The 113,688-nt window shown below is 46.1% G+C and overlaps 1 protein-coding gene across 19 annotated transcripts; it reads left to right on the forward strand.

Moving 5' to 3' along the window:
* The first annotated feature begins 35,493 nt into the window (after positions 1-35,493).
* SMCO4 (single-pass membrane protein with coiled-coil domains 4) lies at positions 35,494-92,283 on the forward strand. 19 transcript variants are annotated; one of them, XM_032488352.1, is made up of 7 exons: positions 38,174-38,307; positions 39,059-39,142; positions 77,845-77,921; positions 85,286-85,342; positions 86,766-86,907; positions 90,700-90,935; positions 91,545-92,283. In XM_032488352.1, the coding sequence occupies exon 7, from the start codon at positions 91,629-91,631 to the stop codon at positions 91,806-91,808; it is 180 nt and encodes a 59-aa protein (XP_032344243.1). In that variant the 5' UTR covers positions 38,174-38,307; positions 39,059-39,142; positions 77,845-77,921; positions 85,286-85,342; positions 86,766-86,907; positions 90,700-90,935; positions 91,545-91,628; the 3' UTR covers positions 91,809-92,283. The 19 variants fall into 19 exon arrangements, 18 of the variants coding, with proteins under 18 accessions (XP_032344237.1, XP_032344249.1, XP_032344250.1 ...); XM_032488351.1 differs by lacking the exon at positions 90,700-90,935; XM_032488353.1 differs by lacking the exons at positions 85,286-85,342; positions 90,700-90,935.
* Positions 92,284-113,688: the final 21,405 nt, after the last annotated feature.

Here is a 113,688-nt window from a genome sequence, read left to right on the forward strand (position 1 = left end):
CCATTATGTCGATTGACCCACATAAGAAATTCTTCAAATACAGCCTGCCTTGTTTATATGAGGATAATTATCTATGGAGGATGCCAGGCTGAGAAGGAGCAGGGGAAGGGACTAATGGCTGCATTGGAGGACCGTCCTGGGACTCAGCACCTTTGTAAGAGCCGCTAGTAGTCCATGCTGTCAAAATACATCAGGCAAATCAAAAGATGAGAATTCCTCTCTTTTGTAAGATCAAAGGGGAAAATGAATAAAGTGTGTACTCAAGTAGCACACTGGGTTCAATTCCTTTCCCTCCGCTGCTCTGCCAAACCCAGCTTCTTGAGACTAACTGGGAGAAGAAAGGTCTGATTTCTGGAATGTTTTCAAAGGAATGTCATTTTAATATTCCAAAAAACAGCATAGTGACTCAAACCAGATACAAATTTTGCCAGGTGGGTGTCCTGGGAGGACCAGTTCCGTGACTGGAGCTGACAGTGATTTGTGGTTAGCGTAGTGACTGTGTGTGCAGCAAGCTGATGTTTCTAAAGTGCTGTCTTTAAACACATTTTTTTTTTTTTTTACTTTTCAAACTTCAATATTCTTCCTGCAACTTTGTTTACCCTAGTAAGTAAGCTTTTGGAAATAAACTTTCATCATGTTCCTGTTTCATGAATTCAAATTTAGTGGGACCTCAATTAAGGATTTATTTTTGTGTGTGTGTGTGTGTGTGTGTGTGTGTAAAGCCATTTTATTTTTAATCCAGGAAGGAGAGAAAGTAAACACCAAGTTATAGGACACAATGTCATATAAGTTCTGAGGGTGGGAATAAGGGCGTGATCTCAAGGGAAGTGAATTGATTTTTTTAAATATATATATACCGTGTTCCAATACTGAGTTAGATGATTTTGAAGCAGAAAGCAGGATTTCTAAATCTCGGCCCAGAGAGTCTTATAATTTAATCAAACCATCTATTTCTTATAATACCAAAATATTCCTTCCAAAAGACACAGCGAGACCTGGGACCAGGCCTTGGGATAGAAGAGTCACTTCAGTAGACGACCTAGAATAAAGCCAAAGAAACAAAAAAACAAAAAGCCTGCTCTATCTCAAAACAAAAACAAGAAAATCTTAAGCAAAATCAAATACCATGAGAGTGAAACAGATGAACTCAAATCAGCAAGCTTAAACTCATGCACTCATCTCACAGTAGAGCATCGTGACTTTTCTCTCATAAGCGATTTGCTTTTATGTTGGGCACAATTTTAACTCACTTGAATGAGTGGCTTCTTAGCCAGCTGGAGGTTAGAAGCAGCCTGTTCCATTAGGGTGCTGGTAGTGGCAGCTCATAGAAGGAAGAAATATAGTCACTATGACTAGCAGGTGTCCAAACTCAATGCCTGCCAGTCCAGAGTCTCTGACGTAGAGGGTGAAGTGCTTCAGTCATTCCCACATCTATTTCTGTATTACAGCACGGAGAAACAGGACTCTGAGTCATCAAGCAAAGATTACTTTATGTCCAATGGTCTCACGGTGAGGTGGGAAATTGTCCAAAATATCAAAATGTTTTTGAGTAGAGTTTCTACTACATTTAAATTCTATTGATAAGGAATATTTTGTTTCTGGCAGAGACAGAAAAACACTATTTTTTCTTTTATTTCACTCATTCTTTTCCTCATTTACTTGCTCATTAGTACTTTTTTTAAATTGAAGTATAGTTAACTTACAGTGTTGTGTAGGTTTCAGGTGTACAGTGTAGTGATTCAGTTACCCATATATATATATATTCTTTTTCATATTCTCTTTTGTTATAGGTTTTTACAAGATACTGAATGTGCTAAACAGTAGGACCTTGTTGTTTATCTATTTTATATACAGTAGTTTGTATCTAATCCCAAACTGCTACTTTATCCCTCCCCCAACTCTTTCCCCTTTGGTAACCATAAATTTGCTTCCTATGCCTGTGAGTCTGTTTCTGTTTTGTAAAAAAGCTCATTTGTATCATTTTTTTAGATTCCACAGATAAGTGATATCATATGATATTTGTCTTTCTCTGACAACTTTACTTAGTATGATAGATAATCTTTAGGTCCATCCATGTTGCTGCCAATGACATTATTTAATTCTCTTTTATAGCTGAGGAATATTCCACTGTATAAATACACCACATCTTGTTTATCCATTCATCTGTGGATGGGCATTTAGGCTGTTTCCATGTCTTGGCTATTGTAAACAGTGCTGCTATGAACACTGGGGTGCATGTATCTTTTTGAATTAGAGTTTTCATCTTTGCTGGATATATGCCCAGGAGCGGGATTGCTAGATCAAATGGTAACTCTATTTTTAGCTTTTTAAGGGATCTCTATACTGTCTTGGCTGCACCAATTTACATTCCCACCAATGATGTAGGAGGGTTCCCTTTTGTCCACACCCTCTCCAGCATTCGTTGTTTGTGGACTTTTTAACGATGGCCTTTCTGACTGATGTGAGGTGGTACCTCACTGCAGTTTTGATTTGCATTTCTCTGATAATTAGCGATATTATACTTGCTTATTATTTTTATCCATTCAACAAAAATTGATGGGGCTGAGGTGTTATCATATTAAGACATTAAGGAGACACTGCAGTTTCAGATGGTCTGATTTCCAACTGGTCTTAAATCACTTACATAGGTCTAGCAAGTCTCAGGCTCCAGATGCAATCTGAGGAAATGTTTCCCTGATGAAAGGAAAATTAAGAACTTTGGAGTGGCCATGAGAACCAAATCACAAGCCAAGGCAGTTCCTTTGGGAAAAGTTTAATTGTAAGTAAATGAGTGCTCCTTGTCATTAATATAGATCTCCTGCATATGAACAGAGAAAAACCATTGAGGCAATGTTATAGATTCAAAAGAATAAAAGGAAAAAGGAACAGCGGAGAAACAAAGAAGAAAGAAAAGGAAGAAAACAGATTAAAAGCAGGATAAGACCCCCACTCAGAGCAATGCAAATAGGATTCAAGCTACTTCTCAGCTCAGGATAAAAAAACTCTTCAAAGGCACCAAAACAATGCACCAAACCAAGAGGCACAGAAGACCAGCCTGAACTATGTCCTAAGGCAAGGTTTACTTTTGCTTGAAAACTCTCAAAGTTCGGTTCCATTTATATATTCAGTTCAGTTCAGCCAATTTCTCAGACTTTGATTGAGCCTTAAAATATGGTAGGCCTGTTCAATCGATGAAATTTAAAGTTAAAACTGTCCCTTATCAGTTAGTTCCAAAAATGTTTGGAGATACACACACACACACACATGCTCGTAATTTTATTACTTTAAAAAGTTGTTTTTATTATTATCATTTTTTTGCTGGTAGAGGAGGAAATTAAGTTTATTTATTTATTTTTAAATGGAGGTACTGGGAATTGGACCCAGGACCTCTTGCCTGCCAAGCATGGACTCTACCAATGAGCTCTACCTTCCCCTCCAGTTACTTTTCAATAAACTTAAACAAGTGTATGATTTCCTTGTGATGGTTTTCTTTTCTTTTCCTCAGCAATTGGAAACCAGCAATGTCAAGTCTTAACACAACCAAGAGCTATTATAATAAAACTGGTTCAATAAAACTGTGAAGTTGGCTAAACTGATTTTCTTTGCTTTCATGAGCTGCCTTTCCTGCAACATTGTTTAATTTCCACATTTATTAAGCACTTACTATCTGTCAGACATTAAAAACCCTGTCCTCAGAAAATATTTTGATATCAGTTATTTATTTACTTACTTACTATCTTAATTACAAATGAATATCTATCTCTATCTATCTATCTATCTATCTATCTATCTATCTATCTATCTATCTATCTATCTATCTACCTATCTATACATTCTTTCAAGTGTCAGGGTAGGTACTGGTGCTCCACCAATAAATAAGATTGATATATTTACAGCCCAAGAGTGTAGCCTGTAAGTCAATGTGTTGCTGTCCCTAAGATATCTGCTTTAAAATTTTCTCAGATTGAGGAATAAGACTTTGAACTGTAGAGGAGGAAAAAAATCTATTCCTCTACCCTCTTATGCTATGTATCTGGTGCTTGCAAATTAAACTGACAAGTGACAGATTAACAAACAGGCATATGCATTTTATCTGAGTTAATATTTTAATTTTTACATGCACAGAGATCTTCACAGAAGAGAAATGAAGACTCAAAGAGGCAGTTAGACCTGAGGGCTTATATACCATTTTAAAAAGGGCAAGAAAAATGACAAGACAAAGGAAGAGGAGTTTGGGTTTCTGGGGGAAATAAGTTGTGGGAAGGTAAATATATGGGGAAACTAATGGAAGAGAAGGATTATTTTGGTAAGATTTGTTTGTGTAGACCCACCTCTGGGCTGGCTTTCTGTCTCCAGTGACAAGGGTTGTTTTCCTCTTGGTATGAGAGAGGGGAGAGGGAACACCTTCACAGAGGGAAATTTTTAATCTGCTTTTAGGGGAGGGCAAAGAGCTTTTGGCCTTCTATTTGTCAAACTCCCTGGTTCCACCCCAGTGTGATGCTCTTCCATGTCCATCTCCCCTGTCTTCTTCAAACCCCACGCCCCTGACCAGGTGGAGCTGATTTCCCTGGGCTGTGAGCTTCCCTGTTGATTATTCATGTAGGTGAAAAGAGGGCCTTGGAGACATCGAATCTGCATGCCTCAGTCTATACCTCAGTGACCTTGGGCAAGCTACCTAACTGTCTAAACCTTGGTTTCTTCAGCTGTAAAATGGGACTAGTAACATCTGCCCCAATATCTCCGTGAGAATTATATGTGTGAGAAATTCTAACAACAACTAATATTTATTGAGTACTTATGGAATGCCAGGCACTTTTCTAAATACCTGGGGTGTATTTATCTCAGTAAATCCTTAAAAACAACTGTATAAGTAGAAATCATTGTTATCATTCTCCTTTTATAACAGAGGAAAGGGGGACGTCTGAAGTCATATGGTTATTTAGGTGCTAGAGCTGGGTTTGGGATCCTGTCTGTCAGTCTGCTCTGGTTTGTAACCACCATCTTACTGGCAGTCAGCAGAGGCTAATTCTTCTTCTTTTGGTTTCTTTTTTTTTTTTTTTTAACATTTTTTATTGATTTATAATCATTTTACAATGTTGTGTCAAATTCCAGTGTTCAGCACAATTTTTCAGTTATTCATGGACATATACACACTCATTGTCACATTTTTTTTCTCTGTGAGTTATCATAACATTTTGTGTATATTTCCCTGTGCTATACAGTGTAGTCTATTCTACAATTTTGAAATCCCAGTCTATCCCTTCCCACCCTCCACCCCCCCGGTAACCACAAGTCTGTATTCTCTGTCTGTGAGTCTATTTCTGTCCTTTATTTACACTTTGTTTTTGTTTGTTTGTTTGTTTTTGTTTTTGTTTTTTAGATTCCACATATGAGTGATCTCATATGGTATTTTTCTTTCTCTTTCTGGCTTACTTCACTTAGAATGACATTCTCCAGGAGCATCCATGTTGCTGCAAATGGCATTATGTTGTCGGTTTTTATGGCTGAGTAGTATTCCATTGTATAAATGTACCACATCTTCTTTATCCAGTCACCTGTTGATGGACATTTAGGCTGTTTCCATGTTTTGGCTATTGTAAATAGTGCTGCTATGAACATTGGGGTGCAGGTGTCTTTTTTTTTAAATTGAGTTATAGTCAGTTTACAATGTTGTGTCAATTTCTTGTGTACAGCACAGTTTTTCAGTCATACATGAACATACATATATTCATTTTCATGTTCTTTTTCACCATGAGCTACTACAAGATCTTGGCTATATTTCCCTGTGCTATACAGTATAAACTTGTTTATTTATTCTATTAATTCTCTGTCTCCGATGCTTGCCTGCTGGCCCACTTGTCCTCTCTGCTGACCCCTACTGGACACCAGCAGGACAGCACCAGTACTCCCTTGGGCCGAAGAGGGCTCACTCTCACTAAAGCTTGTGGTTCTGGCAGATGAAACGTGGCAGGAACTGTCTCCTCAGGGATCCCCCTGTCCCTGCCCTATTGCACCACAAGAGCAATCGCCAGTCTCCGCCCACAGGTCTAATCAGCTGCAGAAGCCCCGAGTCTCTGGTAGGCAAACGTGGAAGTTCTCAGTGGTCTGGCATTTGGACCCTCCTCTCCCAGTTTTGAACCAACACACAGACTAGTCCCTTAGACGCAGGGCAGGGAAACTGGTTTGATGAGGGATTTCCAGGCTTCAGTTTGTTATCTCTCCTGATAGCTGTTCTCCCGTAGTTGAAGGTTGTAGAGTGGAAGAACAAGAAATTTACTCTGGGTAGGCTAATGAGAAGGAACCACCAGAGGTGAATTTCAGCTCAAAGTAAAGAAGACTTGTTTATTTTTTTTTCCTCAACAATTGAGCTTGTTACGGTCTATAGAATGGGATCACGAAAGGATGAGTTCTCTGTCTGTGGAACTGTTCAGGCCCAAGGAGGACTCCTGGTCAAAGGCACGGAGCAATGTCATGCTTCCACGTGGACTCTGAAATCAAGCTGGGTTGGAATCCCAGCGACGCTGCTTACTTGCGCATTGGAGGAGTCACTGCATCGTGCTGAGCTTCCTCGTGTATGAAATGGAGTAAGGGCTGGGGAGAGGGTTAAATAATAGCACATATGAACAGCACCTTGACTGGCGCCACACTTAGAGGGCACGCCACAGTCTTTATTTAACTGACACTCGTAAAGGCCTTCTTACATGTCAGACACTCTTCCCGTTGCTTTGCAAATATTAACCCATTAATTCTCATGACGATCGTACGAGGGAGTACTGTTTATTCTATCTGGGTGAAATAACGGATACAGTGATTTCTAAGATTCTGAGATTCAGGGACCAGGATCCTCTGATGCTAGTTACAGCTCCAGCCCGGCAGCTCTTGGCGAACAGAACTGATGTTTGAAGGACTGTTTGATTATATTAGCCACCAGCTTTCGTGAGCCTAAGGGTCAGGCATATAGATGGATACATCCCTGAAGTCTCATACAGCCCAGGGCCCATGAAAATACCTCCTAATCAACCATTTCCTCCCTCATCAACATGTGCATTAACACATCTTCCCAGTATCTTTGAAAGCATTCTCTGGCTGCCTGAGAAAATCTCTCCTCTTCCCTCTCCTTCTCCTCCTCCCTCCCCACCTTCTTTTCTTCTCATAATTAATTGCTATCATGTATTTAATACTTATCTATGCCAAGGTCCATGTTAAACTGCACACATGTATGTGCATATATAAACACATACATATATATATGCATATGGACACACATATTTGAGAGGGACAGGAGCAAGTTATGTTTGGTAAATTCTTCACTATATGTGCAGTCTGATTTCGGTTGAGCCCTTGCTTATTTACATAGCTCCTCTGAGGTGCCTGGGATCCATTCCTGTCCCTGAAGATCCCGTGCTCCCTGTCTGGGAGCCCCTGCTTTAGCTAAGCAAACAGCAGAACTGAGGTTTCCCATGACAACAACTTTCTCATTATTTAAGAGAAAAAACAAGTGCTTTATAATGAAAGGTGATCCAAAAAAGATTGCAGTAAAAGACAAGGCGACCAGAAGATAGAAAATGAACAAGAGCATCTAAAGAACCAAATAAGACCATGAGAGACCAGGTCAAGCTGGTAATTGTGTGTTAAGACTAATGCATTCTTCACAAGCTAACATTTTGCATGAAGGATTTTCTGTGAGTAAATTCATGTGTTCTTTTTTGTTGTTCTTACAGATTTTTTTTTTAAACCACAGAAACACATAGCCTATAAGAAAAGAGGAATAAAAAGAAAAGCATTCCTTTATTTATTGATATAATTATTCAATAATCACATACTAAATTTTTATTTTGGCCAGTTTGCGGTCCCTTAGTATGGGAAACATTTGGAAAACTATAAAAACAAATTAATAAAAGGGCAAAGAAATGGACTTTTCTAAAAGACTAAAGACAGTTGTTTGTTCAAGGAAAAGCAATGGAAATTTATCTGCCAGTAACTTTAATTATATTAGAGGTTATTATAAACAATAGTGGTCAATTATTTTTCTTTACCGGGCAGAAAAAATAAGAAATAGGTTTCAGCTACAGCAAGCAGAGTCGAGAGGCTGCAGTGGAATCTCATTAGAGAATTACTGAGTCTGGGTGATTGGGCTGTGTTAGCCAAGGGCATGGTATGAAATGAAGACCTCACCCTCCTTTCTGTTGATCTCATCACCCATCACACCCACACACCCTCCGTGTCAGTTCCAGGGAGACAGATTGTTGGAGTGACTACTGCCAATTGCCTGATGAGCATCGCTGGGAGGTCTCTGCCGAGTCTAACCGGATTTGGCTCCTGGCAGCCCTCCTCCCAGGCCCCAGCTGGGGCTGTGGGCAGGGCAGCAGGCTCAGGGTGAGGAGGCCTGGCCGGCAGGTCCTCCTCCACAATTTGCTTCCCTTCTTTGGAGCCCAGTTTCCTCGTCTGTAAAATGAGCCAGCTGGTCTTAATGCTAGTGATTCTGAAACTTCAGTGTAGATGAAAAGTCTTACAAATGTTGGACTTTTTTTGCAGAGGGGGTGGTGCTTGTTTAAAACCCAGATTTCTACCCCCTTTCCTATGGACATTTTTATTTCGTTAACCCAAGGTCCTGTGTATTAACAAGCATCTGGTGTGCGGGATCCAGGGCTGGGTTATGCGTTTGCTAGGGCTCCGTAACAAAAACGCCGCAGCCTGGGCGGCGTCAACAACAGAGCTTTATTTTCTCACTGTGCTGCAGCGGGGAGGCCCAGGACCAAGCTGTCGGCAGGACTGGTTTCTCCCGATTCCCCGCCCCTCGGCTTGCAGATGGCCTTCACGTGGCCTTTGCTCTGTGTGCACATTCCTGGTGTCTTTTTGTGTCTCCTACTCTCTTCTGAGAAGGACATGGGTCAGGCTGGATTAGAGCCCACTCTAAAGACCTCATTTTAACTTACTCACCTCTTGAAAGGTCCTATCTCCAAATACAGTCACATTCTGAGGTGCTGGGGGTTAGGGCTTCAACATATGAATTTGGTGGGGTACAGCCCCTAACAGCCAGTTAATCTGCACAATTCCATGGCTGATGAAAGCTAGATCATACCTCTTTCCAGGCTCAGCTTCCTTTTTGAGTCGTCTGATAGAACAATTGTGGGATAGTGAAACTCTTATTTTTTCAGTCTCTCCACTTCTTCAGCCAGAGTTCCCAGTCCTACTTTGGTGACTTCTGGCCTTAACCTCCTGGACCTAATTGCCATCACCACCCTTAGATAGCTAAGCTGCCTGCCATCTCCCGCCCCACCACCTCCTACACTGATTTGAGATCTATTATTGCCTCATTAGTTTCCTTATTTCCTATCTTTCTCCCCTGCTAGACTGTAAATTTCATAGCTCAGCCTACCTATATAGTGTGTTTTGTTCCCAGCACCACACACAGTGCCTGGCATACAGAGGCACTCACTAAATAATGATGCATGAATAAATAAATGAACAAGTGAGCTGAGTTGAGATGACCTTAAGGTCCATTCCAACCATGGAATTGAATCACATTTCCCCTTTATTCTTTTTTTTTTAATTGAAGTATAGTCACTTTACAATGTTCTGTCAATTTCTGGTGTACAGCATAATGTTTCAGTCATACATATACACACATATATTCCTTTTCATATTCTTTTTCATTATAGGTTACCATAAGATATTGGATATAGTTCCCTGTGCTACACAGTAGAACCTTGTTTATCTATTTTATATATAGTAGCTAGCGTCTGCAAATCTTGAACTCCCAGTTTATCCCTCCCCACCCCTTTCCCTGCTGGTAACCATAAGTTTGTTTTCTATGTCTGCAAGTCTGTTTCTGTTTTGTAAATGGGTTCATTTCTGTCTTTTCCCCCTTTATCCTTTCATTAGGATAATGTTTAAGAAACTTCTCTCCAGCCAGAGGGAATAAAATATGTGAATTCTATCCACAATAATATCCATGCAGAGGCCTGGGAGAGGTGAAAATTATGATCACTTATCATCCTACCAATGCCTTAATCACCAATGTCTTAATAGTGCCCTGGACCTAGGCTTCCCGGACGGTACTACCCTGAGACAGGTCAGGGACAGAAGAAGGCATTTCATCAGCCAAGAACAGATGGCACACACCACCCATGATGTCTAAAGTCCTGCATGGGTGAGTCTGCATGTGAGACAGGCAGGGAGGTGGGACCCTCCATCAGAGTGCTTGTACCTGGACAGACGTCTCCTAGAGCAATAGAATACAAAGAAACTATAAGGGACTAAAAATAACTGCACACATGCACAGTTGGGCAATTATGAGCATTAGTATACCAAAAGGCCACAAGCCAGCTGCCACTTCTGACATGCAGGGAGCGAAAGGAGGGTCCTATGCATGATCCCTGCACACAGCACCACAAGGGGGTGGGCAGGCCACCAAAGCTCCGCCTCCTGCCCGTCCCACCCATCCGCCCCGACCCTTACCCTATGTAAGGAACCGGCTTGCCCTGCCTCTGGGATTGAGCAAGAACACCTACTTCTTGTGTTCGTGCTGTAGCACGAGCCCCAGTAAAGCCTTGCTTGAAATTCTCGTCTGGCCTCTGACTAATTTCTATTGATTAAAGGGTCCAAGGGCCCAGGGCAGTAATACACAGTCCCACAACTGAAGTCTAGATGTGATCATCCTTCTTGTTACAGATAGTCCAAAGCTCTTTTTTATAAACTTTGGGCCTGAGACATTTACTAGGAAAACAGTTACACTTTTTAACTTCTGCCATTCTTTTAGGTGGATGGAAAGATGCTGGACTGTGTCAATAAAAGAAACAGTAATAATGCAATAAGACTGATAATAAAAAATAAAATATCAATAATAGTTTAAACAGAGACAATCTGCGGTACACTGAAGATAGGTGAATTTTAACGTGCAGTTGGGCTGGATCTACATACATGAAAGCTTGATCATGTCTTCGGCCTATAGGAAGGCAGTATTTTCAGACAGCACACAGGTGTAACTTGGCTGAAGGCCTCAACCCCAGGTTGAATTGATGCTTTTTCCTTGTATTAGATTTGAGAGCAAATTTTTTTTTTCATATATGTTTCCTCTACTGTATCAGTGGTTCCTGGAGAGGAATAATCACATCTTACTTATTTCTGCATCTCCTGCACCTGCTACATGGCGTCAAAATTGTTTATTGAATGAATGACTAACAAGGAGATTTAAATAATATGGACTAGTAGATATTACCAAAATGTTTCATGGCAGCTTAGACTGAGACTCATTTAATTACTGCCATGATCATTCTAATATATCCCCCTCTCAACACTTTTATTTATAGAATTTTCAAAAACTGGTTTTAGTCTAAGGCTCAGGTTTCTTGGAATGGGGAATGTCATGCATGTTTTGGGGAGGGAAGGAGCCGGGAGAAGGATGCCTGCATGGCCCACCTCTGGGAATGCAAAGTGATTTTCAAATGATCCCAAGCCAGACATAATCAGAAAAGTAAATATATGGAAGGGGAGTCAAATACCCGTAACACAATACAAAGCATTTTAAAAAATCATCATGTGCTCCAAATTATACACATTGTTACGCCACTCAGATGTGTACACAATGGTAAATTGACTCTAATTCTTAATACCAATAGTCCCATTCACTGAGAAATCAGTTTATAATAAAGAGTTATTTAGCTTCCAAGCTCCTGGGGCCATAGCCAAGCACCAGCCAGAGAGGCAGTCACAGGGGAGCATTATTAATTATCTGTCCAATTATTCCTCTGTCTCTTAGGAACAGCAACAATACACGCTCCACATCTAATGAGGGGAAGGAAGGATCCATCCGTGCCCAGCCTGAGACTTCGGGTTTTCCTAACATAGAGACTGTCCTGGGTTGACACTGAGGACAACTCAGCAGGTAACGCAGCTCCTTAAAAAGCCTTCAGAGCTGCACGGAAATTTGTGCCAGTCAGGGAGACTGACAGAAGTTTTCTGTACCAGGAAATTGCTTCCTCCCGCCTGCCCCATCACTTTCCCTTCTCCTGCCCCACCCCCCTACTTCCATCTCTCCCCATTCTCAGGATAGCCTTCCCTTAGCACTGCTGCCTTCTTGAGCTAATCTTTCTCATTGTGCTCCCAACCAAACCGTTTCTTCTTCTTTTTTTTTTCAAACGGCTTGGGGAGATGGCAAAGGAACTATGAAGCATCTTTAAGTAGAATAAGGCTTTTAAAAAGTTGTGGTAAAAGACATATAAAATGTATGATCATTTTCGCCATTTTAAAGTGTACAATTTAATGGCATTTACTATGTTCACGATGTTGTGCAAGCATCACCACTACCCGGGTCCAGAAGATTTTCATCATCCCCAAAAGAAACCCCATCACCATTAAGCAGTCATTCCCCATTCCCTTTCCCTCAACCCCTGGCAACCACTAATCTGCTTGTGCTTGCTCTTGGTTTGCCTATTCTGAATATTTAATATTTAGTCTGTGACCTTTTGTGGCTTGCTGCCTTCACTTAGCAAGGTTCATCCACTTTGTAGCATGTAGTAATCTTTTTTATGCCTGAATAGTATTCCATTGGGTAGATATGCCACATTTTGTTTACTGATGCACATTGGGTTGTTTTGTCAACTAAACTTTTTTTCTCTTTTTTTAAATTTAAAAAAGTTTTGTTTGTTTGTTTTTACTAATGAGGATTGACTTCTAACAGATTGTCACCCACAGTTTAAAAACCATGGCTGAAATCCAACCATCCATTTTTTCAGTCTTTTTTCACTTGAACTTTAACACCATTAGATGGGTCTCTACTTCTTGAAACTCAGCTTATTTTTGGATCACTCTCTCTTGGGCTATTTCCCACTTTCTTCCTGCATCTCAACCTAATGTGTTATATGTGCTTCAAACATAAGGGTTCAAAACTGAACTCATTGTTCCTGCCTCCCTTTCCACCTTTCAAAACTGCTCTTTCTCTCCTGGTCCCTGGCTCAGTTAATCTCTCAAGATATATGAAGAACTCTTACAACCCAAAATAGGACTTTAAAAAAGAATATATACAAATGGACAAGCACATGAAAAAAACGCTCAACATCATTAGTCATCAAATAAAATGAAAATTAAAACCACCATAAAATGCCATTATACACCCGCGAGAATGTCTAAAATTTAAAAGACCAACAATGCAAGTGTTAGCAAGGATATGGGGCAGCATATATTGCTGGTGGGAATACAAAATGGTGCAACCACTTTAGAGAATTGTTTGGCAGTTTCTCGTAAAGTTAAGTCTACGTTTACCATGTACTCTAGCAAGTCACTCCTAGCTGTTTCCCCGATGAGAAAGAAAAACATATTTCACACAAAGACTTGTATATAAATGTTCATAATAGCTATATTTGTAATAGCCCCAAATTGAAACCAACACAAACATCCATCAACAGGTAGCTAAGTAAATAAAACGGGGTACATCCACACTGTAGAGTACTATTCAGCAAAACAAAGGGACAAACAGCTGATACAGACAACATCCTATATGAATTTCACAATGATTATGCTGAGTGAAAGAAGCCAGACCAAAAAAAAGTGTACATTGTATGACTCTGTATGAAATTCTAGGAAAGAAAAACCTTTCAGGGACAGAAAGCATATAAGTTGTTATCTGAGTTGGGTGGGGTCGGGCAATTTTTTCACTGACTGTCAAGGGCATAAGAGAGCTTTTTGGATGATGGAAATATTTTATGTCTTGGTTGTGGTTACCTGGGTGTATACTTTATCAAAACTACTGAAATTTGATACATTTAGATTTTATGTAAAGCATAGCTTTATAAATTTAATTTAACCAGCCAGCTAGAATTATTTAAAATGTGTTCAACATCTTTTCTTCCTTTTTGTCACCTCCTACAACTAATTAATTATTCAATTCTCCTGACTCGACTTCAGACATTTCTCTCAAGTTCTCCCTCTCTGTTCTTAGCGATTTCCCCCTCTGTGAAGATTACCCCCACCTACCCAGGCAGATGTAGGTGTCTCAACACCTTTTATTTCACCCTAACATAACATTGCCTGGTTATCATTTCACTGTCATTGAAGTCCATTTCCTTTTCAGACTGTGATTCAATGTTACAGACCGTTACGTTCATATCTGTACCTCTAACAGCTAAATGTTTATTAAATTAGAAGAACCAGGCACATACATTGGCCATATTTCTACTGATGATGAAGTTAGCAACATAAATTCTCCTATTAGAATTGATTTTTTCTTCTCCTGCCCCCCGTAATCTTTTGCCAACGCCTCTCTTGTATCACTGATTATTTCCCCCACTTGTTCGTGAACTTTAAAAAAGTTTTGAAACTGTTGAAGCACCTAGAAATGTGAACAGAGAATAATAACCTTCCAGGTACCCATTCTTGTCATTCTTAGTATTTTTGCTGTATTTGCTTCAGATGTTTTAAATAAGTACACGTAACTTTTATAGGTACAGTTGAAGGCTCTTAGGACCCCTTCCCAATGCCTTTCCCTTTCTTCACTCTCAAAGGCACTCACTCTCTTGAATTTGATGTTTATCATTTATTTGTATATTTTATACAATGTACATATGAATTCATAAACAGCGTACGGTGTTTTTACATATTTTAAAACTTTATACAAGTAATATTGCACATATTATTCTGCAACTTGTATTTTGCTTTGTCTCAACATTATATTTTGATTTATCCGTGTTGACACAGGCAATTCTAAGTTAAATGAGTGAGATAAAAAATACACACATGCAGAAATGTTCAATTAGGTGTAATCCAACTCTGTATATGCAGGGAACGTGTGATATTGTGCAGTCATTGCTCTCATAATTTGCCTGCTACAATACATGATTTGATTGATTTAATGTCTGGCTTTTAACTAGACTCTAAGCTTCACGCAGGCTTAGATCGTGCATGTCTTTGCTTTTCCATGTGTCTGGACCTTGCTCATAGCAAGTCCTTCAGTAAATATTTGTTAAAGAGTGAACAGACTCCAGGAAAAATGGATGAAGTAACATAGACCTATAGGATGATGCAAGCCTAGCTTCCAAGTCTTGGGTCAGAGACTCTTTAACTTTCAACAAATAAGATTCAAGGACAGGCTAAGTTGTGGAGGCATGTGCCCTGTTAGACCAGAAAACACACTCCTCCCCAAAGGTTAGGATTTGGCAATCCCTATACAGTGTTAGAAGCCAGCTGGCTGCCAGCACTTTTGAAAACATGGTGATACGTTTACCCTCAAAGGCAAAGTTCAAGGGCACGACTTGGCTGTCGGAGGGCTGCCTGCCTGCCTGCGGCTTTAACAGCCTGCTCTCCACGTGTGCGCTGACGTCAGCGGGAGCTCCTCGGGGCGTGGCGGGTCTGACTCACCCTCCGCCATGCAATTTGGAGAGGAGGATTTGGCCTGAAGACATTTCACCTGCTACCTCTTTGGGGCTTAAAGTCAAATTTAGCATTTATACTTTTTTTTTTTTTTTTTTTTTGCCCTGGTGTAATTTAACCTTCAGCTACTCTTTGTATTTCCTAGTTCATGATTTGCAAACTATTAAATAAAAATCTAAATGTGGAGCTGGGGCTGGGGGAAGGGAGCAGAATCTAGTTCTTTTTAGTCTTTTGCCAAAATTCCAAACCGTGTCGGTTAAAGATACAACCAGAAATGTTGTGTCACTTTAGGATATACTAGAGGCTGCAGGATTAAAGTGTTTGATGCCGTTTTTATTATTAAAAATCTTTTTTCAACCTTAAAAATAAAATGGGTGAGCCTATAGGACCCTGGAAAATCCTCACCAAATGGCTAATCAGGGCATCATATTAAAATACCAGAAATATGCTCCTAATGAAAAAAGTTATCCTGTCAAGTGTTCATAAAAAGTAGTTTGAGATTGTGAGCCCCCCTGAGGCCAGACTACATTTGTTAGCTATTTGTGACAGGCCTACCTTCGGGGTGTCTGGTGCTTGTTAGGCACGCAGAGAACAGGAATTGGAATCAGAGAACTCTGTGCTCCAATTCTGCTCTCATATATCCCAACTCTAGGACCTTGGCAAGTTCCTAAATTCCCCAAGTTCCATTATTTTGTAAAATGGGGAATCACACCTCCTCACAAGGCAGCTATGGTAATAAAATGAGACATGTGTCCTGCATGCAGTCAGTACTCAATATATGTTATTATTAAGAACTTAAGAGCTGGGATGCTGGGCTCTGCCTTTTGTTGGCTCTGTGACCTTGGGCAGTCTCATAACCTCTCTGAGCCTTGGCTTCTTTGCAAAATGGGAATACTAATATCTACCCATCAGAATTGTGGTGAGGAACAGATTTTAGACTATTGGATTTAATGGCCGAAAAGAGTCTACTGATTAACTAGGGTTAATTACGGTTGCCAATCTTTTATTTTTCAAGGAGAACTGTTCCAAAAAATAAACTATCATCTACCTTCACCATAGAAGAAAGAGTATTTTAACACCAAAAGAGTAGAAAGCATTAATTTCTTTAAATGAACATATCTTTAAAGAAAAATGTTTTCCAATGTCTTTTTTTATTTAAAAAATATTTTACTTATTTATCGTTATATTACTTAATTATTTTATTTTGGCAGGCGTGGGGGAGGTAATTAGGTTTATTTATTTTTAGAGGAGGCACTGGGGATTGAACCCAGAACCTCATGTATGCTAAGCATGTGCTTTACCACTTGAGCTATACCCTCCCCCATCCAATGTCTTTATTTATATTTTTTTTACATTTTTTATTGATTTATAATCATTTTACAATGTTGTGCCAAATTCCAGTGTAGAGCACAATTTTTCAGTTATACATGATATATATATATTCATTGTCACATTTTTTTCTCTGTGAGCTACCCTAAGATCTTGTATATATTTCCCTGTGCTATACAGTATAATCTTGTTTATCTATTCTACAATTTTGAAATCCCAGTCTATCCCTTCCCACCCTCCGCCCCCTTGGCAACCACAAGTTTGTATTCTATGTCTATGAGTCTGTTTCTGCTTTCTATTTATGCTTTGTTTGTTTGGTTTTTTTTTTTTAGATTCCACATATGAGCGACCTCATATGGTATTTTTCTTTCTCTTTCTGGCTTACTTTGCTTAGAATGACATTCTCCAGGAACATCCATGTTGCTGCAAATGGCATTATATTGTCGGTTTTTATGGCTGAGTAGTATTCCATTGTATAAATATACCACATCTTCTTTATCCAGTCATTTGTTGATGGACATTTAGGCTGTTTCCATGTCTTGGCTATCATAAATAGTGCTGCTATGAACATTGGGGTGCAGGTGTCTTTTTGAAGTAGGGTTCCTTCTGGATATATGCCCAGGAGCAGGATTCCTGGGTCATGTGGTAAATCTATTCCTAGTCTTTTGAGGAATCTCCATACTGTTTTCCACAGTGGCTGCACCAAACTGCATTCCCACCAGCAGTGAAGGAGGGTTCCCCTTTCTCCACAGCCTCTCCAGCATTTGTCATTTGTGGATTTTTGAATGATGGCCATTCTGACCGGTGTGAGGTGATACCTCATTGTAGTTTTGATTTGCATTTCTCTGATAATTAGTGATACTGAGCACTTTTTCATGTGCCTATTGATCATTTGTATGTCTTCCTTGGAGAATTGCTTGTTTAGGTCTTCTGCCCATTTTTGGATTGAGTTGTTTGTTTTTTTCTTATGAAGATGTATGAGCTGCTTATATATTCTGGAGATCAATGTCTTTATTTTTGACTAGTGACAACTTTAGTCTTACACCAGTATTAATCCACATCCATGGTTTGGAAACCAGTAATTAAGAGGATTAAATGCAGTGATGTGTGTAAACAGCTGAGTATAGAGCCTGGCACACAGGAAACAATAAATATAAATGGTTGCTATTTAATATTATTTTATCATCATAAATTAAAATACTTGACTCTTCCATTATAAAATCTGATAAATGAATGAACTAAATGCCTGTTATGTTTGTTATCAGTGGACCTAAAGAAGGAAAAGAGGAAATGATATGAGTGACCAGAAAACAAACTTATGGTTACCAGGGGTTAAGAGACTAGGAAGGGATAAATTGGGAGTTCGAGATTTGCAGATACTAGCTACTATTTATAAAATAGATAAACAACAAGTTTCTTCTGTATAGTGCGGAGAACTATATTCATTATCTTGTAGTAATCGATAATGAAAAACAATGTGAAAACAAATATATGTATGTATATATATATGACTGAAACATTATGCTGTACACCAGAAATTAACACAACATTGTAAACTGATGATACTTCAATTAAAAAAAAAAGAAAATGATCATTCCCATGTATATGTGGAATCTAAAAAATACAACAAAGTAGTAAATATAATAAAAAAAAAAGAAAGAGACTCACAGATATAGAGAACAAACTGGTGTTTACAAGTGGGGAGAGGTGAGTGGGGAGGGGCAAGATAGGGGCAGAGAATTAAGTGCTATAAACTACCAAGTGTAAAATAAACTACAAGGATATATTGTACAACATGGGGAATATAGCCAACATTTTATAATAAGTATAAATGGACTATAACCTGTAAAAATTGTGAATCACTATATTGTACATCTGTGACATAATATCGTACATCAACTATACTTCAATTAAAAAAAAAAAAGAGAAACAGGAAAGAAGAAAGGAAATATCATGGTCTCTGGACTCCCTGGAAAGTTCCTAGTGGAATATAATTTCAAATCTGAAATCTCTGGGATATTACCAGAGACGGAAACTTCAGGTGAGCCATTGGCTGGGAGCAATAACGGCCGAGGTAAGGATGGAACTGGAGGAGCAGAGCATGTCTCTAAGGCTGCTGTTAATCCTTGCTTCCTCACAGTAACCTGAACATTTGATGCTGATGGTCCTGTCCTCAAAGAAGCCTTTGTCATTTCAGTGACTTTGAATCAGACTCTGAGAACTTGGGTTTGGAAATCGGAAAATTGGTTCTATCATGAAATTTGAACCCTGCTTCTCTTTGACTAGGACTTTGAGTAATTTATTTATTAAATAAATTTATTTATGTGGACCTGTTTTCTCATCTGTAATATGGGGCACAAATAAAGACAGTGGCTGCCAGAAAAAAAAAAGAATATTATTGGCAAACATTTACTGAGGGCTTCCTGTGTTTCAGACACTCCTCTTAAGAATTTAACGTGTGATCTCATTTGTGCTTCATAAAAGCCCCATTTTTATGGATAAGGCAACGGAGAGGCTGTGGAACTTGCTCCAGGTCGCCCGTTAGTAGGCGGTGAGTCTGAGATTCCAGTCCAGGCCGTCAGACTCCATCACCATGATCTTCTGCCTCCCTACAATAAATGTAAGATATACAGTAAATTCCAAATTAAATGATAAGTTGTAAAAACAGAGGAAAGTAGCAAAAGACGATTGAGAAGGAGAGCAGCAGAGTGTGTGACTGAACCAGATATTGGGCAGCAAAGAAAAACACTTGAAGTTGGGCCCATCGCCCCCCATCATACCCAGTTTAATGTAAACCTGTCATGCTCGGGAATGTGTCAGATACCATTTTCAGTGCAGTTGAAGAATTTGATGTGTCAAGGGCTTCGCACACCACCTTTGCTTTCTGCTGGGCTACTCCATCTGGGTTTTCTTAAGTGAGACATACCTCTGGTAGTGACGGTGGGAAGATGTTAGGGGTGATAATGAGGGGAAGTTTGCCAGTTTGGCCCTGAGTCTTGTTTAAGTGTTTTAAATTCTCGGTATTGCCAAGACGGCTAAGGGAGAGGGCTGGGAGGGCACTGTGGTCCATCCAGCTGGAGCAGGGGTGAGAGGCCAGGCGGACCGAGGTAGCCTCCTTGTCGCTAATCACCCTCACAGAACCCAGGCTACAGTATCAGTCTCCCTGAGAAGCAGCCACTGCTTCATTGCTCTGCACCAGCTCCAGGCCTGGGGCCAAAAGCCAGCTCTGGAGACCGGTCTGTGCAGAATAGAATGAAACAAGAGGTCACATTTTCCCAGAGCCTCCCTGCCAACGTGTGGCCAGTGCCCAGCTCAAACTGGCAGTCGTGGCCACCCAAACTTCCCTCCAGCCAAAAGCAGAGTGACTGGCATCTTGGAGATGGTTCAGTCCCAGCCAGGCCCTGGAACATTCCCAAGCTGACGCTCCATGGCAGGGACCCACTGAGGTCACAACCAAGGCCCCAGTGTCATGGAGGGGGGCTGCCAATGCCAGTCGCTCTTTTGAAGACCGGGCACCCCTGTCTGGGTTGATTGAGGTTAACCTCCGGGGTTCACTGGCTGCCAGGTCACACATGCTTTCTGTCATTTCTTAATTACTAGTATTATTTTCTAATTGAAGTATAGTTATGATGTGTTCAGTGAGAGATTCAGTTCACTATATATATTCTTTTCCATTGTAGGTTATCACAAGCTGTGGAATATATTCCCTGTGTATACAGTAGGTCTTTGTTGTTTATTGTCTCATTATTTATCTTGTTTCTTATTAACCCAAACACTTTAGCCTTGACTCCAGTGCTACTCAGTACAAAAATGATACCCTCTTTGGGGTTCAAACTGATAGCCCTTTCTGTGTTCCTGGCCCAGCTCGAAGCCGTTAATGTGGATTATCTGCCTCTCACAATCCCCCTCGGCAGAAAGTGACAGGAAAGCACAGGGAGGTGGGGCAACTCACCGAGGGGCGCAGTGAGGGAGCTTAGCGCTCAGGTTAACTCCAAGGTCTGAGAGCGCTGACCCATGTCAGCACCTCTCTCCCATGAGGGTTGTGAGCATTATTATTATTTACTTGTTCGCGTCTCTATTTTCTTCCCAAATGGACTACAAGGTCCTTGAGGGAAGGGAGCATTTCTTACTGAAGTGCTTCCATCATGCCTCAGTCACCTTGGATTGCTGTGGGTACCACAGGCTGGGCATTTATTTCTCATAGTTCTGGAGGCTGGAAGTCGGAGATCAGGCTGCCAGCCTGGTCGGGTTCTTGCTGAGGACCTTCTTGGTCATGTCCTCACGTGGCCTTCCTTGGTGGGTGCATGCAGAGAAAGGCGTTTCCCCTTATTATAAGGACACTAATCCCATCCATAAGGGATGAGATCTAATCATGACCTAATCATCTCCCAAAGGCCCTACCTCCTAATACCATCACATTGGGGGTTAGGATTTCTAAGTATCAATTGGCAAGAGGACACAGGTGGTCAGAGCATAGCAGTTTTCATTCGTGCCTTTGGGAAACATTTATTGATAAGCTATTATGTGCTGGGACCGCACTGAGCATTTGCCAATACAGAGACAAGAAAATCATCAGGTCTGTTCTTTGGATGCTAATAGTCCTAGGAGGGTAATACCCAGGGAAGTCGATGAGTTACTACGGAATAACCAAGCCCACCTGGCATGACATATACTGTGCTGACAGACCTGAGCAGTTATTTATAGACTATTAACATATTTTATTTTAGATGCAATAAACAAGAGTGTTAGTCCCAGATAAATTAGTCCAACGGTGGGTGTAGCATAATCAGAGCCATCTATCTGGTCTTCACTTCTAGTTCCTGACACAGAGCTCCTAAACCCCTTGGAATTTCCTGAGTGGTGGAGATGCTGGGGGTGGTTTTTGTTTTAATGAGGTACTCTTGGTGGGTCCCCAGATAGCTTCAGGCTGGGGGCTTGTTGCCAGAAAGACCCAATCTTGATCAGTAAGCTTTAAGCTTTTAGCCTCACTCCCCAGCCTCCAAGCAGGGGAGAGGGGCTAGAGATTGAGTTAATAACCCATCTTGCCTACATAATAAAACCTCCAAAAAAAAAAAAAAAAAAAAAAAAACCACCCAGAAACCTAAGCCTCAGCGTTTGGAGAGCCGCTGGTTTGATGAACACATTGAGGTTCTGGGAGGGTGGTGTGCTCAGAGAGACGTGAAAGCTTTATGCTTCCTGGCCCTCTGCATCTCTTCCGTTTGGCTGTTCCTGAGTTCTAGCCTTTATAATAAATCAATAATGGTAAGTGAACTGTCTTCCTTGACACCATGAGCCATTCTAGCAAATTACTAAATCTGAGGAGGGGGTGGTGGGAACTCCCAATTTGTAGCCGGTTGGTCAGAAGTACTGCAGGTGCCTTGGGACTTGTGATTGGCGTCTGAAGTGAGGGCAGTCTTGTGGAACTGAGCCCTTTAACTCGGGATCTGATGCTAGCTCCAGGTTGTTAGTGTCAGAATTGAATTGAACTGTAGGATACCCCGCTGGTGCCTGGAGAATCAGAATCAGTTGCTGGTGTTGGAAAATACCCCAGTGGCATTCTTCAGAGGGCAACATAAATTTGTCCCTAATTAAACAAGAATGTCAGAGATACAAATATTTCTGTCAAAAGCGAGTCACCAACTCAAAAGCACATACCATTTCATTTTTATGAATTGCATTAAGATCAAAATAAGAGATGGGTGTTCAAGCATTTTATGTCCAGATTCTTACAAAGCCCTCCTAACTCATCTCCCTGTTTCCACTCTTGTCCTGCTTTAATCTCTCCCCATCAAGTACCCAAGGGATCTTTTTAAAACAATAAATCCGAATGTGTCACTTACCTGTGTAAAGCTCATCAAGACTTGCAGTTGTTTTTAGATTAAAACACAGATTTCCTACCATGGGCTGCCGGGAACTGCATGCTCTGGCTCCTAACTCTGCAGACTCATGACGATGATGATGACTGACAGACAGCATTTACTGAGCAGCCACTGTGCACTCTACATGCTTTCTCTCTTTGAGTCGTTACGACGGCCTTGGCTCTCGTGCGCTTGATTCACACAGCAGCCACACTCTGCTCCTTTTTATTCCAAATAACCCGGAGCCCTTCCCCATGTCTGGACCTTTGCATTTGCTGTCCCCTTCACCCAGGATGCTCTTGTTCCAGTTCTCAGAGCTGCCTGGTGAGCATCCATCAGGAGTCCGTGCAAATGTCACCTCTTTGGAGAGGCTGTCCTTGACTTAATCTAATCAGCTCCCCCTAATTGTCAAATCCTTTCCAGCTGAAACTGCAAACTGATGAGGACTTATTGGAGCCTGTCATGGTCATGTTTCTCTTCTTGTGTTTGTCTCTTTTCCCACCTAGAACATTTTGTAAGCTCCGTATGGCCGTTTACTCGCCAGTCTTGCCCACTAGCACCTAACTGTGTGAGGAACAGAGGAGGTGCTCAATATGTATTTGGTGAATGATTTCTTAAAAATGTTAAGTAACATATTCTAAACAAAAAGTCTTGTATATTTCTTTATAAGTAGTGACCACCTCACCATGTCAATATTTGTAAATTAACAGGCCTGGTTTTAGTATGGTCCCTAGATGGGCATGCGTTTATTGCTTGAGGGATGGTACAAAAACAGGTCAGGTGAACCTTTGGGAAACATACCTCAGTGTTTCAAATGTAACTGGATGATCAGGTGAGTCCTGCCATGCAGTTGAGAGCAGAGAACTATTGGGGGAGGGAGAGACAACTGTCTGGAGCTGTCGGAAATTCAGCCGGTACCTGCTCTTTGATGTGGGCTGGGCCTTGGGGTAGGTGGGTTGAGGATGGAGGGGTGAGAAGTGGCAGGAGATGAGGTTGAAGGTTAAACCACAAAAGATGGAGAAAGGTGCTGAGTACCATGCTAAAGAGGGCGGACTTTGAACTGAAAGCCATGGTCGACCATGGAAGTGGGAGACAGCTTAGGAAATCAGAGTGATTAGATTAATGCCACACCAGAGGGGGCATGCACTGGGGAAAGCAGAGCCTATGGGCAAGACACAAGAGCCTCCCTCTGTTACCATGGTGCAGTAAGAATGAAGAGTTATGCGTTGAGTTAATACTCACCATGTTTGCTCAGTAAATAGCAGATGTTCAAAATATGCACACTGAAATACACAACACATCATATGAACTGGTTAAAGGAAATTTGGGTGAGAGAGAGAGAGGTGTACGCTTCCTTAACCCAGCGTGATTATTTATGTATCGGCATTACAGGCATTGCATATTCTTAAACGAAGGATCGTGGATACAATTTGTAGGTGAGTCACAGGATTAAGAACTAGAAGGGCCTTCAGAGTGGACCTGTGTCCTCATTCCTCATTCTCACCTGTGTGGCCTTGTCCTTTTCACCAGGGCTTCCTTTACATTCCCTGACTATGTGACATGCTCACTCACCGCCAGAGCTTTGCTCTTGATGATTTCTCTCCCCCATCCTTACTGGCTGAGATCCTGCTCATTTTTCTTGGCCAAGACACATAGTCTTGTGCCTTCCCTGCCTTTACTCGGATAAAATCAGTGGCTCTGCTCTCTGCTCCTGGGTCATTCGCGTTGAGATCTATCATTGGAATACACACTGGGACACAACTGTGATAATTAACAGGGTGGACTGTTTTTATTATACTAAAGTTTAGTTGATTTACAATATTGTGTTAGTTTCAGATGTACAGCATGGTGTTTCAGTATTTTTGCAGATTATATTTTATTATAAGTTATTACAAGATAATAGGTATAAATAACAATAAATCCTTTTTGCTCGTCTGTTTTGTATATAGTAGTTTGAATTTGTTGATCCCATACTCCTAATTTGTCCCTCCCCTCTACCCTCTCCCCTTTGGCCACCACAACTTTGTTTTCTATGTCTATGAGTTTGTTTCTGTTTTGCATATACATTCATTTGTATGATGTTTTAGATTCTGTATACAACTGATATCATATACTATTTGTCTTTTTCTGTCTGACTTATTTCACTAAGGGTAATAGTCTCTAGTTCCATTCATGTTGTTGCAAAATGGCAGAATTTTATTATTTTTCACAGCCAAGTAATATTCCATTGTATATATACCACATCTTCTTAATCCAATTGTCTGTTGATGGGCATTTGGTTTGCTTCCAAGTCTTGGCTATTGTAAATAGTGCTGCTGTGATCATTGGGGGTACATGAATCTTTTCGAATTAGTGTTTTTGCTTTTTTTTCTGGCTATGTAGCCAGGAGTGGAATTGCTGGGTCATATTTTTAGTTTTTAAAGGAAACTTCATGCTGTTTTCCAAAGTGGCTGCAGAGGGAACTCTTAAATGAGAGACTGCCTGGGTTTGCTCTTAACTAGCTGGATAAATTACTGAAACACCCTGTGCTTTAGCTTCCTCATCTGTGAAACAGAGATAATAATAGTATGAATAACACAGTCCGTCTCATAGGGTTGTTAGAAGGATCTGATGTGTGTGAAATGCAAGGACAAGCCTTGGCACATAGTCAGGCATTAAATGTGTTAGCTACTTCCCTGCTTGACTGTGGGTTTCTGAGAGCAGGGGTTGTAGCTCTTACTCATTTCCATTGAGGAAACTGAGGCTCAGAGCAGTTAAGGGACATGTCCATGGCCCCACTGGAGCATGCACACAGGGCCCTGTGAGCCCCAGGCCAGTGCTCTTCGGTTGACCATTGAATTGGTCACTCCTGAATGTTGAGTAAGCTGTCCTGTCTGTGTGCCTTTAGCACAGAAGACTCAGTGCATTTACACTCACTTCTCAGGTTGCCTTTTATGACATCTATGAGAGCGACATGTTCAGTTACAGAACGTAAAAAAAAATGAATGTAAGTGTAAACTTCTGAAATTACTGTGATTTAGGGAATGATAGGTGTTATTTTTTCACAAGTTTTATGTAAGGTGAGTGCATGCTATTGAATAATCTGAACAAAAGTTGTAAATAAGCCTGAAGCATCCTGATCTCTTGGATAGGGGCTGATGGCAGTGCATGTCTAATCTTTGAAGCATTTATAAAATGTGTAATATTTCTAACAGTTGAAGTGTGAGATATTTCTTCATGATGTTTTTTGGCCTAAGACACCATGAAGCAGAGGCATACTCATGTTTTGCGGTCCTGATTTAGGACCTCCATTCCCCAAATGTGTGTGCTGGGGGAGGCAGGAGAGCAAGGAAGGGTCCCATTTCCTTCCCTCAGAGCTAAGACCGCTTGCCCCCCAAATGCAGGTGTCCACCCTGCCCTGACTCTGGGCCTGACTCTGAGGGGGAATTTAAGGAACCCAGATCTATTGCAAGTTAGCTCTGCTGTTGGGCCCACTCTGATCCGGGTCCCGATTCCAGGTAAGGGAACTAACTTATTGATTGCCCCATCTGTGTCAGGCTGGTACATGCTTTATCTCATTTCGTCTTCCAATAAAATCACATGTGATGAAACAGTTGCCTAGAAAGGTTAAGTGATTTGACTTAACCAGGATTCAAAACCTGGTGCTTGGTGGAAACAACCCAAACGACCATCAACTGGTGAATGGACAAACAAAATGTGGTATATCCATACAAAGGAATATTATTCGGTCATTACAAGAAATGAAATACTGACACATGTTATGTATTAGTCAGGATTCCTCATAGAAACAGAACCAATATGTGTATATATATAATATATATATAAAAAAACCACACATATTATATATATACATATATAAATACATACAACATATATTATCATATATAATACATATTAAAAATATCAATATTGGTTTACCTATATACCCATGTATCTCCTACCACTAGGATATATATTATATAAAATGTTACTACCTAAGGAATTTGCTGACATGATTATGGTGGCTAACAAGTCCCAAGATCTGCAGCCTGCAAGCTGATATGCAAGAGACCCAATGGTGTATTTCCAGGCCAGGTCCAAGGCCTGAGAACTAGGAGAGCCAATGGTGTAAGTTCCAGTCTAAGTCCAGGTTCAGAGACTGATGTCCCAGCTTGAAAACAGGCAGAGAGAGACAGAGGACAAATTCCCTCTTCTCAGCCTCTTTGTTCTACTCAGCCCTTGAGTGGATTGCATGAGGCCCACCCACGTTGGGCTAATTGACTGGTCCACCAATTCAAATGTTCATCTGGTCCAGAAACACTCTCACAGACATGCTCAGAAATAACGTTCAACCAAATATCCGGGCATCCCATGGCCCAGTCAATTGACACGTAAAATTAACCGTCACAGGCTACAACATGGATGAATCGTGAAAACATTAGGCTAAGTGAAAGAAGCCAGACACAAAAGGTTACCCATTCTGACTTCCTGTCTGCTCACAGCTCTTGGCCGGCTGCTCCTTCACCTCTCAGTGGTTCCACCTGCTTGTCTCAACTCTCATCTTCAGCCGGGCATCGTGGGGACTGGATTTCCACAGGCCTGGTGCTGGGCCAGCGTGCCCTCGTCCCATCTCAGGGAGCTGGCCAGACTGACCTGTGTCAAATGCTTTCCATGTCCTCGTCCCCGCTCACTTTATGTCCTTTCTCCCTGAGGAACACTTCCTTACTCTCCTGTCTTGCTCCTGACTTACTGCTCTGCTCTTCTCCCTGCCTGTACCTGTCAAAGGGTCCCCAAAGTGACAATTAGTCCTCTGCAGAAATGGAGTGAAAGCTACTCCTTCTGGTCTTTCGTGCCCTTCCCCAGCTGAGCCCATTTTCCCAGAAAACATGTGTCACTCACACCCACCCCTAATTAATCTTTCCAACATGCACATCTAAGGAGAGATGGTGTAGAAGGGAAGACGCCACATGATCCAAAACAGGCAAGAACAGAAACATTAGGAATTTTGAACACAGAAGGAAAGAAGGAAAAACCATCACAAGCTCAAAGGAACATAGGTGGGGACACTTGGGGTCTTCCAGCATCACTGAAATCACACAATGCAGGCAGCTACACCTTCCATCCAGTTCCCCCATCCCAAGGCTCCTGCCCTCTCCTGTGGGTACTTAATGCCACTGAACATTTCTTCTGCCAACACAATCCACATTCCACCCCCTGAGCAGCCTCAGACACCTGGAGACAGGGCTTATCTTTGAATAAACAGCCATACTTCATTTGCCATGAATTTCCCAATGTCCCTGCCTGAGAAGGATGATATCATTAGACATGTAAAGGGAAAAAAGAGCCCTTTTCATCTTGTAGCTACAAAGGAGGCAGGCTGCATCTAGGAGAGGTGGCACAGCAGGGAAACAGCGTAAGTGGGGCCGGGCTCACCTGTCGGGGGCGGGCTGTAGAATGACTGGGAGCCCTGTCAGACTTCCCCAGCGGGGAGAGAGAGGTACGGAAGCTGGGAAATAGGCTCAATGCTTTGGCCTGAAAAAAAAATCTGTCTTCTGCTGACTGAGAGAGTCAAGCAGTTTCCACCTCCCAATCCTAGCAGGTACTGCAGTAAATACAAAGAGTAGACCCAAAGAACCAGTCTCTGCCCTCAGAGAGGATTTTGCTCATGGGGATGGGGGTAGGTGTGCTGGGGAGGTAAGGTACAGCCTCCAGGCCAGGCGATACCCTGCACACGTTTAACGAGTGGTGGATGATAAATGGGGTTCAGAGGAGATGGGAGATGGGGCTGAGAAATCTCTTGGAGAAGGGGAGCCAACCCTGAGGAATGGGGGGATTTGGGACATGGAGGGGAGAGGCATTCTGGGTGGAAGCCCCTTGCGACCCATTCAGGGGACGGTGAGTAGAGAAGTCTGGCTGAAGCAGAGAACAGAAAGGGCAGAGGAATGATGGAAAGGAAGGTCAGGGGAAATGCCGGGTGGGGGGGGGGGTGGAATTGATGAGTTGTGTGACTTTGAATGACCCTGCGCCTAATTTCCTCACCTCTAAATGGCCACGAGAAGAGCTTGGAATGCTGTTCACGAGCATCATTTAAGACACTTGCTAGGAAGTCCTAACCCAGCACTCGCTACTGTCTGGACACTCCAAACGGCTGGCCCGGCCGGCCGGCCGTTCTGGGCTGAGATGCCTGAGCGCAGGCTGCGTGGAGCCACAAGGGCTGGGGAGAAGGGGAGGGATTCCAAACCTCCGCAGTGAGGGAATTACGAAGGAAGTGACAGCAGCTTGTGGAAGGTGAATCCCCCTCTGCTCTGACGGGGGCTGGCAAGGGCCGAGAGCTCTGATGGGAGACGCAGGTCCTGGAGTTACCAGAAAGGGAAGCCTTCCAGTAACCTCTCAGAGCCTGCTTGAGGCAATCACACAGAGCATGCCGGAAATCTCCAGCGCTCTGGGCCGGGAGGGGCCCCCAGGCAGAAGCAGGATGTGTGGGCCAGGACCGGACAGACTCTCCCCTCCCTTATCAGTCATCACCGCCCGTCATTTTTCACTTCAGCGAAAATTTAGTAGGTATATTTAAATGCATCCAGGCACAATAAAACCTTGTTTGAGGTTTAAAATATAGCTTGTCAGATGAGTATTTAGTGGTGTGTTTTAATATGCGTAAGTGCAAACCAGAATTTAATGTGTAAGCTAAAGTACACGTTAGCAATTTCATAAGTGATCTAAAATTGCAGTGTACACGAGTAACTGGAGGGGCGGGTGGGGCGAGGGGGAGAGAGGAAATAAAGTATCATAAAATTTTGGGATCCTTTTCCTTTCTTTATTCCCCGAAGTAGGGCCTTGAATTCCCAGGTGAATTTATAATGGAGTTTCCTCCTACTTATTTCTTGATGATTGTATCTTACGTTTTCATTGAGAGTGAATTCACGTAACATAAAATTAGCCCTTTTACAGTGTATAATTCGGTGGCATTTAGTCCATTCACAGGGCTGTGCTGTGTGACCATCATCTCTTTCTAGTTCCATAACATTTCCATCACCCCAAAGGGAACCCCTGCATCCATTAAGCAGTCACCCCTCACTTCCCCCTCCCTCCAACCCCTGCCAGCCACTAATCTGCTTTCTATCTCCATGGATTTACCTACTCTGGACTGCTCTCTATTTTTAAAATTTACTGTTTTTTGCTTTCGTTTCTTTCTTACGATTCATACAAATGTGTGTGTTTCTCTGGACCCCAGGCAACGCCTATTGCTTTGGAAGAATTCAGAGGTTTTGATGCTGGGAGCTCATACGTCAAGTTGTTGAAAGGAGAGGAACTATGGGAGAGAAGCCAGCTTTGTAGACCCAACAGAGGTAAGGCTAGGAGACGGTCCTCCCAAGTTCTTCCCAAGGGGGCTGTTAACCTTTCTGTATTACCAGCCCCTTGGCAGCCTGATGAAGCTCTTGGAGCTCTTCTCAGGATAATGATTTGGATAAAATAAAGTGTACAAGATTACAAAGGAAGCCAATTACATTGAGATGCAGTTATAAAATATTAAAGTATTTGGGTCAAGTATTACATTACATATACTTCTTTATTAACACATTGAATAATGAGACCTTGCTGTGGGTCTAATTATACTGTAATTTTAAAGTAGTGAGAGGTGTAAATTCTATTTCAAGATATTTGCAACATTGCCATGTGATATGAAAATACCTGACTTCTATTGTGGCAAAGTCATAGATATTGCTAATAATACTGTGGTTTTGTTGCTTACATTCATAGTTGAAAGGAATGTGACTGGAAACCAGTGAAAACAAAGATATAATTTTCCCCCGACCAGGTTCATCCACAGACTTTGATTAAGAATCTTGTTCTGGGATAGATGGTTTGTAATTGATTTTCATCCGTGGATTTCTTTGAGAATCTAACAAAAGCTACTCAGAGACCATCTCACACCCCCTCCCCAGAAGGCATTGATCTACAGATGCAAAAACTGTATCATGTTTGTGGACCTCCTGACACCCATCTACAGACCATTTCCAAGTCCACGGACCTGAGGTTAAGATCTCCAATTCTCCATGTACTGACAGGCAAGGATGCTGTACCATTTGGCATTCCTCGGCTGTAAATAACAGAAACTAACTCTGGAACCATGTGGTTTGAGAGGATCTCTGTAGTAGAAGCTTCTGGACGGTCTCATCTGCATCCTATATCGAGAATGTGTAAGTTGTATCCGTGGCCAGGCTTTTGACCCTCAATCATCGTTCTGATATCTGAGTGGCCTAGCCAGTGTCAGGTGGCCCCTGGAGGAGAGCTGGCCTCTTTGATCAAATACCTCAGCAGACTATATTTAATGAGGAAGGATAATTTCTCAGAAGGAATTTGAGGTGCTATTACCAACAAAAAGAAAAAGGGAAAGAAAGGAAGAAAAGAAAAGAAAAAAATTTGTGTGGATATGGGGCAGGCAAAAGAGAAAATCGGCTTGAAGTTCCATGAGAGTGTGATGGATATTGATTCTTTATTATTGTTATTGTTATTGTTATTATTATTACAAGACATACTTTCTGGGAACATTTTGATGTTTCTGAAACCAGGATACAGCTCTCAATGTATGCACACATGGAAAGCAGCCCTCCCCTCCTCCCCATGCCCAGAGAAGTAAACTGTCGTGAAATCAAATCAGTGATGCATATTACAGCTGAGGAGTCTTAGAACCCAAGAACTGTGGCCTCACAGATTCAGTCAAAGCCATATAAGCCAGACTCCTTGAAGCTTCAGAATGTGCTGCCGTTCCTAGGCCCTTCATGCCACTTTCTTTTAATCTCTGCTCTTCTAAAGCATCCTTACTTGGTCTAAATTGGTTCTTCTCTCACATCAGATGTTTGCCACAGTACTAAATGCTGAGATGAAATCCAATTCCATTAGGCAGGTGTTCATGGAGCAGAGCTACTAGTCAGCTCTCTGCTGGGCAGTGTCAGCAAGGAGGACAAAGCAGGGCCACCTGCTCTCTGAGAGCTTAGAGCTTAGGTGTAGAGGCTGCACCCACACACAGGAACCAGGTGAAACCCTCGCCTGGACTGCCAGCCCATGTGATCCTCACTTAGTGTGCTCACCTAAGCGCTGCAGCCGGGAGTCAGGAGGGGAGACAGCAGAGTGTGGGCTGAGTAGTGAAGGAAAACCCTGGGTGTCCCTGTCCCTTGCCTGTACCTGCTGGGACACAGGACTCCCTCTCTGAAAGCAACGAGGCACAGAGAAGTTGCACTCCTTGTCCGGGTCGTCATCCAAGAAATACAGAAGCCTTGGGTGAAGAGGACCACGTGCCCGGTGGGCTCCTGACAGGGCCAACAGCCATTCACCTTTCAGGTCTCTGCTTTAAGGTCACTTCCAGAATGTTCTTTCTAGACCTCTCAATTTAAAACGAGATCCCGTTATTAAACTTTCTCATGGCACCTTGTTCTTTTTCTTCAAAACACTTACGATAATTTGTAATTACCTGTTTGTTCTTCTCTCCACTGGTCTGTGGACTCTCCTAAGGAGGGAAGTTCTTTGTTTGCTCTATGTCCACAAAACTCAGTACAGTGCCTGCATACACGAGGTACTCAGGAAACCTGAGTGGAGTGATTGGAGAGTCAAATATAGGCTAGAAGCCATACCAGTGCTTTCTGATAATGATGAACTTGGTGAGGGACAAGGACACAATTGATAGGAAATAACTTTTGATGTTAAAAATGTGCCAGGCCAAAGGGACAGCTGGTATATGAGGCACTGATGAAGATCTTGAGGGCTATAGATCTGAGAGTTAAGGTAACTAAGAAGCGTTGCTTTTGGGCTTGGAATTTAAAACCAGTCGTGAACTATTTACAACCAATGGACTGAAGGTGGGGCTCGCCCATGCCCTTCCACTCATGCCTACAGTCCCACCTCTATTTGGACTCTGGGGAGTTGTGTGTTAGTGTGATCTTATTTTCCCAAGCAAAAACTAAAACAAAAACCAAACAAAACCAAAACAAACCCCCATCCCCCCCCAAAATGAAACCCTGAAAGGACTTAGATGATCATGAAGACAGGCAAGTTAATTAAGCTCTTATTTCTTCTTGAAATAGAAACTTAACATTTGCTGGCAGGGAGAAGGTTATGCAGGAATTAAGCTGAAAGAATCCACCGGTGTCCCCGGATCGAGAGTTTGCTTTGGTTGCTGGCAGCGGGGGTACAGGTGGGATTCTTTCCCAATCTTTAGCTGGAGACGTGAATTTCAGAAACCCGGAGGCAAGGAGCATGAGGATCTTGGCTGCACTGTTCATTAGCACTCCCGTGCCTTTGTACAAATGAACGCAGAGTCCCTAAAATTTTTCTTCTATGGGATTTTACAGCTTTATGAAAACAGGCAAGCCTTCCTTTACTGGAGAATCAAGTAGGTATAATTTTATTCAAAAGCTTTGTTTAAAAAAAAAGTAAATATATATGATATTACTACCAGTGAGAAAAAGGCATCTTTATGATAATACTTGATATTTATGCAGTAGTCTTCTCTGAAGAATTCCAATTCCAGCTCAGTGTATGAAATGGGTCAGCTAGGTTCTGGTGGAAATATAAATGTATGGGACTTCATGCTATACCACTTGCCAGATACAAGAAGTTGGATGTTTCCCCCTCTCAGCTGAGGGAAGATAAATTTCACCTTTTTTCTAGTTCTAGAAGAGCCTTTCCAGAATGTCAGCTTCTGGGAGTTCATATCAGATTTAAGACCAACTGAGTACCTGCAGAGGGAAACATTGCCAAAGGAGTTAATTGTTTGACCTCTGTATTCAGCTGGGCCTTGGGTGAATTACTTAAATGTTCTAGGTCTCAGTTTTCCCCTTTGTAAGACAGGGATTAAATACAGTGTCTCCTCTTAGGGTTAAGTAGCCCCCCTCTGGTGGAACAGTGTTGGTGACTTAAGAAGGACTCTGCCACAAGCACACACACACACACACAGACACACACACGTGGGTGCATGCATACACATGTGTGCACATGCACAGACATACACATACTCTGTCACTGACCAGACCCCAAGCCCAGGGCTGCATTCCCAATCAGATATCTCCAGAGCCACTGACAGTTCCCTCCTGACACACGGCCACAGACGCAGTCGTGGGAGTGAAGCCTTTTTAGCTCCACATTCCAACCAGCTCTAATGTGCCTGCCATGTAGGTAGGAGGCAGAAAAGGGAACAGGCGGGGTCCATGTGATTCAAATCACAGCAACAGCAGTTGAATAAGTGATGGTCCATTGACTAGCCTGAACCCTTGCAGGGGGTCGCCCAGGTCTCTGAGACTGTAAGGCAGTAACTTCCAAGGCTTTCAGATAGCATGGACCAGTCACACTACAAAAACATTTAGGGGGAAACTGAGACTGCCAACTTTAAATTTGGCTGCAAAATGGCTGGGGAAAAAACCCCAAGCTCTCACAAATATAATATTCATTGATAAAAAAAAATGGAATGCATTTAGCTTTACATTGCTCAGATAAGATCTCCTCTTGTCCACGAGTAGCAGAAACCTCTCCGTGGACCAGTGTCCGTCAGCAGCTGAGCCTGGGACCCTGCTGCAGAGACAGCCCAGCTGGGCATGGATGGAGCCGAGGGCGCAGTTTCATGAACATGGCACGGTGACCTCTGCTCCTGGTGGCTGCAGCCAGGCCACGAGCCCAATTTCAGTTTTGAGGGTTTCTACTTCTGTAAACACTCTGAGGCACGCTGCCTTCACCATTCCAGACCTCCTCTTTCTTACTGCGCTGCTTATCTAATTTAGCCCTCCAGACTGGCAAAGCACAGCACAGCACAACACAGCACATCTCTGATGCACGAGGTAGTGTTTCCTCATTCATCTTGAGTACGAGTCCTTGTCCTCTTCACAGCATCACACAGGGACCCAGCATGGTGTGTCTTCCACAGACCTATACTCACCATATTCTCTTCGTTTTTTTCTCGTCCTTCCTGCAAAGCTAATGTCATACAGACTGAGTCAGAAGAATCACAAGAGATATATTTCTCATTAATGCATTTGTTTAATAATACTGAGAGCCGATTGTGCCCCAGGCTCTATGCCAAGTGATGGGGATATAGTTGTGGGCAAACAAGTTCAGTGCCTTCTCTCATGGAGGGAGAACATGACAGATACAAACAAACAAGTATGTAATTATAAAATGTAATGAGAACATTGAAAACTTAGGAGTGTCAGGAAAGCATATAACAGATGGAATAGTTAAGAAAAGCGTCCCTGAGAAGGTGACATTTAAGCTGAAGCCCGAGAGAGAACATAGTGGACATTCATTGGTTTTGGTCATCTTCGATCCACTTTCTCTTCTTTTGGTAACGACATCTGCTGATTGTCTCTGGAGGCTTTCATTCAGGGAGTCCCATTCTTCTTGGGTTGGGGTTATGACCAAGCTAGGTCATGTGATCAAGCCAGGTCAAGCTGGCTTTCATTCAGGGCTTGGAATTTTGAGTGGAGTGATGCAGGGACAGAAAAAATCGGAGCGGGCAGTGTGCTCAGTGATGGGTAGAGACAAACCAATGCCTCTGGAGGGCCAGATGAAGGGTTTGCATTTTATCCTAAATGCACAGGAAGGCTATAAAGACATTTTGAGCACCAGAGGATACTTTTAGTAAAAACCAACATCTCAAAGGAAAAGCAACCCAGTAAACAATTCAATCCAATCAACAGTGTAAAGATCTCTGAATTGGTCATCTCAGTTTTGCTCTGAGCCACTTCCAGGACACTGGGAATTTATAAGGTTCTTCTAAATCTCTTAGCTTCAGCTTCCTCATCTATGAAATGAGGCAGTGTGCAGTTGATCTCTCACATCCCTTCCTTCTCTGATGTTTCATGATCTATAGTGAAATCTTCTCAAATTGCACAAGGTGTCCACCATTAAGAAGTTTATAACAAAAGAGGAGAGAGAAATACCCAGCCTCTATAGTACCTGTTGTGTTCCATGGAGTTAAGAGTGTTTAAAGTAGTTTATAAGCCCATTTTGCAAGCTCATTTTCCTGTTGGCTACAAAAGGATTTTATCCAGTACTCGGCTCAGGAGCCATTCAATGAAGAGCTTTAAAAGAAGGCATTACTTAAAGTGTGACACTCTGCTAAACTGAGACATATTAACTCCAACTGAATGCTTCATGAGAGAAAACACTAGCGAGACTGCTAACTCTCGGTTGACTTTCACCAAGACCCTGCAATGGTTGAAATGCCTGTGTGTGATGTGTGTATCAGTTATCTCTTGCTACCAACACTTAATGGCTTAAAACAACCACCGTTTTATCTCTTACGACTCTTGGATTGGCTGGATCATTTTTGGCTAGTCTTTCCCGGGCTTACTTATGTGGCTGCATTCAGCTGGTGGGTTGGCTGGTGCTGCTACAGATGGGATGGCAAGCCTTTCTCTGTCTGGATATTTCATTTTTAAGGAAGTTGGACCAGGTTTCTTCACTTTCTTCACAGCCTTTCAAGAGGGCAAGAAGCAAGGCACAAATGCTCACCGAACATCCCTGCTTTTGCCTTCTTTACCGATGACCCAGTGGCCAAAGGATGTCACATGGCCGAGCCCAGGGTTAATATGGGACGGGGCTGCACCAAGGGCATGGATAGGAGGTGTGATTCATTAGAGGTCATTAATGTAACAGGGTGTGAATTTTCCCTCTTAGATATGCATTGCTAGTTATGCAACTTTAACTTACGGTGCTTTCCCAAAGACACAATGTACATGTTATTACTAGTGTGAGGAATCATTTGGAGTCACCTTATTAAGGGACTGAATTCTACATCAAATGGCTCTGCTTGCCTCATAAACTTATTCATTAATTTTTAGCAGTGGCCTTGGAAAGTTATGTACATAATATTTAGAGGAAAAAGACATTTACAATTATAATGAATTAAAGCAATCTATACTGCAGTATCACTGCCCCAATTTGGAACTTGAGGCTTGCTAATTTCATACCAGCATCATCTGTCTCCTCCCAATCGCTCTGCCTTAGTATGTGCATGCCTGACATGCACTCGATCTCAAATTCCTTCGAGGGCAAGAATCCTACCTCACACATGTTTGTTTCCCTCACGCTTCCAGCACTTACAATACTCTGTAGATGCTCCCAAAATGCTTGCTGAATAAATGAATTAATACTTGCCTTTTATTAAACACTTATATGTCCCAGGGACTTTATTCACAGACTGGCTCACCAATTCTCTCAGTGTCACAGGTAAGTGTTATCCTCCACAGTTTACAATTGAGATAGGGACAGAAAGCCCAAGGTAGACGGGCTAGGATTCCAGCCCAGTCCCATCTGATACCTCTTCATTGCACCCACTGCTGCTTTCCTTGTAGAGCAGGAAGGGAACTGTCAGATTTGAAAAGGTGGCCTCAAGTTGTTGAGAGAGGGTCAAAGAGAAAACAGAAGAGGCTGTCGATAGATAGGAGGGGACTGTAAACGTTCAAAACAAACACTTGTTCATTAAGAAACTGGCCATTGAAACCCAGGTGGAAAACCTATAGAAGAGCCAGTTCTACGGCTCTTAAAAAACCCGGCAGGTTAATTCCTGGGGGTGGGGAGAGGAGGGACTGGAAAGATCTTACTCTCAGGCCTGGTTCTGTTGGGCAGGTGACAGTACCACGCACACAAGGGTATTAAGGTTGTCCTCAGATGAAACGGTAGCCATTATTTTACATTTGCCTATTGTTTTTATTACCTACTAGATCAGTAATAACGCTAACAGTAGCTACCATATAGATACTACAGTATAGATGGGGTGGAGGGGCTGTGCAAAGTGCTTTATATACAATGCATGATGTCCATTAATCCTCACAACAACCCTATGAGTAGATTTTATTGTTCGTAGAGATGAGGTAACTGCCCAGGGAGATGCGCTTTCCCGAGAGTTCTCAGCGTTTAAGTGGTCGATCTAAAACCTGAGTCTGTTTAACTAAAAGCCCTGAATAACATTGAGCTGTGGGGCCTTGCGCGGCTTTGGTGCGGGTTGCGGGGGTGGGGCGGCGGGGAGAACGTTGTGAATACTATTTATTCATGCAAAGCTGCGCACGTGTGTGTAATTTACAAAAAACAAATCCAGGTCGGGATACCTGTCCTCCAGAGGTTTAAAAGCCTACGTGGGTGGAGAGCGGCCCAAATCTCTACTCGCGCATTCACTCCTTCGCTCCCTCAAGAAGTATTTATTGCGCACTTGGGTATTCCAGGCAGGGCGCTAATCTAGCTCCAGGAGAGAGGATGATGAACACGAGAGACTTGGTGTTTGTTCCCCGAACCCGATTTCACTTTCTCGTGGGCGAGGCATTCGGATTCAGAGAAGCAGGAAATGTATCAACCCAGGTTGGGAGGGGAGGGCGGGGCACGACCCGCACCGGCTGCGCGGGCGCGGGAGGGAGGGCGCCGAGCAGCTGGGTGGTCAGGGCAGGCTCCCCGGAGGCGGCGGCGAGCTCGGGGCCGGCACGCGGGAGGGTCTCAGGCCTTGCGGAGCCCGCGGGGCGGAGAGCGTGGAGGAGGGCCGGGGGCGGGGCTGGCGGGGGCGGGGGCGGGGGTGGGCCGGGACCGGGCCCGGGCCCGGGGGCGGGGCGGCCGGCGAGTTAGGGTTAGGGCTAGAGGATTCGGCTTCCCGGCGGCAGAGGGCGCCTGGCGCTGCGGTCCGGCGCGCCAGAGCCGCCCGCGCGGGCGCCGAGAGGAGAGGCGAGGCGAGGCGGGGAGCGCGAGCGGCGGCAGCCACTGCCACGTCTTCCCGGCAGTGGCGGCGGCGGCGCGGGAGGAGGTGAGCGGCGGCCGCGCGGGCGGGCAGGCGGGCCGGGAGCGGCGCGGGCGGGCACCGGGCGGGCGGGCACCGGGTACCGGGCTGGGGTGCCGGTGTCGGGACAGCGCGGTTCCCGCCACGCCGGCTCCGCCTGCGTGCCGTGCGGACGGCCGAGGCCCGGGCGCCGAGCGGGTCCCGAGCGCAACTCGTGCCGGCGGGGTGGGCGGGGGCCGAGGGGACGCGAGCCCGCCCGCCCGCCCGCCCGCCGCGGCGCCGGACGCGGGATCCTCGCAGCTGCGGGGCCGGGAAAAGTTGGGGCGGACCGTAAGCCCGCCTGGGCCGGGCGGGAAGTGCGGGTGCGCGGCGGACTCCAGGGGGCGGAGGGCCGCGGTGAGAGGGGTCCCGGGCCGGGAAGGCGGGAGACGCGGGTCCGTTGCGGGCGGGGAGAGAGAGGGGGTGCGCTCAGGGTCTCGGGCTGGAGTGGGGAAGTGTTCGGCTGGGGCCCTGCGGGTGAGGAGGGAGGGGACCCCACTGCGGGGCGGCCGCTGCGGGGACGGGAGGCGAGCCGGTGGCGGGGTAGAGCGGTGGGGAGTGGGCTTTGCCTCCTCGCCGCCTCTGTTGGGGCAGACCCTGAGAGGGGTCAGGCTCAGAGTTGGGGACGCCAGTGGCATCTGAAGACCCGGTGGGGAGTTCCTGTAACCGGTGGAGGAGGGAGCGGCGCTGTGCTTCCTCTACCGCTTCGGGTCAAATACCGCCCCTCTGCATCTGCCAGGTTCACCTCCCAGACTGCAGTGCTTTTGTCCTGGGGAAGTTGAGGAGGGACCCCTGAGTGGATGAGATATTTAGGAGTTCCAAGGTGAGTAGGATTGGACTGCATGAAATCGTAACTGTTGCCAGGAGCTGTCTAAAAACCCAACTCTGACCTCCTCCCACACCCACTCACCCCGTTCCCAGTACCCGCAAAGTCTGGATTTCCTGGGCTGGGCGAGCAGATCCCCAAAGCCCAGCAGCACATCTGCTCACAGGGTCGTGGGTATCCTGAAGCGGAATAAGACGTGGCCTTTTATTCTCTGGGACTGAGGTTGGCTGTTTCAGAAACAAGTGGAGATGCTGGATGCTTTATTAAAATAATCTGTGTGGTGCCCCTTGACGATGGAGATGAATCATACTAGCTTTTTTTTTCCCCCAAATAAACTTTGTATTCAAGACACAAGTATGCCAGGTCATTTGCAACAGCGATAGAGCTGGAGACCCACACTCTGGGCCTGAGCCCTGGTGCTAGTCCTAGTGTTATTAGCAAGGGTTGTGACCGGGGATGAGTCACTTCCCCTCTCTGGAACTCAGTTTCCTCATCTGTGAAGTGGGGTATAAATAAAGAGCTAGACAGCCTGATGGAGGCAGGAGTAGGCTTCTGAGGGAGACTGAAATCTTTTTCCTCATGAAACTAGATGGGCCACAGAAAATGGGCCACAACCTGTTATAAAGAAATTAGGATGGACTCAAAACAGCTGAGAAGCAAGGAAGACTGCAAAACATAAAACAAAACCAAAACTTACAATACTTGTACTAGATTTACAGTATGAGATACTGTTCTCATGCAGGAAGTCTCTTGCAGGCTGTCCAGCTGTCATTACTGTAAGGTATTTAACTGTGCTTAAAAATTTTTCATGTCTCATCGGTGGACCTGAATTTTTTTTTTTAACCTTCAAGCCTAGAGCGGATGCTCAGTGGGACTGGTCTTGGCACAGCCTTACTCAAAGGACGTCCCCAGGATCTGTCATTGCCAAAGTCTGTAGGATTTCCTTCTGTCTGATTGATGCTGTGCTCCTGGTACCACTGCCCTTCTGTCATCCTTTCCATCGTGACTTGAGAAGTGGTGAGCTGATTCCTGTTGCGCCTGGCATTTCTGAACTTCCCAGGTTTCTTTTCAAGTGAGTGAAATTAGTAAGCAAACAGTGCATTAGAGGCAGCACATTAAAAACAGCTCTGGGTAGTAAGGTGTCTACCTCACCCCTATTCCCCAGACCCCCGGGCAGCCTCTCACTAGACCTTCTGGGCCACCTGCTGGCCATCTCGTTTTGGACTCTGAGTGTCATCGCAGAGTTGAAATGACGTGGCTGAGTCAAACAGCGCATTCATGATCAAGCCATGGTACTGGGAGAGGAGGATTATAATTTTTTTTTTGTATTTTATCATAACTCAATGTTCCTGTCCTTCTGTTCTCTTCCATTAGATTTCAAAATCCATATTGGGTTTGACCACATCATTTTCAGTAATCCTTTTCTGTCAGTTTCTTGGAAGTGGCTGTTAGTGGTTATCTCTGAGTTTGAGGTAGTGGTAAAATTGTATCCTCTCCAGCAGGTAATTAAGTTGAATCTTTAAGATATCTATAGTGTATATGTGTGTGTGTGTGTGTATAAATAACTGAGGGCTGTTAAATTAATAGCAATCATGATGCTAATAATAGTCATCATCTGAGCCCATAAGTCTATCAGGCACTGTGAGATGAGGAAACAAAGCTTAGACAGGATACAGCTGTAAGTGTTGCCACTAGCTTACACAAGTTACTGATGGTCTTTGCAACCAAATAGCATTTTTGCGAGAGTGGAAAAGGAATTCTTAGCTATCATACAGGTTTGTGATATTAAATGAGATGATGTATATGAAATGCAATGTGTAAACTGTAAAGGGCCTTCCAACTTGGGACAGTGTTTTAACACAAGCATTTGGGGGCACTGGAAGCTTATGAGTCCATGAGTTGTGTCTGGTAGGCTTGGGGTATACATGCTGATCCCTCTGAGCCCGGTTTCTGAGTATGTAAACTCAGGGTGATATTGTCTGCCTTGCGTTAAATGAGATACACTTGGGAATTGCAGGGGATGTGGTTGTCATCCAGCCCTTTCCCTCCACTTACCACAGGCACTCAGGGTAGTGGGATTGGTTAAGTTTTCCAGTAGGAATTGTCCTTGAGGGAGAAAGGCTTTTGAAGTACATTTTTGTACTTATGAATCGTTCTTTTAGCTGTTGCCTTCCCACCCCCACCTGCAGCACATTCAGTGAGCGTTCCAGGCCCCAGCGTCATCCAAAAGGAGGGAATTGACCCAAACCAGAAACCAGAAAAGACAGATCTTCGTTAGGAGTTTGAAGATGGATGTAGCTCCTTTCCCTTTGCCTATTTTATGCCCTTCTCTCCTTTTTTATTCGTTTTGTTGGGCAGGGAAAAGATACTGAATTTGGGGGTTTCTAGCTGAAAGGGGACATTGTTAGTGTAAGTTGGGGGAGTGGGTGCAGGGCAGATATGGGCCAGGAAGGAGATGAGAGAGTTGGTTTGACAGTAAAATCTGGAAAGTTTGGCATGGGGGACATCTCTGTTAGATGTAGGATTTGGCTAAATATGGGGCCAATATCCATCTCGTCCTGTAAGACTCTCTTGTGGGGCTTTGAAGTTTCTGTGCTCCAGGCAGGTTTTGACTGGTGGCGGCGGCACTGTAAATGAGTTTCCATAGTAAGTTGTGTGGGGAAAAGGAAATTAAATTCCAGGAGGGTGTTTGTTGTGACTGATGCCAGAATTTCTCTGAGAATTTTATTAAGATTCAGTCAGTCTATAAAAGTACTTCCTCATTCTCTGAAGATATTAATTAAGAAATAGCTTTAAAAAAAAAAAACCAGAAGTGTCTCCTTTGTGAGCCTTTAAAATGTAATCTTCCTAAATCTTTGGGAAAAAATGAAGTCTAAAAAAATCCCAGAGCCATAGATTTTAAAAGCAGTTCCTCCCCAAAGTACTGTTTGCCTTCTCTTCCTGTCTCTTCCCTCCTCTTGCATTATTTTGATAATGAGTTAATTTTGGTTTCTTTCACATTTTGGTAGCCTCATTTTTCTGTTTATGACCTTTAATTTTTAGATCTCAAATGTGTCTTCTTTTCCCTTGAGTTTCTGGGATTCATTCGCTGCGGGGTGGCAGCACAGCGAGGCGGTGAGGAGGGCAGACTCAGGAGCCAGGCTGGGGACAGGAGAGTCGCGGTGCTTCTTGGAGACCAGGCTCTCCGCAATCTGGATGGGCCCCCGCCGTGGCCCTGGAGGCCGATCGCGTTATTCCTGTCGCACAGATGAGGAAATGGGCACAGAAACGCATGGGTCCACGTAGCCAGCCGGGCGTGAGTCTGAGTGGCAGCCGTGATCTCTGCATGCCACACCTGCCCTGCCAGGTCGGACTCCACCTGTGGGCTGGGGCTTCATTAAGGGAGTGAAGGTCAGGTCTGTGCTTTAGAAAGGTGGCCCCATGGGCTGCGTGGAATAGGAAATGAGTAGAGAAACGGGGCCATCGGGGTCACTGGCATGAGAGAGGACAGGCTTGAACCAAAGGCAGTAAGATGGTGGCAGTGGTCAGCGTGGATGGTGCTCGGTCCTCTGGACGCAGGGTTGAGACAGGGAGGAGTCAAATCCCAGCCACTCTTTTCCTCTCCTCACCCCTCCCAGCGCCGTCATCGCTGCAGGCTGGGTACTGGAGATGCTAACTGTGCAGACCAAAAGCCATCCTTGTAGAAACCAAAATCGCCTCTTAAGGCCTCTTGTGAGAGCCAGAGAAACGAGCCTGAGTAGAACCCCAAAGTGCCTTCCCCTCTCTTTGACCCCCCCCCACCCGCACCCCAGGCCTTATCGTTTCTACCTTTCCTGGAGCATCTTAGGATGGAATTCAACTTCTCAGACCTCATTTAGGGAAATGCTGATTTGGATATTCAGATTTAAAATAAAGGCGTCAAAAGGAAAAATCCCCAAAGAAAGCAGCCTCCCTGGGGTGTAGTTGGCACCCGCTGTTCCCTGGTGGACTCAGTGAACCCCCTGGGAGCGTGGTCCTTGGTTCTGGCTGTTTCCCAGGGGCTGATCTGCCTCTAGGCGGAGGTGATTTGCGGTCACCAAGCCTGCAGAGCCTGGTGGGGAAGCGGGAGTGGTGGTGGGCGAGTTCTCAGTGGTGACCACCCTGGGAGGAGGTGAGACAACCCCCTGAAGGATGCAGCCTCAAAGTGGAGCCGGGCCATGCTCGGGAGAACCAGAGTCAGAGCAGGGGGACGTGACTGGTCCAGGTGGTTAGTGTTCACATTTTCGCCTCGATGATGCACTGTTGCCACGTCAGGACTATGCTGGTCCTACGCCCTCTCCCCTCGTCAGTGCCAGAGTCCATAATAAACTAGCCCGGGCTGCTGTTTTGCAGATTGCATAATACCCGTGCCCTTCAGATGGTTTGTTCTTGCTGGGTCCCAGCCCGTTGGTTGGGTGCCGGTTTTGCTTGGGCTGCATCCTCATTGCGAAGAGGCTGGGAGTTACTTTACTGGACTGGCCACTTCCCGGGGTCCGCAGTCACTGCCGTCTCTGCGGTGACTCACTGCGTAAGACCACTCCCCACCATTTAATGGTCGCCCCTTTCCCTCCAAGATGTGACTTCTTTTCCTGGTCCTGAGGGCAGTCCTCTAGCCGTGGGTTGTTAAAGTGCCCAGTGAGTATGGCGCATTGACAGGGTACCTGTTTTAACGGGAGGGGATGTTGCCCAGGATGTTAGCTGTCAGGCCTCCCTCCTGAACATCATGTCCTAAGCAAAGCCCCTCTGTTTTCTTTTTTGCTGCATATGTGTTTGGGGTGTGTGTTTGTTTTAATTATTACTAGGAAGCAAAAAAAAAAAAAAAAGGATATTTATTTATTAAATGTCCGAATTTACAGAAGTGATACTATGGACTGGCAGAAAAAGCACCTGCACCTTTGTCCAGGTTCCCACTGGTTCATGTCTCCTTGTTCCACATGGTTGCCGCTTTGTTGGCAGAGCTGTCTGATTTGTGTACTGGTTGAGTTTGGATTTCAGTATTGAGTTGAAAAGAGGCCTGCCTGGTTGTTTGCCGAAGTGGAGGGACTGGAACGGTTTGGCTCCGGGCTGCCAGCCTTGGCTCTCCCTGCAGCCCCAGGAGCCTGGCACGTGGTGCCTTTGTCGGGCAGGTGGAGTTTGGCCAGGCCGTTCCTTTGCCTTAGCCTGGGAGCAGCTCTGCTGGTGGCAGCGGTGGCCTCCCCTCTGCTGTAGGAAAGGGAATTCTCTCTTAATCCTGGCTTTCACTTTCTTCTCATCCTATGGGAGTGAGAGGGAGGAAAGTCTTGGAGCCAAGTTCAGGGCAGGACAGGTTTGCGGCTTCCACAAAGCTTTTACAGAAGTTTTCCTCTGATCCCACATTTCTCTTCTGCCCTGTTGATCCTGACTTGGTCCATCATCTGGGGCTTAGAGGCTGCACTTGAAGTGTATCAGTCACTCTTGGGAAGACTTTGGAGTGTGGCACCAAAACTTGTTTGGATTGATGTGACAATTTCACATCAGAGCATGACCTCTGTTTTGGTGGTGGTGGCTTTTAATCAGTTCAGTTGCTTTTTTTAAAATGATACAGATAATACATATGATGCTCTCCCATTCACATAGTGAAGTACATTGCAGAAAATGTAGCACCCTCCGCCTCCCTGCTGGGTCCTCAGAAGTAACCAGTCGTAGCAGTCTGATGCATATCCCAAAACTGTCCATCAGTCTGTACTCACACAGCTACATATAGTTTTGTTTCTTTTGTAAGCATAAGTCTGATGCATCATGTATATTGTTTCACTATTTTGTCTTTTCACATAATGTAAGATCTTGTAGATCTTTTCATGCGTGTGGTTCTTTTAATTTGTCTGCAGAATGTTTTATAGTACAGATACCTCACAATTTATAAGTCAGTCCCCCATTGATAGTTGTATAAACTAACTCATTAGTTTTGCCATTTAGTCTTCATACATATGTACTGTTATGCACATATGCACGTGTTTCTCGGCGTGGAATTGGTGTGCCACGGGTTCTACACGTAAACTGTCACAGTAGTCCCTACACTGTGTTCTCGAGGGCTGTCCTGCTTTAAACTGCCAACAGTGTCTGAGGCTGCCCATTTGCCCACAGGTTGCCATTCTGCTCGGTGATGGAAATGGCCAGTGTTTAGTAGGCATCTAATCCATCCCAGTGCGGCTGTCAGATTCATTTGGCTTCTGGATCTTAGTGGGCGGGTCCGTCATAGCTGGAGGATGAGGGAGCTGAGCCCCCCAGGACCAAGGACTGAGGCCCAAGGCTCTGCTCTGGGTGGCGGGAGCGTCCTGCTGCCAGGGGTGGCAGCGTGGCCCTGGAAGCGATCGCTCTTGGTGTCACGTCCTCTGCGCTTTCCCCAGAGGCTGGCTGCTGTAACAGAACACTTAATTTGGCGTAACCTGCCAGAGTCTGCGAGCCTCTCCCCGAGGAAGCGAGCCTGTGTGAGTGGTAGCACGTTGATGCTGGTTCTGGTCTGCGCGGCCAAGTTGGGGGCGGGGGGAGTTGAACTGGGCGGGGGGGGGGTGCATTTAAAGATCACTTGCCGGAAAGCCAGACTCCCTTGTTTCTGGAACAGCCTCCACGCACGTGGTGAAGAGAGATTCTGTGCGCGGTGGGGCTTTCCTTCCAGCGGCGTGGTGCTCTGTCCCCCTCTCTCCCGGCTTCTATGTGGGACTACTGTGACAGTTTGTCCCTGAGCAGGGACTCTTGGAAGGGGTTCTCGGGGCCTGACCTGCTGGAGGGGGCATCTGGAAGTCCTGACAAATAGGCTCACTGGGCCGTCCCTGCAGGCTGAGCGGCCCGTGGGTTTTGGGGGGCTCTGACTTGCTGAATGATGGTGTCCTTTACCTGCTGTTCAAAGGGGGCCACAGGGAGAAGGTGTGGTGGAGGGGGCAGTGAGGGGATGGGGTGAAGAGATTCTAGGGTCCTTTCCAGCCCCACTCAGTCGTTTGTGGCTGTGTGACTTATGCAAAGTTACTCTTTCTCCTTGGGCCTCGGCTTCCTTATCTGTAAACCGGGAATAACGTTAGTACCTTCCTCACAGGGTCGTTGGGGGGATTAAGAGAGTCATGTTTGTAAAGCTCTGAGCACATTACCTAATAAGTAAGCACTCGGTAATTGTAAGTAACTACTACTCTTAATTTGTGTTCTCCTTTCCTTAATAAGTAACTTTAAACACATGAATGTGTATTATGTTTGCTAACTATAAAAACGCACAGAACCTGGTGATGTTAAGGAGTGGGGTCAGGAGATCAGGCGCTGCACAGAGGCGCCCGGATCGGCTGGGGCTGTGGGAGCGTGTTGGGGTGAAGGTGGCAGGTTTGGCAGGAGAGCACGTTTGATGTTCTCCTACACCAGTCCTGCTGTGCAACTCCAGGGCCCCAGAGCAGAGGCCATCCCCTCGTTAGAGTGAGTGCTGGGGACTCTCTGTCTAGCCTCTGCCCGTTGTTTTTAAGGCCAAGCTAGGCCGTGAGAGCTGAAGTGTCTGCCGCTGGCCTGGCCGTCCAGAGCGGAGGTGGGCCCGGTCTCTGTGCCCTGCGGGGTTGAGGCTCTTCCCCCAGCCCAGCTCTCCTCGCTGCCAGGTGCTCCCACTTCCAGATATGAGGAAACAGAACCGTGTGGTGTTGGGTGCTTTGCAGCATCTGCCGTTCGCTGCCCCTGAGGCCCCTCTGAGCTGAGGTTGCCGAAGTGCAGGGAGGTAAAGTCAGGTGTACCCAGGGCGAGGCACGGCTGGGGCTCACACTTGGGTGTCTGCCTGGCTCCAGAGCTCGCGCTTTCCCCTCTGCCTGGTTCCGGTCCTAGCTGTGCTGGCCCCGGGCTGATGTCTGTGCTGGTCTCGTGCCCCTGACCCCAGACGGTGGCAAGTTCATTTGAAGTCCCTGATTTGTTTGCTCATGGTTTAACCAAACCGGAGGCCCAAGACCTGCAGGTTGAGCACAAGGAGGGGGGTACCCGAGGCTCCAAAGCAGCGCCAGCCGCCCAGGTCCAGCTGCACAAAAGAAACCTCATCCTTGGGGTGGAACTCGGTGGGGGGGCCTGGTGTCTGCGGGCCTGGGAGGACCAGATCCCCCAGTGAGAGTGCAGGCAGGCCTGGGCAGACTGTGTGGCTTACAGAGCGCCAGATGTAGTGGCCTGTGACGTGAGTCCAGGTCACGAGTGTGAAAGATGTGCCAGCAAGATAATAGTGGCCTGTGGTGAGAGAGAGATTTCAGTGGTGCGTGGTGGCTGCCAAGGGTGCTGCCCTAAGTGTAAGTCAGCCAGACAGAGACATCGCCTGGGCTCCAGGGGTCTGAGAAGACCTCTCAGAAACGGCACAGATTAAAACAAGCCTTGTTTATCTCTTCGAGAGCAGGTGAATGCGGCTTCTGATCCACCCTCAGCTGCAGGTGAGGACGCCGAAACGGGGGGTTTGGGGGGGTGAGCTGCCTGATTTAGGGTCACGGCCCCGCTGAGGGGATGTGAGCCTGGAGCCAGCCCTTCCTGCGCTCCACCCCACACTCGTGCTCAGTGAGTACTGCATGCAGCAGCTGCCCTGAGGAGCCAGGACTGCTTAACAAATGAGTGAAGCAGGTCCCGATTCAGTTCCAGTCCTGGCTCTTCTGTCTCTGAGCAAAGCTAGGCCATTAGCCCCTCAGTTGCCTTCTGTAGGTTGGGTGTGGCACCCCTGCCTCCCCTCTAAGCTTGTCTTCATTCACTCAGAATCTATTCAGCCAGATGCTGTTCTGGGTGTTGGGTGTTTCACACCAAACCACAGATGTTAAAATCCTCTTCTCTTGGGGCCTGTTGTCTCCTGAAGGGTGACAGACAATCACTGGTTACAGTTCATGGTGTCCGTCCTAGTTTCCTGGCGCTGTAACACAGGCATGCACACTGGACGGTTTAAACAATGGGAACATGCTCCCTCGCAGGCCTGGGGTCCGAGAGGCAATCTGCTCCCTGCTTCTCCCCCAGCTTCTGGTGGTGCCGGCGTTCTCAGAGCCCTGAGCTGTGGCAGCGGCTCTGCCCTCCTCCCTGTGTCTGTGTCCTCTGTTTTCTTAGGACAGGGTCCCTGGATTAGGGCCCACCCTCCTCCTGCGTGTCCTCATCTTAACCACGTCCATCTGCAGAGACCCTGTTTCCAAAAGAGGTCCTGTTCTGAGGTGTCAGGTGGATCTGGGTTGACGGTGGGGACACTGTTTTCCCCAGAACAGTATGGGAGGTGGTGGTGATTGCTGAAAAACCATGGGGGCCCCAGGGCAGGGGGCAGTGAGGTGGTGAACAGTGGTCCAGGCAGGCCTGGCTGAGCAGGTGGTGTCTGAGCTTCCATCTGGAGGAGGGGACGTGGAGAAGGAGCTGAGGTGTGGAGGGACTGCATCCTAGGCAGAGGGGCCAGCAGACACGGAGGCCTTGGTGGGAGTCCCGCGTGTGTGTTGTGTGTGTGTGTGTGTGTGTCAGTGTCAAGGACCGCGTCGGTCCCTGCCGTCTTTGTGAGGCTTTGGCCTTTAGCAGGACGGGAGCTGCTGTTGTGTCTGGGTGTGGACCAGCTCGCTGAGGATTTTTCTGAAGTTCAACGGCCATTGCAGGGCCGTGTCCGTGTGCCTAGGTATTTTGCAGCAGTTGTTTCTCTGCATTTTCTTTTTGAAATGTCAGTGCTCTGTTGACCCTTGCTCCACCACCTTTTCCTGTCTATTCTTTCTCCTTCTAGTTGCCTTTTCACCCACCCGCTTCCCCACACTTAAACCACAAGCACGGAGAAGAGAAAGTAGACAGTAGACAAGGCTGGGGGTCGTCGGTGCTGCCCGGAGGCCTGGTGTGTGTGGCAGCCCCGCTGGGCGCCCTGGGGTCGCCTGGTGAAGGTGCTTCTCGCCCCGGCAGATTTAGAAGATGCTGAGGTCAGTGTGAGCTCAGTGCGCTCAGCTCCCCGCATCCTTCTGTGGATTTAGTCGCTCTGCCGTGAAGAGAGTTGAGTCAGCTGTCTCAGGCAGCAGGCCTCACTTGGCCTTGAAAATGCAGGGCGGGGAGGGACGTGCAGGAGCACCTGTGGAGAGACCAGGGGACTCATCGGGTGGTCATTGCACCCAGCCCTGGGGCCCCCTCTGCTGCCCACTTTGTCACCAGCCTGCAGGGTTCTACTTTGTTCACATTTGCCATAAAAACACTCCGAGTATAGTTATTACAGAGAATAAGGCACTGTGGGCGTGGCTTGCCCTGGGCGTGCTGGCCGGGAGGTCTGAGGTCTGTGCCAGTTTGGTTGGTGTGGTCCTGGAGGAGTCATAACTTCGGATTCCTTGGCATCAGAGCCGAAGGAAATCTCCTTATCTGGCCGACGTTTAATTTCCTCTCCGGGCCTCCAAAGGAAAGGTTCTGGCACGTTTGTGATTAGGGCTGCGGAGAAGTGGGCCGTGGGTGGCCCTGATTTCAGACCCTCTTCCCAGCCACCCCCACGAGGGTGGTGCCAGGAGCAGTCCGTCCGGGGGAGATCTGGGAGGCCGCTGGCACGGCCGCCCCTCTGGGGAGCACCGCTTTGGACGGTAATTACGTGTAAGCGGAGATGGAAATAGAATCTCCCGGCGCCAGGAGCAGCTGCTCCTCTGTAGGATTTCAGGAGCTGCTTTTGGGCGCCACTCCTTCCCCACCTCCCCGCCTCCCAAACAGAACACACCCATCTGACAGCGGGGAAGACTATTCCTAGTTAGAAACGAGCACTGGAAATGTGTTCCACGGGGTTGGGGTTCCTTCCCCAGAGTTATTTCTCGGGGTACTTTCCCAGCACAGCGAAGAGCTTCCTTCTTTGCCAGACTCTCCAGGAAGCTTTGACTCAGGTCTCGCCAGGAGTCTGCAGTGTCTGGCTTCCTTTCCACACTAGAGGCAGAGAGGCCTTGCCCCAGCGTGGGAGCCATGCAGGACACCAAGTGCTCCCATGAAACAGCCTCCTCATCCTGTTCCCATGCGGCCTTTGTCTCGTGCTGACGTGCCCCAGGCGCTTAGTAAACAAGTACTTGTGGATGGGCAGGACTGACTGCATGCAGGCTCTGATGGTTTTACCTTTTTGTTTTTTCAACTGGGCTCCTGGCAGGCAGCATCTGTGAGTAAGCTCAGGGCCGTCAGTGCTCAATCTTTGGCTGCATATTGGGACTGGTCCCATCCCTGCGGCCTTGGGACGGTCACTTGCCTCCCTGGGCCTCGGTTTTCTCATCCTTCACCTGGGGATTGCATGCAGTGGTTGTCACGCATGTCTCCTTCCTTGCGTCCCCCGCAGCCCTTTGATGGGTCCTGGGGTGATTTGCAAGCACTGACTTCCCTGGTCACCGTGGGAGCTGCTTGAGGGCAGCGGGAATATGAGCTCTTTGTCCCGGGGAGCCTGGCATATGCAGAGCGCCCACAGAGCTCCCCGGTCGCCCTTGTCCTGCTTGGCCAGACCCCAGAGTCTTGCTTTCCGGGTGAACATTGACAGGAGGCGGGGACAGGTGGTGGGGGTTGGGTATGACTCCAGGGCAGGCGTCCCCACAGTTGTTCAGCGTGAGCTCCTTGTTCCTGTCTCAAGTTTCATGCAACTTTTGATCCTTGCCCTGGACAAAGTCCCTTTATATCTGGATGTTGTCGTGACAATTGGTTTTACAATTACTAGTAAGTAGGAAAGAATGGATCATGATGACAAAATTATCTGTACATTGCATTCTAAATTTAAGAAATGTCTATGCATTGGGAAAACACTATAAAGAATTTTATTTCAGTGGTTGTCTCCGGGTCTTGGTATTACAAGAGATTTTTGATCTGTCTATTTTTTGGCGTTTTCTATGGTCAGCATGTGCTATCTATATAATATGAGCTATTAAAATTACTATAAATAATCAGTAGCTGTTTAGTAGGGGTTAATATGTGCTCCACGCTGCAAGAACTTGCCATTACAGTCTTATTTACTCCTCGCTATGAACCTGTGAGATCTTTTTTTAAATACAGATGTGAACCTGTTTTATTTTATTGTGGTGAAATATATGTAAGACTTACCTTTTAAACCATTTTTAAGTTCTGTGAAGTATATTCACTGTGAGATCCTTTTTTTTTAACCCTTTATTTTATAAATGAGGAAGCTGAGGCTTAGAGGAACAAAGCTGCCTAAGGTCACAGAGAGTAAGTAGTTCCAGAGATGGGAAGTGGACCCGGGGTGCTGGGACTCAGAAACCTGGCATCTGGCTTGTGGCTGCTGGAGTCCGTGATGACTCACCCTGCCCCGTGCCCATCGCTTGTTTGCAGAAAGCCACCCCTTGAGTGTGTGTCTCTCCGTGAAAGCTCTAGTGCTGGCCTTTGTTTATTTACAGGGAGGTGGGCGGTCAGCCTGGCTCGGGGCGTGAGTGGCTGGCATAGGTGCCCTGCCGACGGGGCCAGGGACGGTGGTCTCTGCACTCCTGCTTGTCTCTGTTAGGCAGGGTGAGGCGTTGGGGCTGCTGTGAGGGCGAGGAGGTGTTAGGGTTCTGTCTCTAGAAGGTGCTGAGCACTGGGGGCAGTGGAAAGAGCGGTGGTCTAGATAGAGCTCAGATACCCGGCTTCGTCAGGCCTGGGTGCGCCGTGCAGGCTGATTTTAGAGACAGGACGTTGAACTTGGAATTGGAAGGTCTGTGATGTGGTAGACATGCTTTGGCCTCAATTTCCTTATTTCTAAGTGGGTGAGAAAAATGCTTGTTCTGCTTGCCTCCCGTGATTGTAGACGATTAAATGTCATGATGTTGGGGGAACGCGCTGAATAAACTAAGGGCTATTGGGTCAGTTTCTAGGATGGGACTTCTGAGTGCTCAGTGGTGTGGGGAGAGTGTGTGGGGTCGACCCTGGAGACGTGAGGAGGATGGATTAGGATGTGAAGGGTAGCAGGTTTGCTCTGGCTTGTTTTCTTTGTTTTTTACCATGAGCTTGCTTCTTCCACCATCACTTAGTTGGTGAAATGCAGTGTTCTGTTGTCTGCCTAGCACTGTATGTTGAAATGCCCTGGGATTTTACTGGCATGTGACTCTGCCAAGGTCCTTGGATTTACCCTCCCAAGGCTCACATCTCCCCAGTGAAATGAATTGTAAGTGGAGGAGATCGTTTTGTAACTACATGGTGGTTGAAACTATGCAGCAGCTTTCTGTGGTCTTGTGTGTCTTCCTTGTTTTAACAGCAAGTATCAGTCTGTCTGTTTCTGTTTTCCAATCTTGAGCGGCCAAGCATGTAAGTGGGCTGGGACCCAGAGGACTGTCACTGGTGGGGGATGGCACTCATCTTCTCATGGGGGGCGCAGGGCTTGCTTCTCGCTGACCCAAGACACGGTGTTGTGCGAGACATTACAGAGTATTGAGATACAGAAGGCAGGGTCTTAGCTCTCAAAGAGCCCACTGAGTCCTGGAGAATATGCAGATACTCCAGAAACAACTCTGAGGGTGAGAGGTAGGTAGCTTGAAGAGCCACTGCCAAGAGAGGTTATAACCTTCCGTCTGAATGAATGAAAGTGCATCCTTGGGGCTGGGCGGAAGGGTGAATTATCTGCATGACTTCTGGGATGCTTTGCTTTTTAACAGCCACTTGAATCAGCTGTTTTAAAACTAGGGTTTCTGTCTGTCTACCCTCAAGATAATTTTTTGAGCCATCTCTGTCAGTGCACATTTCAAGTGATGGGAAAGCCGGGGGGTTCTGTGCAGTACCCTGCTGAAGTCAGCAACCCCATCTCCCTGTCCGCTTGGTTTTGGCTTTGAGAACGGTGCTGGAAGACTAAGTAGGTCGTGGAGATCTATTTTGAACTGAGTGTGGCTGGGTTGCGTGGACATTTAATTTCCGGAATGAATCCCGTTGGACTTGTTTGCCCAGGCAGTTGGCGGTGGGCACTCTCTGGCTGGTCGGGTGGTGTATTTATAAAGCGTGAAGAGTCTGGAGGTAACAGGAGACGCCGGCTACTTCTCTGTTCCTGTAGGGGCACTGGTGATGGAGAGGTTTCAGAAAACCTCCGGAGCCGCGGGGTGTAGTTTTCCCACCTCACTTCCTAGAATTTTCAGCATTGTTGGTTCTCACTAATTTCACGAAACCTTTTTCTTTTAAAGACTGAAATTTAATTTTGACCTGGCATTTGCTGGCTCCTGCTTACGTTGGTAGGAGCTGCCAGTGGATGATTTCCTGCATGGGGAGCCTTTTAGGCACAGTATCTCATTTAATCCTCACAACAACCTTGGAAATAGGGATTACTGTCTCTGTTTTATAGGCACAGACACAGTGAGTCAGGGTGATGCAGTCATTGGCCAGCAGGCTTGGGTATGTAAGTAGCAGGGCCAGAAATTTGAACCCATGTCCTTCTGGTGAAAGTCTGGCCTTTTGTACACTCCACACTGGTCTTGGAGCCCTGGGAGTGGAAGGCGTGCCCCACCAGGGATGGGGAGCATGGTAGCAGCAGCTCCTGGGCCTGTTCTGAGGCAAGATGTGACCTTTCTTCCAGGAGAGCCAGCCGTGGGTGCTGAGGAGGCAGGCCCCCAACTCAGAGGGGCTTCTGTGTGCAGATGGAGTTGTATCTTAGGCTATCTCTCTGATATAACTGCACCCCAGAATCCTCAGAACCTCCTCTCTTTGTTGGATTCTTCATCTGTCTCACTCTTTTTTTTCTAGTGTTCTTGCCCAAGACCTTGGATGAGGGCAGTGAGGTGGTGGGGTCCACGAGATAACATAGGTAGTGATGGAGCCATTTAACCCTCTCCTCTGTGTGCACTGGATGCTGACCTGGGTATCCCTCCGTCTCCAGTACTCTGTGCTTTCCCTGCAGTTTGGAGGAATAGACACAAGCTTTTGGGTGTGTAATTGCTTTGTCTTTCTCTGCAGTTTCTTCCCCCTGAGCTACTAACAGAGTCCTGGCGGTGATGCCGCTGCTCATGGTCATTTATATTTGTTGACATGTTGGAGTTTTTGGGTCTTTGCACAGGCATTGCCTCACCTGGTGCTCCCGGTGAGTCCCCGTCACCCTCAATTCACAGACAAGGATTCTTAAGGGACTTCTCAGACCTGAGACTTTGAGGTAGCAGACTCCACAGCCTCTCTGGGAGTTTCAGAAAAAGCATCAGAGGAGGTGTTTATTTAAAATCAATTGTCTTCTGGAATTGGAGGCACACCCTCCTCGAGTGCTGTCCCTGCTGGCTGGTGCGCAGGGGGCTCACTGGCAGCAGGGCCCAGGCCCATCCCTAGTTCCCCTCCCTGCCACTTCCTGGCTTTTTACTAACCTTCTGAGTATGTAGTCTATAAATCGGGCATAATAATGATATCAAAAAGAGCTGGGTGAGGTGTAAATGAAACAGTGTACATAAAATCACCCGGACTCAATTCTGTCTTTATTGTAAACCTGCGTGACTTGGAGAAATCACGGACCTCAGCTATGGGGCAGAGCCTTAGTAACTGACCTCTCCTGAAACCCCCTCCTCCAGAGCAAGAGGGAGGGGACAAAGCATAGGGGAACCCTGAATAACTCTGATTTTTAGCTAGAATTTTCCTGAGATTTTCTTTTTCTTTCTGGTTTTAGGATAGGGTGGCTGACGTTTGTTTCACTTGCTAGGACCAGTGCTAAGGGGTGTCCTTGTTAACCACATGGCCCTCTCAAGTGCCCAGGCTCAGTATTTTAAAAAACAAAAAAAAATACCAAAACAGAATTTTAGTAACAGGTTTTTTTTTTTTAATTGAAATATAGTTGATTTACAATGTTGTGTTAGTTTCAGGTGTACATCAAAATGATTCAGTTGTACATACATTTATATACCTATTCTTTTTCAGATTCTTTTCCATTATAGGTTATTGCAAGATATTGAATATAGTTCCCTGTGTTATACAGTAGCACCTTGTTTATCTACTTCATATATAGTACTGTGTATATGTTAATCCCAGCCTCCTAATTTATCCCTCCAGTTCAGTTAACTGTGTTTGTTTCCCCTTCAGTTAACTGTAAGTTTGTTTTCTATGTCTGTGAGTCTATTTATGTTTTGTAAATAAGTTCATTTGTATCATTTTTTTTTAGAGTCCACATGTAAGTGATATATGATATTTGTCTTTCTCTAACTTAACTTCGTTTAGTATCATGATCTCTAGGTCCATCCATGTTGCTGCAAATGGCATTATTTCACTCTTTTTTATGGCTGAGTAGTATTCCATTGTGTATATATGTATGTATATGTATGTATGTATGTATATATATATATATATATATGTATACACACATACCACATCTGTTTTATCCATTCATCTGTTGATGGACATTTAGGTTGCTTCCATGTCTTGACTATAGTATATAGTGCTGCTATGAACATTGGAGTGTATATATCTTTTCGAATTAGAGTTTTCATCTTTTCCCAATATGTACCCAGGAGTGGGATTGCTGGATCATATGGTAACTCTATTTTCAGATTTTTAAGAAACTGTCATACTGAGAAACAGGTATTTTAAATGTACACATTAGATACATTGATACTTTTAATGCACACACGTACAATGACTGTATAATTATCTTAAGATGACTTTGAAAGTCTAAATTTGAGGTTTCTGGCCTCACCTCTCAGGAGGCCTACTTAAGCACCTAGCAGATTCAGTCTTATATTTTTGACCACCTAATGGGAGGCCTTTCACCCTCTTCTCCCCTGCTTGTAAGTTTGGTTCTAGACAAGTATAGGGCAAGTTCCAGAGAAATCGGAAAAGTGACCAGCGATTTTCAATCTTTGGGGATTCCAGTTTTGAGTACATTTGCCATGTAATCTTGAGCAATTCGTCTTACTCTCAGTCTCAAGGAACTTACAGTCTCATCAGGGAGGTAGACCCAGCGTTGTGGCTGTCCTAATATTGCTGTGGGTGCAGACAAGGATGCTTTTCTTCCGGGCTTGAGTCTTGGCTTGGTGGAGGTAGTTACCAGTTCTTAACAAATTAGAAATTTGTGAGCTGTGGTTTTTCCTACTAAAAGAATTGCATGTAGGGCTAAGGGGTGGACTTTCCAGCATGAGCTGCCCTCTCCTTGGGCTCCTGGACTTTGTTACACCCTCTGGCACAGTGGGTTACAGTTACCTGTTTACCTATCCACCTGCCCAGCTTGACCGCATGCTCTCCAGGGGCAGGGACTTGGCCTGAGCCCTGCTATAGAGCAGACATCTCACATGTCATACTTGCATGTGGAATGCAAGTGATACCTACATAAAAGAGCTGAAGGAGTTGGGGTCACTTGCCGTGGTGGAGCAGGCTGTGGGGTGATTGCTATGTCAACTGTGCCATTTATTTTGCAGAGTTGGCTCTCAACCACCAGGGGGCTCTCAACCACCGGGAGCTGTGTGGGGCCAGGGAGGCCGAGGGTCCCCTGTAGAGCAGGCCCCGCCCACAGACCAGGCTTGTCTCCCTCCCCACCCTAGGCCCACGGCGCCTCTGTTGAGGAACGCAGAACCGGGTACCGGGCAGGCGTTTCATAACAAGCCCGAGGGGTGAGTAGTGTTATCTCCTATTTTATAGGCCAGGATCTGGAGAAGTCAGCCAGCTTAAGGCAGCAGGCAAGTCAGTCCGCGTTTGACTGCAGGTCTGCTAATCCCAGGCCCTTAACTAATCTGATACGCTGCTGCCTCTGCCCCGAGGACGCATTTGCCCATACGCAATTAATTAGCCTGACAGCCCAGAAAACTTAAATTAGATGTAAGGAAGGACTTCCTCATATTTTTTGCCTTTAAAAAAAATTAGATTTAATTAGCTAAAGAGGTGCATTCTAGAACAGGGCTTTTCAAGTTGTCCTCCAGCACCCATAGTCATGGTATCAATTTAGTGGGTTGACACATTGAAAAAAAAAAAAAAGGAAAGGGACATGGGGTAGGGGATTAAGAGATACAAACTATTATGTATGAAATAAATAAGTGACAAGGATATATTGTGTAACACATGGAATATAGCCAGTATTTTATAATAACTTCAAATGGAGTATAATCTATAAAAATATTGAATCATTATGTTGTACACCTGAAACTAATATAATATTGTACATGAACTATACTTCAATTTTAAAAAAAGGGAGACAATTGAAAAGTGTCAGCACATTAGTATGTGTGCATGTATCCCGGATCACGATGGAAACACACTTCTGACTGGAAATACATTTCATGGCCAGAAATGCCCTAGAGAGACGGGACTAGTTTAGGTCAGTACAGGGTAGATGGTAAAGTCCTTGCGGGCGGGGATCTGTTTTCTCTTCCTTTGTATGTTCCTTTCATCCTTAACCCAGGGCTGAGTACGTAGTTGTCACTCTGTCTGTCTGGGAGAGCTGGTTAAGAGTTTTCCCTTCGGACTGGGAGATGTCAACACACGTCGTGCACTGTCCTGAGGGGGAGAGAGGGTGGTGGTCCTTCCTGTGCTTTGTGTGTGAGGAAAGCAGAGAGCCATCACACGTGTGGTAGGTAAGAGCCTGGCTCTGAAGCCTGAGGAATCTGGATTTGCATTCTGTGCGTGCAGCGTCCAGGTATGTGGCTCCTGGTGACTTTCTCAGCCCTACTAAGCTTCATTTTCTTCATTTTTAATGTGGGCGTGATAAGGGCACCTACCGCAGGGGTGTGGGGAGGATTGGAGGAGATAACTTGAACAAAGTGCCACTAGCCCAGTGCTTGGCATCTGATAAGGGGTCAGGAAGCATTATCTGCTGCTCTTGTTTTTGTGATTAATATTAAGAGAGATTAAGTGACTCATGCGGGGTCTGCTGCGGGTGGCCCCATTTAGAGCTCTGGTTCTCTGGTTGTAGATCTCGAACGGAACTAGAGGCCCAAACCCGTGGTTTGGTTGTGCAGGGAAAGGAAGTGCATGTTGCAGTGGAGCAGGTGTCTGTGCAGGGAGGTGTTCTGGTTCCATAGTTTAGAGAGAACAGAACGTCTTCCACGTACAATGAGATGAGACTATCGTCTTGTGGACTCTGAGAACATAATGGCATTTTTTAGAAGAGTCAAGTACTTTTTATTTAATCAAAAAGCATGTTTCAATTTAATGTTATTTTTTTAACCACAGTAAAGTAACTGTTTCCTGAAACTGAACATAGCCACGTATATGATTAAACCGGTGATTTTGTGATGTTTTTCGTGGAAGCGCCGAGATCTGGTAAATACTGATTTCTGAAATCACCAGCTGGGCCCACTGTCCAGTGAGAACGAACCACGTGAAAGTAAGTATGTGACTTGTGGAAGGTGTAAGACACCAGACAGAATCCCAGAAGGACTTGGTTTGGGTTTTGGCCCTAATTTTTCAGGTCTGAGTCTGATCGATTCCGTTGTCTAGGCTGGAGAGTCTGGAGCCTTCTTTCTCCCCAAAGTTAAAATATTTTTGTTCTTTATATCCCATAGTGCTGATTGGTTTTTTCTCTTGGCGGGAAAGGTGGTAGACACTAAAAATTACCCAGTGATAGAAAGTTCCTGGTGTAAACTTTAGTTGAAAATGTGGCTTTCTTCCTTGTTTGGAAGCAGACAAGTATAAGGGCTAAGAACACAGATTTTAGCTAGGAAACCTAGGATCCCTTACTGCCTGTGGTCCTTTTTTTTTTTTTTTTTTTAACTCTTATTTATTTTTTCCCAGCTTTATTGAGGCATAATTAACAAATAAAAATTGTATGTATTTAAGGAATACAGGATGATTTGATATACATCTGCATTATGAAATGATGATCACAGTCAAGTTTTTTAACGCATCCATCACCCCACAGTCACCACTTTTTTGTATGTGTGATGAGAACACTTAAGATCTACTCTGGTAGCACATTTCAGACATAGAGTATTATTAACTATAGTCACCATGTTGTACATTACATCCTAGAACATATTCATCTTATAACTGAAAATCTGTACTCTTTGACCCTCATTTTCCCATCTTCCTCCCCCAGCAGCCATCATTCTGTTCTGAGTTTGACTTTTTTTAGATTCCACATGTAAGTGAGATCATACAACGTTTGTTTTTCTGTGTTAGGCTTATTTCACTTAGTGTAATGCCTTCCCGGTTTATCCATGTTGTCAGAAATCTGCCTGTGCTTCTAATAAGCTGTGTGACTTTGGGCAAGTAGCTTAACCTCTCCATACCCCATCTGTGAAATGGGTAGTAATAGTGGATTGAGGATTGCATGGGATAATATATGTAAAGCCCTCATGGTAATGTCTGCTCATAAACTCTTGAATACGTGGGTGCTGTCCTCGTCCTCCTCCTCCTCATCATCAGTATTGTTAGTGGAATACCTTCCAGGAGACCAGGATTGTAGACTTGGCTTTGCCATTGTTAACGTCTGGTCCTGGGTATGTGGCTGAACTTCTCTGAACCTCAGTATTATTTTCTCTAAAAGAAGGGAGTGGTGCGGATGCTCCATACTCCTTCTAGCTCGAATGCTTTGTATGCCGAGTGTTGTTTCTTCTCCAGCCCAAGCGATGTGATGCTGGCGGCCAGGAGAGTGAGATCCCACTCACTGTTCAGACCTGTAGCGCTCTGCCAGGTGTTGGAACTGATAACCTTTGTTTTTCTTTCTTTGATTTTGTATTCTCAGTGTATTTCCCTTCCCCTAGCTTCTGCCAAATGATTCCTCATGCTTTTCTGTATTCTTTCCAGTGTATTCAGACCATAGGTATACCTGGTGGGCTGGAGTTAAGGCACGGCTTGGCAGAGTCTCACACAGAAGGGATGTTGCAAATAAGTGTGATTCCATTACTTTGCCAATGGTTTTTAAATCATTCTGTGTTTGTCTTTATCATGTTCCCAATCCAAGCACCAGGGCTGCCTGTATCCGGGGCTGACCAGGGAGAGCTGCTCACAAGAAAGGAATAACTTTTCTGATCCATAATAAGCTACCTTCCCTCTTTGTTTCTTTCCTGGCCTTGGTTTTAGATTGAACTTTAAAGGGCTTACTAGAGCTAATCTGGGTGTAATTTTATCTTTTTGCACGTTTGTCTTTGCTAGATCCTGCTTTTGCCAAAAGTCAGGCTGTGGAGTTAGTCTCTGGCTTGCCGCAGGTGTTTCAGGTGTATCTGTGTGTTCTCTGGGACAGACGTGCACAGAGAATTAATTGAGTTGTCATCAGCCCACTTCCTGCCTAATTGAACACCTGCCCGGTGGATGCTGCCAGCACGCCTGCCTGTTTGCTGATTTGCCAGCCGCCCCTGCCATGTCGGTGTCTTGCCTGTATCAGAGGAGTCAGTTTTGTCATTTGTAGCTAGCCTACTGTGCCCTTCAGGGAGTTATTTCCTTCTTGACTTAATTTAAAGGTGTCAACGGGTCCTCTTTTGGTGAAGTCCCTCCGCATTCCCACCTTGCCACTGTCCTCCCAGTTCAAATCATGGGTGATTATCAGCCTCATAAAAGCTACTAAAAGACCAGGTGCAGAGAGAGGGTACGTGAGCGCCCTGCGCTGCTTCTCACGCGCCCTTCACTCTTCTTGGTCCCGGACTGAGTTTCTAGCAAGTCTTTCTTATAGTTGTGCTCATGGTTTAGAGCGGATTAGAAGTATTATTTTAAGGATGGAACATAATTTTTTTTAATTAAGACTTTATTTTTTCAGAGCAGTTTTAGGCTCACAGCCGTATTGAGCAGAAGGTACAGAGATTTGCCCTGTTCCCCCTGCCCACGTGCACGACCTCCACCGTTACCCATCAGCACCCCCGGCAGAGTCATACGGTTGTTACAGCTGACGAACCTGCCTTGTCACACCATAATTACCCAGAGTCTGTGGTTTACCTTAGGGTCTGCTCTTGATGCTGAAGGTTCCGTGGGTTTGGACAAATATGTAATGACACGTATCCATCGTTATGGTATCATGCAGAGTGGTTGCACTGCCCTAAAAGTCGTCTGTGCTCTGCCTGCTCATCCTTCTTGCCCCATTTACCCCTGGCAACCACTGATCTTTTGCCATAGTTTTGCCTTTTCCACAGTGTTGTAGAGTTGGAATCATACAGCATGTAGCCTTCTCAGATTGACTTCTGTCAGTTAGTAATACACGTTTAAGGCTCCTCCATGTCTTTTCATGGCTTGATGGCTCATTGCTTTTTTAGAGCTGAATAAATATGCCATTGTCTGGATGTCCCACGGTTTATCCATTCACCTACTGAGGGATATCTTGGTTGATACCAAGTTCTGGCAGTTACGAATAAAGCTGCTATAAACATCCAAGTGCACATATTGCATGGACATAACTTTTCACATCTTTTGGATGAGCGCCGAGGAGTGTGATTGCTGGATTGATGGCAAGAGTATGCTTAGTTCCATAAGAAACCGTCTTCTGTCTTCCAATGCAATGCAAGACTATTTTGCATTCCCGTCAGCAATGGATGAGAGTTCCTGTTGCTCCACATCCTCACTAGCCTTTGGTGCTATTATCAGTGTTCCGGATTTTGGCCATTTTAATAGGTGTGTAGTAGAATCTCATTTTAATTTGCATTTCTATGATGACAAATGATGTGGCAAGGTTATTTTTTAAAGAGTGCTAGGGTTTTTGTTTGTTTGTTTTGTTTTTTGTTTTTGTCTTTCCAAGGAGAAAAGTGGTTTTACTAAAAATGAGAGCCAGAGCAGAGAATCCAGTCGTCCTTGGTAACAGAAAGCCTTCCCAGTTTAGGGCCTGTGCTGGGTCCTCTCAACTCCTTTCTTTGGTTTAAAACTCTCAGAGCCAGCCTTGTGGCTTTGAGTGGATCCTTGTCTTAAATGTGATTTTGTTGTTAAAAATATTGTGGAGACACAGCAACCTTTGTTAATTATTTGGTAGGATTGCACATCTTAACTTTCTCTTCCCAGTGTTCTTGGCCTTTTAGAAAGAAGTGTACTGTTTGGATTCCTTCTGCCCATATTTGAACTAATTGAAAGGAAATGTGGGACTAGAAAAAGATTTTTTTAAATTTCTTTGATCTCACTGAGATTTTGCATTTTGCTTTCAGTTTCCTTTTGGCTTTTCTTTGTAGTATTTCCTATTTTCAAAATATTTTAAAGAGTTCCTCAAAAAGTTAAACAAAAAGTTAAGTGCATGGTAATGTTTAAACATTATTGCAGGACCCCGCAATTCCACCCCAAGTATATGTGTGAAAGAATTGGAAACAGAGATTCAAATCTTTATACAAATGTCCGTAGCAGGAGGACAGATAAGCAAAATGTGGTATATCCACACAATGGAATGTTACTCAGCCATAAAAAAAAAGGAATGGAGTACAGATATGTACCACAACACGGATAAACTTTGAAAACTTTTTGCCATGGATGAAGGAAGCCACAAAAGGCCACGTGTTGTAGGATCCTATTTATATGAACTATCCGGAGTAGGTAAGTCCATAGAGACAGAAGGGAGCTAGGTAGTGGCCAGGGGCTGGGGGTGGGGGTGGGCATGGGGACTGACCGCTTAATGGTACAAGTATTCTTTTGGGGTGATAAATGTTTTGGAACTAGAGAGAGGCGGTGGTTGTACAACATTGTGAAGGGCCTAAAGGCCACTGAATTGAACACCTCACAGTGGTTAATTTATGTTATATGAATTTTACCTCAATTAAAAAGTTTCTTTTTTTTTAATTGACTATGTTTTTGGGGGTAATTAGGTTTATTTATTATTTTTTTTTTTTTTTAAATGGAAGCACTGGGGATTGAACCCAGGACCTTGTGCATGCTAAGTATGCACTGTACCGCTGAGCTGTACCCTCCCCAGTAAAGTTTCTTGAAGGGGCAGCCCATACGTGCTCTTGCCAGGGGTGGCTTTTCCAGGGGCAGCGCACAAGAGATGGCCTCCAGCGAGGCTCTATAATGAGGGTGCAGCGAGGACTGTGCAGCCCCCTTCCCGGGGCTGGGATCTGGCCTCGCCACTCGGCACAGCCAGTCACTGGCAGGGACTAGTCCAGAGAGCTGTCCCCTTCCCTCTCAGCCTGTTCCCTCTTCTGTAAAGAGGGCTTGCTGTGAGCATCAGGTGAGATAATGGAGGAAAGAGCCTGGCACACTGTGAGTGCTTCATGAACATTAACCTGTATCTCTGGTCCACAGAAGGAGAGCACGCCCTGGGCTCGGGGAGAGAAACCAACTGCTGGAACTAGAGAAATGGGGGTGATCTTAGGAAAGGATCCCAAACTCCCGTTCCTTAGATTCCTTTCAGATGTCACCATAACCACGTGCAGCCGGCAGAGCTGCGACAGCAGAGAATGTGTGTGGAGCACTGAGAACAGTGGCTGGCAGGTGGTGAGGGCGACAGAAGTGCTGGGTTACATTAAAGAGGAAGAAGCCCCCGAGAGGACTGTGGGGGCCCGCGCCTCCTGCCTGCTTCCTCCCTTGCTCTCGGGCGAGCGCTGTGCGCACAGCGGGTGTGCCTGCCTCCTGTGTTAGCGCTTCAGTCTGTGCACGGAATCGGGCTCCTGGGTTCCTCTTTGTCGCCTCGGTTTTGGGTTTCTGATTCCTGCCTTCTTCCTCAAAAGAAGGAACTTTACCATCGCCTAGGCCGGGATGAACCTGCCAGCAGAGTAGAGGACTCGGAAGACGTGGACCGGAGAAGAAGCTCCCTTCCCTCAGCCGTAAGGGGGCAGAGGGGAGGCAGGGAGGCGAGTCTGACTGTCATGGGTGGAGAAGTACAGTTTCTGTTTCTTCCCAGCACAAAACTGTGGCGTGGAGATCTCTCATGTTAGGATATAACTCGAGCTCTCTCCCTTCTCTGATTCTGTTTGCACTGAGCATCTTTGCAGCGCAGTTAGCACCATGTCATGGCCTGGCCGTCCTTTACTGTGGTTGCCGCACAGCCTAGCGCCCACGTAGTGTCAGCCGTGGTGTGGAACGAGCAAGGTCGCTGGACTTGGGGTCTGAGGAGTAGTGGCTTAGGGGTTGTGTGCGCAGGGTTTCTACCTATTTTTATTGTTTAATCTGCCTTCAATAAGCCTTCTTCCTTCATTTGGAACTAGTTCCCCCAACACTTCTCTGGGGAAGTCCTTCTCATGCTTGGGACCTGCCATGTGTGGTTCCTGACTGTGTGTGTAGGTGGATGCGTGACCTGACTGGGCCAGTCAGGGCTCTCTCCCTGACTCATTTTTTCCCCCCAATAGTAAAAGGGAAGGATTTATTATGAGGCTCTAGGTATCTCAGAGGCAATATTGCAGGCATGCGATAAGATGTTAAAGCGGGGCTTTTCCCTGCCTCTGTTTCTACAAGCCGCCAGTGCAGAGATATTCTGTATCAAAGGGGACACAAGGCAGCCTGCTATGTGGAAACTGCAAAAGAAAAGCATAAAGCCAGCTTTACCACTTTTGGACCTCTCAGCTAGATGACAGAAATTCAGGGGAGGGGGTTCAGCCTGTGAAGAGGAGAGAGGATTTGATGGAGAGATGTCTTTGGGGCGCTGCCGTCCGTTGCCACCAGCCCACCACCCAGTATAGGGCTGGGGAGGAGGGAGGCGGGGCTGACACCGTTTCAAGCGCATCTCCCTGAAGTTTTGAACTTGAAGCCCAAGAACCTTTTCCTCGGAGGTGGTGAAGCTGGAAAGTGGGGTCTGGAACTCTGGTGGCCTTGGGTTCCTGTCTGGAGGAGAAGGCTGGCCTGCCCGCGGGTGGGAGGAAGCTGCAGTCAGAGAAGCCGGGAGAGGGGTGTGGTCCCCTGGGAGTCCCCGGTGGCCCTTCGTTACCGTGAGGTCTCTCTTGTTCCTGCGCTCGCTGCTGGGAGGTGTTCTTTTGTCCTTATGACAAGGTCTTGAGTAACAGGCATTGTGACCTTCAGCCACTCCCTGAACTTCTCTTAGTCGTGTTTTTTTCCCTCCTGTGCGCAGTAGGGTAACAATAATCGCCTCACAGCTACTGAGACGATCAAATGAAATAACGTACGTGAGAGCGTTGGGGGCACTGTAACATAGGGGATGGGGGCTGTTACAAGTTCATGATTATTTTATTAATTACCCGACACTAATGAATTGATTCTGCACATTGTCGGTTTCTTAGATTAAATTAAACATTATTTCAGAAACAAATGATGCTGTGTTAGCATGTTCCATTTTTTTCAAGTCACAGAGTTAGAGTAAGCTTGACTTGACTTATGTATTTACAGGAAATGAATGACTGGGTCTTGATAAGTTATGGCCTTCTCAAGCCTTAAAAAAGCTTTCTCTGAGTTGGGCCCTACTTACGTCTTGATGAGTACTGAGTGTGGACTCCATATCAGATGGGCTGCTCTCCTGCCTCTGAGCCAGGGAGAATATTGCTAAAATTTTAGAGTGATTGCACATTTATTTGGCTTTGGAGCTAAGTAGCCTTGGGTTTGACTATCAGTGTTGCCACTTAGTAAACTATGTTGTCTTTGGGCCTCAATCTTACCATCTGTAAAATGGAAATAATAATCCCAACCCTGCAGATTGAGGATGAAGATGAAGAAGCTATATTTAAGTTCCTTAGTTGTGCATCATATGTGGTAGGTACTTAATAAATACCACTGTTGCTATTAAAAATGACAGCTTTAGTAACAGTTGCAATGAAAGGGGGTGAGACTAGAAAATATGAATATGAATTTGGTACTTAATGCCAAAATCCATTAATCAGTACAAAAAAATCAGTGAATCACCTACTGTTGGGTGGCTTATCTGTGTAAGGGGCCGGGGTGGATGCATAAGAAGGTGTGTGACACCGTCCTGTCTGTTGGGGGAACGGGTCATGTACATATAGGAAAAACAGGTGACCTGCGAGGAGCTGGGCTTTGGAGGATGGCAGAGGGCTGGAAGTGACGAGGCATCCCAGAGAAGGCCTCGAGCTGATGGAAGAATATAGTGAGGGAAGTGATGTAAAGAAGTGAACATCCAGGATGATCTTTCGGAGAGGCCAAATGATGTGCACCCGTTATGCCTCATTTTTCCTGTTTCATTTTTTCCTTTGTCTTCTTGATTCTATCCCAGACCTGCTGAGTGTTTCTGATCATTATGATGAAGGTCCACACCCATCACTCATTCCAGGGTTTTAATGTTTTTGCAGATTCATTTTCTCTGTGAACAGTTGGTCTTTTGTTGACCCACAACCCCTGAATGACCAGAATTCTCCTGGTGGATTCTGCAGCCCCCCAATCCCAATTGCTCTGCCTTACTTTAGTTTCCTGAACTGTAAGTGGCCTTTTGGGGAGTTTTATCATGTTGAATCATTGACCGAGCACCTTCTGGAGGTGGCAGGCAGGGCAGGGCGCTAGGGAAATGGATGAGCCAGGGTGGTCCCTGCCCTGAAGCAGCTCACTTAGTAGAGGAAACAGATGGGCAGATGGGTTCTAATTAAATGTGATTAGTGCTTTCTGTTGGTCAGATAAGGAAAGACATTTGGCGGGAGCTCCAAGTCCCCTGGTCTGCCATCCGTCACTCACTGCTGGGCTGGGTCCGCAAAGGCTGCCCACTGCCTCAGCACAGTCTGGAAAAACGCATTCTTTATCAGTAGCTACAGTTCTGATGTGAGATCTCTCTACATGGTTCCCTGCTTGGTGAAAAGTGTTTATGTGCAAGTTCCTTTGTCACCTCACCCAAATCCTCCTCCAGGCAGGAAGTCTAGACAGAAGAGTCTGATTGCACCCTCTCCTCCCACAGATGTACACCTGCTCCTCCCTCCCCACCAGGTTCCCCATCTCAGAAATAGCACCATCCCCAACCCAGAGGCCCGAGAGTCACCTGACACCCCCCCCCCGCCCGTAACTCATCCTTCACTGAGTCCTGTCTGTTCTTTCTCCTCTGTTGCCATCACCCAAGTCCAAGCCATCGTCTCCAACTGGAGGTCATGACCCAGGTGACTGGGTTCTGAAATTCATTTAGGGAGTCTTTGCCAGCATTTAAACACTAAAAAGAAAAAAGAAGTGGAATGGAGAGCATGATGGTGGAGCGCACATAGTAAGGTTGAGTTTTATTTGGTGAAAGTTGCATTTGTGTGTAATGAACAGAGAAAGGTTAACGTTGTGAAGGGCTCTGCAAACATTGACTGACCTCCCCCCACAGCAGCTGATGTCCCAGCATCGTCATCATCATCCCTGCCGCCCAGGGGAGCTGAGGCTCAGGGAAGTTGAGAAACTGGCCCGGGTCACAGAGAATGTCAGGCTGGTAGCTTGCCTCTCAGGACAGCATGTGTTTGCGTGTGTGTGTGCACGTGTGCACGCTCGCATGTGGACATGTACTGGGTTGCAAAGTAAAGTCTTCCTCATTCTGCAAGTTGCGCTAAAAATAAAAGTTGGAAGGTTTCTGTTTGACTGTACGTACCATCACTCTTACCCGCTCCAGGGCTCTGAGCTGCAGCCACAATACTTAGGATGTGGATTGGCTGCTGCTGGTCCTCTGTAGAAGGGCCCCCCCGCTTTTAGGAGGGTGTGTGATCTGTGTGCTCACAAGGCCTGTGCAGCCTAGCCCTGCTGGCATCTTCCCATCTCTCAGTTTCCGAGACCCCCTGGGGCCTCTGCCTGTGCTCCCAGACCTCTCAGACTCAGGCCCTCTGTGACCTGTCCCCGCAGTACCCTGGAAAGCAAGTTCCCACCACTTCCTACACCCACCAAGAAATAGTTCCTTGTCCACTGGATGTCTGTCTGGGGGCGGGGCACAGAGCCTGGCTTGCAGCCCCCGCCCCGAGGACCGTGTCTGGTGTGTCAATCAAGGAATGCTTGCTTGGGTGTTGCATTAGCTGTGGGTGGTGAGGACAGGCGGGATCTCCTGTTGGGCTTAGATGAAGAGCTGTGGGCGCACATCTGTAGGGTGGGCCCTCTGATCCCTGAGGGGGTGGGCGGTGTGGCCTGGTGAGAGACTCCTGGGCCCCACAGCGAGAGATGGAGGCCCTGGCTACACCACTTCTTTGCGGTTCAGCCATGGGACAGAGAGTGGGGGTGATGACAGCGTATCCACCCACATCCTGAGGCTGATCATGACAGTCGGGGAGAGAAACTGTGCACAGAAGTTACATGGCGCAGCGGTCTTGGCTGCTCAGGAAGGTGGTGGTTTGGTGTTTTCTCCCTTCTTACTTGGGCCTCCTTGTGCTTGGCGTGCCCTTTGTGATTGAAGAGGCCCACGAGGTCAGGGGCAGTTCTCTCATCTGGTGAGTGAGTGCAGCCCTGGGCCAAAGCCATTCAAATTCCTCCTTGCAATTCGCATATTGGTGATTTTTCAAACATTGGTATTTGACCTTGGGAGCTTTCTGGCCTAAAGTAGTGCGGTGACAACTCCATACTCCACGTTGGCCCTGAAATCCTAACTGCAGTGATAGTAATTCCAGCTTTTGTTTACTGAGCATCTGCCTCCTGCCAGCTGCATGCGCTGGGTCCCTCTCCTCCCGCCAGCTCTGTGCAGGCGGTGGTGGACTCCCTTCTCGCAGGAGAGGAAACTGAGGCCCAGTGAGTCTGAGAAACCTGCCACGTTCTTCCAGTTGAGTTCTTTATAGGGCACTTCTTATTTTAGTTACAACTATCCTATAGATTTTTTGGTTTTGTTTTGACTTAGAGAATAATGACTGTAAGCTCTTTGGAAACAAGTTTTAATAGTTGTCTTTTGTCTGTTCTCTGTGTTCTGTGCTCTTGACTGGTGTAATCCGTCTTTTCCTGGGTGAGATTCTTGCCCAGGAGGTCTGGTTGTCTGTGTGGTGGACTCCCCTGGGGTCGTCTTCACTCTGCAGGTGCTTCCTGCTCCCTCCGCTCCCCTCCCCGAGGTGATGAGTGGATGGAGTACAGGCTCTGGAAACAGGAGTGGATTTCCTCTCCTCCCTACTTTTTATTTCTAAAGGCTTCTGTTTGCCTTCTCTGTGCTGCATTCATTTTCCCTCTTTACTGCTGCAGTTTATTGCTCTTTGCTTTATTTTTTATTTTTTAAGACTTGTCTGAAATGTGTCTTGATTTTGGTATCTTTAGATCTTTAAAGCCCTGTGCTCTGTTACTGGTGACTTCCCTCCTTTTGCAGAATTCTTTTTGGTTGCGAGTCTATTTTGCAAGACCCTGCTTCTTTCCCTTCCATCATTAAATTTTAATACTTTTCTGTTCCTGCTCTTTTGTAGAAATTTGTATTTCATTTTTTAGATTGTAATAATGGACCCTCAGTGTCCTAAAGTTTAACCTCCCATCAGATTGACTTGTTTTTAGAATCACATGTTCATGGAGCAGAGCGCAACTTCATAGTGTCCTTGGTCTTTCTGAACAAATCTGTCTGCATCATTTTGGTGCTCAACACCCCTGCATCGACTCTTGTAAGATCAGTTCTGAACACACATCACAGTGTGGGGGACCACTGCTGGCCCCCTCCTGCCGCCTCGTCACCTTCTCCCCTGCCACGACTCCCCTCTGTTCATGACCAGTTGTTCTCAAACTTTTCATTTCAAGACCCCTTTAAGACTTCTTAAAGACTCGTGAGGTCCCCAAAGAACTGTCGATTATGTGGATTATATCCAGCAATTGTTACAGTATTAGAAATACAAATAGAAAAGATTTGAAACTATTAGTTAAATTAGTTTAAATAGCATTAATAAACCCATTACATAACACAAATAACCAAAAGAAACCTATTTCCAAAGCAAAAACATTTAATAAGAAGGGTGACATGGTTTTACTTTTTTCCAGATATCGTTTATGTCTGCCTTAATGGAGGACAGCTGGATTCTCATAAATGCTTCTGCTTTCATTCTGTTGCAATATGCTGTGTTGGTTGAACTATGTGTAGAAGATTCAGCCTTACGCGGACATGTAGTTAGAAAAGGGAGGAGTGTTTTAATAATCTTTTCAGTTAATTGTGGATAGTCTTTGAAACTACATTAGAATTTGACAAGAGGTGGTTTCTCAAGGGTTTGTTGCAGCATGGAACCTGAGACCATGTATCAGTGAACCTTTCATATTGTTATGTTAAAATCTATTGGTCTGTCTTGCACTTTGAAAGGATCTTTTATGCCTTCTGTAACGTCATGCATGAGCCATTTGGAAAATATCACATTTGTTAATGTCACTACTGCTCTCATCTGAAAAGCCTTTAAGTATCAGGATGCCCTAAAGCTCACAGTGGCCAATGCAAGCTTTTCCAAATTTTAAGTTTTGCTTGAAAGCTCAAATTTTTCTTTAGCAGCAAATACTGTCAGTTTTCCTTGAAATAACAAGCTCACTTTATTCATTCTAAAAATACTCAAGTCTCAGTAACTATACAGTTTTTCTGTCATTCTTTCAAGTTCAAATGGTGTTGGGTGGAAGAGAGTGGCCAATCCAGCTTGCAGGTCAGTCGCACGAGTGGTGTTTCCTCCCGACGGCCACCACACTTCTCTCGTAGCAGACCTGCTTGATGAGCGCTTCCCGGTTTGTCATGCACGGTATCAAAAAGATGTGTATTCAAGGTTAACCTTTATTAAAATTAATAATTTTTACTGCTTTGTTAGGACATTCTTAGGTGAAATTGATTTTTTTTTAAACTGTGGAAATGTGGTGGTGGAGGCCACGGTGGTGGCTGGCACAGTCAGCTGCCGCTGCCTTGGTTCTTGCAGGGGCACCGTCAGTGCAGACATCACACACTGACGGTGGTTTGGACCTCACAGCACCTTTCTAGAGAGTCTCGGACCATACTTTGAAAACCACTGGATTAGACCAAACTGTCTTCATTCTCCTGCTCACACACACTGGACTCTCGTGCTTCCCATCTGCTCGGAACACTTTTCTTCACCACGTCTCCCTTCTTGTGTGTGAGTGTGCAAACATACACGTGTATACATGCGTGTGTGTTTGTGTGTGTCTGTCACCTAAGTTAACAGTGGTTCGTGGGTCTCCTCCGATAGACCGTAGACTGGGAGCCAGCTTTCCTGTTTATCTTGGTGGCAGTAGCACCAAGGGCCATGCCTATTAAGTGGTAACTTGTTTCATGTTGGCTGTCTTTAAGGGCTTCATAAATGTTTTGTGAACAAATGAAGAATTTGGGTTGGTATTTTTCCAGGGTTTCCTTAGAACATTGGCTCTCTGATATCAGTAAGTGTTAAGCATGAAAGGTCATCCACGGCTAAGTAGATCTGGGATTGTTCAGATAGGTATTTAATTGAAGGCTTTCCTGTGTTCTTTGTTGTGTAATGTGCATTGTGAATTTTTGAGGGGGATGGGAGGCTGCAGAATGTAGTATTTATCCAGTTGAATAACACGTGAACCTTCTTTGTTTGGCATGTCTCATAGGATTAGGATCCTTGGAATTTTCTTCAGGAAATAACTGCGTAGCCTGGCTTTTCCATTTTTACAGATTAGAAAATTCATTACCTATGTTTATTCATGCATTAATTTATACCTCAGATATTTAGTGAATACCTTTTAAGGTTAGACCCTGGTAGATTTAGGCATACAATGACAAGCAAAAAATCCCCAGACTTTGAGAAAATATTAATACACTATTTGTGAGGATTAGATGGTTAAGTGGGAGATTCAAGTATCATCAGCTCGATCATCAACCCTGAATTACAAGTGTCATGTCAGTGCTGTGTTGGAAGGTTCCGTCACCCCTCTGTATCCATGGGGGATTGGGTCCAGGACTCCCATACACCTGCAGATGCTCAAGTTCCTTATATAAAACAGTGTAGTAGTTGCATATAACCTATGCACATCCTCCCGTATGCTTTAAATAATCTCTGCATTACTTATAGTACTTAATACAATGTAAATGCTGTGTAAGGTGTTATAAATTCCATGTAAATACTATGTAAATAGTTGCTAGTGTGTGGCAAATTTCAGTTTTGTTTTTTGGAACTTTCTGGAAATTTTTTTCTTTTTTCTTTTTCTTTGTATGTATGTATATATATTTTATTCAAGTGTAGTCAGTTTACAATGTGTCAGTTTCTGGTGTATAGCATAATGCTTCAATCATATCTGAACATACATATATTCGTTTTCATATTCTTCACCGTAAGTTACTACAAGATATTGAATATAGTTCCCTGTGCTGTACAGTAAGAACTTATTGTTTATCTGTTGTATATATAGTAGTTAGTATCTGCAAATCTCGAACTCCCAGTTTATCCTCTCCCACCCCTTCCCCCCTGGTAACCGTATTTGTTTTCTGTGTCTGTGAGTTTTTTTCAAGTATTTCCCACCCGTGGTTGGTTGAATTCGCAGGTACTTAACCTGCAGATACGGAGGGCTGACTGTACACAGCGCTGAACCATTTGCTTTTTGTTTTTTCCATTTCTCAAAGCTCTGCAGAGTCTGTTTAGATAGTCCTCTCAACACTTTGTCACTGCTAGCATCCCTGTGATCCAGAAGACTGAGGGGGAAGCTCAGCAAGGATGCGGGCCGTTGGCTGAGCCGTATCCGCTGAGAGTGCAGCGTTTTGGAGATGAGATCTTTTAAAACATGAGCCAGCCTCCTCTCAGTGCCTGGCACATAGTAGGTGCTTGTGTGTGTTGATTGGCTGAACAAAGAGTGAATGAATGTGCTTAAAGACTAAAGAATAAACCCCACACCATAGTCCCATCACCCCAGTGCCCAAACTTGCTGCGCCGTACAGGGTGGGCTGAATGAAATGTATACATGCTTTCCATGCTCTGCGCCTCTGACCCGGCCTGTGCGGGAGGGAACCGGCTGCTTGTTCTTCACTGCCGCACAAAACAAAACACAAAGCACACCCTCCTTTCTGTTTTGATCCATTACCGCCCATATGTTGGGGGAAAATGTTAACACGCTCTTCCTATGAAAATGTTTAATCAAAGGATGTGATGTTGATACAGTAAAATGGGCCTGTGTTCTTCTGACTGCCTGGACAGAAGAAGGCAGGCAGGTTTTGTGACAGAATGGGCTTGAAGTCAGGACTTCGGTAAGAAGATTAAGCCAGCGTTCAATGTGATATTTCATTCTGTGAAGTCAAACATTTCCATGTTTACTAACCAGTGCTTTTGGCTCTTGGCACGTGGCCTGCACCACTTTGGGCTGGATGAGCTCTGGGAATGTGTGAAAAAAACCCTCCTACTGCTCCATCCCCCACCACTGCGGACAGAGAGACAGACAGGACAGCATTCACCAGCTCTGATTATCCTCTTGTTTCAAAGCCTGAACCTTCTCCAGCCATCATGTTCCTGCCAGAGTCTGAAAACTAATAGGCTTAGAGGGGCCGAGGGTTGAGTGGGGTCACTTAATGGATGGAATGCATCTGGGCAGCTGAGTTTCCACGTGTAGCTCTGAGACTGAATTAAGAACATTCTCAGGGAGTTTTCTTGATCTCTAATTTTTGTGATTGAGTTAGAGTTGCCAAAGTATCATGAGTTGCTATTTAAAAAAAATTTTTTTTTCTGTTTCATTGTAAAAGAAATTCACATTAATTGTAGAAATTTGGAAAAATATCAAAAGGCATAATGCTGAAAATTACCGAAAATAATTCTAGTATTCAAAGATAATCACTACAAAACATTTTGTTGTACTTGCATACATTTTTACATGCATAATTAAGAGCATTGTGTATGAATTTTGATTTCTACTTTTCCCATTTAACATGTGAATATTTCCGCTTGCATGGAGAGCAGGACAGCATGGGAACTTGCATCAGTTTCATGTGGGTGCAGATTTCTACAAACTGAGTGGCTTGAAACCACAGCAACTTGTTCCTGGAGGCAGAAGTCTCAAGAAGCACAGCATCGGCAGGACAGAGCTCCCTCTGGAGGCTCTGGGGGGGGGGGGGTCTGGTGGCTGCTGCCATTCCTTGGCGTGTGGTCCCATGTCTCCAATATCTGCCCCTGTTTTCACATGCCTTGTGTGTGTGAGTGTGTGTGTGTGTACACGAGCATGTGTGTGTGAGAGAGAGAATGAGAGAGAAGCCTCCCTTGTGAGCATTTGTGATGGCATCTGGGGCCCACCTGGTAATCGAGGGTATCTCTTCATCTTAAGATCCTTAAACACATCCTTCAAACACCTCTGCAGAGATGCCTTTTCTATTTAAGGTAACACGTGCAGGTTCCAGGCTTAGGACCAGATGTCTTTGTGGCCGTCACTCACACTACCGTAGGATTGAACCCTTTGGAACCAGACTGGGTGGGCTCAAATCCCAGTGCCGACTCTTACTATCAAGGTGACCTTGAGCAAGTGTCCTAATTCTCAGTGCCTCTGTCTTCTGATCTGTAAAGTGGGGATAGTAACAGTCAGTACCTCAGGATGAAGAGGGCTGGTATCTGTCAGGCGCCTTAAAGTGTAGGACAGTGCCTGGTCCATGTAAGGATATTGTAGTTGTTATTTTTATTAGAAAAATCTTTGCAAAGTATCATTTTAATGGCTACATGAAACTTTATTGATGAATCCACCATAATTTGTCTAATCATTTCCATTTGTGGGCTATTAAGTTTATCTCCAATTTTTCTGCCTCGTGTATGACACTGCACGGCTACCTTTGAGCAGGAAGTTTTGTCCCCATTTCAGATTCATCCCCTAGGGCAGAGTTCTGAGAATGGAACGGCAGTCTGAGAGGGTGTGTCCAGTTTTCAGCCATTTGATATGAGTTTGCCACACTGCCTTCCAGAAAGACTGGGCCTGTTCTACCCCCTCCAGTAGTTGAATAATGAGAGTGCCCATTTTGCTGTGGCCATACCTGCATCGAGCGTTCTCATTTTCAACATTCTCGAGTATTTTGACACGGTCTGCCCTTTAAGGCTGAAATGTAATGTAGCAAAGGGACTCAACATACTGGTTCCTTTAACAAAGAGTGTTCTTGCAAGGCAAGAAAACCTCTAAGGAGAAATGAAATCCTTGCTTTGTCAAGTTTCCAAGCACCTTCTCCATCCTGTTATGAAGTCTGGAAACTTCCTGAGTGTTTTCGAGGTTACAGGGTGGGCTGTTGGGGGAGAGGATACGTTAGCAGCAGGGCAGTGCTAGGTGCACAAGGATTTTAATACAACAATTTTGTTTTCGTTCACAAACTGGACAGTGAAAACTCTGCGCATTTGATGGAATGAGGGAAGCCCACCTGAACAGAAAGCAGATCAGTTTAATCACTTTACAACTGAAGCCGTGTGAGGGACAGGAGGATGGGGGAGGGAGGGAGCAGCTCCTGCGCTACCTGCTGGGTAAGGTGGGAGACTTGCCTGTGGAAACGCTGAGGGGACAGACTGCACCTGCTCCTCACACCCCTGCCACCTGTCAGCTTCCGTTTCTTTCCTGGGGGTGCACGTTGCAGTCTGGCCTTGGCCAGCCCGGGCTCCTGGGCTGTAGAGGAAGAGCAGGAGCCCCAGCTGAGTGAAAGGCAGGGTGGTGAGTCTTCCCTCCAGTAGTGAACTGATATGAATGTACAGTGCACACGATGTACAAGCTGGTCACACGTGCTTTCAGCAGCGTCCGGACCAGCTTTATGGTAGCCCCAGAGATGTGTCCAAATAATGTGACCTTATTTGGAAAAAAGGACTTTATAAATGTAATTAAGAAAAGGATTTTGAGATGAGGTCATTGTAGATTATTGAGGTGGCCCCTAAATGCCACCTTATAACTGAGAGGAAGAGGGAGGTTTAATACACACACAGAAGGCAGTGAAGGAGAGGAGTGATGTGGCCACAAGCCAAGGAATGCCAGCAGCCACCAGCAGCTGGAAAAGGCAAGGAGCAGATTTCCCCCTAGCGTCTCCGGAGGGAGTATGGCCCCACTGACACCATGATCTCAGGCTTCTGCCCCCAGAGCTGTGAGAGAATAAATTTCTGTTGTTTGACGCCACTCAGTTTGGGGTAATTTATTATGGCATCTGCAGGAAAATTGTGTACCAGTCTGTGCTCTGCTCAACAAGACAGTTCCACTGATTGTGTGCTTGGCTGTGTAGCAATGTCAAATGCTGTAAAAAGCTTGCAAGCTGCTCTTAATTTTTGTGCTTTTCTTGTTGTGAACCAGCAGCAAAGAGGTGGTGGATGGTACTGGTTTGCAGACCCCCCTCTGAGAGGTACTGGTCCAGTCTCCCTCCTTGGTTTTGTGAAAGGAAACAGAGGCCCAGAGGGGAAGTGGTTGGGCTGAGAGTAGAGCGCAGGTGTCTGCTGCTTGGAATGGGTTGGCAGGACGTGGCGCCGGCCTCCTGGGGGCTGGGTCTGGGGTGAGCGGACAGGAGAGCTGCCCTTCAGCCTGTCCTGCAGGTCAGCGGGCGTCCCTGTCGCTCTTTCGTGCCCCGCAGAGTGAAAGCTGATGCTCCAATGAGCCCCTGGACCCCTGAGCTGCCCAGAAGGCCAGAAGCCAGGGGACACTTGTGAAGCTAATGAGCCAACAGCAGCAGGCAAAGCAGCCTGTCAAGGGTAAAGGTCATGGCTTGCTGTCGGCTTAATTTCCACCTGACTGCTTTAGTCTGGTTTGGGTCATATTTTCCCTCTGCAGCCCGATTTTAACATTCGACTTTCTCCGAGTGGTAATTATCTCTTAGGGGATATAGGATGAGACTACAGTCCTTTTGACCTTTACGCTGCTTGAATACAGCCCATCCCACTTGACCTGGCCTTCAGGCCCCCTGAAGAGCCTGGCTCCTCTCCAGCCCTGCCCCCAGCGCTCCCTTTCACACAGCCCGCTCTCTGAACCTCACCGCAGTCGTGCCCCTTCCTAGCGGGGACTAGAAGGGCTAGCTAGAGTCTTGAAGCCCTATAATGGGTGAGTTCATGATCACCTTAAGAACCAACAGGAAAATAGGTCAAGGGGATAGTGGGTAATCTTTTAAGATCTTAGGGGAAAAAAATTTCACATTTGCTAAAACAGATCAGACAGCACAGACAACTGATACCAGCCACTGGCGTGTGAACTAAGTCATCTGGTCTACCATCCAGTGCAGGTGCGCCACCAGATGGCTGAAGCCACAGGCATAAACCAGGCGAGACGAGAAGAAAGACTCTGGCTGAGCCCAGCACTAACTGCTGACCCACCAAACCAAAAGTAAATGAAATGTCTATCGTTTAAGACCAAAAAAAAAAAAAAAAAAAAAAGGCAGCCCAGTAAATCAAGACTTACCTTTGAGTTGCTACACTTCTAATTTTGGTAATGATACACGTTGTGTGATTATTCGGTCATTCCTCCCTTGCTGTAGCACTTAATGAGTCTCCCACTGTTGTATTTTCATTGAAATTCTGATTTGTTTTGTTTTATTTCGGATCATACCCGCGTTAAGAGCCCCCTTTCCCCAGTATCTGGGTCTCGGTCTTAATCTTTAATACCGCCGGGAGGTTCTGAATTATTTGTTGGGTCTGCTCTCTGGGTTTCACACATCTCTCTCTCCCTGTCCTCGCAGAGGACAGCAGTTGTGGGACCGTAGTTCAGAGGCCCAGGTCACTTTCTCTCGTCTTTTATTTTTCTTGAGGCTTTGTTTCAGAAGCCTTTATTTCTTTACCCTCTACTTGTGTTTGTCTTTCTAGACCCAACCCTGGGTATCTTATTTTTAAATAAGTGATTTTTGGTTGCAAGAAACAGAAATGCTCTCACACCAGCTTGAGTTACAGAGGGTCTGGTGCGGGAATCTTGGGAATGGGGGGAGCAGAGCTCGATCAGCTGCTGGGAGCTGGAGTGGGAAGGGCCCTCGGACTTAGAGGCTGCATGGTCCTGTGCTCTCAGGTGTGTGTCCGTGTGTCAGTTTCTCTGGATCAGGGCTCACCGTTGCCTGCCTAACTTTGCATGTCTTTATTCTCAAATGAGGAAAGAAGGGAGTAGGGGAGTGGGGCAGTATGTCTGACGGTGACCAGTGTCCATCCCTAAACCAGCCAGTTGCGGGAGGGGAGCCACGTGGCTGCCCTGTCAGCATGGACTTGGGGTGGATGTCACAACTAAGAGGTCTGTGGAAGGGCAGCCCCGCCAAACCTGTCACACCTCTTCTTCTGGTTTCTCAACAGGAATAACCCAAGTCACCTTTCCTGGAAATCAGTTTGCTGAAGCTATTGAAACAGCAGCTCTTGAAGTTGAAGAAAAGGTAAACAGAAGTGAACTTGTGTCTGCTGAAATTATCTTAAGAGGAAACCCATGTTTGGAGGCATTACCATCCCTGTCTTTCCTCCAGCACACCCAGTTCTGTGTGTAATATTCCATCCCCCTCTGCCTGGCCAAAGTCCTAGTGCTCCCTCAAGGCCTCTATCAAATGCTGCCTCCTTGAAAATGAAGGACTTTTCCCTTCTCTCCCAGCTGGCAGTGGCTTCTCCTGCTTTTGAAGCCCCCACAGCGCCATCTCCTTCTTAGTGATGTGTATCCTGGTGGGCTTACATTATCTTTCGTGCCCCTCTGACTGTTCTCCCCCAGCTGTGTCGAAGGTAGGGGCTCCTTCTCTGTGACCCCCCCACCCCATTGTAGCATTTCCACACTTGATTCGAGTTGCCTGTTCGCATGTTTTCCTCTGTCACCTCCTCGAGGACGTATCTGAGTTGTGCCGGGAACGTAGTAGATGCTTCACACACATTTACTGAAGGAACAAGGACTTGACCTGCTCTAGGCGGCCAGCCCCTGTGTGGATTCGCTGTGTACCTCCACCGCTCCCCTCGCGGAGGGCCGGGACTGTAAAGCGTTCTCGTATCAGTTCTGTTCTTTGAGCATTCATCGGACATTGCTAATCTTCTCTCGTGGTCCTTTGTGTTTTGGCTGTTGGTGAAATGAAGCTAATAGCAAAGCTTTTGTATCTGATTTTTCTTTTTCATGGGCAATTTGGGCCCATGTTAAAAGTGGTACTCCAGAAACTGGAGGGGGAGGGAGGTGACAGGCAGGTGGGGAAACCAGTGATGGTGAGAGCACGGCTCCCCAGCCTGTCTGCACCTCCCCGGGGCTGATGTTGAATGGGGCTGCACGAGGTGGGGCTTGGTCATGCCTGTGGCCGTGGCCCCTCCTGTCTGCTGGATGGCACACTGCCTCCTCCATCCAGCTATCCATCCATACGATCTTATAGGCTACCTCAGTCGACAGACAGTTGCATCTGAAGCCACCTCCCTGCTTTTTGCTTTAAATGAATGAGTTGACAGATTCCTTTTCTCACCTGTTTTTACTACATCTGCTGAATATCCTGAATAAGTTCCTTACTAATTTTACCAGTTGTGTTGGGCACCGTACTCTTCTCAAGAGGACTCGTCCCAGCCTTCGCTACCTGACAGTAACCAGCATTTGCCTCTTGTATTTAAGGAGTTTTTCCCCTTTCAGAGGGTGCTTCTACACACAGCACCAGAGTTTCTTCTCCCACCAGTCCCAGGAAGCAGGCAGGGGCAAATGGTAACTTCCCATTTCAGGAAACAGGCTCAGAGCAGTTAGGTGTCCTGGGTGGGTCCGCATCCCCAGTGTGGATGGTGTCCTGTTCCCTCCCCTGCATCATCTCGGTCATTCCCCTTGGAAGCCTCTGCTGCCGTCACACAACCTGGGGGCTCCATCTCTCACCCACTCCCAGTGCTCCTCTCAGCGGTGGGGCTGGGGGGAGCCATGACCTGCTCTGGGGAGATAGGGTCTGACTCTGCTGTTTCTCCCACTCCCAGCTAGGCTGCTTCCTTGAACAAGTTGGTATCTTGCTCCCGAGACCTTCCAATCAGTCTTGGAAGTTTTATTTCTGTTAGGGCTTATTTAAATGCAGGAAATTTAATTAGTTTACGTGAATGCTGCACTGTCTTCCTCTGTGAGTGAGCTGGAAGACACTAACAGGGGTTTGAGCAGCTCAGTCTAGCTGCATCTAACAATTTCCTTCCCCTGCCTTCTCCTTTAGATAATTGCAAATGGTCCCGTCAGTCAAGGCGGCAGAGCACAGTGCTTTACTGCCATGTGGAATTGTTTAGTTAAATGTGATTTTTTAAAAAATGGCTCAACTTTTAATTAGAAAGCAGATTGTCGAATGACATTCTGATTTGTTCTTTGATGGTGGAGCTGCAAAATAGGCCCATCACGATAAGAAGCCAGGTTCAACTCCAGAAGGAGGCTTATTAACTTAAGAGCAGGATGTGATTTCTGTGAGTCATTGTTTTCCTAAAATAGGCCATCTTCTCTAGTCTTTTTGTTGAGAGACCTTCCTCTGCCTCTGATACCACCTCAGATTAACATTTTCCTGGGGGGAGATTGGAATCCCCCAAAAAGGGCAGTGCTCCCAGTGGTGTAACTGCCAGGGCACAGAACTGATTCCAAGTCCTTCTGCTGGGACTTCTTGAAAACATCCATGTCAGGAAATCAGCAAACGTGTTAAGATGCTGGTAATTGAAGAAAATATCAGGTTACGTACTTTACTTCCCATTGTGATGTGATGCAGACACCATTTTACTGTTTACATGACTGTTTTCTTAGCCCCAAGCCTGGTATCTGCTTTACTACCGAAGGGCGTCGTAGAAGCACCTGCACACGTCCTGGGCGAGTTTGGCACCGTGGGCTCCCCATGTGGTGCGCCCCACGCCAGCCCCACCCCTGGCTGGCACCGTGGCGGACATCCAGGTGCCTGGAGAGCAAAGTTTGTAATGGGAATAGCAGATGAGGGGCTCTTAGTCCAGTGTGGTTGGCACTGTGGTGGAGGTTGTTACTGGATATCATGGGAGCACAGACATGAACCCCTCACTCATCTTGGGGACTGGAAAATCATGAAATGCTTTCAAGAGTATGTGACCCTTGACCTTCAAGACCCATGAGTCTTGAAGGCAGAGTTTGCCAAGCAGAAGGAGTGATGGGGAGGAAAGAGGTGGAAAAGGGTGTTTCCGATGGCTGCATGGGTGGAGGCCCGGGAGGCCAGCAGGGGCATGGCATGCCCAGAGGTCTGCGCGGAGGACCTGCCGTGGCCACTGCAGTTGGAGGCGTGGCTGGGCTGGGCACTGAACGGTGGGCAGAGGTCAGATCCTAAAGTGGAACGCCCCGTGGGCCTTTACACTGGGGAGACACTGGATCAGGTTTGATTGTACAGTGGGGATGCTGTGGGCTCTCTCCTTCCACGTCTTCTCCCGAATGCTGGTGATCCGATTCAGACACGCCAGCGTGTTCATCAGTTCCCACGGGCATGGGACCCAGAATTCCACAGACTTCCAAGTTTAAGGATGACTGCAGGCTCTCTCCCGGAAGTCACAAGGCTGTTATTAAAAGTTACTGACATGCGGTTGGTGTTAAATTACAGTCCGCCTCCCCTTTCCTCGGGTTCTGCATCGGTGGATTCAGCCAACTGCCGATTGAAAATAATTTGAAACAAGGAAATTTCCAGAAGTTTCCAAAAAAAGCAAAAATTGAGTCTGCCACATGCCAGCAACTCTTCACGTAGCATTTACATTGTGTTTGGTATTACAAGTGATCGAGAGATGATTTAAAATGTACGGTAGGATGTGTCATTGTTGTATACAAACACTATTCCTTATATGAGGTACCCAGGGGAGGCAGGATCCTGGAACCAACCCCCTGCAGATCCCGAGGGACAGCTACTGCCCTGCAGGGAGTTTCTGGATGACTCTGTCTTGTCCTCCACTGGGAGTCTGATGTGTTTCAGGTTCCCATGGAGCACGGACTTGACACAGGCTGTCGGATTTCCCATAGATTTGGGAAACGGCATTCCAGCAGTGCAGTGTCACCACCATCTTGAGTTTGTGACACTTTTTAATTGCAGGAATCCAGATGTGCAATTATCAATTACTGTTAGCTTGGCTTTTATTAGTTTAGCACCATTTGGTCAGTGTTAACCTTGAAGTGTGGGTGGTGTGTATTTACGCCAGGGATGTCTTTTGTCTGACGGGTTTCCAACAACTAGGCTTTAAAACATGGATGAGGTTTAGATGACTCGTCCGTACCCCTTTGCTGAAGAAGACGTGTACATGCCCTGCGTTTGCTGCTACGGTGATTCTTCGCAGTTACTGAGTATGTTTTGCTGGTAAGGGGAAGTGTGGGATGGGTCCACACCCATCCACGGGCAGTGATTTTCAGGGGATTTAGAAATGTTCGTGCTGTTCAGGGCTTGAGAAAGGGGCAAGTTCAGGCAGGGAAACTGAGGTTAGGCTGTTGCATAAATCTGCATGAGCAAGACAAAGGCCTGACCTGGCAGTAGTGAGGGTGGAGCAGGAGGATATGTTGAGAGATATTTAAGAAGTGGGACTGGTAGGATTTAGGGGACAGTTTGATACAGGGAATGGTGGGGAGGCATCCATGAAGACCCCCAAACTTCTGGTTTGGGCAACATTAGTAAGAGGGGCAGACTTGGATCATTCAGGAAATACTTACTGAGCCCCTGGTTGGGGGAAGTGGGCAAAAATGATTAACTCTTTAAAAAGAAAGAAGGGTGGGACAAAAGAAGAGGTGTTTTAAAGGTATAAGAAAGGCCAAAGGGCACTCAGTTTTGACTGAGGGGACCAGGCGGGTTTTCTCAGTGGCTAGTGTGTGAAGCAGGCCAAGGAGAGAGGACCTGGGTGCAGGTGCAGGTTGGCTGGTTCTGCGCCACGCGCAGCGGGATGGGAGGACGGCTGCTCGACGTGGCGTCAGGGACGGGGCTGGGCTCTGCACACAGAGCCCGGAGGGCCGGGCCGAGTTCACACTGTGTCTTGTTGGCGCCGGGGCTTATTAGTTAGAGGACTAAGAGCAGACTTGGTTTCAATGAAATCATTCTGTCTGGAGACTGAGGAATTAGGAGGTTGGAGGCAGGAAGACGTATGGGGTGAGGGCAGGCGGAACACGCAGGCTCTGGGTGTCTGTGCAGCGGGGGTTTCATTTGGAGATGGGTGGGCCATGGAGTCTAGAGTCAGTGCAGAAGGAGAATGATCAGCCTCCACGAGGGAAGGCAGGGTCGAAGGTGACCCGGAGACCCTCCCTCACTTAGGTGGCGTGGGTACCGGAGGTGGCTGCGGCCCCATGTGGTCAGCGCGGGCGGGCCTCGTTGCTGACGCGGAGCACTCGGTGGAGCCCATGGATGGACCACAGGCAAAATCAGCAGACTCGGTCGTCAGCACCCGAAAGCCTCTTGCTCTCTGCCGTTTGCCCAAACTGTCCTCATCGGCTGTTCAGTTTGGTGAACCAGCTTAAGGTTCAGCCAAAAGGGTGACTTTCAAATTAAAGATCAAATACTCATCACTTTGTTAGTGCGAACTCCGCTCCGGCAGCCTGAGTTCATCGTCTGATGGGGCCGTTCTCCTCCTTCTACCCCAGAGCGACCCTCTGGCAGCAGGAAGGCCTGCGGTGAAGCGCGCAGGATGGGCTCCAAGATGTTGGCCAGTGTGTCTGTAGCGGCCTTTTTAGGTTGACCTTCTCGCCCAAAGACACGCTGGTTTCAGGTTTGCTCCTGCCCCTCCTCCCCCTGGCTCTGCGCCAGGCTCTCGCCCACTTTTTCTTAGGCGTGTGCTCTGAGCAGAGATGCTGCCCCCTGTACTCTCTGTAGCACAGCACAGCCCCGCCTCCCAGTCCCCTCCCGCTGCTTTGTCTTCATAGCACTTCGCTCCTTGACACACTGTATGTCGTTTGCCTCTTGTCTGTCTCCCTTTCCTAGAATATGCGTTCTGTCAGAGCAGGAACTTTATTTTGCTCATTATTCCATCCCCTCTGCCAGGACAGTGCCTAGCACATCGAGGCTGCCCTGTATTTGGGGAATCAGTGACTGGTCAGGTGGATCCGTCAGTGCATCAGTCTGTACATTCACAGTTGAGCAGTGCCTGGTGGGCTGGGAGGTAGGTGCCCTGTAAGCGTTTGATTGAACCCGGTGAGTGAGTGGCTCTGTGTGTGATTAGCTAGCCCCCAGCACTTAGGTGCTCAGCCAGGTGTCTGCTGAAAAAGTGACTGGGTTAGAGTGTTTGCCTGTCTCTCTGAGGCTGGCCTCCTGGTGGGCTGAGCCCCGGTTTCTGTGTTTGAGGAAGGCCCAGATGTGCAGTCTTGGCTGCGTTTGGTCACAGGCTGCTATTTGTGTTTGATGGTGCACTCAGCCCCTCGCTCGCTCTCTCTGTCTGTCTGCTATCAGCCAGGCGCTGTAATTAACTTGCTGTAATTTAGTTGAGAGATGAATTTTTCATTTTAAAGGGGCCGTAAACAACTGGCACTTGTGATATCTTGGTTGTTAATGAAGTTAATGCCGAAGTTAACATGAGGACAGTGTTAGGCGTCTAGGGGAGAAGGGGCTGGCAGCCCACGCCTGGCACAGGAGCACGAGGAGGGCAGAGGCGATCCTGCAGGACCTATGGTTCTCCACACCCGGGGCGCTCCTCAGCATGTGGGCAGAGCCCAGGGTGAGCGGGGGTCACGTTTCACAAGGATTTGGGGTAAGGTAAAGAATATGAAGACAAATACGGCTGTCCGTTGGAGGAGAGTTCAGCATAGCATGGTGGTTACACGCAGGTTCTGGAACCAGTCCGTGTGGGTTTGACTCTGTCCTACCACTTATGTGCTTCGTGGTCCTGGGCAAGTTGCATAACCCCTCAAAACCCCATTTCTCACTTCTGAGACGGGAGCCTGGGACGCAGTAGAGCCTTTGGCATGGGGCTGTTGTCAGCATTTGGTGGGAGCCAAGGCAGCCTCTGACCACAGTGCCGTGCACAGCAGGAGTGAACAGCAAGCGGTCATGTTACCTACGAGTGCTTGACCGTTTAAAACAAAGGAGGAGACAGTTAAAATTCTGGCGGTCGCTTTGCCCCAGATCTGGCCTCTAGGAATAAATGTCCACTCAGCTCTGCCATATTTGAGATAGACAAGCACTGCCTTAAATAAAAACAGTGCATACAGCTGGCTGGCTTCTGCATCTTCAGGAATTTTCCCCCAGCCTTGCCTTAGTCTTGAGCTGCCACAGAGTTGGGCTGTCATTAACAAAGTGACACGTTGGTGATGCTTGCTTTCAGTACCTGCTGTCTTAAAGTACCTCACTGAATAGCACATGAAGTTGAAGGAACCTGCGGGTTTGGATGAAGAGTTGCTGTCTAAGGAGTGACAGTACTTACAAGAGCTTGTAGCTTTTCCGAGGGCCTTCACATCTGTTACTTCCTCTTCACGCTCACGAGGGCCTTTTATTCATCATGGTACAAGAGACTCCGGGCATTTCCCCGACTTCTCCTGGGAATGGGGTTGAAACATTCACTAGCCCTCCCTGTGGGGAGGTCTTCTCCGTCCAGTGTTTTTTCCCACCGAGAGTCGCCTCGTTTAGTGAATTGAACTGGCTTTTTCCCCCCTAATGAAATGAAACAAAATAGAATATAGCAGAGTGTGTTGCACGTAAGAAGCTTACACAGCATCGTGTAAAACTTTGGTTTTAGCTTGTACGGTGTATGCTGCTGTTCATTGTATTCTTTCTGTGTGTCTTAACTGTTTCGAAAGGCATAGTTTTGGACCCTCTTACAGGAGTTTCAGGTTACTTCTTTTCTGTTTAATTGTCTCCCTTGTCCTTTTCAGGGTTGTTTGCTTCAGGTCAACTGGTGAGAACAAACTGCTGCGCTTGAGGTTGCTGGTGTGAGTTTAGCTTTAACTCGAATACGAAGAAGGGCGGTGGGTTTTCTGGGTTAAACAACCAGACCCAGCCAGACTCCCACCGTCACAAGGGGTCCTGTCCAGGGCCAGTCCCACTGGTGCCTCAGAGCCTGCTCCAGCTCCCCCAGCCCCCAGGGGTAGCTCGCCATCAATTCTTTTTCCTTCCTTCTCCTGGTCCATTTCCCCCTATAACACAGACATTCTATAATTGCCTTAAAAAACAAACAAAAAATGAACAAAACTCTTGTCCTCATATCCCCTTCTGATCCTGACCCTGTTATCATAGTGATGATGATGGTGGTAATACAGACACTTACTTAGTATTCTGTATGGACAAGGCATTACTCTACTGTATCAGCTCATTAGGGGATTATGATCCCCATTTTTCAGATGAGAAATCTGAGGCACAGGAAGTTAACTTGCCGGAGGTCACAGGGCTGATAAGCGGCAGAACTCGGATTGCAGCAGAGGCAGGCAGCCCCTGAGTCCTGCCTTGGGAAGCGTTGCCGACTGGTGGTCTCCATCCTCTAGACCACCCCCTCCCTCTTAGGGACCTGCTCAGATCCGGGCCCCCTCCCCACCTCCCCACCAAAACTTGTCCTCTCAAATCACCCATCCCCTCCGCACAACCAAACCCTATGGGTGGCCCCTGCTTCCTGGAACACTTTCTGCCCTTGCCTTCCAAGATACATGCTCTTCCCATTTCCTTCCTCTCACACCTTTTCAGTCTCTTTTACAGCTTCCTATTTAACTCTCCAAGAAGGGCAAAAGCCCTTCTCTGTCTGTGCCTTGCCCCCACCCCAGCTCATCCCCCCCCCCCCCCCGCCCCGTGCCTCTAGGCTTACAGTGGCGACAGCTGCCACGCCCCGTCTCAGCCCAGCTGTCTCCCTGAAGCGTGGACTCACACACTGCACTGCTGCTCGGTGCTGCACCCCCTGCGCCCCTGCATGGCGCCCTCACCGCCTCCCCCCGACCCCCAGCTTGCTTGGGCCCAGTGTCTCACACTGCAGTACAGCTCCGTTTGGACCACAGCCACGTTTCCAGTGCTGGAGCCACCCATGAGTAGTGTCTGCTGTGTTGGGCAGGGCAGATTTAGCCCCTCTTGGATACGGGAGCTGGGACTGACTGTATGCTCTGAATTGTCCCTCAGTTGCCTGAGCCAGCCTTCTCCTCCCATCAAACCTCTCGGCAGGAGACGGGGTCTATGGTACAAAACCAAACAGAGCAGAACTCCTTGGTATTTCCCCTCTTAACGTGTGTCTGCACTGGACAGACCTCCCTGGAGAGCGAGTTACCATGTACCATTTATTGAGCACCTGGCATGGCCTGCTAAGATCATACTTCAGTCTTTGTCATTTTTTTTTCAGTAACTCTACAAAGCAGGCTTTCTTATCCCATTTTACAGAGAAGGAAAGTTAAGGCCTGAGAGACGAAGTACCCTGCCTAAAGTCAAATAACTGGACGTGGCAGAGCTGTGGCTCAAACCTGGTTTCAGACCCACGTTCTTACCTCTGCGCCGGGCTGTTTCCCTGGTGGGGTTTAACACTGTATGTACGTTATGATCTCTTGGTTGGAAGAAATACATATAAAGATTTTAATAAACGTGTGTGTGCATGTGTATATGTATATACACATATATAGAAAAAAGATTCGAAAGCTCAGAGAAAAATCAAGCCTAAAGTGATTCTATCCACAAGGACGTTTCCCCACCTGCCTCTCTGCTTCCCACCCCCCACCCAGACGCAGCAGGACCAGTTGGGATGTTCCAGTGCTGACCAGTTGTCAGGGGCTTGCTGGTGGGGGAGGGGGTGTTGGTGGAACTCGAGTGTTTGTGACGTCTGCCGTTGCCTTGGTTAGGGGAGCTGGAGGCAGTGGGATGGCCAGGTGGTGGTCACAGTCGGGCCATAAAGCTGGAACTCAGCTAGCGGCTTGTCCATCCTTCCTGGGCTGCACGCTGGGAAGGAGCCAGACCGTGCCTCTTGGGCCGCATCTTTGGTTTTGTCTCCGAGAGGAGCTGGTGAGCAATGACGTGGCCCCGAAGTGGGTAAGAGTGCTGGCCCATGAGTTATCTATCACAAGTCACCACCATGTCGGGGAGTTTGCGCCAGGGTGTCGATCAGCTGTGCACTGTGCACTTTTCAGTTCAGCCGACATTTCCTTCACGGAGAAACTTTCTCGATGAAGGAAGCGGTGTGCTCATTTACAGTCTGGCACAGCTTCTCTCTGCTTTCGGCAAGGGACAGCTTATGGCCTCGCTCGTAGCAGCCCTAGTCTGCGCCCTCCCCTCCTGCTCCGCAGGCCCAGCGGGTGCTGCTTTATCTTAACGCTGTCCCTGGCTGTTTTGAGGCCGTGCCCTTCTTGGCTCGTGGTCCGCAGGGCTCCACGCTCTCCTCTGCTTCACTCGCCTCCTCTCCGCAGGCCTCTTCGCTTGCCCTCCCCCTCCTGCCCTCTGACCGTCAGGTGCGCGGGGCTCGGGCCGGGCTCTTTCCTCCAGCTACCTTGTCCTTGGGGAGCTCACCTTGTCCAATAGCTGATGACTTCCGAGTACAGAGCTTCAGCCCAGCCCCAGCTTTGGCTCATGTCGTGAGCCGCCTCCTTGATTTTTCCATGGCAACGTCTGCTGGGCGTCCCCACACGTGGACAGGTGTGAACAGAGCACTGATGTCCGCTGCCCGCCTTTCTCCCTCACCACCTGAGGCAGGGTCACCACCCAGCTGGTTACTCAGGCTCCAGCCTTAGGTCCACCCATGATTTCTCTCTCCCTTATGCACCACATCTGATCTGTCACTAGGTCCTGTCGAACCCCCACCGTGAAACCCAACTCCCTCCTCACCTGCGTCACTGCCGACCCTCCCAGCCAAGTGGGAGCCGCCCCGCCCCTCCCTGGCCTGCTCCAGGAGCCTCCCTTCTTACCCCACAGACCTGCCAGAAGGAGCTTTTAAAACTTGCGGCTCCCTGTGTGAAGCCCTTCAGTGCCTTGTGCTGTTCGTGGAGTGAAACCCGACGCCTTTCCATGGTCTGCCAGCCCCTGGATGACCTGGCCTCTGCCGCCCTCTCAGTCACCCCCTGTCACCCTCCTGGCTCCTCCCCTCCCTGTGTCTGCCGCTCTTCCCAGCTTTCGTCCTGGCTGGGCCCTCTTCCCTGCCCTCCATCGTCATCTCTGGGATGTGTTCGCTCCCTCACTCCCCACCACGCCGACCTGGGCCCGAGGGAGCGTGTGGGCCACTTGAGGCCCACCCCACGGGTGAGGAGAGCAGGGAGGCCGCTGCTTGAAGGACCCAGACTTGAGACCAGTGTCTTCGTCCTTTCAGTCCTGAGCAGACCTGCACCGTCCACCGGTAACTGGGGGCTTCTTTCAAGTGCATGCTGCTCATCACGGAGGCTGGCGCCTGTGTGGGAGGGTGTAGGCCGCGGCCAGGGGGTGGCAAAGCTCTGGCCCGCGCCGTCAGCCAGCGTGGCCGGGGCCCCTGTTAACTCCGGGGCCCCCAGTGCTGCCTTCCTGTGGGGGGTCCTATGAGTGGGGGTCCTGTAGGGGAGGGGGGATCCTGTGGAGGGCCCTGTGGAGTGCTGGGTGAGGGGGTCCTGTGGGGGAGCCCTGTAGGGGGCTAGGTGAGGGGCCATGGCAGGATCCTCCTTTTTTCACAGACCTGATAGGCCGTTGGGTACAAGTCAGAGTGCTGCTAATGGCTTGTCTCTTTAAACAATTTCATGAAGCTGTGTCAGGGAGAGAGTAGACCTCGGCTCATAACTTTGGACAAGGGGTGCAGTCCTCTGCTCTGTGAGATACATTTACAGACGGTGACCACTAGCAAGGCATTTTCCCTCTTGCTCCTTGGTCTCCTCAGCTCTGAAGTGGGGGTACTACGCCGGCTCTGTCTGCCCGCAGGCTGTTGGGGTGGGCTTCCTGAGTGTCCGCGAACGGGGCCTGAGTGCCTGCTCTGCGCCAGGCTCCGTATCCCGGAGTCTTGTCTCGTCCTCACCACTGTCCTGCGAGGGGGGCACTGCCATTCTCCGTACACACAGACACAGAGACACAGACACACACAGAGACACACACAGACACACACACAAACACAGAGACACACACAGACCCACACACGCACGGCTGAGGCTGAGCCGCTCGGGGAGCCCTGCCCAGGCCGCAGGGCAGGTGGGGAGGGGAGCGGAGGGCCGGCCTGTGCTTTCTGGGCCGGGCGGGCAGGTATCTTCTTTTCTGATCCTTGGTCACTCATTTTGTGAGAGAAATCGTTCTTGTGGTTAAGGTGATGAGGTTGAGGCCCCGTGAAGCCCAAAGCCGTTCAGCCAGTGAGTGGTACGTCCTGAGTTTGAAGCCAGGTCTGCCTGCAAGTTCTCTGAAAGTTGTGAAAAGGAGCGTTTGTAAAGCTAGGGTTCCTCCACCTGTCAGGTCTTAGGAAGGCAACAGTGGCTGTTTTGAGAAGCCTGATGGAAGTTGTACATTTCCCTAAACGGGGCCGCCGGAACTTTAACATTTGCTTTTGGCTGGCATCCGGTCATCCCAGTGCAAATTATCAGCCCTCCTGCACCGTGAGAGACTCTGCCTGACTGTGGATAATACGAAAAAGGTTCTGGGCTCCACCTGGGGCAAGAGCGGTGGTAAGAGATTAGATCCGTCTACCAACAACAGGGTTTCCACAGACCTTTTCTTTTCCGACTCGGAATCCACATTCCACATCCTGCCTCTCAACACACCGGCTTAGGTGTAAATGTCATCTTCCTCATCAGGGTTGGGACAGGCCACCTCTGCCCTGGGACAAAACTGGGTACGCAGTGTCTTGTTACAAAAGCCTCTTTGTTAGTGGAGCTCCTGCCTCCACGCTCCTCCCCCAGAGTAGTATGACGGCATTTGCCTGTTTTATCCCCCCGCCCAGTGTCCCGCCCTCACTCCTCCACTGTGCTGAGAAGACACTCCCGCTGCTGATAAAGACGGGAAGGCTGAGCTCGCCACATGCACACGGGGACACAGAAGAGCTGGGTGCTGAGGAATTCGTCCCGGGGGCGGTGACGGCAGGTCCGTCCGGTTAACAGGGGCAGGAGTGGTGGCCCCGGCGCCCCCGGCCCCAGCAGTAGCGTCCAGGTGACGATGAGGCCCGTGGCCTCCTCGAGGCCCTGGTGTGAGATGGGCTCCGGGCATGGCCACACAGCTCTGTGTCCTGCTTGCTTCCTGAGCCTGGTCCTCTTTCCTTCACAGGGAATCCTGTGAGGCGCCAGAGGTCTCTGATTAAACTCCTCAGTTTAAAGTCTGTTTCTGTTGCTTAAAGCTCAGTCTTGTATGGAGCTGTTGCTGCATAGTGACCCGTGGGCTTTTATTCATTCCCCAGGCCCCTGACAGCACTGCTCCCCGACCCGAGCACCTCCACAGGGCACAGAAGTGACAAGATCCAGGTTGTGTGGGTGGCAGGACCGCAGGCGCAGCCAGTCTCCCTGCATGGTCTGTCTGACCTGATCTCCGCTCCGCCTGCCGCCCAGCGTGCAGCCCTGGACCGTGGGCTCTGTGAGGGCAGACCTGAGTCTTCCACCTCCTCCTCAGCTCTGGAGCAGAGCCAGACACTAATAGGTGTTCAGGAAGGTTTGGGTGGATGGGTAAAGGAACCAATGGGGAGACAGAGAAGCCAGTGCCTCTGGGCTCTCTTCCGCCCAGTGAGGCTGACCTGGCCTGTGATCAGGCCCCGGGCTCGGGCAGGAAGGGAGCCACATGCCTGGAATCCACAAGGTTCAACCCCAGAGCTTGGCTGGGGAGACTGTGGCATTTTGAACAGCGAAGTAAGTAGGTGGAGCCTTGGATGGGAGAGATGGGCCCCTCTCCTCCGAGTGGAGGCAGCATGGTCAGTGCTTCCTGGCCCTCTGGTGTTATGGAAGTGATCGTGTTTATGTGGCATCCTGGGGCCTATCCTGTTGCTTGTGGAGCTGAGAGGCCTTACATTAGCACCCCGGTTACCTGCTCACAGCACACCTGCAGAGGCGCTGACAGAGCTGGAACCCCGGGCGTGTCGGCTTGTCGCCACTGCCCTCCCCTTAGAGGGGCTGACCTCTGCTGCGGCCTCGCCTGCTCTTACCCCTGGTCTGCTAAGCTGCAGACACTCTTCCCAGTTTAGCGTTTGCCTTTAAGTCTGCGATTCCCTTTTCCTTTCACTCCGTTCCTTCTTGATCGTAGTTCTCTCTACAGGAGCACCTGTGTCCTAACCAGAGGAGTGTGGCCCTTCCTCCAAAGCCCTCTCCAGACGCGCCCTCCAAGCGTCCCCCAGGAAGGATGCGGCAGCTCAAGGGGAAGCCCAAGAAGGAGACGTCCAAGGACAAGAAGGAGCGGAAGCAGGCCATGCAGGAGGCCCGGCAGCAGATCACCACGGTGGTGCTGCCCACGCTGGCCGTGGTCGTGCTCCTGATCGTGGTGTTCGTGTACGTGGCCACGCGCCCCACCGTCACCGAATGAGGGGCCTCCCCCGGGCGAGGAGGCTCCGGAGGGCAGAGCAGCAGAGTGGCTTCCATCCGCAGCTTTTCCTGACGCTGAGCTCCGAGCAGGAGCGCCCGGTCTTCTCTGGTCTGTGACTTGATTAAAGTTTCTCCACTTTTCTCGGGAGGGAATAGGGAACCTTTTATCAGTGAACGTGCCATACACCTTATGGTCCACTTCATGTGCCTTTCAGACTTCAAAGCCGTGTGTGTGTTTCTTTTTCTCTCCTACAATCGATACGTAGCTCACCTGGTGAGAGGCGGAGTCTCTGGTTCGCGAATCAGTTGGAATCAGTGCTCACCCCACCCCTGTTGTTTTGAACATGACTCTTTCCTACACGTGTTCACTATTTCCAAAGGGACTGAATTTCTTCTCTGTGCTTAATGTGATTTGAAAACTGTCGACTCAAAAGTGAAATATTTATTTTTTGAATAAAGGAGATAATAGCCTTAAACTGGACATTGAGCTTGTTTTGCCAGGAGGTGGCCTTGCTCTCTGCGGGGAGTGCAGGAGGGCACTGTCTGTCTGTGGGGCCCCCGGCCGGACAGTGTCCCTCTCCCCTCCAGTCCCCTGGGCCTTCCCGTCTCCACTTCATTCCTTGCTGTGAATCACTTACAGTAAAATTGTGCTTTTTGACCAGATCACTTTAAGTTTGAGAGACTTTTGAGAGGGCAGGAAGGGTGCATTAATTGGTCTGTTTCAGCAAAATAAGAGTTCTAATTGGAATGTGACCACAGTGCTTTTAACACAAGTCAGTGAACAGCAACACAGACTGGTCCTGGGGGTACAGGTCAGGCCTGGTTCCGTCCCTGCCAAAAGGGTGCAAAGATAGTCCGGCTGAGTCTCTGGTGCGCACGGGCCGTGCTGGAAGGCTTGCTTCTTTGTGTCCTGAGGGCATCGTTAGCCGTCCCGGTGGCTGATGGAGTGGCCCCTTTTTGGAAGTCAGATTCAGGGTAACTGTTCTGAGGGTGTCTGTTCCGCTGTCATTGCTGATAATGGGGAGGTGTTTATGGGGAGAGGAGTGGTGTCTCATGTCAGTGCTGCAGGACTCGCTCGCTGATTGCAAAGGCGTGTCCTGGGGACTTGGAGCCTCTTGGAGTGAGTCTCTGAGAAGTCACGCAGCTGTTGGAAGGAAGGACTCCAGCTGAAGCTTGGCGGCAGGGCTGCAGGGCCGACGGATCTCTGTGCACCTCCAGGGGAGGCCCTGCGCCGCCTCACATGCTCTCTAGTGCCTGTGGCCCTGGTGAAGCATTTACCTAGTGCGAAGGCTGCTAGCACACAGTTCCTCTTAAGTTTCTGTTTTCCTCCACCTTACTTGGTTCTCTCAGGAGCCTCAGCGCTTGTCAGTCCAGGAAAGCCTGAAGGCTGCTGCCCCAAGGATGGCTCGTTCAGGGCGGGAGGGAGGAGGGGGGCGTCTGCGCCATCCATGCTCCTCACCGTGACCGCAGCGCCGTGAGGTGCAGAGTTCTGCCCGCTCCCACCCCAGGAGTGGCTGCATGAGGCCCCTGTGAGGACAGGCTGTCTACCCCAGTAGGGAGGGCCCCGGCCTGTGTCCTGTGTGCTGTGTCTTGGCCTGACCCGTGTTCAGTTCCCAGCCTGCCTCAAAGCCGTGGATTACCTAAGCCCACAGTTTTCCTGTCTGTGTTACGTGGTCAAGGCCCTTTGAGGGAAGTGGGCCTCGAGCAGAAAGCAAGGCTTTGGATCGAGCCTGGGTTTTTATTCTGGTGTTGCCACTGGAACCCTTCTGAGTCAAGTTCCCCAGGTGAAGATGAGGCTGTCCTGACTCTTAGGACTGCTGAGAGGAATCAGGTGGAAGTAGGATGTTTGTGATGCTAAGCCTAGCGCCTGGGACATCGTCACTCTGTGTAATTTATCGATTTCACACGTGTACATGTAACACAGGTAACATGTACCCGCACATGCCATTTTACGCATATTAGCTCATTTCTTTCTCATGCAGCTCTAGGAGGGAGGCACTGTTAGAGCTCCATTTCACAGATGAGGAAACTGAGGCAGGCCAAGGAGCTTGTTGACGTCATACAACTAGTCAGTGGAGGAGCCCAGGTTTGTTTATTTGTATGCTTTCGTTATGGGCAGTTTCAAGCATACACAAAAATAGAACAGTAAGACAGTATACCTCCGCACCCCTTCCCCAGCTTCAGCAAACCCCCTCACACGGCCACTCCCCTCCCCTCTGCTGCCCCCCGCACCCTGGCACCCTCGTGCGCGCGCACACACACACTGGATTATTTTGCAGCAAGACAGGAGATGGGCTTTCAACCCAGACAGTCTGGCTCCAGAGTCCATGCTCTTCATTATTAAGATCTGTTACCTCTTAATAAACACTAATTTCCTCCTCTCCATCCTCCCAGCCTAAAGAAACCTTTCCTGCCCAGGTGTGTGAACAGCGCTGATCCGCCCACAGTGCTGATGCCGGGAACAGCCTTGGACGCCGTCTTGGGACCAGCAAGCCATGATTCAGCTCTGTCCACCGAGGGTCTAACACCCCCCTCCATCTCACCCCCACAGCGATCGAGGAGAAATAGCTGTTCCGAGGGCTCCTTATGAAAGCATCTCAGTATTGTGCTTTTGACTGCGGTGTGAGAAAAGCGTGAGCTCTGGGAGGCAGCGACCTATGTGAATCCTTCCTCACCCGCTTTCTAGCCAGTGACCGCAGTCAGGTCCCATAACCTGAGCTGCGGTGGCCCCCCATCTTTCAGGTGAGGTTCATTTTACTCTGCAGAGGATGTTGGGAGGATGAATGGAAACAGAAAAGCTTAGGACACTGCTCAGTACATAGCCACTCCCTTCCTTCTGGTCAGTGTGTTCAAACCTCACAGGACAGGCACGAGGGCTGGCCTCCCAGGGCTCCACTTGCTGGACGGACACCGGACAGTAGATCCTTGAGGTGCTTCTGGCTCCTATTGTCACCCACTGTTTTCTCCTTTTCTGTCATCGGGAGGGAGGTCTGCTGGAGTTGAACTGGATTTTTAGGGGAAGGCAGTTACCAGGAGGGCTTGGTGAAAGCAGGCTGAAAATGGACTTTTGAAAGCTAACCCAACTTTGATGTGAGCCACCTCCTGGCAGGAACGAGACACCAATTTATGGTGGACTTGCTGGGTGGAACTGAACAGTTCTCAGGGTAAATGATACTTCATGTGGGGGCACTGGGTAAGGGTTTGAGACGCCAGCTTCCCAGTTGCTCAGTGGCTTCAAGGCAAAGCTAAATGATTTATGAGGAGTTTCACAGAAAGTCGTGCTGGGGCTCTGCAGTCAGATCTGGGGCTCTTGGCTTTCCAAGTCCTCATTTTCAAGCCCTAACATTTCTTGAAGAGCAAATTCCAAAAGAGGGATCAGGTTAGAAACAGGAATAGAGACATCATCATTGGTTTGAAAGGTGGCACTTGATGTGTTTTAAGAAAATCATGACACCAAGATGTGTTTGTGTGTCTGCTTGAATTGCTTCCCAGTGGGTTCAAAGGCAGAGCAGCACACGCCCGTCTTTGCTTCCTGAGTCCTTCGTGGGGTAACAGGAAGGAAGCCTGCGGCCAGACTTACTTGTAAATTGGAGATGGTAGGACCTGCCTGAGGGTTGTTTAAGAAGATTAAAGAGATGGTTGTCCTTCCCTTTTCCCCCTGAAAGGATCTCATATCATTATTTACTTGCTAGAGGTAGAAAAAGAAGGAAATCTCTTGAAATTACGGCTCTTAGATTTTGTTTTGGAAGTCTGCCATCACATAAATGTGTGTGTATGTGTGTTTTTATAGCTCTGTATTGAAAATGCCCCACATGGTCTGTCACCTGAAGGTGTCTGCCTTACTTTGAATGCAGTTTTTTAATTTTATTTTTTCAGGAACCACAGCTGATTCTGTTTTCTCTATAGTATTTGCCACAGACTTGCTTAAGCATAAAAAATGAGATACAAAATCTTTGGATCAAGGAAATGTCTGAGTAGCTCCCTCCTGATCCTTCTGTACTGGAACTAGGTAAGGGCGTGGCCATCCTCTGCTCCCACGCTTCAGAGGTCAAGGAGGAGCAGTTGTGCACGTGTGCTTTGCTTCACCCACTCTTCAGGCTCAGTCTTTCCTTATGGGTCTTTGTGTACTGCAGGAGCCAGGCTGTCCTTTTCTGTTCCATTTTCTCATTACTCTACAAGGCAAATGTTTCTGACTTCAGTGTATTTCAGTTGGGTCATCTGTATTTTCTCCCTGCCTGTCAGTTCTGTGGAAAGGAGCCAGTCTTTTCAAAAAGCTTTTAAATCCCTTCAGCTGTTGAGTAATTACTTCAGGAAGGTAGAGCAGAGCGAGCTTTGGATGCTCAGTGATGCCACCGTTAAGGGTCTCTCTCCTTCCCTTGTTCACTTTCCCATCATTACATGAAGGTTGTCTTTGAACCCTCCCAGGAAGGACACTTCTCCAACCTGTGACTGTTCCTTTTCCAACTGAAGCAGGGCACAGCTGGCCACGTGGATCACTGCCGCGCTTTCAGAACGCACAGTGAGCCTTTTGGGATTAAGCCCAACTCCTAAGGCGTCAACTCGTTTGAATTCAAATAAACTGAGGAAGCCCATTATGAACTCCTCTTGCAAGCCCCTCCACCTTGAGATACTTCTACTTCTAACTGCACTGCTGGCTCACTGAAAGTCTCCCCATCTGTTTCATCCACCCCAGGTTCTCCAGAGCCACTGAAATTCCCTGCTTACACAATCCTCCCAGGTTGGGTTTCAAAAGATGTAGCAATATCTACAAAGGATGTACTTAAAGCAGAAGTGTACTGAAGATTGAAAATTTAAAAGATGGAAAAAGATGTGTCAGGCAGATTGAACAAAACCTACTGCAGCAATTTTAATAGTAGCAAAACAATTATAAGATGAACATGCCTTTAGGGGCAAAGGATGACACATTCTAGTAACATAGTAACAAACGATGATATGATCTTGGATATCTGTGTTGCTAACAATATAGCATCAAAATATATAAAGCAAGTGACTATCCACAGTCTAGAAAGAGATCAACAGGTTCAGTTGGAGATTTTAAGATATACCTTTCATACCTTGTAATAGCCTATAATGAAAACATGAAAAGGAATATACATATATGTATATATATATACTGAATCACTATGCTGTACACCGGAAACTAACACAACATTGTAAACTGACTATAATTTTTTAAAAAAGATATACCTTTCAGAAGTGGATAGATCAAAACCTGAAAAGGGCAAAGATGTAGATTTGAATCCTAAAATTAAACTTGATCCAGTAGATAAATATAGATCTTTTCACACAACAGAGAATAAACATTTTTTAAGAGCCCACATGGGACAAAAATAAAAATTAGCTTAAAATGATCAAATTTGATGAAAAAGATAAACCCATAGATTCAAGATGTACAACAATTTCAAGCAAAGAAAACCACACTCAGGCACTTCCAGGTCGCATTGCTGAAAACCAAAAGGAAACTGTATTGAGGTAGAAATCAGAGAGGCCTCAAACTTCTCTTCTTTAGCTTTTGGCACCAGGAGAGCAACGCTGACAAAATTCTCGGGAGGAAAAAGCCCAACCCAGGACCTTTTTTGTCTTTTTCCTTTGTATCTTGTTCATTTAACCGATACTTACCGTGCAGCTATGTGCCAGCTGCTGTTCTTGGCATTGGAGGTATGTCTGTGAGCACGAGACACACCTTCCTGTCCCTGTGGTGTACACTCTAGTGAGGGAAGGTATCAGTCCAGCCACCACTTACATCTGAGTGTAATACACCAACGTTTATAATCATGGGAAAATTAAGGAATATATTTCTCGTGAGCATTTTATGAAAAAACTACAAGAGGATAAACTCCAAACAATTAAGAGATAAATGGATAAATCAGAACAAAAGAATTTGCTATAGGATGAAGACAGAACCTGCTGTGGAAATTAGGTTACGAAAACGCTGTACCAGAAAGAAGTTGGAAGTAAAAGGAGAAGGTAAGAGGTGGCTTAAGTATTCAGATTTCTTTGTGTTTTATACTAGGAGCAAAAATTAAAGTTGATAATATACTTTATAGTATACAGGTAAGTACTGAAAGAATAAAGAGAAATAATCAGCTAGTTTAGTGGAGGGGAGACCGAGGAAGTGACAGCCTACTGTTATTTTGTTATTGTTTATATACGCTGTCAGACAGAAGCTAAAGAAATAGAGAATTCATAAGTAAAGATAACCATTGAAGGTAAGACAGTATACAATTTTTTTAAATGAGCAGAACACATACACGAGCAAAGGAAACAAGTCATATATTGGAAGTAATTTTAAAGCATCAATGAAAATAGAAAGTGTAATGTAAAATATAATGACAGAAACAAGATCAAACAGCTGTCATGTCTGTAAAAGTAAATGGTCCAGATACACTTAAAGAAAAAGACCCAAATTGGATTATACGGAAAACCCAAGTGTACACTACATAAGAAAAATACACCTTAAAGTGATTTAGAACAGTTGAATGTAGAAGGATGGGCAAAATGTGTATCAGTGATACACGTGGACAATAACAGTACATTAAAGAGATGCTGAGAGGAACATTCACAGCTTTAAATACTTATATCTGTAAACATGAAAAAATGACCTTGTCAGGGAGACAAAAAGGAAGCAGTGTTCACAACCTCACTGTTAATGAGAGCAAAAGGGATAAAAAAAGATAAAGGACACATGGTGATAAAGTATATAATTCACGAAGATCTAAAAATTATGAATATGTATAAAATGATCACATTTTTCTTAACAAAAATGACAGGAACTGCAAAGGATGATAGGTGGAAACATATTGGTAAGTGGAGACTTTAGTTCACCATTCTCAGCCCGTGACAGAGAAAGTGAATAAAAGATAAGGGTTTAGAAGACCCAAACACCACCATAAAATAGATCTGATTCATATAAATCAAATTCTGTCTAAAAACAGAGGCTATGCCTTCTTCCAGAAACATTGACAGAGATTACGTTATTTATTTAATGTTTGTCTACTTCCTCTAAATGATCCGTGAGATGGGAAGGGAACTAGTCTGTCTTGTTAGCACTGGCCCCCCGAGAACTAACAGAGGTGACCGATAGTATTTTTGAATAAATGAAGGAACATATAATGCACAAAAGAAAAATGCAAATGGCCAGTTAAGCATGGGAGGAAAAAAAGCACAACCTTATAGACAAAGGTATTTCTGTTCAAATAATAATAGAAAACCACTTTACCCATCAAACTGGGACAACTTGAAAACCCGTGCTCTAAACCCTTGCTCCGTATATAAATGCCTGCCTAGCTGCTGTGTCAACGCTGCAAAATGTCAAGTAGAACAGAGAACACAAACGCTTCTTCCCAGTTCCTGACCCTCCCACGCAGACAGCCAAGGTGAGCCGTGACCTTGAGGGAATGTACTGCTCGAGTTAGGTCACATCCTGACAGTCCCTCCGTTTCAGCGGGGGGCGTGTCATCCTGCTAGGTGCTCAGCTGAGGTCAACCCACTTCTGAACAGCCCCCAGGAGCTCTGCTGACTTAGCTGGTCCCACCCATCGCTGTGCGTCTGCCCTGCTCTGCAGCTCTCCCCCAACGGGGTGTCTCCCCCAGGCTGGCGTTTGGCCTGTTGCAGACAGGTCAGATTCCTTCATGGAACTCAGCACATTTTCACATAGCAATGAAGGTGCATATTTCATGCTTAGATTTCTAGACTATCCCACAAAAATATATATATTTGAATTTTAGAAACTTAGAGTTGAAAGGTCTACCGGGGTTGCTGGTTCAGTCTCCTACGTCTTCCTGTACCGCCTGATAGACTCGGATTCAGTACCTGGGATTAGGAGAGCCTACAACTGCAGAAGACGGGCCCCAAGTGCTGGTGTTAACAAAACAATACAAAAAGCTGGAGGAAAAGGATTTTGAAGAAGATTCCACACCCAAATACTTCTTCCTCCAAGTTAGGCTTGACCCCCTGCCTTCTAGCCGCACCACCTCCAGTAATGATGGTAACTGATCTCAGCTACATCCAGAGTGAGACTTGGAGGCCACGTGCTTGAAGTAACCGTGGGGTTGGGGGACAAGAATGGTGACAAGCCCAGATGTCATGTTAAGCCCTTACAACCACTTTAATTCCTCACGTGCTGGCGCAGACTATGATTGTTTAAATAAAGACCTCTGGTTAATGATGGCAAGTCAAACACGTGCTCCATCTTGATGATAAAACAACAGTGAAGGAAAAAGAACTGAATTCCCAGGATGAAGAGAAAGCACATCCAGTCCCCAGGATGCAGAATGGAGGGTCATAACCTTCAGACAGAAAAGTTAAGCATCTTCTCCAGGTGATTTAATAGACCCAGGAGAAAGGACATCAGGACACTAATGTAAAGGACGTGATCTATTTGGCTAGAGCCCTGGGTCGGTAAGCTCCCCCAACCCTCACCCATGGACACAGAGTGCCCCACCCTTAAATACAATGAGACAGCTAAGGCTCACAATACAATTTTTAAAAGAGGTCAAAATGGTCACAAAGCAATGCAAAGGAAACAAAGTCCATACCGACTGAATAATGATTATTGTACTGGATCAAACATTTCCTAATATGAATGTGAATATGGATGTTTTAAATTTGGTGTTAAGTTTTTGTGTGTGTGCTGCACAGTGGACAAAACTGAGAGTGTAAATGGAAAGACTGAGATTGTTAACACCAGTCAATGCAATTCAAACGGAACTCCTGTTCAAAGAACAATCATATTTGCATGGCCCACAACACAGTTGAAGAAAACAAACACCAGCGTCCATGATGTAGTGAAAAATCCAGGATGCAGCAGAATAGGGGAGGCATTTAACTGGAGAAGATGAGCCCATGATGCTGGTGTGTGAGCAACAGCAATGAGAGAGAGAGGATTTTGAAGATTCCAAATCCAGAGGAGGTTACATACCCACTGCTCATAACCCCTTCAAGTCAGCCTGGGGAGTGGACACGTGCCACCTAGAAAACCACTGCAGGAATTTTAAGGACTAACGTCTGAAAGCACATTTTTAAAACCCCGATTGTGTTTAGATTTCCACAAAGTTTTGGCATCCAAAATGCCAGTGAGTGAACACGTAGTGTTTCTTGTTTGCATTAAGCTCTGTAAAATTACCACAGCCTGTGGGCCAAATTCAGCCCACCACCTGTTTTTGAATAGATGGAGAGCTAAGAATAGTTACTTTTTAAAAATTAAAGCTTTTTATTTTGAGATAATTGTAGATTTAAATGCAGTTGTAAGAGGTAACACAGTGATCCCGTGTGCCCTATGCCGCGTTCTCCCCCAACGTTCATTTCTTCCAACCTGTGTGTCAGTAACTTAGAACTACCAGGATATTGACCGTGGCACAGTCAAGATGCAGAACAAGATGCTCTGTTCCCTCTTTACAGTCACACTCACTTCCCCTCATTGTCCCACAGCAACCACTAACTGAGTCTCCACTTCTACGGTTTTGTCATTCCATAATGTTGTATAACGCAGTGTAACCATTTGAGATCGACTTTTTTCACTTAACATAAATCTCTGGAGAGTCCTCTAGGTTTTCTATGAATCCATTGGTGGTGTTTTCTTTGTTTTTAATTGCTCAGTGGTTATTTCATGGTATGATACTGCTCCCCCATCCCCAATTTTTAAACTATTCACCTGTTGAAGGACGTCTGTGTTGTTTCCAGTTTGGGGCTATTATGAATAAGGCTGCTGTGAACATCCGTGTAGAGCTGCTGGCGTGTGAACATGGGTCTTTACTTCTCTGGGATAAATGCCAGGGAGTGCAGTCGCTAGGTCATAAGAGAGCTGCCAAACAACTTCCCAGAGTTACGATACCACTTTACCTTCCTACCAGCCATGTGATCCAGTTTCTCTGTGTTCTTGCCAGCATTCCGAGTTATCAATATTTAAAATTTTTAGCTTTTCTGATAGCTCTGTAGTGACATCTTATTGTGGTTTTCATTTGCATTTCCCTAATGACTAATCATGTTGAACATTTTTTTGTGTGCTTATTTGCAACTTGTATTCTCTTCCATGAAATGTGTCTTCATATCTTTTACCTGTATTCTAATTGGATTATTTTTTTGCTGTGGAGTTTTGGTAGATTTTTATATGCTATAGATGCCTAGCCCTTTTTCAAATTTGTGGTTTGCAAATATTTTCTCCCTGTAGCTTTTTTCATTCTCTTAACAGGGCCTTTAGCAGAGTGAGAGTTGGGTTTTTTTTTAAATTTTTAAAAAACTTTTATTGTGTTATAGTCAGTTTACAATTTTGTGTCAATTTCTGGTGTATTAGCACAATTTTTCAGTCACTACATGAATATACATATATTCATTTTCATATTCTTTTTCACCATGAGCTACTACAAGATCTTGTATATATTTCCCTGTGCTATACAGTATAATCTTGCTTATCTATTCTATATATACCTGTCAGTATCTACCAATCTCAAACTCCCAGTCTGTCCCTTCCCACCCCCATCCCCCCAGCAACCGCAAGTTTGTATTCTATGTCTATGAGTCTGTTTCTGTTTTATATTTGAGTTCATTTGTCTTTTTTTTTTTTTTTAAGATTCCACATATGAGTGATCTCATATGGTATTTTTCTTCCTCATTCTGGCTTACTTCACTTAGAATGACATTCTCCAGGAGCATCCATGTTGCTGCAAATGGCATTATGCTGTCGTTTTTATGGCTGAATAGTTTTCCATTGTATAAATATACCACAACTTCTTTATCCAGTCATCTGTCGACGGACATTTAGTTTGTTTTCAGAGCAAGAGTTTTTAATTTTGATGACTTCCAGTTTTTCCATTTTTCCCTTTGTGCTCTGTGCTTTTTCCTTTATATCTAAGAACTCTTTGCTAGCCTAGGTCTCATAGTTTTTCTCCTCTTTTTCTGTTCTAAAAATGTTATAGTTTACATTTAAGTCCATGCTCCATTTTTATATAATTAATTTTATAATTTTTAATTACCAAAAAAAGTTAATTTTTGTATAAAGCATGACAAATTCTCTTAGTTTTCACTCACCTTAGAATGTCTTGACTTTTCTCTTTATTCCTGAAGGGCTGACTCACCATGTATAAGACTCTGGGTTAATAGGTCTTTTCTTTCAGCACTTGGAACAGTGTGCCATTAACTTCCGGACTCTGTGGTTTCCGATTAGAAATCTGCTTTAATTAAAATTGTTTTCTCTTTATAGGTAAGCTGTTGCTTCTCCCTTGCTGCTTCCAAGATTGATTTTTTTTTCAGTTTCCAGAAGTTGGACTATAATACAGGCTCCTGCCACTATCAAACAGTAGAGCATTCCTGTGAAACCTTTGTGAGCCAAAATGATGTAAAGCAAAGAAGCAATTCTTTTTTTCATAAAAGCAAAATTTTCCCTCAGATTTCTTTCAGTTAGTGAAAACAGGTACTAATGGGGGTCTTCCATTAAAAGCAAAAGAAAGTGGTTTTCTTTCTTTTCTTTTTTAATTGCAGTACAGTCAATTATAAAAGCAAATGGTTTTACGGCAAACTTTCAAAAAGCAGGGGTACCTGCGTGTCCCAGTGTGGGTTTCCTCGGGTTTACCCTGTTTGGGGTTTGCTCAGCCTCTTGGGAAGTTTTCAGGCATTACTTCTTTGGGTATTTTTCCAGCCCTGCCCCTGCTCTTCTTTCCTTTCCAAGACTCTGATGACATAATTGTTAAGTCCCTTGTTACAGTTTCGCATGTTTCTGAGATTCTGTTGATCTTACTTTTTACTGTTTTCTGTCTGTTGTTCATACTGGGCCATTCCTAGTGGTCACTGATTGCTCCGTCCACCTCCTCCATTCTGCTGAGCCCCTCCACTGAGTTTTAATTGGATATAGTAGTTTTTAGTTCTGAGGTTTCCATTTGATTTTACTTTACGTCTTCTCTTTCTTTGCTGAGACTTTTTATACTTCTGCTTTTTTCAGTTGCTGCTTGCTGAGTCATTTCGTGATGGCTGCTTTAAATCTTTGTCAGCTCGTTCTAACATCTGTGTTATCTCGGGGTTGTCCTCCACTGATTGGTTTTTCTCATTCAGGTTGAAATCTTCCTGGTTCTTGGTGTGGTGAGTGAGTTTTGATGAAACCTGGATATTGGGGGCATGATACTATGAGACTCTGGGTCTTATTCTGACAGTGTTAGAGCAGAGAGATGGGGTGCAGTGTCACTCCTGTCAGGTGGTACTGGAAGCCCAGGTTCTTGATTCAGCTTCTGTTGACACCTGAGAGGGGAGAAGGGCTTCTCACTGCTGCTGGGTGGGGTGGGAGTTCTGGCTCCCCCGTAGTCTTTTAGGTACCACCCTGGCTGGGAGGAGCAGGGGTGCCTCATTACTGCTTCCTGCGTGGACTCCAGCCTCACTGTGAGGGTGGGAGGGTGTCCACCTTACCACGGATCTGGAGCCCTGGTGAATATTCTGATTCTCCCCCAGACCCCCACTGACACCCCCTAGTGGAGAAGGGTGAGGCTGCCCCACTGCCCGGTGGGGGCTCCCCACACAGTGTCCGCTGGGACCGCTGAGGCCATGCCTCCTCACCTGCTGGTGGGGATGACAGTCCTGCTGTTCCGCTGCCTTACTTAGGCTTCTCTGACACCATTGGGTGGGGCATTTGGGATGAGAGTGGAAATCTGGGCTCTCTACTTTTGCTGGTGTGGTGGGGTGTGTTTGGTTCTGTGGCATTGACTGAATTAGAGGGGTTGCTGTCTGAAAGTTTCCTGCCTTGCTCTGCTGCCTTGTCTCTTGTCTGGAGAGAGCAGGCTCTCCGGGGGCCTTTTTGTTTGCGCCCATTGCCCTCTCAAGGTTGTCAGCTTTTTCGGCTCCAAGCCTGGGCTCCTGTAACACAGTACTACAAACTGGGCAGCTTAAACAACAGACCCCAAATTTGGAGTGCCTCATACGTCTAGCATAGTGTCTTCAGTGACATAAATGCATCTTCTCCAAAATGAAGCTGTTTGGCCATTAAATCCAAGTACTCATATTCTTAATATTCAAAATAGTGACTAAACTAAGTTTTTGTTTTCTAAGCTCTGAGATGGTTCTTGACTCATGTTTGTTTTTTTAAACCACTGTCATTGAGATATGACTGACGTATGACAAGCTGTACATATTTAATTTTTACAACTTGATGAATTTGGAGATAAGTATACATTTGTGAAACCATCTATGCTGTTGACATATCCATGACCTCCAAAAGTTTCCTCCCTATTTGTTATTATTTTATTGATTTATTTTCAGAGCTTCATGTGTATATATATGTATCTATGTGTCTACATTGCATACATATGCATATGTGTATATGAACATATATACACCTGTGTGTATGTATATTTATATATTTATTTATTCTCCCCAAATTCTTGGATATGACTCTTGTTAATAGAAAAACGTTTGGTTATAAGCTAAACTTTGTATGTAGCAAATGTTATGTTTGACACCAAAGAGCTATTTTAGTTTGATTACTCATAATTTTATCCATCAAAGTCATTTGGGAATGACTCATCAAATAGTTGATCTCAGCCAAGAGATATGTTTGCGATTGGAAATGGTTTGAGCTCAAACAGTACCGACTTTTGGAAGATTTTCCTCAATCTGATAAAAACGAGGAATTTCAAAGCTGTAATGTTCTTGCTTTCAGAAACAAACAAACAAAAACGAAATCGTACCAAAATGGGCAGACTGTTAGCTCCGTTCTTTTCTGTCACTTTAATGTTCACAATTTTCTGATAGAGATCTGTTGTGCACACCTCAAATACAACAGAACATCTGCTTAGTATGGGTCCTTTGGTTTCATCTTATATAATAATCTTTTGGGCAGTTCACCATACCTGATAAAAGACATGTTGACCAGATAAGTGAGAAGCCTAGACCATTATTTTGTATGAAGCACACAGGACCAAACAAATTTTTATCGCTTATGGGTTCTGCCTCTTCAACCATTATCATTTCTGTGTGAGTAAACACAATTCAGGAAGTCACACATCAGGCTTTTCTTAATCTAGCAGAGGTCTTGATTATCAGTTGTCAACTGTTGATGTCAAAGCAAGTGTGGTTCATTCTAACCGCGTATATCCTTGGGCGTATTTTGTTTTGCCCCTCCTTAGCAGGCAAGGGAGGAAAGTGTGTCAGTTTAAACTGTTAAGTGCAGCCTCCGTCACTGGGTGCCCTCCTGAGAGGGTTTACCTATGAGCATCATGCTGGGTGGGTGGGTGGGTGGGCGCTCTGAAAGCAGCGTTCTTGACGGGGTTTCGAATAAGGAAGGAGAACACTGGTCTGTGGGCAGCGTCCCTGCTGCCAGCAGCTCATACTCCGGGAGTCACAAGTCTTTGATTAAAAAATCTCCCAGGCTTGGATGGACTAGGGCATTCACAAAAAGGGTTATTGTCACTGGTGACCCTGGGGGGTGGGGGTCACTGTAAGCCCTATACCTGTTTAGAGGGAGCAAGGCCCGGTGGAAGTATTGTTGACTTTGCGGTCCCACCGACTGGCCGTTGTCCAGATTTCTGACCTTGAGATAAATTACTCAGTCTTTTAAGTCTCAAAATAAATTGACACTACTTTGAGGGATTATTATAAAGATTAAATTGAATGTAAAAGTCACCAATCACTGAAACTGACTCAAAAAGAAATAGAAAACTTGAATGGATCTATACCAAGGAAAGACATTGAATTAATAGTTAAAATTTTCCCACAAAGAGAAGTCCAGTCCCAGACAGCTTCACTGGCTAACTCCACCAGCCATTTGAAGAAGAAATGTTAGTCCTTTATAAACTCTTCCAGAAAATAGAGAAGTAGGGGAAACTTGCCAGTTTATTCTATGAGGCAGGAGTTGCTCTGATAACAAAGTCAGACTAAGACATGACAAGAAAACTACAAACTACTATTACTCATGAGGATTGACACAAAAATCCTCAACAAAACATTAGCAAACTGAATCCAGCAACATATAAAAAGGATTATGCATCACGATGGAGTAGGGTTTTTCTCAAGAATGCAAGATTGTTTATCCTAAAAATAAATTTGTATAATATACTATATTAATAAAGGACAGAAACCACATGATCATCGCAATAGATGCAAACAAGGCATTTGACAAAATCTAACACCCAGTCATAAGGGCTCTCAGCACACTAGCAATAGATGGGAACTTCCTTAACCTGATTAAAAAACAATCTACAAAAAAAAAAAAAAGCTAACATCATGCTTAATGGTGAAAGATTGAAGCCTCTTCTATAAGATCAAGAAGAAACCAAACATGTTGCTGTCACGACTTCCAGTTGACATTGTACTGAAATTTCTAGCTAGTGCGATCAGGTCAGAGGGAAAAAAATGCACCCAGAATGGAAAGGAAGAAGTAAAAGCTGTCTTTACTTAAAGATGACATGATCCTTATGTAGAACATTTTGAGGAACACACACTCCTAGAATAAACTCAGCAAGATCACAGATGACAAGACCAGTGCACAGAAATCAATTCTATTTCTATATAATAGCAATGAATTTTAAGATAACAAAGTTAAAACAATTTCATTTATAAGAACACCAAATAGAATAAAATACTTAGGGATAAATTTAACAAAAGAACTTCCAGACTTAGATATTGAAAACTGTACAGCATTTCTAAGAGAAATTAAGGAAGATCCAAATGAATGGAGAGAGATTTTATGTTCACTGTTTGACTGGAAGACTCAATTATTAAGATGGTAAATCTCCACGAATTGAGATTCAATTTGGGTCAGTTTGGAGAGAATTACAATTTTAATTCTCTATCAAAAATCCCAGCAGGCTTTTTTTGGTGAGGGGAAAAAATTGAAAAGCTGACAAGTTAATCCTAAACTTACCTGAAAGTACAGAGAGCCTGAAAAGAGTGAAAACAATCTTAATACGCTGGAGGATTTACACTTCCCAGTATCAAAACTATTACAGAGCTACAGTAATTAAGACTGTGTGGTACTGGCATAAGGCTAAATATAAGATCAATGGAAGAGAACCAAGAATTTAGAAGTAAACCCTTATATCTGTGGTCAATTGATTCTTCAACAGAAGTACCGAGGCAATTCAATAGGGTAAAGCATAGTATTTTCAACAAATGGGTGCTGGGACAATGGGATATTCACATATAAAAAGACAAATCTAGACCCCTACACTATGCAAAAAATGTTAACTGAAAATGGATCATAAACCTGATGTAAAACCTGAAACTATAAAACTTCCAGAAGAAAATGTAGGAGAAAATATTTGTGATGTTGAGTTGGGCACATGTTTCTTAGATATGCCAAAAGTACAATCCATAAAAGAAAAAAACGATGAATTGTAGTAACTCAAAATTAAAAACTTACATGCTTCAAGAGGCACCATTAAGAAAATGAAAAGAGAAGCCACAGACTGGGAGAGAATATATGCAAATCATATATCTGATAAAAATCATATATCTGATTTTTGATATCCAAAATATGTGAAGAATTCTTATAACTCAATAAGAAGAGAAATAATTATAGAATAGGCAAAAGATTTGAATAGACCTTTCACCAGAAAAGATCTCTGAATGCGCAATAAGCACACAAAAAGATGCTCAACATGATTAGTCATTAGGGAAATGCAATTAAAACCAGAAGGAAATAGCACTTCACACACACTGAAAGGACTATAATCAAAAGGACAGACGGTAACAAGTATGGGAGAGGAGATGCAGCAACCGGAACCCTTATAGCTGGTAGGAATGTGAAACGACATAGCTACTTAGAAAACAGTCTGACAGTTTCTTTTAAAACATAAATTTACCATGTGACTCAGAAGTTCTACTCATGGGAATCTACTCCATAGAAACAAAAACATGTCCACACACAGACTTGTATGTAAATGTTCATAATAGCTTTACTCCTAATAGCCCCAAACTGGAAGCAGCTCACATGTCCATCAACTGGTGAAATGGATAAAGAAACTGGTTTATTGATACAACAGAACACTATTCAGGAACAACAAAAAGGACAAAATATCAATGCATGCTACAGTATGAACCACAAAAACAAGCCAGATGCAGAAACCCACATGGTATGTGAATCCATTTGTATGAAATGTCCAGGTGAATCACAAGGACAGGAAGCACTTAGAGGCTGCCTGGGGTTGGACATGGGAACGGTGGGTGATGGCACACGGGCACTGGGGATCTTCTGGGGGTGATGGAAATGTTCTAAAATTGGGTTGTGGCAATGGTTGCATAACTTTGTAAATTTAGTAAAAATCATTGAATTGTATCCCTAAAATAGGTGAATTTTATGGTATGTAAATTATTAATAAAACTTAATGATTAAGTGAGTTTATATTATAGTGGCTGGCGAATGGTTCTCAGTAAATGATAAGTCATATTCTCTGAGGATGTGTTTCATCTTCTGAGGTCAGGCCTGATGCCTCAGAGGGCAAGGATGGCAAGCGCTCACCGCCAGCACTTGCTGAGTACTCCCTGCCTGGGCTCTGATAACCTGCTTCACGTGCACTGCCTTCTTTAGCTGCACAGCAGGTCTCTGACATCGCGCTGTTGTACCTCTCCTACAGATAAGGAAATGGAAGCTTCGCTAAGGTCGTAGGGTCAAAGCATGGAGAATCCTTCGCCTCCAACATCTAACCTGTCCTACTGTGTTGGGAAACTTCAAGACCTAAGAATATCTATCTAGTCTGGTCACGGGGCTGGCTAGGTGGCTCTGAGCATCTCTTTAGTTGTTCTATGCTTGGTCCCGATGAAGACTTTGCTGTTTGAAGCCTTGCTGTTTTAGATGACCTGAGACTTTGCTGTTTGAAGCCTTGCTGTTTTAGATGACCTGGCAGTTCTGCTGCGTGATGAGATTGTTGGTCACCATAACCTGACTTGGACTCATGTTTCTCCTTGTTACGAGACTGTGACTCCTCCTCTTCTTTTTTCTGAGGTGTAAAAATTTTCATTTATTGAAGTATAGTTGATTTACAATGTTGTGTTAGTTTCGGGCATATGTCAGTGATTCCATTGTGTGTGTGTGTGTGTGAATATATATACACACACTTTTTCAGAATCTTTTCCATTATACGTTATTACAAGATAATGAATATAGTTCCCTGTGCTATACAGTAGGTCCCTGTTTATCTATTTTATACATAGTAGTGTGTATCTGTTAATTCCAAACTCCTAATTTATCCCTCCTCACCTTTCCCCTTTGGTAACCGTAAGTTTGTTTTCTATGTCTGTGAATCTATTTCTGTTTTTTTAAATAAGTTCATTTGTATCTTTTTTTTTCGATTCCACATATAAGTGATACATTTGTCTTTCTCTGTCTGACTTATTTTACTTAGTATGATAATCTCTAGGTCCATCCATGTTGCTGCAAATGTCATTATTTCATTCTCTTTTATGGATGAGTAGTGTTCCACTGTGTGCATGTGTGTGTGTGTGTGTGTGTGTGTGTGTGTGTGTGTGTGTGTGTATGGTGTATACATACACCATACCTTCTTTAATCCATTCATCTGTCTGTGGGCACTTAGGTTGCTTCCACGTCTTGGCTACTGTAAATAGTCCTGCCATGAACATTGGGGTGCATGTGTCTTTTCGAATATAGTTTTCTCCAGATATATGCCCAGGAGTGGGACAGCTGGATCATATGGTAAGTCTATTTTTAGTTTCTTAAAGAACCTCCATACTGTTCTCCATAGTGGCTGTACCAATTTATATTCCCACCAACAGTGTAGGAGGGTTCCCTTTTCTCCACACCCTCTCCCACATTTGTTATTTGGAGACTTTTAAATGATGGCCATTCTGACCAGTGTGAGGTGATGATACCTCATTGTGGTTTTGATTTGCATTTCTCTAATAATTAGCAGTGTTGAGCATCTTTTCGTGTGGCTGTTGGCCATCTGTATGTCTTCAGTGGAGAAACGTCTACTAAGGTCTTCTGCCCATTTTCTGATTGGGCTGGTTTTTGGTATTGAGCTGTATGAGCCACTGGGACCCATCTTGACCCTTGTTGGAGGATGGGGATGAGCAGCCCCAGAACACAGCCCAGTTGGTTTCTGTGACTCATCCCAATGTTTTTGCCTCACGCCTGCCCTGGGAGTCCCCAGAGGTCATGAAAACTTTTCCCCAAGCTTTTCCCTCAGCGAGGACTCAGGAGGCCCGTAGTCCATTCATTATCACCCTTGGGCCACGGAGCATCCGCACTGAAGGAAGAAAGAGACTTTCGTCCACTTGAATGCTTTATCCCTCAGCATTTAGCTCTTGGTGATGCTCTGAGCTATGGGGCTGGAAGGGTAGGACAGAGTTTCAGCTGCTAGTTGGGCATAAATGCTTGAGGCCCAAGCCCCTCTGACACTTCTTGCTGCATTGCTCGCATCCTGGGGGATTCTGATGCTCTCATTTGCTCTGTTATGCACCATGGCTAATGTTCTATATTAGATTCCTGTTAGACATTAGTTACAACATATAAAAGGAGTGTATAGATGTTCAGGTGGTCCTCTGTGAGGTCAAGTATGAGTGAAAATCTCCCCCACACCCACCAGCATTCAGACAAATTCAGTCTTGTGCACTTTTCTGCAGCGGACAGTCTGATGCAGCTAGTAGTTTGTCTTGTACCTAAACTGCCTCCAACTCCCTCTACTTTTTGCCTTTGATAAAGGCATTCCCCATGTCTGGATTTAATCCACCCCTTAATCACTACTTCTCAAATACCTCCCATGACCAGGACCTGCGCTAGGTGCACAGGGGAGGGAACGAAGCCCAAGAACACACCTCTTTTCTAGGGGCTCTCAGGCCAGTGGGAGGGGCTGGAGGCGCACGGATGCAGAGGACGTGCGTGTTAGCTGGGCTGACGAGGTGGGGAGCGGCTGGCCCCACACCACTACCACTACAGCTTGCTTGGGTCAGGATAACCAGAGCTGGGGCGTAGCCAGGACTTAGGTGAGCTCATCCGCGCCAGGCCTGTTGGGGCAGCCGGAGCTGCCGAGCTGCCGGCTCTCCCAGAGGGACAGGGAGGCGCTGTCTCAGGATCGTGGTCCTGGGGGGACTCCAAGCGCCACCCAGCCAGAGCCACTCTGCAGACGGTAACCCAGAGTTGTCTACTGTTTTAACTGAAATTTGGGGGTTATCTGATTTTCCGGCAGCTCTCCCTCCCTCCAATTTGCTTGATTCTCAAACCAGTTAATATGCTCCTGGATCATTAAGAAGTAAAAGCATATACTCAGGCCATTACGAGGCAAAGTAAACTCAAGTCCCACCTCGTCTCTCAGCTGACTCCAGTGTTCGGAGGCCTGATTGCTCTTTCCCCTGCGGCCCTCCATCTACTCCTTCGTGCTTTAGCTCAGGCTTGGGCCCCACTGGCTTCTGCAGCACGGACGAGGTTCTAACCGCTCTCCATGACGTGGTTCTGTAGGAACAGGGATTCTGTGCTAAGGTGATAACAGCAAATCTGCCTCCCACACCCCCACCTGGGGCAGCTGCTCCACGGCCCCCTGGGTCTGGGGAAGGGACGAGAGGGGAGGGGAGGCGAGCGCAGAGCAGCAGGTAGGCCTCACTCCTCTCCTTTCAACGTTCAACCAGAGCTGCTTGCTTTTTATCTTGACTATCTATGTTGGGCTTCAGTATATGATTCCTTTTGAACACTGAATCCTGCTGTCAAGCAAAAAATATTGAAAAACCACTGTTTTAAGAAAGCTGGTATTAAGAGGAAGGCTGAACTAGTGATTGTAAAGAAGTTTGCTTGTGGACTTGACATAAGAGTCTCAAGGGGCAAACGCACTGTTATTCCTGGACATCCTCCAAGTTCACGCTCTCTTGACTCTGCTACGTTCTAAGATCATTGTAGCCGAGATCTTTGTTTCAGCATGCAATGTTCAGTCATGTCTTAACCCTGAAGAGCATGCAGCGGCATTCAGACTGAGGGGATTATAAAGATACATATGTTTAAATGTTTGCATTATTTGCATTTGCACTGGGGATACAGTAGTTTTAGAATTTGTTTGTAAAATGCCCTTTTCCTAAACATAACTTTTTATTCCCATGTTCTAAAGATAACACTGAAAAATATTTTATTTTCTTTGTGTCTAGGCTAGAAATTACTAAATAATTTCAAAATATGGTAACCTTGATTATTTTCCTCATGGGAGAATTTTGGGGTACACTGAGGGATTTGTCCTGAGACACAGCTTCTGTGGAAACAGCACTGTTCACCACCTGCTTGCTTACGAGAGGCGATGCTGGGATGTGATAAAAGCTGGAGCCAGGAATCAGAAGCCAGGCGTTTCTGATTCTCCTGCTCACCATGATTCTAGTAAGTTCTTAACAGCTTGAACCCCAGGAACAAGGATACTAGCCTTGATGAATTCAGAGGCTTGTTTTGGGCTGAAATGACTAATGCTCATGAATGCTTTTTGCAAATATCAAGAGCTCTACAAATCCAGGTGGCTGTGTCACCTGACGAGAGCCAGGCTCTACCTCTTCCCGGGTAATGACGCTTGTCGCCTAGACATCCTGACTCATCACTCTGTATGCTGAGGTTCAGTGTCTTCAAAGAGAAAAAGAAAACTGTAAAAGCTGTAGGACTTATCTGGAGTAACGGCGTAGGGATTTTTCATGATCTTTATATAAATGTCATTTTTAAAGAAAGAAAAATGGATTATCATGCTTTTATATTTGTATTTGAATTGTATTGCGGACCACCCTGCTATCACTGCTCTGTACAGGCTTGGCATTTATGTTTTCAGTCCAAAGAACTTCTCCTTCCTTTATTGTGTTTAGAACAGAGGTGTTACAGAGGAGGAGGTAACGACACTAATGCTTCGTATTGTCTTTATCTTGTTTCTGTCCAGGAAGGAATCAGTGCTAACAGGAGAGCATTAATCTTTGGC

This window comes from Camelus ferus, chromosome 10 (assembly GCF_009834535.1).
Source record: "Camelus ferus isolate YT-003-E chromosome 10, BCGSAC_Cfer_1.0, whole genome shotgun sequence".
In the NCBI taxonomy this organism is placed as follows: domain Eukaryota; kingdom Metazoa; phylum Chordata; class Mammalia; order Artiodactyla; family Camelidae; genus Camelus; species Camelus ferus.

Excerpts from the sequence above, each read along its gene's own strand:
- SMCO4 (XM_032488344.1), top strand. The coding sequence starts at position 50,464 with ATGAGCTCTTTGTCCCGGGGAGCCTGGCATATGCAGAGCGCCCACAGA. Across the intron at positions 50,753-77,844 it reads AATTGGTTTTACAATTACTA|GAATAACCCAAGTCACCTTT; the intron begins GTAAGTAGGAAA and ends GTTTCTCAACAG. Across the intron at positions 77,922-91,532 it reads CTCTTGAAGTTGAAGAAAAG|TTCTCTCTACAGGAGCACCT; the intron begins GTAAACAGAAGT and ends TCTTGATCGTAG.